This window comes from Acanthochromis polyacanthus, chromosome 1 (assembly GCF_021347895.1).
Source record: "Acanthochromis polyacanthus isolate Apoly-LR-REF ecotype Palm Island chromosome 1, KAUST_Apoly_ChrSc, whole genome shotgun sequence".
Classification (NCBI taxonomy): domain Eukaryota; kingdom Metazoa; phylum Chordata; class Actinopteri; family Pomacentridae; genus Acanthochromis; species Acanthochromis polyacanthus.
In genome coordinates, this window is record NC_067113.1 from 25,391,941 (window position 1) to 25,509,871 (window position 117,931).

At 40.3% G+C, this 117,931-nt stretch overlaps 10 protein-coding genes across 12 annotated transcripts; 4 read left to right on the forward strand and 6 right to left on the reverse strand.

The window, feature by feature from the left end:
• Positions 1-4,116: 4,116 nt before the first annotated feature.
• Positions 4,117-11,295, reverse strand: theg (theg spermatid protein). Its single transcript, XM_022211151.2, has 7 exons — positions 10,128-11,295; positions 9,302-9,377; positions 9,152-9,213; positions 9,007-9,064; positions 8,277-8,403; positions 6,241-6,400; positions 4,117-5,451 (listed from the first exon to the last, which is right to left on the reverse strand). Exons 1-7 carry the CDS (start codon positions 10,261-10,263, stop codon positions 5,210-5,212), a joined length of 861 nt encoding a protein of 286 aa, XP_022066843.2. The 5' UTR covers positions 10,264-11,295; the 3' UTR covers positions 4,117-5,209.
• Positions 11,296-11,444: 149 nt separating this feature from the next.
• Positions 11,445-20,577, reverse strand: shda (Src homology 2 domain containing transforming protein D, a). The gene is made up of 8 exons (XM_022211136.2): positions 20,368-20,577; positions 18,915-19,164; positions 18,725-18,826; positions 18,384-18,546; positions 17,305-17,562; positions 17,037-17,205; positions 15,010-15,129; positions 11,445-12,606 (listed from the first exon to the last, which is right to left on the reverse strand). Exons 2-8 carry the CDS (start codon positions 19,158-19,160, stop codon positions 12,420-12,422), a joined length of 1,245 nt encoding a protein of 414 aa, XP_022066828.1. The 5' UTR covers positions 19,161-19,164; positions 20,368-20,577; the 3' UTR covers positions 11,445-12,419.
• A 2,415-nt stretch (positions 20,578-22,992) lies between these two features.
• yju2 (YJU2 splicing factor homolog) lies at positions 22,993-27,954 on the reverse strand. The gene is made up of 8 exons (XM_022211150.2): positions 27,814-27,954; positions 27,399-27,499; positions 26,203-26,347; positions 25,933-26,067; positions 25,668-25,849; positions 24,743-24,893; positions 23,623-23,794; positions 22,993-23,453 (listed from the first exon to the last, which is right to left on the reverse strand). Exons 1-8 carry the CDS (start codon positions 27,835-27,837, stop codon positions 23,332-23,334), a joined length of 1,032 nt encoding a protein of 343 aa, XP_022066842.1. The 5' UTR covers positions 27,838-27,954; the 3' UTR covers positions 22,993-23,331.
• Positions 27,955-31,222: 3,268 nt separating this feature from the next.
• Positions 31,223-32,976, forward strand: cart1 (cocaine- and amphetamine-regulated transcript 1). The gene is made up of 3 exons (XM_022211130.2): positions 31,223-31,453; positions 31,674-31,754; positions 32,525-32,976. Exons 1-3 carry the CDS (start codon positions 31,319-31,321, stop codon positions 32,630-32,632), a joined length of 324 nt encoding a protein of 107 aa, XP_022066822.1. The 5' UTR covers positions 31,223-31,318; the 3' UTR covers positions 32,633-32,976.
• A 243-nt stretch (positions 32,977-33,219) lies between these two features.
• Positions 33,220-48,619, forward strand: LOC110962976 (microtubule-associated protein 1S-like). Its single transcript, XM_022211127.2, is given in 11 exon segments — positions 33,220-33,513; positions 35,158-35,253; positions 37,412-37,494; positions 38,494-38,631; positions 39,675-40,173; positions 40,275-40,361; positions 40,621-41,500; positions 41,503-43,105; positions 43,821-43,962; positions 44,098-44,315; positions 46,121-48,619. Coding segments are annotated over 11 exon segments (4,065 nt in total). The 5' UTR covers positions 33,220-33,350; the 3' UTR covers positions 46,277-48,619.
• Positions 48,620-48,915: 296 nt separating this feature from the next.
• Positions 48,916-58,750, forward strand: LOC110962994 (interferon-induced protein 44-like). The gene is made up of 8 exons (XM_022211152.2): positions 48,916-49,053; positions 51,520-52,022; positions 52,271-52,322; positions 53,218-53,413; positions 55,458-55,610; positions 55,705-55,876; positions 57,407-57,507; positions 57,596-58,750. Exons 2-8 carry the CDS (start codon positions 51,542-51,544, stop codon positions 57,839-57,841), a joined length of 1,401 nt encoding a protein of 466 aa, XP_022066844.1. The 5' UTR covers positions 48,916-49,053; positions 51,520-51,541; the 3' UTR covers positions 57,842-58,750.
• A 492-nt stretch (positions 58,751-59,242) lies between these two features.
• LOC110962980 (growth arrest and DNA damage-inducible protein GADD45 beta-like) lies at positions 59,243-61,594 on the forward strand. The gene is made up of 4 exons (XM_022211132.2): positions 59,243-59,412; positions 59,954-60,055; positions 60,195-60,411; positions 60,545-61,594. Exons 1-4 carry the CDS (start codon positions 59,375-59,377, stop codon positions 60,647-60,649), a joined length of 462 nt encoding a protein of 153 aa, XP_022066824.1. The 5' UTR covers positions 59,243-59,374; the 3' UTR covers positions 60,650-61,594.
• Positions 61,595-63,222: 1,628 nt separating this feature from the next.
• gng7 (guanine nucleotide binding protein (G protein), gamma 7) lies at positions 63,223-73,604 on the reverse strand. Of its 3 annotated transcripts, none has more exons than XM_022211143.2 (4): positions 73,461-73,604; positions 70,327-70,470; positions 69,170-69,285; positions 63,223-68,123 (listed from the first exon to the last, which is right to left on the reverse strand). In XM_022211143.2, exons 3-4 carry the CDS (start codon positions 69,248-69,250, stop codon positions 67,998-68,000), a joined length of 207 nt encoding a protein of 68 aa, XP_022066835.1. In that variant the 5' UTR covers positions 69,251-69,285; positions 70,327-70,470; positions 73,461-73,604; the 3' UTR covers positions 63,223-67,997. The 3 variants fall into 3 exon arrangements, with proteins under 3 accessions (XP_022066835.1, XP_022066837.1, XP_022066836.1); XM_022211145.2 differs by lacking the exon at positions 73,461-73,604 and adding an exon at positions 73,254-73,454; XM_022211144.2 differs by lacking the exon at positions 73,461-73,604 and adding an exon at positions 73,176-73,454.
• Positions 73,605-79,306: 5,702 nt separating this feature from the next.
• On the reverse strand, positions 79,307-101,281 carry diras1b (DIRAS family, GTP-binding RAS-like 1b). The gene is made up of 4 exons (XM_022211142.2): positions 101,156-101,281; positions 100,003-100,277; positions 87,562-87,902; positions 79,307-85,116 (listed from the first exon to the last, which is right to left on the reverse strand). Exons 3-4 carry the CDS (start codon positions 87,868-87,870, stop codon positions 84,829-84,831), a joined length of 597 nt encoding a protein of 198 aa, XP_022066834.1. The 5' UTR covers positions 87,871-87,902; positions 100,003-100,277; positions 101,156-101,281; the 3' UTR covers positions 79,307-84,828.
• A 1,932-nt stretch (positions 101,282-103,213) lies between these two features.
• zgc:101744 (Receptor expression-enhancing protein 6-like) lies at positions 103,214-112,277 on the reverse strand. Its single transcript, XM_022211141.2, has 6 exons — positions 112,136-112,277; positions 111,920-112,052; positions 107,864-107,957; positions 105,968-106,106; positions 104,063-104,231; positions 103,214-103,868 (listed from the first exon to the last, which is right to left on the reverse strand). The coding sequence occupies exons 2-6, from the start codon at positions 112,032-112,034 to the stop codon at positions 103,831-103,833; spliced, it is 555 nt and encodes a 184-aa protein (XP_022066833.1). The 5' UTR covers positions 112,035-112,052; positions 112,136-112,277; the 3' UTR covers positions 103,214-103,830.
• Between the last annotated feature and the right edge of the window lie 5,654 nt (positions 112,278-117,931).

Consider the following 117,931-nt stretch of genomic DNA (forward strand, 5'->3'; position numbering starts at 1 on the left):
AGTGCTGTGGTGCTGTCGAAAACCTGACTGAAAAACATTGAAGCTGTTATTTTTTATCAAGTAATTGTTTAGCTGTTGAAAAACTGCTTTTTCAATGATCTTACTTAAAAATGGGAGATTAGAGATTGGTCTGTAGCTATTCATTTGTAACTTGTCGAGGCTGCTCTTTTTTAAAAGTGGTGCAATCACAGCAGTTTTTAAAGCCTGAGGAAAAACAGCTGACGTCAGAGACAAGTTCACAATCCATAAAAGATCCACCAGCAGTACTTGGGAGACTTTTTTGAGAAACCTTGTTGGCAGAATATCCACAAAGCAGGAGGAGGAGTTTAGTTGATGTATAATGTCCTCCAGGTTTTTGTGATTAATAGGATTAAATTGCGTCATGGTGTTTAAAATGGTTTTACGCTGACACAGGGCATATCCTGCACCTGCTGTGGGGGCATTAACTGCTTGTCTAATTGTCCTTCGACCTTCAGAAAATTCCTGGATCCAGACAGTGATCCGGATCACCTCCACAATCTAATCGATTCTTACTCTTGCTCTTCCGGACATCCTGTAAAAATTTGGTGAAAATCCGTCCATGACTTTTTGAGTTATGCTGTTAACAGACAAACAGACACACACACACACACACACACACAGATGGACACACAGACAAACGGCATGGCGGAGGTATGCGCTCTCCGAGTGCCTTTCTCGTTAAGTAATTGTTTAGCTGTTGAATAACTGCTTTTTCAATGATCTTACTTAAAAATGGGAGATTAGAGATTGGTCTGTAGCTATTCATTTGTAACTTGTCGAGGCTGCTCTTTTTTAAAAGTGGTGCAATCACAGCAGTTTTTAAAGCCTGAGGAAAAACAGCTGACGTCAGAGACAAGTTCACAATCCATAAAAGATCCACCAGCAGTACTTGGGAGACTTTTTGAGAAACCTTGTTGGCAGAATATCCACAAAGCAGGAGGAGGAGTTTAGTTGATGTATAATGTCCTCCAGGTTTTTGTGATTAATAGGATTAAATTGCGTCATGGTGTTTAAAATGGTTTTACGCTGACACAGGGCATATCCTGCACCTGCTGTGGGGGCATTAACTGCTTGTCTAATTGTCCAATTGAGAGATCTCTCAATTGTCCTTCGACCTTCAAAAAACTCCTGGATCCAGACGGTGATTCGGATCACCTCCCAAACCTAATCGATTCTTACTCTTGCTCTTCCGGACATCCTGTAAAAATTTGGTGAAAATCCGTCCATGACTTTTTGAGTTATGCTGTTAACAGACAAACAGACACACACACACACACACACACACACACACACACACACACACACACAGACGGACACACAGACGGACTGACAAACAAACTCCGGTGATTACATAATCTCCTGGCGGAGGTAATAAGGTACGTGTATTGTGACTGTTTTTGGTGATTATATCTGCGAAATAAGATTGTCTTGCATTTTTAAGTTGTAAATTGTAAGTCCACAGTTTCTCTTTGTAAATGTCATAATGAACCTGGAGTTTTGATTTTCGCCATCTACGTTCAGCTCTCCTACACTCTCTTTTGCCATTTCTGACCAGTGTGGCATTTCTCCATGGAGATTTTTTCTTACCAGAGATAACTTTCACCTTAGTTGGAGCAATGGCATCCATAATGTTTACAATTTTAGCATTAAAACTACCTATCAGCTCATCGACTGAAGCCCCAGACGGAGCTGGTGTAGAAGAAAAGCCTGGTTAAATATTCAGAGGTGTTTTCAGTAATACAACGTTTTTTGGTTACCTCCGTGAAAGTTGCTGACTGCGCCGAGTGCTCTCAAAGAAAACACAGGAATGATCATAAAGACCAACGTCAGACACTGTAACATTGGAAATACTCAGACCCTTGGAGATAAGTAGGTCTAACGTATGCCCTTTGTCATGTGTGGCCTCTGTTACATGCTGAACCAGCCCAAAGTTGTCAAGAGTGTTACATAGATCCAATGGCGATTTTAGGGGGTGGCCTGGGGTGGCCGGGGCCACCCCTGAAATCTCATTGGCCACCCCTGCGGCCACCCCAGATCTGATAGGTAGTTGGTCACATGGGCGTAACGGACGCGGGGTACGCATGGGACATGTCCCCCGCACTTTCCACATCTGTCCCCTCTATCCCCCCGCACTTTTTCCAGCCGTTACAACAGCTAAACCCGTTATTAGCATCCAGTAACGTGTTTTCCCGAGCCGTCTTTGAATGCACCATTAGCGCATGCTAACGCAGGTGTTCCACAGGAGACGTGCTGCTGTGCTGAGCAGTGCTGAACGTGCGTCTGGAGTAATGTTTAGCAAACCAGCCAGAGCCAGCAAGAAGCAAAAAACTTTACACAGTTCTTTCCAAACAAACCGTGTAAGTTGTGTGACCTTGTTGGATGCAAACAATGTTAGACTTGTTAGCTAAATGATGACAAGGTAAACGTGGCAATATATCAATATGTTAAGCTAGTTAATAATTTAAATGTGGTTGCCTCTGTTACATTACTGCTAATTAGTTTATTCTTGGAATAAACCCAGTCCTCTTTCATTTCTGGGCAGAAGATGTGCTCACAATTGCTCTCCATGTATTTAAGTCTTTTGGTCCCAAAAGAGGAGAGTCAGGGAGGAGAAAAAGAATAGGCTATCTATGGTATAAAAGTGGTTAAATTTACAACTATTTTTACTGCTTCTCTTTCAAATTCTATCTCAGAATTTTGATTTTCAGATTTTTTAATGATTATTTCCATAACAAAGAGCAGAGTCAGACAGGAGATGGACCAGAGGCGGCGGCCAGCAGTAATGTTGACCATGCAGGGTCTGCAGAGATGAAAAAATATATTAGTGGCTGAGAAAAAATATGTATCTATGGGTTAAAGTGATTTTGAGGTTAAATTCCACTGCAAGTTTTACTCTTCCTAATGCTATTTCAGAATTTTCTTACCACATTTTTTTGTTTATTGCCATAACAGAAAGAGCAGCGTCAGGGAGGAGATGGATCAGAGGCCAGCAGCAGGGACAAGGATGTAGGGTCTTTACAGGTAAGGAGAGATTATAACTTCCTGAAAATAAGATATCTATTGCAGGGAGAAACCAGGCAGTACTGATCATTTCATGTTCAGTGTTTGGCACCTTTGGCTACTCGTCCAGTAGATGTTCAAGGGACATTGTTGTCAATTCAACTAGAGTTTGGCCACTAAAACTTTAGATTTTATAGTTTAAAGTTTTATACTTTATAGTTTAAAGAACTAGCCTAGTTGGTCCCCTTGTATTGTCTGTTAGGGATTATGTGGTTCTTTAGCCACTAAGGACGGTGCAATTAAATGTAAGAGAATGATAAATCGCTCTGAAAAATTTTTCCCCCTCACTTCTGAGATGGTGGTTACGCCCATGGTTGGTCAAGTTCGTCAACACGAGAAACAAGAGATATTCTGTCAATCAATGATAGAAACGTCACACGTGTAGCTACTATACAAGGTGCTCGGATATTTTTTACAATGCTGGTTTTGCCACTCAACACTTAGATGCCGGACTTCTGTTCAGCCTATGGATGCTCTAATGAGCACTGTAAGGAAACAAGAGCTCGTGGGATTACTTTTCACATGTAAGATGTATGTAAGGAATAATATATTGTTAGCAGGTTGTCATAGCTAGAGTGAAATAAACGCCGAGAAGACGGATAGAACCCCTCAGCTCCGTGTCTGGCTTCTACCCCTGATCTAACCAGCTCTCTACATCATCCTGTGTATTACACAGCTGCTTACCGGTGAAATAACTAATCTGAGACAATTTTTGTTTAAAATTCGATGTTATGAATCTAGCGTTCCTAGCAACTTACTGCAGTAATTGGTACAAGATGGTGCTTCAGTTAATAAAGCAACAATACAGGTGACACAGTTGATGAGCTGATGACTGATAATGTTATTCTACAGGATGAGTTGAGAGCCGTTGAATTTTGCTAATCTAATCTAATTGTGAAGAGATGAGGACTTTAATCCAAGGAAATGGCTCTTAGAAAATTTGTACCCTATCCTGAACATATTTTACTGATTTAGAGTAGTTAAAATAACCAGATATAATTGAGGACTGTAATAATGGGAAATGAAATTTAAAAATAAACCAGAATAGACACCTTTATTCAACACTTATGAGACAGGAAATCATGGTAGAAAGAGGGGATGTCACATGCAGCAAAGTACTGGGATTTGAACTGTGGTCGGCTGCATACATGACATTAAACTCCGCTATGCTATAGCCACCCCACACTAGCTTTGTGTCCCATCAAGGCCACCCCGGCAAAAAAGTCCTGGATACGCCACTGCACAGATCTATAGTCCCTCTGCCCTGAGGATTGTCAATATGGATGTTAAAGTCGCCAGCAATAATTACAGTCAAAATCAATGCAGATCATAGACAGCAGTTCACTAAAATCATTAAAAAAAGTTTGCACAGTATTTAGGAGGCCTGTAAACATTAAGTAGCACAACTCGAGATGAGGACTTCAGTTGAAGGGCTATGTACTCAAACAGGGAGAAATGTTCAAAGGATAACTGCTGATATTGAAAAGATTCTTTGAATAAAATTGCAACACCGCCCCCTCTCTTGTGCACCCTGGCCTCACTGATAAAACTGAAGTTGGGAGGGGTCGACTCGATGAGAACAGCTGTACTGTTATTTTGGTCTAACCAAATTTCAATTAAAACATAAAATCAAGATTGTGCTCAATAATAAAATCATTAATTAAAAATGTCTTCCCAGCTAAAGATCTAATGTTTAATAGAGCCATCTTTAATGTTTGAGGAGTTTTGCCTGCCATGTGAGCGGAAGATGTTTGTGGTTCACAAATAATATGTAATATATTTAAAAGCTTTTCTTTCTGTGTCTTGACATAGCCACCTTTCTTTTTCTGTTGCCTACTAGGACAGAAATACTGGTTACCAGATTTCCATGTCACAGTATTCCAATGGTTTTTTAAAACATACCTTGCTGCCAGATTGTTCCCATTCTTTACAGGTTTTTCTTTTTCTTTTTTTCTTCATTGACGGTCATAAACAGTAGGATGCTGCTGCACTGTTACCCATGAGTGAAGCAAAAAACAGGTGTGTGTCATAAATGCACATAGAAAAACCTTATCAGGACCCTCTCTGTTGGGGAAAATGAGAACAAGCAACACTTCAAGGGGGACAGATGCTTCTGGTGTCATTCGTTCTACTTTGAGCTACATTTGCGAGGCAGCGGCAGGCAGAGCTCCTGTATCCGAGGAGAGGGTCTGGCAGAGCAAGCGGCCCGGCTAACAACGTACGGGTCATACCCCTCAAACAGAGCCTTCCTCTCCTTGGGACTGGACAGATCGAGAAGTCTCTGGCTGGCTACGTAGCTTCTTGCTGCTTTGGAAACCGGCCAGCACACTGATCGCTCTCCTTTAAACTTGGGGTGGTCGTGCTTCGGGGCTGGAAAGACAAAAGCAATCAGGTTGACCCAGCAAGACTGTTGAGATGCTGCTGGATCCCAGATCAGTCGGTGCCTGAACCCTTGTATCTATACATAACTATACAATAAAACAGGTGACCTCATTCAGATACCTTGGAGTTCATCTTGATACAGGTTGCCACTGTTTCTGTCAAACTCCATCAGCACCTTCACTTCCTGTGTAGACTAAATGTATTCAGGGTTTACAAATATCTAATGTTAATCTTTTACAGAGCAACAACTGAATCCATTATTCGGTATGGTATCACCAGCTGGTTTGGGAATCTTACTGTCAAATCTCAGGTACACAAGCTAATAAAAACCAAGGGTAAGATTATGGGTCACATTCCTCTGAGCCCCCAGGAGCTTTTTAACCAGGTCGTCATTTCATTCACAGGTGAAAACCTTTTTAACAGACAGCTCCCATATTCTACATACAGAATACACACTGTTGAACTCAGGGAGGAAGTATCAGGTTCGTCTCTGTAAACATAGTAGGTACAATGTTCATTTGTACCTCTGTCTGTCAAGCTCATCAATGAACAAACACATAAAATTAGTGGCAGTCACTTCTTGGCACTTTATGCTGACTTTATATAAGCTAACATTTCTCTTTAGTATGAATGTGTTTTACTCTGTTTTTACTGTCGGTTTTTATCCTCTCTAAACTTCTGTTCTGTGCTTGTCTTGTTGTTTTATGGTCTTATGCCCTGAATATTTTAACTGCCAAATTTTGACGTAAACATTGCATTATGGGAAGACAGACTCACTTGCAAGTAGTTCAATGTGTGCGGATGCTCTGGAGGGCAGGTGGTTGATGGGCACAGGTTTAGATTTGGAGCTGGATCTCTCAAGAATTTGCTTTTTCTTTGGCTGTGCAAGCTGGCAAATCCTTGAAGTGGCGACTGCCGTCAGCGTCCCTCTGCTCAACTACAAGCACATTTCAGGTCATGAATGAGATCGTGTAGAAACACAAAGAAAACACAATGTGAGTTAGGAACAAATCACACATCTTAGGTTGAAAATTTTCAGATGTCTACTGCTAGTGGCGTTACAATCTTCACATGCTTTAAATTCATTCTCTTGACACCTTCTGAAATTGCCTGACATTCGATACAGCCATGTCTCCTCAGGGTCAACGGTATTTACTTTGATGACTCTTTATCTAAGGTCACATTCAGGTGTCCAGTACTTTGATTTATGACCAAATACCTAAAAAAAATACAATTCCATTTCCTGTTTTCTCTATCACTCATTCACAGTTTTTATGAAATCATCTGATTCAGAAATAAAATTGCTAACCCTCACATAAGATCGATTGGAAAACAAATGACCAAAGTGCTTGTTGGCTAATGATTTCATGATGTTCAAAGATATGATTGTCACAAATATACACAGATTTATATAATAGATTTATAAATCGTACATAAGAACGAACACTTTTATTCTGAAAAGTGTTCAATTGCAAGGTCCTAACTTGTCAAGGATTAAACAAGAAATGTCTTATCAAAGGAATTACTGAAAACAAAAATGTTCTGACTTTATTAATTATCTACTGGGCACTTTTTGGTTTGTTTCTCATACAGAAGAATCATCCGGTCTCCTGTCTCCTGTCACACTGCCAACATTAGTCAGCAAGCATGAATGGATTACTGTGGGGGCATCTCTGCTTCCCCAGGCCAAAAATGACAGTTCCAAAGAAATATGAGGCGCTGACAACTTCACAAGCTGCTACATGTGACTGCTACATGTGACTAGATCAAATGAGTCCAGTTCTAAGACACAGATTTCTGCTGATATGTCAAACAGAGCATGATCTGTCTGAACTCTGGCCAAGGTGAATGTATTCTACTATGCGGGCGGTGTCTTGATTCAGATTAATACCCGTTTTCTCATTAATTTGCACAGAATTCCAAATTTTGACCCAATACTTTTTCTTAAAAACTTTAGCCTATTACCACTTATGACTTACTTTTCCTTTATTAGTGTCACACATTAGGTAAAGTTTGCTACTTTTATTCCAAAGCATTTCTCTTGTGGATCAGTGTGTTTAATAAATGTTGCTATGCTGACAGACTTATTTAAGATGGCGAAAAGGTGAACATTTTACATATCAGCTATTGTCACTGCGAGCATTTTAGAATGCTGGCATTACAGATCTGCTACCATGACTGTAGATTCCCAGTGTTGTTAATCTGGTTTAAGTGACAATATCCCAGAGAATTAAATTGCCATTTATGTATTTTGCATTTGTTAAGAGTTTATCATATTTTACCAATGTGCAAGTCTGTCACCACTTCTAAGATGAACATTTTCGGATGCGTTTTAACAATTTGTGTGCTTTCGAAGTTGAGGTTTTACTGTCATGTACACAGACATGTATCAGAAAGACAAATGTAAAACTTTGTTTCGGCTTCCTCACACAGTCCAACAACATTCCTGGACACTTAAGTAGTGATTCAAAATCAGCCGTAGGTGAGAGTATAAACATTTATGGTCTCCGTCTTGGCTTCAGCTCCCCGCCGTGACATTACAGAATACAGTGGGTGCGCATGGACGGATGAACAAAAACTACACAACATTTTCAGGAAAATACAAAACCAGTGAAACAACAATAGGATCTGTTAGCAGAAACGAGTGATAAAACAGATGTATTAAAACCAACTTGACTTTAAGTTCAGCTTTCCAACGCCCTGACTTTCTATTTTTTTGATGGCGGAGTTTACGAAACCTTTGAACACTAACAGCTTTCACGTGATCTACCACACAATCAGCATTTTGTCAGGAAATGCTGTGTGTTACTCACCGGCAGCGGAAGTGAGTGATCTGGCTGCCAGCCAGCTGCAGGGGCCCGAGATCGAGCCAGACGACACAACCGCTCGGATGGAACGGCCCGGAGAGCCCATTCACTCACCTCCCATATGGGGGACACCCTGAGAGAAGAAAGAAAAACAGGACATTACATTATTTTGGGCTTTTAGATGCGGGAAACAGATTAAAAATTAACCACAGTGCATTAGAAAAGGAGGACAAAGGCAGAGGAAAGAGGAAGGAAGAGGGCAGGGTGGTATGCAAGATGAAAAATATATTTAGAGGTTAGAAAAATGTGACAAGCAGAAGAAGATCCTAAAGGTGGCGAGTGGAGTTTTCTTTTGTCTATACTGAGAGCTCACCGGAAATATTGTTTTTTTTCCCACCTACACATCACTTTAATAATGTAAAAATACAAGTGGGAGTATGAAACGTGTGACTCAAGCCCACCAAACCGGTCCTGCCTCAAACAATGCTTCCCTAAGGTGCTACTTGTAGACAACATCTCAACAGGATACTTTTAATGAGTTGATTTCTCTCTTGTTGTCAGTGTCAAGAGATTTCTTACTTGTGGCTCTAATTTACTTCTAGTAATTTACTTCTAAAATACAACAGATCAGTGACAGGATGAAGGAAGCATATGTTCATCTCATCTAATTTTTCAAAAGCGGACACGGTAAAGTATCAAAGAACACTTTAAAAATGTGTTAATCCATTATATTTACATGTCTTGAGTGTAGAATTTCTCGCTTCTACACAAGTCCGACCAGCGAGGGGTTAACTCTGTTGGAGATAGAAAATAATTCTGTTCAGCATTTTTTAAAGCAGGTTTGTAAATACAAAATTAGAAGAAAAGACTGAAGGATGCACCGATTCTGGTGGTGGATCCACTCTTCTGTGGTGGCAGCTCATCCAGCCAGTAAACAGATCGACTGGGAAAACAGAAAAGAGGCCAATTCAGACAAACACAGGGACATAAAAACAGAGAAAGAAGGGAAATGAGGCGACAGTCTGGCCTACCGGTCTGGATATTTGAGTCGGTTTGGCTTGGGCTGAGCGAGCAGCTGCGTCCGAATTGCCATGGAAACACTGGAAGCTAATGGGAGAACAAATTTTCGTGTTATTGCAGAAAGAATAGGCAGAAGTTATTACAATGACACAGAAATTCACAAACACGACAGCTCACTTTCACATCTGAGGCAGTGTAGTTGAAGATAATGTGGGCTTGAACGTAACATCTGACGGCAGCCAGTTGAAGAGACATTTTAAAGTTTCCATTTAAGCTAAAATCCTTGACAGAATGTGTATGGGCTACTTTAATAATTCATCCTTCCTGTGTTGAATTGGATAGAAGAAACTTGCATGATGTGGAAAATTCAAAGACATAAATTGAGAATAGAGTCAAGTGTGCCTGTTGTTTTTTCTTTTTGTTTTGCAGAAAATCCAAACAAAGGCTAAAATTTGAGAGTATTTCAATGTCTTATGGTGTGTTTTGTTGTTTATCGTGCAAAAGTTAAGACTATTCTCCATACCAATGTCAAAATATGACTTCACCCTTATGTTTCTATTCAATATCACTGTGAACTGAATATGTCTGGAACCTGAACTGTGTTCTTTTCTATCACTTATTGAATGAGGTTTCCCCTATTTGTACTACAACCTAAAATGCACTATACCCTTAAAAAACAGTATGACTAACAGAAACAGCCACACAGTTATACTAGTCTGGAGCCGATTACATGAACAATCCATCAAGGTAGAACAAGTGAACGGCTGGTTATATGATTTTAATTTCAAACTGCTTGTTTTGGTTAGCATAATGCCTCAGTTTTTACTTGTCCTTTACCTGCAGTGGCTTCTTCTCTTTGGTGACACCGACATCTGCTGGTTGCTATGGTATCAGGTGACAAAACGCCAGAGATCGTCTGTGTGCAGAGCGAGACAGGATGACCAAGCTCTTTCCTCCTGCTGATCTTATGCATTTCTTAATAGCATAACAGCTACAAGGCGAGGTTAGAAGCATCTGCTCTGTGTTGAAAAGCCTCCTTTTCTGTGTTGGTATTGTGATCCTGGAACAAAGTAAAAGACATTTTTACACTGTAAAGTTTGCAGAAAAAGAGGCAGAGTGAGATCTCTTCTTCTTGGTGGACATTCAGAGGTTAGTCTTAAAGCAATAACAGGTGAAATTTCAATCCAGTTTTTCTCACCCATTTCTATTTATAGAAATGTACAATGCCTGGGAGAAACAATAAAAGGAAATAATTAACACGACAAGACTACAATTAAGAGATGACAGGTGTTAAAAGGGTGTGACTTTGCAGCAATAATTCTAATTTGACACAACAATATTGGATTAAAGCTGCAAGCAGCGATGGACGGGTCCTCGCATCCTTGCTGGTCGGCGAATCTATGCATGTCCACCAGGTGGCGCTGCGATCGAGAGTGTATGTCGGTCTATGGATGGGATCAGGACTGGACTTTGATCACACATGTAAAGTTTCAGGCAGATCAGAGCATGTACAGGCTAGTTATAGAGCATTTCCTGTCCAACCAGCAGGTGGTGCTGCGACCGAGAATGTATTTTGGTCTATGGATGTGATCAGGACTCTGATCACACATGTAAAGTTTCAGGCAGATCAGAGCATGTACAGGCGAGTTGCAGAGCACTTCCTTCGCTACACCAGGTGACGCTATGACTGAGAGTGTATATGAGCATATGGATGTGAGGAAGGCAGAATTCTGATCATACATGTAAAGTTTGAGGGAGACTAAAGCATGTACAGTGCAGTTACACTGTATTTCCTGTGTCATGGCAAACTGTCAAAATCCAGGGACCACCATTACCACGCCCTCAGATTTTTGCGGAGCATTTTGATAAATTTTCATCACCCATGCCTGGAGTGCATCTTAGCCAAATTTCAGCTCTCTCGGTGTTACCCTGTTTGAGTTTGTAGCTTTTGAAAATGGTCAAAAATGACCCGAAATCGTCAAAAGGACGGACGGACAGACAGACAGATTAAACCTTTATTAATCCCACAGCGGGGAAATTTGCTAATTAACTCCAAAACAAGCACCTTAAACCTTTTAGCTTACCTTTACTTGGCGCATGCTGTTATGAAGGGCTAACACGATTAATTCTAAAACCAAATTACACCATACACAGTTTGAAAACAGACAACAACTTTATTTTCAACAGACATTTAAAATCTTATAAAACAGCACAGTAAATAAACAACCAAAGCTTCTTTAATAGTCATAATCACAAAGCCACAAGCTTTCCGTATAATACTGTAGTTATTACTCTCTAAACTAGTATTGCAGGAGTCTGTTGTTGTGTGACGGTAACGAGTCATGTCCGTGTTGACATGAAACTGTCACTTTGTGTTGTTCACACATTAACATGATGAACTGAGAACACTGCAGGGCACAGCATCATGGAACATTCACAGGCCTCTAGAACACACAGAGAGGAAAACCCCAGAAGCAGGGGTTAAACATGTAGTGTTTGGTTCAGATAGTAACACTTAAAGGATAGTAACAGTGTTGTTTGTTGTTGAAGCGCCATTTAAAATGCATTGTCAATCACCTATGTCTAGTTTAAATCCTCACACCCAACCTCGACTGTTTTGCTTGATCTTTTTCCTAAAACTCACATGAAAATAGCTGCTCAAAACAACACCATTGCTATCCTTCAAGTGACTTGGTAGTACACTCTACCGTATGAAAGTAATAGAGACAAATCTCCATGCATTATAATATAAATTCTACTGTCTCAAAACACCTCAAGACTATAGTTTGTCCTTTTCTCTTTAACCTAAAAGCTACCAATCTTATCATCAATGATGGCTGATTTTAAGAAGTCCATGGCATTAAAATACAGGGATTTCAGTGATGATACCTTTTCACAGGCGCATGTTCATGAGGCACTGAGCTCTCTTGTTAAGCTGCCAGTGTAGTTACTGGGATTACAGGGAGAAAAAGACAAAGGAAAACACGGTACCAAACAGTCCAAATCTCTTTTACGCAGTGCAGGTAGAATGGCAGTGAAAAAGCATGTAGGAAAGAGGCAGAAGTAGGTAAATGTTGAGTATATATGGTATTCAGTAGCACCAGCAGAAACGGCATGTGAGTGTCAGTGTCAGAGGGTCTGCACTATGACAGGATACAGTAGGGACATGTGCTCGGCTCCTCTGATGGGCAGCTTGTGTGTGGTGTAGTAGTGGATGACCTCTGGGACGGTGGAGAAGGGAGGGCTGTTCTCCCCGAGCACGTAGCGCCCGTCTGCGGACTGGGCGAACTTCATGTGCATGAAGCCTTTGCAGCTCCTGAAAAAGACGAGAAGAGACGGGACAGATGAGTCTGTGCTTGTCCAACTGGAGTGTGAACTGTAACTGTGAAAGTGCATCTATGAGAGTCGCCAACACCTTGATGTCTTCACAAGTTCACACACAAATTCATATGCAGTCTTTCCCACTTTTTTGCTCCACATTAAGTTTTGCAAAATTAGAAGAAAAAAAAAATCAATAACATAATAAACAAAACCTAAAAAGAAAGAGCTGTAAAGGGGTCTCTAAAGTAGGGAGTTGTCATTTAAAAAGTAATTAGCATCTGCACTCATCACTTTGAAATAAATTTGTTCAGTTTTACAATATTCTTTGCAAGGGAGTTTCCACTTTTATCCCATCTCATAATGAGTCCCAACAGGTCTTTAACTGAACTAGAATCTCAAAGAGCTGAATTAGAAACTTTGGATATTTAAGACACGGTTTAGTTCTGGAAAAACTTCAAGATTCACTCAATCATACAGTCATAGATGCAGAAAAATACTCTGCTTTGAATAATATTTCTTCCTCATTGCACAGTTTAGTATCATGTTTTCTATTTTAAAGGTTTAAATACTTGAAACATCACAGGCTGTACTTAAGGTCCATTCTGAATGTATGTTTAATGCAGACATCAAATTTGGACCAGAACTGTCTTTAAAGTAGGTGTAACACAAGGCACACAATTTTAAAACTCCTAAAAATCTTAGGGAAGCAGAAAGAAACTTACAATCTTCTGACAAACTCTGAACATGCATCATTCTGCACAGTAAAGCTTGAATGTAAAGTAAAGAGGACTTTTACTTAAAATAAATGCTGAGGCGTTCCCGTGCCTTCGGAGTGAAGACAGCACATGAATCATGACAAGTTTAAAACAGCTGTGATGCATCTTTCTCTTCCTTCTACTGGTCGTCTTTGCTCTTTCTAAAAGATCTCGCTGGGGTCCTACATGACTGCAGTAAGGATGTGAGCATACGCCTTCTGAAATGTGTTTTGAATTGTGCTCCAAGTATTCATAATGTAATATCTGGTTACTTAAACCAGACACTAAATCAGTCTCCCTTTACGTTCAAGCTTTACTGTGCAGAATGACGCATGATCAGAGTTTGTCAGAAGATGGCATGTTTCTTCCCAGAGCTGTGGATCACATCAAATGGCCTTCTTTTGCAGAGAGAACATACTCGTGTGCCATCACTTAACCAAGGTATAGTACTTTAATTACATGATAATGGGTTATTGTAACATCATGTGTCCATAGTTGTACACTTAGATTATCTACTGATATGTGAGCGATTGTCAATTGTTGAAGGAATGCAGCTGAAAGCCCCAAAAACAGCATATTGCTTGGATTTATTTTTAGAATATTACATGCCCAAGGCTAAAAGTGAGTCTCCTCATTTGAATGGCTCTAAAATATAGCGTAACAGTAGCAGCTGTTGTGAGCAGTCACTGCATCTACAGATGTGCTTTTAAAAACATTTAACGCTGGAAATGCAGATTATTAATATGCAAACAATCTATGTCTCAATAATTTGTCTCCTCTGTATCATTTTACCCACCATTTGCAGCTTATTTTTTACATCTAATTTGGATTATTATGGCTTTTGTTCTATGCAGCTGGGTTTGATTAGCGGTTAAACACATGAAAAAATGTGTCCTACACGTCTACCTCTAGTGAAACACTTGAGTAATTCCTAGGACTTTGATAAATGTTGGCTCTTCACTGGAAGCGAGCACACAGAAATTGTATGAAGACGTTGTGCTGATCATCTACAGATGCACACATGGGCTTTCAGCTGGGAGCTATCCAAACAAATCACTGCGTTTTTCCCCTCACTGCTTCAAAAGAGTGCAGATGTGAGGTTAGGGGCAATTCCCACCATGCAGATGATGTCTTTGCAAACAGCTGCTTTCACGCTGGGTATCATAGATGCTCAAAACACACACATTCAGAGAGAAAAATGGAGGAGGGGGTCGGAAACAGCAGCATAAATGAGGTGACTGGGTGGGAACAGAGACAATAGAAAAAAAACGGTGAACAATTAAAAGCTGCCTGAAGGCTCGAGTCTGAGAAGACTCTCTCACCACCCACAGATCACAACGATACACAAATGAGGCAGAAACTGGATCAGATAATTTTGGAAACAGCACAGTGCGGTGCAGTACATGGGGGGAAGAAATCCCCTTTAAGAGCCTGAATATTTCAAATGAAGACAACATGAAGATGATGTGAGTTTTAAAGACATACAGAGACAGGCTATACAAGCACCGAAACACTACAACCAGCATAGAGATGGAAGAAGCCCAGCTGATGTAAGATAATCTGAAGTGACGATTAGTGGACAAACATGGTGTATGACTGATATCTGCAGGGCAGCTGGGGTGAGACTGTGAGCAAGTGTTTACCTGAGGGAGAGCGAGTAGTCGTTCCGGCAGGTCTGGCTGTTCCTCACCAGATAGGAGTTCTCTTTGCACAGAGTCAGCAGACTTTCTGCCTCCGAGCGGCTCAGAGCTCCATGGTACCATCTGCAGGCGATTAGGAGGAAACATGACAGCAAAACGCAAGATTTAATTACAGTCACATACTGTAATGAGGTTTCTTCTGCTGCTTAAGTTTGTAGAAGCATGTTTTGGGTTGAGTCTGTGCATATGCATGCTTTTCTAAAACACAGAAACATAAAATACAGCTATCAACACTTAAGGTTATAGATATATAAATATCCAGCAAAGGACATGTACATGTTTTACTGTCTTCTATTATTTGTACCCACTCTGGCAAACTATATTTCTGTTGCCTGACATTTTTATCTGGTGTTTATTCACTTGCTTTTTCTCTTTGTGTTGGACATGAAGTTAACCCCCTTTCAAATTTTCCCCAGCAAACAGAGGTTGTTCCACTCCCATTCTCTCCCCTTTAGGGTCCATGAGTTCTGTGCGTATTTTTATCGCTCTTTGATCTAAGCTGAAGTTTAGACTTTGTGGAAGTGCTGCAGTAGAACCACCTATGATAGATTGTTTTTTACTGTTGATGTTTGTGGCAGAAACACACGCCAACCTGCAAGTAAAAATGACTGAAGCCACCTTATGAAGTTTTCTTGCAAACAAGGAAACACGTTTACATTCATCAAGGTGCCTCATGCATTTCTTACGCACTACTTTACTTTTGATTTACTCGTAGTGACGTGCTGAGCTGCAGCCTGTCAGAGCTGCTTCTTGTCATCATTTTGAGCAGCATCTGGCAAAACAATTTCCCAGAGGCTGAACAAACGTTCATCTTATCTTATCAATGATTAATTGCTTCAGTATTTTTTAAATTAAAATTGCAAAGAATCCATTGCTTTCAGCAACTCAAATGTAAATAGTCTTCTTACAAATAAACTGAAATCTTCTGTATATATATTGTTCTCTGCATTTTTGCCCTGCGTGTTTCTAATTTATTCTGTTCTGCCTTATACTATTTTTTCTTCCTGGAGTTGCTGTAACGGTGAACTGTCCCCAATGTGGGATCAATAAAGTTTATCTTATCTTATATGTTTGCTTGTTTTCCCAGGCAATCAACAACATATCTTTAGGTCCTAGACTGCTGGTTTGACAAAACAACACATTTCAATACAGAAGAACTGCAATAGTTGTTGCCATTACTTTATGTCTTACTTTTATAACCTACATGATCACTAAACAAATTAATCAGTACACAAATAAACTGCACATGCAAGTGGTTGGTGCTGCTTTTCACCAGAAAGCAAGTCAAACTGTCTGAGGTTTGTAAGCTGAAAGTCACACACAGTCTGTTTTCAGACCTCTGAATCACTGACCACATTTACTCAGTGATTCAAACACATCTGGTGTTGTGCAGATGTTGACCTTTACATGTTGTCCTTCTGTGGCATGAAAGCAGTGATTGATATGTGAAGTGATAATCACGGTAATTTTCTCTACAGCCTGTCTATAAAGGACTGCTGTCAGTACAATGACCTCCCTTAAATTTCAATCATCTTAGGTTAATTTCTGTGGTGAAGGAAACAGCTTGACAACAAACATGCATGTAAACAGCTACTGAGGGTGATGTGAACAAACAGTTAACTGCTTTTCATTTATGTGACTCACATAATTAAACACAACTGGAGGCATGGAATAAAATGAAGACTGGATATGTGCAAATATCTATTTTAACTTATTACTGCACTGTACATCCTTTTAATAACTTTCCGGACTGGTATTATTATTTATAAACGTTTTGTCTCATTTTTTTTATTTTTAATTTATGGTATTTTTATTTTTAACCTGTTTTTACTGAATCAGAACAAGGACATTTTAAAGTGAGTTGACCATGTAAAGCTGGAAGTCATTGATTTGCAAGAAAAACAATGTTTAGTTGAATAGGAAAAAACATTTAAAACACTAGCACTATAGCTGAACAGATGTCTACTTACACTTGCTTTTCCAGAGGCAGACATGGATCTACTCTCTCTCCCAGGAGAGGAGGAGTGTCTCCAACAAGACGGAGTGTAGTTGAGTCTGATGTAGATGTAGTGCCTGTTTTGGTAAGCCTGGTCTCTGTCTGAGCTCGTGAGCGCTCCCTTTCTGCTCCTTCAAACTGAACTACGGCCAGACAGAGAGAGAGAAAAAGAAAACGCGTTTGTTTAAAGAAGTCCCAGACAGTTGCATTACAGAACTGTAATACTAGGAAAACTGATTTACCTGCTAGAGCTTTGGAGATGTTGTCCTTCTTCCACTCCCATGGCTGGTCGTATTCGTCAGCCGGCCTCTCATCATCCTGAGGCAGCCTGCTCTCCCTGCTGTCTATCAGACCCAGGCAACCCTCAACTTTCGGAGTTTGCTGTTGTGCTGGTGGAGCAGCTCGATGGTGAGGACGTGTCCTCTCTTCGTACGGGTTATCGTATAACTGGCCTCCATCTCCACTGCCAGACCTGTCAGTCATCATGCTTTGCTGCAGTTCTAAACAGTCAACATGGAGGGTAAAAAACTTTTCAGCAGAATTTAAGACACAGGCATGACTATTTTAATCCAAACAAACAGCCAGAAAATCTACAGTTGAAACACTAATGCACCTACAAATCAAATAAAGTATTTCAGATGCGTGTCTGCTAAGATTTTTCTTTCATAACCACTTTAAAATCTTTATGTAAGATCTTTTTTTTTCCAGGCTAAAATTATTTCTCAATTGTAAAATCTTTGAACGCATGACATGGTATCTTACAGAAGCACTGGTTGTTGACCAGTTAATGCTGACTCATAGTCTTCCTTTTCCTTCTCTCAGTATCTTTGTTTTTGGGATGTATGTAAATTGCTGCTCTAACCTTCAAACTTCCAATAACCTGCTTTATCATACCACAAACTGAAACAAAGGCTGCAATTTTTGGTTCCCCTCCGGTGCCGACATCAGCTGGTAACGTGGCCCACTTGTAGCTCATGTCCCCTGGCCATGACAGTGTGATCCATGCTTTTATATAATCCAGTACAGATGCAGCGTGAGGCATTTGCAATTGTACATCTGTGGCTCACACTGAGTGGTGACTCACTTTGCTCCAGTAGGTTCAAATGTTTGCATGACAGAGCATTCTGAGTCACCATGAAAAACGCATGCAATGATGTCACCAAATAATGAACAATTACATCATCAAATGTAATTAATGCACTTAGATGGTCGAGTTTAAGCACCTGAAGGTAGCTGTATTTATTGATCCTCTGTATACGGTAAGTAACATTTTTTACAATAAGTCAATGAACTTGGAAGAGATAAAGACATCATAATGAACCTGAAATAATCCGCTGGGCCTCAAACGGCTCCATGTAGCTGCAACAGTCTGTTGGTGCAGATTTTGGCTCCCAGTTTGGTCTGACTCGCGGGTCTGGACGCGCATCAAATGGATCAGAGTAGTCTGTGTCACTGTCTGATGCTGCCGGTGCAGAGGGGATTACCTTGATAGGGACACAGCAACAAAAGACATTATACAAATGAGATGTGATAACATAAAGGATGCATTTGTGTGTAGAAACATAACAAGGTTTTTGAGTATAAGTGAGTAAAAAAAAAGGAATGAGAAACAACATCAAAAACAGAGCAAAAATTGAAGCAGAAGGCAAAAATTAAGCTTACAGGTTCTTCTTGAACAGTCACAGGACTCAGAGGGATTTTACAGCGACCAAATTCCTGAGAGTCCACTTTAATCAGTCTGTGTTTCGGAGACACGACTTTCACCTGCACATGTAAAGGAAACACTTTCAATAGTACATCTATTATCAAATAATTAAACAACTGCACGACCGCATAAACATGCATGTCATACCTCCACACCATTAGACAGCACTGAACCAAATGCAGGAAAAGAAGGAAGGCTCACTGTTGCACTACATGAGCCGAAACCGCCATTCTGATGCTCCTTCTCAGAGTGTTGGTACGGGTCCTCAAAATCCAGCTCCTTCTGAGCTCTGTAGGCCCTCAAAATCTCACTCTCAGTGTAATCTGGCCTCGGGGGCTGTGGAGGATCACGCCTGCTGCCAAAGTTTAGGTAGTCCTTCAGCCACTTTGCCATGGATCTGTGAATGAAGTGGAAAACAGAATAGAGTGTACAGTGCTGAAATGACGGCTTGGTAACAAATTGATCAGGTGTAAACTAATATAATAATCAAGTAATCAGACTGGGTATATTTGTAAGGGGAAAAAGGTCTAAATTTCCTGATTACAGCTTCTTATATGGTATATTTTCTGCTTTCTTTACTCGACTATGACAGTAATGTAAATATCTTTGGGTTGTACACAAAACAAAACATTGTATAAACCAATAAATAGTTAAATGATAGAGAAAATAATCCGCAGATTTGTTGACAATGAAATAATTGTTCGTGGCAGCCATACGATACCACAAATTTAGCCATTAAGTTAATAGTATAGATAGATAGATAGATAGATAGATAGATAGATAGATAGATAGATAGATAGATAGATAGATATTGATTCCCATAGTAAAACCGCAGTGTTGCAGGGACAATGTACAGATCATAACATAAAAGATTTACTTTGACCTGACATGAAGTGGGCATGAAAATAAAAATGTAAAAATATAACCATATATGTGCCAGATTTAGAACCAAATAAGCTAGAATTCTTTCACTAAATTAGTTTATACCTTAGTAGCTAAGTTTGATCCGTTTCTGGTGTGGCTGTAAGACACACTGGCGTTCATCTTGGGACTAATAAAAACTGCATCTTATACTGCAGATCAGTTTCACAGATGTAAACAGCTTTGTACACATTTAATTGGACATACTTGTTTTAAAACTCCCTGAAGAGTTGTTAATATTAGTTAGGTGTACTCAACAGGTCCAGTGGGATTAACCAGCATTTTCAACCTCATACGGTTGTCTTCCATAGTTTTTAGTCCAGGCTGAAGCAGGGCTTATACGGGTTAGTTAACGCCAACCAGCTAACTAAACAAATCTCAGGGACAATTGACAATAGCTACCTAGCATTAGGGGTAAATTAAGGGGGTTTCAGTCAATCACTTCTTTATAACAGTAGATTAAGGGTAGAATTTCTTCTATAAGTACCAGCACCGGAATAGACAGTACACATTCTTTGTGTGTTTTGTTTTGTTACTTAAAACTTAACATTTAAAGTAGTGAGTCGTGTTATTGGTGGTCGCCGCTCTGTAAATATGTCGAAGCTAATTTAGCTAACTTAGCTATATGCCAGCTAACGTCGCAGCGTCCTAACTGCTAACGTTACTTCTCTGTGCTCACCCTCTTTTCTTTGCATTGACGGTTACCCGTTCCAGTTATGTCTTTCTGGTTACCATCCGGCGTCTGATATCGATACTGTCAGGCCCCCCAATAAATCAAACGTAAATAGTCCCGAAATTTGCCTCTGAGCCAAGCAGGTCAGCCAGCTAATGTTAGCCGGACCGGAGCAGACGGTCTCCTCCGACACAACACTCACTGGCACGGTGGGCTGCCTTAAAGGGGAGTGACCGCATATTTTTGTTGTGTCGACATTAAAAGAAAGAAATGGTGAGCTGCCAAATCCACACATGTAATCCTTTTGTCTCACACATGCAGCTCCAGTGTTGTGAACAAAGACATTGTTTGTACACCATTAAAATCATTTTAAATTTAATACAAAGTTATATTCAACAAACAATACACAGTGGGGCATAAAAGTATTTTGTCAGCCACCAATTGTGCAAGTTCTCCCACTTAAAATGATGACAGAGGGCTGTTATTTTCATCAAAGGTACACTTCAACTGTGAGAGACAGAATATGGAAAAAATCCAGGAAGTCACATTGCAGGATTTTTAAAGAATTTATTTGTGAGTTATGGGGGTAAATAAGTATATGGTCAATAAAAGTCCAACTCAATACTTTGTAATATAACCTTTGTTGTCAGTGACAGAGGTCAGGTTTACAGTAGTTCTTCACCAGGTTTGCACACACTGTAGTAATGTTACACACGTAGTGTGTTACTGATGGTAGCCTTTGTTACTTTGGTCCCAGCTCTCTGCAGGTCATTCACCAGGTCCCCCTGTGTAGTTCTGGGATTGTTGCTTATTGTTCTCATGATCATTTTTGACCCCACGGGAAGAGATGTGTGGAGCCCCAGATCAAGGGAGATTATCAGTGGTCTTATATGCCTTCCATTTTCTAATAGTTGCTCCCACAGTTGATTTATTCACATCAAGCTGCTTGCCTATTGTAGATTTGCTCTTCCCAGCCTGGTGCAGGTCTACAATATTGTTTCTGGTGTCCTTCGACAGCTCTTTGGTCTTGTTCATGGTGGAGTTCGGAGTCTGAATGTTAGAGGCTGTGGACAGGTGTCTATTATAAAGAGAACGAGTTCAAACAGGTGCCATCAATACAGGTAACGAGCGGAGGACAGAAGAGCTTCTTAAAGAAGTTACAGGTCTGTGAGAGCCAGAGATCTTGGTTGTTTGTAGGTGACCAAATACTTATTTTCCACCATAATTCACAAATAATTTTTTAAAAAATCCTACATTGTGATTTCCTGGATTTTTTCCCATAGAGATCTTTAATGTTGTAACTGTAAAAATCTACAGTGCCTTATTTTAATACACGTCATTAAAACTGTGACTTAACACAGTATCAGTGCATCAGTGGATTCTAAGAGTTCTTTCAGTCATTTTGTCTGTTTTTTTCAGTTTTTCTATTCCTGTTTAGAAAAGTCTGCAAACTTAAAGACATTATCTGTAAAGCAACGACCCACCAGTTTTTTCAAGCGTATGCCAATAATGCCAACTACATTGATTCCTCATATTTTACAGATGCTTTACTACACTATACAGACTGCTTTTCTGCTCATATTTTTAACCAGAAAATACTGTTTTTCACTTTTATCACTTTATATCTTTATGGCAGAAAAACTGAATTAGAAAAGTGGGGATTCTGTGAACAAACTAATGAATAACCTCAACAGAAACAAAACCACCTGCAACCACACAACTGCTGCCCTGGCCTCCACCTGTGGATTTTGAAAGGTCATCCAAGTACACATAAAGCTTCACTTCACCATTTCTAAAAATCAAATAACATGTCAGCCTCCACCTGCAGATTCTGGCACCAGGTGCAGTGTGCAGCCCCACCTCTTAGCTCCGTGACAATCCTGCATCTGTTGCCTCCACTTACAGATTACAGATTCTGGCATAAAGTAGAAGCTCAAATCTCCACCAGCAGCTCCTGCCAGAATCCTGCAGCCACCACCTGCAGCCAAAGCTTCAAACTCCTCACTCCAACCTGCAGCGTCCTGCTTTACCTGCAGATTGTGGCAGACAGCTATCAAACACCACCTGAACACCTTGATGCATTTATTATTAGCATTTTTAGAGTCCTAGGTTATCATCTGTAACAGCTGGAACTTTTAGCTATTGGATAGATTTCCTCTTTGCTTCATTTCTGGCTAGCTTAAGCCACAACCATTTCCTGTATTTGTGAGATGCAGTTTTAGAAATACTGGAATATTTGCAAGTACAAAATAGCATGAAGTGGAAACACTCGTGTACAGTACTCAGCACAAGTCGTTAAAACTGTACTTAGGTATTTGAGAAAATGCCCTTACTTTAAACTATATATCAATTTTCGCACGTGCATGAACACATGAAAATCAAACATTTACTGATAAAAAAAGACCAGATTTGCATTAATGCGAGAAAAAGTCAACCCTTGTCAATGCTTTCATATGAGCTCTAGCACCCAGATCAGCTTGTATTTAACACTTGCTTACATTCTTGCTTTTACCATTGAAATATATTCTGATCCTCAAAGGAAGGTTAATATGAGCAGTACACAATTCACACTGCTAAAATGTAAAAATACAAAAAAAAAAAAAGAAGTTAAAGATGCAAGCAATCAAAATGTCAGGTGCCAAGTATTGAACAGATTTTAATAAACACTAAAATATACAGCTGATATTGTCACAGGGCAAATTTACCTCACATATTTTTCTCGGTTAAGGTCTCAGGAAGAACAGGTTCCTTCTTCAGTAGAAACGCTAAAATTGCTCTTATTTTACTGAATGTGGGCAGCTGACAATAGGATCTCTGCAAACAACCACCCACCAACACACACAACCACCCACTAGCTGGTTTTATTCACGATTTCATTTTCTGTACAATATAACAAAAAGGGTCATATTATTATGCTCCTTTCTGCACCACTTATACAATTATGTGCCAGTCACTCATGTCATCTTCTTCTCATTCGCTGTCATTGCTGTCACTGTCTGAATACGCCCCCAGCAGGCTGAGAGATGACGAGCCGTTTTGTGTGACGACGGCTTTAGCGGTATTTGTGGAGCCGGCTGTCGATGCTTTTGAGTCTGTAAAACAAGATAAAGAATGACTGTGCCTGAGAATCAAAAGCAAACTTTTCGTTAAGAACGTGAACCTAAAGGACCACTAAATAAAAAATAGAAATGAAATAAAGTACAGAATGCCTCAGACTTCAAAGCAATCAGAAAATTTATAAACTGTACTAGATACTGCTACCTTTCTGAGAGGTGGGAGCAGCAGCCGTCACTGCTGGACTGGGTTTGCTGACGGTCACTGTTGGTTTCTTTCGTACGAGCAGGGAGCCGAATGCTCCTCCACCGCCCAGAGTCCCGACACTTCTCTCCCAGCTCTCCGTCTTGGCCCTCTTCACTCCTGCAGCTGAGGTTCCCTGTACAAACACACAATAAGACAATCTACTATTTCTTGCTCATAGCATGGCTGCTGTTTGTTTGTTTGTTTGTTTTTTAAGTATTTGCCTGATTTGTCAGAGTACAGTGAAGGAAAGGCTACTTTTTAAGACATTTTATACATTTTGAACAAGATGTAAGACCAATTCATAAAAATTAGACCTTGCAATATGATGCTATTAACAGCTAACATGCTGTATCTTATCAGAGTAAGAAATCATGTAAGAAAACCAAATGAAAGCTTTAAGAATAGAACAAGTGACCAACCTGCTGTTTAATTCATGCTGCATGTTTTTTTTGTCCTTTATCGTGTGTAAGAAGTATCAAATTTACAGTGACTAAAAGTTATTACTTTCGAGCTTTTTATGAAATCGGGTCTGTATTTTTCAACAATAACCACTCAGTGTAATTGTTAGTGGTTAACTGTGTCGCTCTCATATGATCTTTAAATTACTCATATTTACAGAACATGATCCATGCAATCCAGCATTATGACTCATAAAACTGCACACTATTACACAGGGACAATCTGATGGCTACAACATCTTCAACATGTCCAAACAGAAGTTAAAACTGAATTCAACTGAGGAAGCATAATTGACTTTTGGCAGTACATTTGCTGCTGAAAATCTGTAACAAGAGACAGAAATTAGTTTCCTCCGAGAAGCATTCGCCAAGGATTTCCAATCTGTCAGTGTATTACAATAGCAAGAAGTAAATATGATTGACCATAATTGCCAAATCCTACAATTTGTATAATAATGTGTTCTTTCTGATCCCATCTAAGGAGTCACCTGACCAAAGTAAGCTCGGCACAAGCACGCTGAGCAGGGCTACACTTGACTGTGATCTGTGTTAGATTCATGAAAACAGAGTCCAGTATATTTATCACAACTCATTCATTCTTGAATGTGAGTGGTTATATGTACCTGTGCCTCAGGTGGTTTGTCAGTAGTGAGGATATCTGTTGGTTTGTCTGAGCTGGACTTCATTGATTGTGTGCTGCTGCTCTCCTCTTCCTTTTCTGAATCAGAGTCAGAGTCTCTGAGTCTTTTCACGAGGGCTCGGTCCAACATCTCTCTGAAAAACAAGCCACACAGTTTCAATGACCATTTCTCAGAATGTACACAGAATACATGACAAAATAAAACTCATTTAAACACATACATCTACCAGCCACAACATTATGACCACTGACAGGTGAAGTGAATAACATCGATCTTCTTGTTATAATGCAACGTTTTGCTGGGAAACCTTGAGTCCTGACATTCATTGTGGATGTTTGACATGTACCACCCACTTAAACATCGCAGGTCAAGCAACCACCCAATCCCCCACAATCCAGCAGTCCTTGATGCCAGTTGCCACTCTCAGCAGGCCAGTGTACCCCGACACAGCACAAAAATTACTCGGGAGTGGCCTGGGGAACATGACAGAGCTAATGTGTTCATCCAGATTCCAGACTCCCCATATTCACTACTGAGCATCCGTGGGATGTGCCAGGATAAGCCTGATCTAGGTAGGTCCCATCCTGCAACCCACAGGATCCACATAACTCACTGCCATCATCCCAGTGCCACAGGGCATCCCCAAAGATCCTGTGGCCATGCCCCACTGGGTCTGAGACATTTTAGCAGCATAAAAGAGACCAACACAATATGAGGCAGGTGATCATAATGTTATACCTGATCAGTGTACGTGGAGATTAAAGTTTAGATTTGTTCATGCATTTTACACTTTTTTTTAACAGTCTGTCAAATAATATTTTTACTTAATTGTGCAGCAGACTTGATAAAAAACTAGAAAAACATTTGCTTCACTGTTAATTTTTCTGTGTGAAACTTCCACACTCACTTTGTTTCACGTTCATCCTCCTCTTTCTCCCTTTCCCTCTCTCTCCTCTCCAACTCTCTGTACTGGCTGATCATTCCCTCATAGTCCACCTGAGCCTGCCTCTGGTTCAGCTCTTTTAGCTCCTGGAGGTTTTCCAGGACCTCCATCTCCATCTTGGAATCCTTTGTACGGTTCTCCAGCACCTGGTGGAGAATTGGGCAGCCATCAATGCTTTATTCCTGTTGAGAATTAAAATAAATAACCAATAAATAACTCAAATGCTGACCTTCATGGGGTTGTTCAGTTCCTCTTCTTCTCTCTCCTGCTGGATTCTCTTCTCCTCCTCCTCAATAAGTTTCTCTGCCTGGAAGTTTCGAGTTGCACCGTGCTCCATCGCATAGTCTGTGTTCTCTGGGTCAGTCTATAAGCTCAACAAGAGACATTAAAATGTGAGATATTGTTTATGCATAACATCAAATATGTCATTTTCCAGAAAAAACAAAAACAGAATCACAAATTCTCACAATTTTGTCACAATCAGAGCATTCATTCTCACCTTAAATGTAATCTCAGCAAGACATCGAGTACATTTGATGTAGAAACGGAAGATTGGCAGTCCCATGTACAACTCATTCTGAACAGTCTCTTTACGTGCGTTGAACTTTTTTCCCTTGTAGATGTACTCGCCACATGTTTTACACCTGAAAATGAGAAGAAATGCAATGCTGATGACACAATTGCAACAGGACTCAGAGGCAGAAAAGCCTGTTCTGTCCTTCAAATGAAACAAACCAACCAAGAGCTGGAGCTAATCTTAACACACAATACCCAGTATTGTCTGAAAAACATCACTAAGAAGAGACAGATTAGTCTTTTAACATTTTGGGACCATTTTGGAAATAATTCTTCTCATTTTAACATGTTATCTCTTGGGCTGATTCCAACTTAACCTGAAATTTGATATGACCTCTATTTTAAAGTCGAGTCAATCTTACCATTAACATTTCTGTATCACGTCAACATGGTATAAGTCTGAACTGCATCACCACATTTGGGGAAGTTTTTTTTCCACATGCCAACACCAATATTCAACTCAAAACATCACAATGAGCAAAAGATACAGCTTGTAAGCTAAAATCACAACACACTTTTCTTGGAGCACAATCCATGAGTGTCTCCAAACAGAGAGAGCCAACGCATTTATGCATGAAGCAGCAACAACAGCTTGATTAATGAGTTTCAATTATAAATTATTCTTTACATGAAAACAGGACCAACCAGAATCTAATGGCCAGTTGTACCGTGTACTTGACTCGCACACGCACGCACGCACGCACGCACGCGCGCGCACACACACACACACACACACACACACACACACACACACACACACAGAGTCACAGTTTATCAGCTAAAGTTGAATATTTTGTTACGTCTTGGCTGTCCTCAAGCTGAGCCGTTCAATTTCAAATTCACAATTTATAGAAATTAACAGGGCTATTAGTTATTTGGACACTTTGATCAGCTGCTATGAGTTTAGTTTCAGTCTGTTATTGCATAATTGTGCATAAAATACCAATTGATGTCTTCTCAAATCACAAATATCGCGTGTGTACTGCTGCTCTGTCCGGTATTTAGGTCGAATGAGTGATCTATGTCTGTACGACAAGAATGCCGTCAATTTAACGGGTGGATGTTCCTCGTCCCATCTCTGAAAAGGGCAACTGACAGAAACTGGTGAGACAAACATACCTCATGTTGAATGGAGCCATCAATCGGACCACATACTGACGATCTTTGGGGAGTTTAAGCTTTGGGATTTTTGATGGATCGAAATCCGGAGGGTAGTATTTCTGTGGGGAGGAAAGCACGTGAAGTTAGCTGCTGAATAGCCTGAACTTTAAGCAAAGCCAGGAGTACCGTAGAGGCATGTGAACAACATAGTTTGTAAGCTCAAAAACTAACATAGTATACATTTGTAAGTCCTGTCAGAGTTAATATCAAACATACCTACCTAGCTATTAGCTTAGTTACAGGAAAACTGCTAAAACACCTCAGTTAGCTCCAATGCTAACGTTAGCTTACTTAGTTTCTTAAACACTTACGATGTGGCTAACTATTTAAATTACAATAAAATTTAACTTGTCGTGGGCGTTCATATACTTACATTCAATACTTTTCTTTCGGACATTGTTGCTTTGGCTGGTAATGAGGTGTTGAGAAAGAAACGTTAGAATAAACTGACTGAGCTAAAGAAAAAAAACACTGCTATTATGTTGCACTGTAAACTTCCGGGTGCAACACTTATTAGGTTCCGTTCATTCAAACCGCGCTGCTGCCCCCAAGCGGAAAACGTCGGTTCCTACAACAACCGTGACCATTTCGATGAAGACACTATGTGAAGACAGATATGTAGGCCATAAAACACAACTAAGACGGGATAAAAGTGATGATTAATGTAATATAAACAATAACAAGTTATTAAGCAAATCCAGTATTATCTCTATGTGTAATTTCTGTTCAGATGTACAGCTTCTCCTCTGATAATGTTGGAAAAATTTAATTAAATGTGTCACTAATTAGGCCATTTGTACCATGTACTTATACTTTATAGACATGTGGCAATGTATAATCACAAAAATCAAATATAGTCATGGTAAATAACCAGAAAGTTTAAAATCGTAATGTATGAAAATAGATGAAAGCAAAGTTTGGTCAAAAGAAATCAAAGAAATCCTCAGTTTTCATGTATATTTTTATAGGGTCAAAACTTTCTTAACACATTATTCAGGTTAATCTCCATAATTAAGAGGGCTGTGGGCTCTTGGCCATTTACATAAGTTATGTTAAGGTTCATAATTTATACACTACTCCTGTATGGTCTTAGTTATAATGTTAAATTTGTTTGGTTATCCTCCAAATTAAATAACACTGTAGGACTTCAGCTTTAATATGTATTACAGCCAAGGGAAGTAGTATTTCATATCATTTTTCTTTTAAGGGTTTCAATTCTAAATATAGAAATTGTTCAGGTAAAATCACACCTTAAATAACACTATAGATCGACTTGTTTCATGGCATGCTTCGGACCATTTAGTCCAATATGACATTTGTTTTATTGTAAAGCACTTTGCAGCATTTTTTTTAAGCTGACATACAAATAAAGTTGATATTGCCATTATTGTTAAAACAATAGTGAAGCTAAACAGAGATTGTATGAAGTCTAGGAAATTATGACACATAAGTAGCATTGTGACACACAATGAGCAGGGTAAAGAATTTAATTCAAGTTATTGCATTCTGTGACCATTTTAGTTGCTTTCGAGACCAGCTCGCTTTGTTTGTGTTTTCTGTGTAGCGCAATAAACTTAAAAGTAGACCGAAGATCACTGCCTCTGCTCGTTTTCCTCTCCTCAAATGCATTAGAATAATTTTGAATAATTCAGTGACTGTGGTGGTCATAAAAATTCTGCATCACTATTGATATTCTGGAGGATGGTAAACACAGAGTGGCCTAATTTTCATAAGCAAGCACCTCTTTGTGAGCTGTTGTGTAGGCCATGTGACTTATGTTCTCAGTATTGATGAAAAAAAGAACCACATTAAAGCTTGTATTTCAGTTTGACAGTGTGACAAAATAGGACTGCAGCAATCCCATTTAACATTATCATATAAATCAGACTAAAATGTCAACATCTACACATGAAAGAGGTAGGTAATGAAGCAAAACAAAGTAAGGAGCAGTATTAGTTTGGAATGTGATTGGAAATACTGCAGTATATACATTGTGTGTTACTGACAAAAGATGCACCAAAGCAGTTCGCACTATGAAAATCCAAACAGCTACATTATGTTTTCGGTCAGGACAGCCTCTCCTTACTGAGTAAGCGTGATCTAACAACCAGCTGTCGAGAGAAGTAAAGAAACTGGATCCCCTCAGCGAAGCGGCAGAGTTGCTATGGAAATCATTCTGGAGAAAAGCAATCTGCATTTAAAAGGAAGTATTGATCATTTTAAAATGATCCTGAACCTCATCGTAAAAAAATCACCCTTGCATATGTTCTTATTGTGGTAAAAATCAATTTTTTCACACTCACTGACAGCATCACATGTTGTATTATATTTTAACACTCAATAAAGCTAAAGCACATCGATTCAAATATCCAGATTCAGTGTATTATTTTACATTTGCTGCATTTTGCATTGAATGTAAAATTCCATCTTCATTGTGGGTAATTTTTATGCACATTATACACAATGAAAGGTGGATTATTCCCCTTTTTCACACTATCTGCTACCTGCAGTACTTTGCAGCAGTAGATGTTTAGAATTCAAACCAGATTCAAGCATACAACCAGACTCTTGCAGAATAATCTTCAGTAAGCAGGTGAACGAGTGGAGCTGCAGCAGATGGTGGGCCTCCACACAGCCCTGGTCTCGGGAGACACTGAGATCACAGACGCACTGTGGCAAATTCTCTAAGATATCTGGAACAAGCTACCTGACAAGTAGCTTGAAAAACTGCACCCAAGAGAAATGATGCTGTTTTAAAGGCAAGTAGTGGATCGATTTGTGTATTCTGTATGTATTCTTTTCTTATGTCCTTGACACACATCCAAGGAGTGATCAGTAATGGCATCACAATGCATCTGTCATGTCAGTATCGTATAACATTTTTTTCTGTTTTTCAATTTCAGTGTATCTATGCTGAAATATCATGCATACACAAAGATACTTAAACACTAAAAACATCATCTTCTTTATCTTTTCATTGCTTTAATCCAATCTGAATGAGTCATAAGCTTCATGCATTGACCACTGCTCTGCTTTTAATCTCTTTTTCAGGAGACAGAAGATGGCATGGAGAATGAATGGCCTCTCAGGGGCGATTGGTCAGTGATGTGGGGTCTCTGACATGTTTAACCAAAAGCCTGTCGGCCATGTGTGTACCTTCGGGGGTTAAGGTTAGTCCCACAAAAGGAAATTGGATCTTGATAACAGATTGGGGTCAGTGTGGGTTAACCTGAGGTCCGACTTTGGCTTTATTGAACAGCAGTGACATAAGAGGGAAGGCAGAGTAGATGAGCACACACACACACAAAAAAAAATCATTAACAAATAAGAATTTTTATTTGATATTTTAGAAAAAAAACCTTCATTTGGGTTTGACAGATCCACATTCACAGCTGAGGCTTTTATGTATTTGTGGTGACCTGATTCTGACACATCAAGCTGAATCATCAGTGACTCATATATGTTTCAATGAAAAGGCTCAATGTGCTCACAACAGGCCACAGATTAGGATTTTAAAAAAGAGACAGTTTTGGTGAGGAATCAGTGGGATCTGTGACACAATTAGCAGACTGGAATGAAAACTGTCAAGGAAAGGAGTTTGATTCTATTCAGCCCATAGATTACTTCAACAAGTATGTTTTTATCAAATATAAACACACCTTTAACCATCAACCTTTAACCTTCCTGTTAAAAACACCAAGGTGCCACCCATGTCAAATTGTCCATGAATATTTCAGAGGCTGGCTGATGTCACCAGCATCTGTAAAGCCCCTATAAAGTGAGCTTCTCTGGACAGGAGACCCTCAAACCCTCCAGGAAGTTTTTTTTTCTTCTACAAGAAGAAGAGAAGGATTCTTCCTGTCTGTCATTTCAGCACCATGGTCAGCGCACGGACTCTCCTGCTCGCGGTCACCTGCTGCTGCGCGTACTTGTGGCTCGTCCGTGCCGAGGACTCCTCACTGGAGATGCGCTCGTTGGATTTCCCATTAAAGAACCAGCAAGAGAAAGACCTGGTGGGTGTAATTTATTTAGAAAAAGTAATATTGTTTTACAAATTTGGTTTGGATTACAAACGGGGAAGATTTTACAGAAATACCGTTGCCAAAACTTGATCTGGAAACTTCACAAAACTGCAAAAATAGTTTGTGCCCCAAACAGATTCATTTTGTCAGTGTTTTTCCATTGGGAATCTAGTTTTATCTGCCTAACTTTATGCATTTCTTTTCTATGTAGATTGACGCGTTGCAAGAAGTTTTGGAGAAGCTGAGGAGCAAAGAGATGCCCTTAGAGAAAAAGCTCGGCTGGTTGCCATCGGTAAGTAAGCAAAATAAGAAAAATTAAAGCACCATAAACATGTTTTTGATAACATTTCAGGACAACGAGAGGGTCAGGAGACTGGAGAAAAAAGGAAACTCTTGCAGCAAGGGTGCCAGAAAAATATGTTAGAAACCATAGAATACTGTAACTTTCAAAATGTGTGAAAACAGTGACAATAACTGCAAGTGTCTGTAAAATAATTATGTTTTAGCTAAATACATTAAATATGCATACATTTGTATAATTACAGATACTTAATGTGAATGATATGTACGATTTTGACTTTTAAATGCAGTCAACTTGTACATTAAACACAATTAAAATGATTTTTTTGGTATTTCAACTAAATATTACTAGATCTGGAAATCAACAATTCAGCAAAAAACTGTTTAAAAATTAGCAAATAGCTGTAAAATATATTTTTTCTGATTTACATAGAGTAAAAATAGCGTAATTTACAGTCAGACGTTAAAAACACATACACAGCTAATTACCATGAATAAAAATGAACAATTCGGACATTATTTACAGCTTTGGACAGTCTTTTAACAATTAGATAAGCGTAAATGATTACTTATCTTGCAATTTTACCGTGTTATCTCTGAATAAACATATCAGGGGAAATGTGTAAAATACATGAAGGCACGTTTTTGAGAGTTTTATGTTGTATAAAACCCTGCATTCCATTGTAGGATTTTATTTTGTAGAAATGTTGTAAATTTTCTCTATATGAGTTTGCAGTTTGATAGTTGATGCTGTCATTTCAGTGTGACGCAGGAGAGCCGTGCGCCGTGCGTAAAGGTGCGCGTATCGGCACACTGTGCAGCTGCCCTCGAGGGACCTCCTGTAACTTCTATGTCCTCAAATGTTTGTAAAAAAAAGGAAGAAAAGGGGAACAGGAGTGCAAGAAGTGACAGAAGAGTTAAAGGGTTTAAAGTGGTAAAAACTTAAGAATGTGAAATATGCCAGGGAGGCCTGCTACTATTGTTATTCTCTGTAGAAAAAATACGGCGTAAAATGTGACATTTTACTTTTTGTCTAAAAATCGACTGTTCTGAATGTTCTCTGATCGTGCAGGAGGAGTAATACGTGTGGCATCTTGTAGTTTCTGAATGTAGTTTTTGTCATAAATGCATTTTTTCCTGTTTGTTGTTTCTGTTTATGGAAAAACGATCTATTTGTAAGATGAAAAGGTCAATAAATCAGACTAACTTTTAAACTCTGTCGTGTGTGTCGTCTGTGCAGTTCTTTTTTTTTTTAAAAAAAAGGTGGTCGATTATAATAATTCATTACACATGCATCACATATGAGCAGCTGCATTTCATTTCCCTTCAACATCACTTGTTGTAATTCGCTTTAGATTAAATTTCTGCACCAGACTTGAGGGAGGACGATTAACAACAATATCTATCGATCCCTTCGCCACGTGTCATCAATAATTCAGCCTCTTCCTACACATCCACCGATGCAGGGCTGCATTCCAGCGCAGCAGCTGTCGTGTCTGTGTAATATCAGAGACGCTGTAAGGATTTCTTTCTCTCTCTCTTTTTTTTTTTTCAATGACATCACATCCAAGCGCAAGTTTTTTCCAACATGGCGTCCAGCCGGGTGCTGGAGAGGGAGGTCCAGGAGGAGCCGAGGCGCGCTGCGACCGCAAACCTCGACTTCTGCCTCCACAAATACTCCCTGCTCATCATTATCGGACGGACGGCTCGCCACAGACAGACGGACCACATCAGCAGGGACATTGAACGAGGTAGGGGGTTGCTTTATTTGATCATCTCCACCCTGCTGTGCCATTTGTCATTCAAGAAAAAAAAAAAAATCAGATGTCTGCAAGTTCTCGATCGCTGAAACCATCACGGGGTGCCACATTGCAGTGTTTATGTAATTTTTTTTTTCATATCCACCCCACTGACCGAGGATGCGTCATCTGGCGAGGCTCCACCACCATCAGCACCACCTCGTCCCTCTGGGTACATTGTAATTAAAAGCAGTCTGGAGCTGCTGGTTTGTCTTTGCGCCTCGGCTCGTCGTTATGCAAGCGTTTAGAGGGGGGGAAATGTTGCAGGAGGTGTTCAGTCAACACATCAGGCACTTGTGCACGATGATCCATTAACCTTTGTGCGTCAGTCACAGTGTGTGCAGAGATACTGGAGGTAGTACAGCGGCTGGATACAATGGTCCATCACACTGTGTGCTTTACTGCCGTGCTGCCCGTAGATGTAAATAAGGAAGGTGCATTGAAGTGCGTATGATTCATGTAAAGCAGGACAGATAGGGAAAGCAGTGTCACATGATAAAAAGAAAAAGGCAGAAAGGTGTTTAGCAGTGCAGCTAACTGGGCCAATTAACATTTCATTACTGTCTGGTGAAAGCCTCTGAAATGTCATGAAGTTTTCATGAGAGAAGAGAAACAGGCATGCTTTCGGCTTTTTAGCAGTGCATCTTTAATATGAGCTCATCTATGCTTTCAACTCAACACTCATTTTCATTATCGGTTATTTTTAAATAGCTTTGTCTAGAAAATGCCAGTAAGAAGTGACAAATGCATCTTTAACTGCCTTCAACAGTCCAAAAACAAAGAGATATTCAGTTTGTTTTAAAGTGTGCCAAGGAAATACATCAGCTGATCTCATGTGGACAGGTAAACCAGCAAATATATATTTGACATGTTTGCTAAAAAATATGACCAAAAATTATATTTATTTAGCTGAAAAAGTGATAAAATTATTGTTTAAACTCAATTAAAAGCACCCGATCATTTGGTTTTAAATGAGTTTTTCATTGTGTCATTTATTTGTTGCAAAAATGTCAGAAGTACATAAACACCAAAAATGCACTGAGGCTATATTTACGCAAAATGATTGTCTATTTGCTGCAGCTTTAACCCTTTTAAAAAAGTGTTTAAAGTATCAATTTAGCCCATGAAAGCACACCTGATCCTATAGTCTTATCTGATATTTCTTTTATTTTTTTAGCTTTATATACAGTGTGTCATATATTTGTTGCAAAAATGCCAAAAGTACATAAAGACCAAACATGTACAGTTACACAAAATAAGATGATAAACTATACTTATGATCACAATAATAGGAGTTCTTCTTGCTGTGCTTGTACGTTTACATTTTAGGCAGCAAATGGTGTATGTAATCACTGAAAGGACAGGCAACAGACTGCTTACAGGTGTTTGTATTAGGATATAGCAAAGGTACGTTATATTACAAGCCATAGTGTGTTTACCAGATGATTTTCATTTTGAAAAAGTAAAAGAATAGGAGTTGAGTGAATGTATTTAGTATTCTAGCAAAATGTGCTTTTTTTCAAAATGAGTAATACCAGTGGTAATTTGTTTGCTCTGTGGTCTGTTTATGGACTAAATGTACCTTTATGCCATCAGGTGTTCGGTCATGGGACGTGGACTTAAAATCCTGTAACCTGAACCTCTATCTCCAAGAGTTTCTCTCTCATCACACAGCATCTTTCAAAGGTGCGGGTAAGAAATTTTGCATTAATTTTCCCTCTTGCTGATCCAAATATGAGCTGGGTAAATACTCTGCTGCTGTATTTTTATTGGTTTTGGCCCAGATTAGGCATCAATTAAAAGCAGCAGCAGCTCCTCACTGTTGCTTTTCTACCTTTTCTTCATGTATAGGTGCTTCTACTTGTTGAACCATTATGTACAGCAGACTGTTTTCACCAAGCTTTCAGTAAAATTGGAGGTGAAAGTTAGGAGGATGAGTGATCCTTCTTGCCCAAACTCTCTGACCCCCACCGTCTCCATAGCAACGTGCCAGATCAGCCAGTCTGGGGTCACTGAGGAAGGAAGGAAGGAAAGTGGAGGAGCAGTTGGGTTATTGTTAAACATGGGTGGAACCTCACTACAGAAAACAATAGAACCCTGCAGCCAAGCTATGCCACATCTCTTTCTGTCTCTCTATATTTGTGCTACAGCCTTTTAGTATGCAGAGGACAACTGAGCGAAATGGTGAAAAATCAAAAAAGGCAGACAAACATCAGTGTCAGACGGTCTTGTTGCAGTCGAGCTGTGAGGTGATGAACACGGTCTGGAGTGAGACGTTTCTCTTTCAAAGGAGGACAAAATGGCCCACAGAAAGGTTGCCTGTTCCCTGTGAAGTAAATACTGCAGTGAAAGCTGTTCTGATAAGAGCTTACGTGTTGTTTTGGCTCTCAAGGTTTTTCAAAATGGAGGGATTTGACATTTCGCATGAGATGGAGAGTGCAGGGGGATGCATTTTGGGGAATGAATTTTTTCACACTCATGCCAAAAGCTAGATGAAAAGATCAATATCACCGTCATGCTCTTACAGTGATTATGTAGCTGAAACTGGCTGCTGGTTAGCTCAGCTTAGCACAAAGATTAAAAACAGGGGAAAACACTTGTCTTGGCTGTGATGAAATAAACCAAACAGCAGCTGTTAAGCTCTTTAATTCTGGTTATATGAACCAAAATGTTAAAACATCACACTGAGTTTTCACACTGGAGACTCCAGGAAGTCACTGCTGTTACAGGCGTCGACTGATTATCAGCCTTGGTAATTATTAGATCCAATATTCTGCATTTTTCCAATTATCAATGTCGTTATTTTTAAAAAGCGGTTTTGATCATGCTAATTAGTTTCAAACCTGCATGTGTGGTAATAGTCTATCAACACTGACAAATATAACTTGTTAACAGTTTTTTAAGTTAAAACTGATGTAAAACCTAAAAAAATAAGTTCTGTGTTGGAGACGTTCCAAATTTGGCACCAAGATTTCAAGTTTTGCTACAAAGGTGTATCAGATCCAAAACGGGTTATTGGTCTTCTAAATTATTAATAATTGGTATCAACTTTGAAAAAAAACATTTGATTGCTCTTCTGTCACATCAGTCTCCATTAAAGTCTCACTTTAACACTTTGCTTTATGTTAAGATTAAACAATGAAGATGCCAATTTGTGAGCTTTTGAGTCCCTATAGACTGATTGTTCTGCCTTATCAGAGAGATCGGTTGTTTTCCTGTGTTCAAGCTTAATGCTAAGCTAATGCTAATTTTAATTCTAGGATTCATGTTTATTGTATAGACGAAGAAAGGAAATAATCGAAGTCCCCAAAATGTTGAAGTATTTCTTTAAATGTAGATTCACAGTATTCACATTTTAGCTGGTGCATACCATCATATCTAACAAAAGATGCAATTCACTGAGGTATCCAGTTGAATAATAGCTGCTTGTTTCCCTTTGCTTACATGAAGACAAAGAAACTTTTCTTCTTATTCGGGTCATTATTTTCTAGTCGGCTGTGTTTGCCTCTGTGTCCTCGGTCGCTCATGCAGTTCCCCTCAGACTGGATTTCCTCTGCAGATTGAGTAAACTTGGCATCTCATCTTCAGACAGTCTAACTGACTCAGCTGTTCCCCTCTTCTTCCTTCCTCTTCTTCGCTCAGTGAGTCAATCAGCCGTCCGGTTATCCGAGTTCACTTTCTCTTTGACTCCTTTAAACTCCCCTCCTAGTCGCTTCGTTCTCCTCGCTCGCTGCGTCGGATCTGTCGGCTTGTTTCACTCAACTCTGACTTTCCACATCTCCTGTTTGCTTCCCCTTGGCTGTCTGTCCTTCTATTCCTGTCTATTGCTTTCTTCTCTCTGCGTCTTCAGGCCAAAAGTGTCTCCGCCACTCTACCAGAGTGTTGGACACTCAGGTGCTGATCAGCCCGTCTCTGGAACAGGTTCATTCAGAGGTAAAGCAGATAAAAGAGGTGCTAAATGGGCTAAAATGAGGCAGTGATGCAACTAATTGGGTTTTGTTTTATTCTTCAGTGTGTTTTTGTGCCAAAAAACAACTAAAACAAAATAATGAGTATATTAAAGCAGTTCAAACAGGAATTTGGCAGATCTTTATGATTTTCACATGAAAGTAGATGGTGGTATCCTGATACATACTAAATACTTAGCTGTTTATATGATTATTATGAGGCCTGCAATCTATATTTCTCACAAATGTCTATGGTGTCTTCAAATAATTTGCTTTATCCAGACAAAAATCCCAAACTCAGAGATATTTAATTCACAGTTACATGAAACAGCCCATCTAGATTTTTTTTTGGTTCTTAAAATGTTGAAAAAGTTCTGCAAAATTCTGGTAATGTTCTGGCAAAAAGTTTTATTTTATGTTCCAGAAGGCAATTTTCTAAAACCGTTTAAGTATGTCGCATTGAGAATATACTTCCTTTGTTATCATGTAACATTGCTGAAATATTTTATTGACGCACTTTCTCAACAGCAACATCCCCAAAACATCCACAGAATATTACAGCCCTTTACAGGAACATTTTATTTAAAAAAAATAACATTTTGTCATTTGATGCCTTTAGAGCATTTGAAAGCATATTTTGAATGTTGGTTCTTCTTTTGTTATCATGTAAAATGTGTCTGACAGCATTCTTCAAACATCCTCTGAAACGTTCTGTCTTAATTCACTTTTAACATCATAAGAACTTTGCTTAAAATAATAAATAACTTTGAAATGTTCTTTGATTATTAGATTAAAATGTTTTTAAAAACATTAATAGAACTTGTATGTAATGTTTGTCAATGTCGTGGAAACATTTATTGCTTTCAGGGAAGTTGCATTTTTTTCTTTTTCATGAGTCCTGTCCTGTCATTTTTATTTATTTAATTTCTCTTCCATTAACAGCATTAACAGCTAATATTTCTTTCCATCTCTGTGCTCCGGTCAGGTGTTCGCTCTGCTATCCAGGGAATCGGCTCACAAGCTGATGATCTTGGCTGGCCTGAGTGAAGAAGAAAGTGGAGATTTGCTTTTCCACAAAGGACTGTTTTCACCACACCAGCTTAAGCAAATAATAACAGAGCAGGTACGTTGTCTCTCTCTAATTTTAAACACCTGGATGCCTGTGCTCACAATGGAATATAAATCACCTATGCCGGCATGCTGAAACTTAAAGATGTGGATCTGAATGCACAGACTCACAAACTGCAGATAAGAGTAAGAAACCCAAGAAAAGAACACCTGCATACCTGAATGACCTGAATACAGAACTACAAGTGCAATAAAACTATGATTTCAGCACACTCTTTGAAACTGCAGTTATCCATCTCAGTTTTCAAGCTTACCGAACCAACTTTACAGATATAAAAGTGAAAAAAAAAGAAAATTCTCAAATATAACCTTAATTTAGATCACACTGATGTTTACTTTCTCTCTTGAGTTCAGTGCAGATTATTTTCTTGATTTTTGGTTTCGTTTAAAGTTTCAAAATTTCCCAATTTTACTTTCAGTTTGCTCATTTTGATTGACTTACTTGACAAAACCCAAAATGTCTGAAATTCATATGATATAAAATGGAAAAACATCAAATTCTATCAATAAATATTTGGTGGTTTGGCTTGAAACTGTACTTTTTGCAGTTGCTTCACTTCCAAAAATTGTTAAATTGCAGCTTCTTTTAATGCTGAACTATTTAATAAGGCCTCAGACATGTGCATCAGCTGTGAAATGAAATCAAAAACTTTTCTCCATTCTTCTTAGGACCGTTTGAACCTTCAAAAGCTATGGCTCGACTGGAAACAATGTTTAACTGCTGTGCATATTTCTTTCATCATAAGCTTTATTTACTTATTTGCTCTGTGTTTTTGAGGCAGATAAAGATTATTTTTTTAAAATAAATGCAACATAATCAACATTTTAAGAAATTATTATTTCTTATTTCAACTATTTAAAAAACTGCCTCAAGTGTCTTAGTTGTAAGTTTTTTTAAAAAAAAAAACAAGTTTTCATCTTAATTGTTAATGAAAAATAAAGCGGCACGTAGTATGAATCTACTACAAAATGTTGTAAACCATTAAAAAAAAACTAACAAAAAACATGTATGTATGATGAAAACTTCTCTGTCTTCAGTTCCTGGATCAAGAAAGCTCTGCCTCCTCCAAGATCAACCTGACCCTCAGTTGCCCAAACATTGGCCAGTGGAGGAAGACTCTCTTGGGGAACCAGCCCCTGCAGGGTCCCTTTACTCTCCACATCAATCCCCCAGAGGTGCTGCCTGCCATGGAGGCTCTGGGGGAATTCACATCCCTCATCTCCGGCACCGTTTGCCCTCCTTCCCCCTTTGACCTCTTGCCACCTCCGACCACTGTGGGTTTCCTGAAGCTGTCCCGTCCCTGCTGTTATGTGTTTCCTGCCGGCCGTGGTGACTGTGCCTTCTTTGCCGTCAACGGGTTCACGGTGCTGGTGGACGGAGGCTCGGACTCTCAGGCCTGCTTCTGGAAGCTGGTCCGCCACCTCGACCGAGTTGATGCGGTTTTACTGACGCATATCGGGACGGAGAACCTCCCTGGTGTCGTCTCTTTCCTGGAGAGGAAGGTGGCCGAGGTGGAGCTGAGCACTGATGTCAAAGGTAAAATAATAACTTTATTTCAGGGTGTGATTAATAAATGTTCTCTTTATTGATTTATTATGATGTCCGATATCTGTTTTTATATTCCTTTGTCTCCACAGATGATTTGTCCAAGAGGCTCATATCTCCAGAGCTTGGAGTTGTGTTCTTCAATGCCCCTAGCAGGTTGCAGATGGAACAACAACTTTGTGAGTGATGCATTCAAATCTGCATTAATACAGCACAAAAAATTACAGTCATGAAGAAAAGTTTACATAAACTTATAAAGAGCATGTTTTTCATGGCAAGGTTGTTTGTTTCCACTGACTCCTCTAAGTTTTTATGATGGATTTTTATGTATTGTAACTGAGCAGAGACTAGCATATCCAAACCAGCTGCACCGTCTGATTTTGTAACTAGAAAATGCTAAATAATTTGAGTTAATGGTGATCATTCTGATCCTGCCAGGTGTGGATAATGTACTGAAGAGCACCCAACAGGCGGCTGTAACTCTACAGTTGCTAAAGAAGTTGGATATCAGGCCACAGCCAATGTTTCGACCGCAAGGAGTGCCCATCGAGTCAATTACCCTGTTCCAAAAGATGGGAGTGGGACAGTTGGATTTATACATCCTCACCCCTGGCAAAAACAGCCAAGAGTACCAGACATTCATGCAAAACTGGCCTGATGGAGTGTCATCAGCATCAAAATCCCAAACTCTCCCTCTCACCGCCTTGGCCTCAGTGTCTGCACTGCTTGTGTGGCATCCAGCATGTCCTCAAGAGAAGGTGGTCAGGGTGCTGTTCCCTGGTATCACCCCACAGGCAAAGCTGCTGCAGGGGCTGGAGAAGCTGAAGGGACTGGCCTTCCTCCAGAAACCCACAGTGACCACTGGGGACTTAGAGAGGCTGGGGGAGGACAGGAAGACCAAGAGGACGGAGAGCCAGGACAGCGTCAAATCAAAGGAGGGGACACCCAAGCATGGGAAAGGAGGAGTTAAGGAGGAGGGTAAAGATGCATCATTGAAGGAAAAAGGAAAATCCTTAAATGGAGTTGCAACACGAGATGCTGACAAAACCAAAATCAAAGAGGCAGGCATGAAGCACAAAGCAGCATTATCAGAGAAGAATACTTCAAAAAGAGCAGGAGGGAAGGATGGGAAAAAGAGAAGCCGGGGAACAAGGAGGAGAACGGTGTTGCAAAGAATGATCAGGCAAAGAAGAACGGTGCCCCATCCAAACCAAAGAATGAAAACAAAGCAAAGCTCAAGAAGGAAGCAAAAAATGACTCGAAAACAGGAGAGAAGAAAACACGAAAGCCATCAGGAAAGGATACCAATGATGGCAAGAAGGTAAATGTAAATACTGAACTGCCAAATAACTCCTCAACAAAACCTGATGCTGGGTCAAATATCCCAGAGCAGGAAGGAATTTTTACAGAGCAGGAGAATCAAACAACTGAGAGAGAGCCCGAGGAGAACCCCCATGAATCCAAAATTTCTACCCCCGAGGACATGACTGCTGATTTTCTCCGGCTCCGGGAGGAAACCGAAGTAGAGGAGGCACAGGTGGAAACAGCAGATAAAGAAGAGCAGAAAAGCAGTGAGTCAGGAAATGAAAAGAGCCTTGGAGACCAGAGCCAGGAGACGTGTAATGATACTGCTACAGGATCAGTGGAAAAAGAAGCAGGTGGCTCTGGGAAAATGGGAGTAGAGAGTGGTGATAATGGACATATGTCTGGGAGTGGTGAGAAAGCTAATGTGGAGCTGCAGACAGGGCTTGTAGATCAGCCGGGAAATGCTAGTAAACCCGTAAGGGTGGTAGGATTTCCATCACCCTTGAACAAGGCGCCAAAGGACGAGCCGTTGGACTTAACGCCGACTGAGTACACTCTCCTGGACGGGGCTCTGAGAAACAGCCCTCCTTCACAGTCCTCCCCAGAGAACCAGGCTCCGAACAGTCCCGATGATGAGACCGTGGAACAGGCCTCCCCCGATTCACGACCCAACAGCGCTGGCCACACTCCTTACTGTCTGTCCCCAGATGATGTGTGGTGCAACAGGGCCACTCTGAGCCGGCTACAGGCTCAAATGAGTGAGTCCGATTCAGCTGATGTCAACCAATCGAATGGATCCTCGAGGCAAAAGGAAGGGCAGCCCAAAAGTACCCCAGAGAGCCACACAAACCCCAGAGAGAAGCATATAAGCTTCCTGTCTTTGGGTTCATTTAAAGACGGATCTTCAGACCACTCTCCGTCCGTGGCCACCACCACCACCACGACACACTCGATGCCAGCAGAGGTGAGCTCGCCTCAGTCCACGGAAGTTGACGAATCGCTGTCCATGTCCTTCGAGCAGGGACCAACCACCATGAGCCAGCGAGAGGGAGACGACAGCGTTTACCACTCCCACTCCAATGGAGGTAATTTTGTAGGATTGTCTTTACCGATGAAGAAGCCTCCCAGATCTTTAGGTTCGGAGATGGGCCGACCTCCGGCTCCGAACACACTTCACTTTGAGGCGTCGGCTCACGACGTGGACCTCTGTCTGGTTTCTCCTTGTGAGTTCAAGCATTTCAAAGCACCCGACTCCAGCTCGGGCACCAGTGAGGCCTCCAGAGGAGCTCCTCATCAGCACGGCAACAACAACAACAACCCCAAGGACATGTCGCCCAGTGAATCCAATGCACCCGTCTGCACAGAGGACTGTCCTTCCACCACAGCGGACGGAGCTCTGGACTCGGACGAGGAAGATTCGTGCAGTGAGCCATCGAACTCCCCACACGAGCTTCACGGCAGTCAGGCTCTGCCCCCGGACCCTCCTCCAGCCCCCCTTAGGGACAGTCCACCCCTGCCTCCACATCCTGATGCCTCCATGCCGGTTCCTCAGTCTGAATCCGACGCTCACGGGAAAAGAGCAAAGACCACGGGCACACGAGGGAAAAAGATGTCAGGGGTGAGTTTTCTGTGTTAAAATGGTGTCTAGGCTCAAGATTTGTGTTTTTAAACTACATTTGTTGGTTGATAAATTGCAAGAGCTTCTAAGGTTTTTTGTGTATTTTTATCCATTTTAAAAAAAATTTTCTGCTAGAGTAAAGGGAGCTGATCAGTTTGAGAAAAATAATTAAATTTACTCTAAATTCTTGCCAGATTTATCCTAGTTAAGATAGACAAGAACTAGACCCTTGAAGTATGAAGTAAAAGCTACTCTAATGATGATCACAGACATGACATTAAAAAATATTTGACATTTTGATATGAAGCATCTTCGCTTTGGCTGACAACATGTGATGTTCTCCATTTACAAGCTACTTTTTTGTTGAAAATGTCAGTTAAAAGTAAAGTAGACATTGCAAAAACATAAAAAATGGAGTTCCAATGTGAGCTAAACTATTCTTTCATATTAGGAAGAAAATATGAGTGTCTTGTCATCACAGTTGTAATGTAATTATTGTATTTCAGCCCTAGGTTTTGTCCTTACTTTAGTAATTTCAAATAATAATATTTGAGCGTTCATAAAAATCATCTACGTGCTCAAAGTTAACCTTTTGATCCCCACTATTTTCAATTTAAAATTATAACCTATGATAAATCTTCAGGCAAACATATTTTATATTGAATATTTTACATTTTTTAATAGTATCATTTTGCTGTTTTTTTTTAATCACCAGGTTATTGAGGGCCCCCAAAAACCCAGCTCAGGGAAAAGCAGGACAGGGAGCCAAAGTGGAGCCACAAAGGGGAACGTCTCTTCTACTCGTACATCCTCCTCCAGCACTCGCTCAGCACCAGCAAAATCCTCACCCAACGCAGGTAGGAGCACTGTAATGTGCAATATATATGTATATTTCTCTTGTATTATCTTCTCTGTGCTCTTTCATAGCAGCTTTGCAGATTTAACAGAGTTCATGTCTGGTTATTGGTGATCTAATGTCCCCTTTCACACAGGCTCTAAGTCTACCTCTGCTGGTGAGGTCAGTGTGTACGTGGATCTGGCTTATATTCCCTCCGGAGCCTCGTTTCCCACGGTCAGCGTCGACTTCTTCAGGTGCGTTCGATCTTCTTGCTACATCATCAGCGGCGACAGTCCGGAGCGGGAGGAGCTGATGAGGCAAACTCTGGATGCTCTTCTGGACGCTAAGATGTCCTGGTCGGACACTATGCAGGTAGAAAAAACACACAATTAGTTTGTTTTGGTGGTTGTTTGAGACAGCAGCTACAGACAGGGGACAAATTAAAAGAAAGACCTGAACCCTTGACCCCTGCAGTGAGGGGATCTGGTGGTTATTTGATGCTCTGGGGAACATTTTGCTGGCATAGTTTGAGTCTAGTTGTCACCTTTGAGGAAAGGATCACTGCAAGTTAATACGAATTTGCTCCAAGCGATCACATGATGAAACATTTCTGACCTAACAGGTGATCAATTCCACCATCTAGAGTGCCCAGTGAGTCAGTGGATAGTTTGATTAGCATGAAAATTACATCAAAATCTCAACCTAGCTAGAAACCTGTCTAAGATTTGGAACCAACATGAACCAACATGAACCAACACCATTATAAAAAAAACAAAAACAAATGAGGGAACATTATGTTTTCATGTCTCCTCCCTCCAGTAGAGTTCCAGACATTTGTAGACACTTTATCCAGGCTTTTCCTTGAATTTGCTACCTGACTGTAGCTTTACAGATTTCACACAAATGTTCAGAACTGTTGACATGATGAAAACACAGATCTCTTGCAAGCTTGATAGAACTTTTTTTTTAAGTCAACAGGTTTTGATTTTTGAGATGTAGCCTAACAATTTGCAGCTTGATTATCAGTGTTTTGCAGCCATGAAAACATTGATAAGATTTACATTTATGTTAAACACAAAAATATTCAGCTGTTTTTACAGTTTCCTGTCCTTTAATATTTGGTAGTTCAAATAATTTAACACATTGAACTCCAAACAGCAGCAGTTTCTGGGTGTTTTTTGTTTATTTGTGCTCTCAGTTTCACTTTACAAACTTGCATTTTTTTTACACAACTCTGCACATTTCCACAAATAATTGCATTCTTTCATAAAGTAGAGAGCAGGAGAGGTTTCCTGATCCTGGACAAACTCCTGTGGTGGACAGTTGCTGTGTGTTGAAACACACAAAAACGCATTGTTGGTTGATGGTAAATCTACTCTCTAGATGGACCTGCTGCCTTTCCTTATGATCCTTGGATTATTGCATAATTCACACCCATGCTGAGACACTAAATCCATTTAACTGTGTGAGACCTCTATAGCTCCCGTTATTTTTTTGATAGCACAGTTAAGAGTCAAGAGCTGCGTCCTTTGAATACTCACAAAATTATTCCTGAGTGATGTTAGTCGAGACAACAAGATGCCCAAATTTGGCATTTCTAAGCAATATTAAATACCTTTTATTTTAAACATAGCAAAAAAAAATCGCCGTTCCATATTTCAGCTTTTCAGATGGAGACACAGAAATCTGGATTTGATTTCGAACCATGATCGAACCACTGACCTGAACTTTGTTTGAAAAGCCCCAACGTATTCTTAAGTGTTTTCTGTCATGCCCCAACTTCAAAAGTTTCAAACTAACAGCTTCAAAAATATATAATATAATCAGCATTAGTCTTTCCACAGCTGACTTCCACATTTTGACTTCTCATCACAGCAGTAGATGGAACTAGTAGCATTATTTATAGCTCTTTCAAAGCAGATACCACAATGCATGCAGCACTTAGTTATGATAGTAGTTATAATTGTGTTTCGCAGGTGAAAATGCCACTGCTCACAAACAGTATAGCTGCAACTATACAGAGAACTAATTAACTGATGTAATCCACAGAATAGATTCTTAGGAAACTGGGCTGCAGCTGCATCTGAAACCACGTTCCCTTCCAGATGCTGAAACATCTATTAATATGTGCAGCCATATCAACAAATCGCTTAAAGCGTCATTTTCTGCTTCTCCAGGTGACGGTGATTCCTACTTTTGAGTCGGTGTCCATGCAGGAGTGGTATCAGCAGACCCTGGACAGACAGAAGGAGCTAGGCATCACCGTCCTGGGATCCAACAGCACTGTTGCCATGCAAGATGAGACCTTTCCTGCCTGCAAAATTGAGTTCTGAGGTGGACCAGTTGACGCAGCATGAGGGGGGAAAGGAGGGTGAACATGAGCTGAAGGATGCAAGTGTGTGTGTGAGAGATAATGAGTGAAGGAAATAGTTAGAAACAGAGATTATGGGGAGATGCAGCCACCTTCTGCACCAACATGGCTGAGTGGATAATGATATGAGGCGCTCACTCACCCCCTACTGGTTTATCACCTCCTTTCTGGGCTTCTTTTGCACCGAAAGGCCCTTATTTCTCCTCTGCAAAGGAGAACACGCATCCCTTTGGTGGAGCACTGCATGATTTTGTTTGACCCATGACCCTGTGCAAAACAGGAGAGGAGATCATAGTGGCTGCAAGAGACGCATGTCAGCCTGCAAACCCGTAGAATAACATGAAAGCTGTTGGTGTAAATTATTAAAAATAGTACACATGGGGTAAAAGGCACTTTGTGTGGGCACTGAAGCGTGTTAGTAGAGCGTGCAGTGTACCTGGGCCCATTTTGCTGCTTTTAATGCAACATTTATCCATCAAACTGAGAGGACTTTATGTATCGAATTCACTTTATTTTCTAAATTATACTTATCTGATCAGTATGGGATGTTTAGTTATTGTAACGGGAGTCCTGCATTGTATCTTTAATGAATCCACTTTACTCACAGTGTGTGTTCAGGTGTGTTGTTGTGAGCAGAAGTGAGATGCGCCGTGCTGTGTGTCGTACCTGCTTTCGTGCCACTGTGGCTTCAACATCTATGCTGAGCAAACAGACTCCAGGAGATACTTCGTCGGTCTGTCTGCTATACTAGTGAAAGATAATCGCTGAATGTGAGATTACTGAAACCGAGCGTGCAAAGACAAATCTGTCAGCAGGGATTAGAGCACCAGATTAAATTTAATAGCATTACAGCAATCGCGTTATTAAGAACAGTCCTGCAATTGTAATCCATTACAAGTGCTTATAATCACGCTAATCAGGAACCAGATTGCAAATGCTTTTTGTACAAATAGATGTTCACTTGGTATCTTACTCAAACAAACAAACAAAAAATCAATTACATGTGCTTTGATTGTGGATATAATCATACGGTGTGTTAGGGAAAGATATTTTGTGCAGCATGAAGTGACGGTTTAGTCACAGCGGGTGGTGATGGGAGATTTGCAAGTAAAAATAAGGTTGTATTTGTATGGAAAATAGTCCAGAATCTAAAAATGTACTACATTACTGCTGTAATAAAATGGACGATGGGATGCATAACACGTTCTTGTACAGGTCCATATTAACCAAATAATTTCTGTAATGTTATAGGGGTTTTTTTTCAGAGCAAACTATATACAATTTAAAAGTATTTTTTTTACTACATTAATTGAACAGTAAGGGAATATTTCAATGGAGCCGATGCTTCGAGGAAATTCTTCTGGAAATATACGGCACCTTAGAAAAACTTTAAAATGAATTGTACTAAATTACTGATATTTATTAGACTTTCTTGGAAATTACAGACCTGTGAAGTTATCCACTATGCTTTAAATGCAATTTCAAGTTAGCAAACGGGAATTTTTAATGTATCAGACTGCATTTTCACCTCTCCAGAACTTCTGATATCCTTCCATCCCAGACTGTTCATGGATTTGAATGTCATACGCTGAGATGGGTAACAATCCTGTCTGATCATAAACTATGATTTTCTCTGTGGCTGTTTTGCCTTTACTTCACACGAATGTGCATGTGATAAACAAAGTTTCCTCAATACCAAAGCATGAAACCATCGCAGTGACACCAAACGGTTCATTTTTGCACCTGAATGCTGCCTCCAAATACATAAAAATGACATTTTCATTCAGGATCTTTTAAAAAAAAGCTCTGATATTTTGTAATGAGGATAAAGTCACAGTTAAAAATACTTCAGAAAAATGCACCTTTGTTTTGCTTTGAGCAAGCATCTTTCTTTTTTTTTTTATCACAAATGTTACACGTTTTATCCAATACTAATTCATTGCATCCCTATTAATTCACTTCTGCCTTTTTACTGCAAAAGGGCGCCAGAGCTTGAATGATTTTTTTGAGGGTTTGAACTGGAGATCTGTAATCGTGGGCAACAACTACTTGAACCCCACAGTAGCCAAGTGAACTGTTACTATGTGTATGTGTCCCGCATGTATAAAAAATGTACTGTATGTTGTTTCATTCATGATATTCATGAAGAAGGAGAGCAAAGCACGGTGGAAGAGCGGGGTGGTTGGATGGACATTTTAAAAAAACCTTTCACTTTGTAATTATCTGCAAGAAAATAGAGTTAAAATGTCAAAATGTGTGAGATGTGGGGCTGAGAGTAATAAAGAATGTGCATCACCATTCAAAAGTGTGTCCAGAGTCATGATGGAAATGCAAATTCTTTGATCTAAAATAACAATTCTCTCATCATAATCTTCCCATTTACTAATGTAAAATTGAATTAAACATTTAATGTGATATTAACATAGTGTTTTTGTGGCTACAATGGATTCTCAAATTTAGTTTAAAGTGTTATTGGAAGTCTTGTTCTCAGTTAACTTTAATATATTGCATTTCAAAATCTGTAAATTACAGGAATCCTTCTTCAGGACAACACCCCACTAACTACAGTCAGTTTTACAGGCTAGGAAGAGGAGTGTCATCAATGAAGAAAACTAGCCAGAGAAACAGGTTTGCATATGAGAAAGCACTCTCACCTTTGTCTCAGCCTCGGCAAAGAAACATAAACCTCTGAACACAAGGATTTGCTGCGTTTTACTGCAACACTTTTCTTTCTTGCTGGTAAGTTTAATAGTTTCTAACTGCATCCTTATTGTACAGATGAAACATTTGTGTTTAGCAAATCAGATTTTAATCACATTATGCTCGAGATTTTACCGCAGGGTGTTGCCCAGCTGAGTTTGGCTTTCTGTATGCGTCTAAGAAAATGTCTTTAAAAATCACAGTTGCATTAGTAGTGTCTGCTGGAAATTTGCATAATTTTGAGAAGCAACAGTGAAAAAGAAAGCATTTCAGTTTTTGATCGACTTTGAAGTGAAAATGAAATGAGAGCCCTTAAAGCCATGCAGCCACATAAACAATTTAATTCCTATATCCCATATTTTATTTTATCTTTATTTTATCTTATCTCGTTACTTAACCTAAGCACTTTTTGTCTTTTGCCTTCACCCGGGCAGGTACCTGCTTGTCAGGTTCAGTGTCTGACTAATGGTAATAGAATGCCAAATGCACTGTAAAGGTTATTTTCGCTTCTGTAGTCTTGAAGCTTAAGTCTTCCAAGTTCTTTGTTGCCATAATCACTTCACAAAGGAGGGACGGGAGTGTTTTAGGTGCTTATTGATATATATCATCACAACAGTAAAATTACCGTATTACTTCAGAACCACAACACTTCTGGCAATATTCTTCTTCGCGGCTGAATTTACAAGCCTACGGAAGCCTCATGGGATAACAATTAAGTCGAACAGTTTAACCTTTTCACCAAATGTCTGCATTTCAGCAATAAATGATTATTTCTTAAATTATAACACTGCAAAATGGCGCTTACATGGAATATTTTTTTTCTGTAAAACAAATCTACCCATGGGTATAAATCCAGTAGCCTTGAACCTTGAATCTTATCCTTTAGTGTTAAATATTTAAAGATTATTGGATTGCTTTAGATTTGCTATTGCAACATCATGTAGATGGACTTTAACTGAGGCTGGTGGTGTGTCTAAAAAGGATTGCCAAAAACTGATTTTAGTCTTAAAAAAGCAATCTCTGCATTATTTTTTTTACCTCCTCTGGAAATGAACCAATTCAGTATTTTTTAACCAGCTTTTATTGAAATGCCTTATAGGACCAGTTCAACTTATTTAATTCCATTTTCCACTTGCCATTAAGTGAGTAAAGTGCTGATAATTCACCAAAATTACTTTATTTCATTCATTATTGCAATTGTTGATTGTTTTCTGGATAAATTCATTAGTCCTTGGGTTTGTTAAATCTCAGAAATCGGTGACATATGTTAATCAGAGTCTCTCAAAGCTCAAGATGATGTCCTCATATGTCTTGTTTTCTCCACAACCCAAAGAGATTCAGTCTACTGTCATAGAGAATGAAAAAAACTATAGAATATTCACATTTAAAAACATAAAATCAGAGAATTCTAACAGTTTTTTTTCAAAAAAAAATTGCTCAAACCAGTTAATTGAAAAGTAGTAATCAAAAAGTTGGTGACAAATTTAATAGTTGACAAACTGATTGATTATTGGTTGCATCTCTAGTATAGTCCTAAAAGCCAGGCTTGAGTATAACTGCAAACATTTCTTTGGTCACAATTATTCAGTTACAAGAAACATTAAAATTTCACAAGGACAAACCTTTGCTGTCACCACAGATACGTGTATTCACATGTTCAAGCTGTTTGATCTGTTTAAACTGAAGGGTGATCAATTTTTGGCAGAGGATCACTTTTTGGCCCAACGCTGGCCACCCCTGTGAAGGTTTACCACTGTTCCATAGTTTTCCATTTGTGGATAATATCTCTCACTGTGGTTCTCTGGAATCCCAGAGCCTTAGTGATGGCTTTGTAACTCCTTTCCAGACTGATAAATGTCAGTGAGTTTGTTTCACATCTGTTCTTGAATCTCTTTAGAATGTGGCATCACATGCTGCTTTCTGAGACACTTCAGGTACTTCACAATGACACAGGTTCTATTTATTGACGTTTAGATTCAACAAGCTGATTACTATTGAAGGGAAATATTGCAAATATAACTGATATTGAGCTGAACAGTGAAGGGGTGGTTAGCAGTGTCACCTCACGGCTAGAAGATCCCCGGTTCGTGCCTGGGTCTAGGATCTTTTTGCGTGTTGTTTGCATGTTCTCCCTGTGCATGAGTGGGTCTTCTCTGGGTGCTCTGGCTTTTTCCCACAGTCTAAAAACATGCTGAGGTTGATTGGTGTTTCAAAATTGTCTGTAGGTTTAAACGTGTGTGCTTTTGGTCCCTATGTGTAGCCCTGTGATAGATTGGTGGCCTGTCCAGGGTGTCCCCTGCCTTCACCCTAAGTCAGCTGGGCTAGACTGCATTCACTCCGCAATCCTAATGAGTATTAAGCGCTGTATAGATGATGGATGGATTGATAACTAATATTATTGTTTCAATCCAAGTGTCCAAAATGCCTTACCTGTCACATTTCGAATTCTTTTAGGAAGTATGTCTTATCATGACATTCTTCTCTACATAATTTCTACATCTTCAGGTCACTCTGAACCCTCTTCATCATGCCAGTGATCACATCCAGCCTCTCTAATGATCAGCAGAACAAGCTGCTCTCCCTCCTTGGCAATGTCAGACTCCACCTGCTCTACAAAGCCAGCATCCATGGCTACACTGCTGCTGCCTTCCACAGCCGCTGCGACACACAAGGCCCTACCGTTATCGTCGCCTACAACAGCGCTGGGTTTGTCTTTGGGGCCTACACCTCCAAGGACTACACCCAGAGTAACGAGGAAGTCATTGACAAGGAGGCTTTCCTCTACAGCATCAGTGCTCGGCGCTACAAACCACTGAAGGTTTCAGGTATCACAGGGAAATGTGCTTTCACAGATGTAGACAGCGGTCCAGATTATGGCGCTCTGGTGTTCCTGTATGAAGACGAACCTGCAGTAGACTCCAATCCGGGCACAAGCTTCAACTTTAAAGACACAGACATGCACGGAGATGATTTGCAACTGACTGAGTTTGAGGTGTATCGTGTTGAAGGTGTGTGACAATAAGCAGTCTTATGAAACAAATAATTTATTTCATTTTTGTTGCACTTTTAAAGTAGAATTTTCACACCTAAATTGGATTTTGTAAGTGTAAAGAGCATGACTAGTCTTTTCTATGGCAAAAACACATGGTGTAAAATATGTAAATGGTGATTTGGAATTGTATATTAACTGAATGAATGTTTGAAGTTGCAATAGCTTAAATCATCATGTTGTAATAAATGTATTTCTCACTTGCAGACTTGGGGGATCTCCTGACCAAACCATGGAGGAACATCCAGTGGACGAATACGTATGTGGAAATCTGAGTTCCAATAATGGGAGTTTTTGTGGAAAATGTACAAATTTATATTCACATTCAGCGTTTCTTACAAAAACTAAACCAAACCATTTATCCTTGAAACATTTAAATAATTTCCTTCCTCAGAAAAAGTTTTTTTAAAAAAAGTCACATGCATTGTAATTGCTCCAAGTTTGTAATTTTTTTGTTCGCTTACATTGAAAACGTTGTATGTGAAAGGGAAATATTGCACATGTAATCAAAATGTTGCGCATTATAGTGAAATATTACGCAGGAAACTGAAATATAAGTTATTACACATTACATATTGCACTGGATAGAAATGCTGCGCATGATACAGAAACTAATTACTATTGAGAAGTAATATTGCAAATGATATTAGTATTACTGTCTAGTTCTGTGTCCAACATGCTTTAGCTGTCAAACTTAGCATATTTTTAGGAAATGCAAAAAATTGCTAGAAATTTCCTTTTTGCAGTCTTCCTTTTGCAGATTTTGTTGACATACTACTGCATTATCACCCCAATCTATTAATGAGTGAAATAGTATTAAATGTTGCCTGTGTGCTTGCCAGTGGGAGATACCATACAAATAAAATGTTGATCCACTTGTAAAAACATTTCTGCATAGTGCTACTAGAGGTCCCAAACTCTGTATGGTGCATTTAATTAACCACCATATCTCTCATTTTACCAACCTTCAATTTGACAAATAATATTTGCACACATTTTGTATCATAAATGTCAGATTGGCATCTTTTTCAATTTTGAACTTAACAGGCAGCTGAAACTTTAGTTTTTCCTGAGCTCCAGTGGTGCACTGTAGATATACTGTGACATTATTGAATATGGTTACAGATGAACTGACTGATTTCTCTTCCCTCTAGGAAAAAGCAGCAGTTGATGGAGGCCATCCTCAACTACGAGCCTTCTGTCAAAATGGTGCATCAAGCCCGGGTGTTGCTGGTGGGCCCCGTTGGAGCCGGCAAATCCAGCTTCTTCAACTCCATCAACTCAGCATTTCGAGGCAACATGACGTCTCAGGCCATCGCTGGCACAGCAGAGTCGAGTGTCACCACTGAGGTGCTGACAGAAATTTTATTCTTCGTTATAATCTGTAAGAACACTGAAGGTGAAACATGTATTTTGCTTGAAATATAGCGCTTGAAGTGTAAGATTAGCAGTAAAAAACAGGGGGAAAGGACTGTTAGTTGGTTTGTGCAGCCTTAATGATGATTTTTATTCCCCAACAACTTCTCATTTGACTCTAAAACTGACACCACATGCTTTACAGTCCAGTTAAAATATGCCTTGTGTAGGAATCAACCGATATGGATTTTTCTGCTTCTGATACATTGGTGGTCGAGAAAGGTTGATATTTGGAATTGATATATTATAATAAAATGTATTGTTGTAACAGCATGTTTTGGCAAACTACCTGTCATTGATAAGTAGACTTACTCATTAATAAGGGAGACTATAACTGAATATGTAAAATATAAATAGGAGTGATTAAATTTGGACGCTCTCCTCTGTTTATGTGTGATCGACTGAGACTGATCAGTTCATCCCTTGCAATTCTTATCTGTTTTCTTAATTATCCCCCGCCTCCACGAAGTGGAAAAGGGGGATATAGGTTTGGCCTCCGTCCGTCCGTCCGAGATGAAGGGGACAGCTTTTCTCGGAAACTATTACAGCTACAATTACGAAATTTAGTGTGTAGCTTCACACCATGGACACCTTGATCAAGTTCGAAAATGAGACCTGTGCGATAATATTTAACAGAGTTATGGCCCTTTATCACTATTTTGGATATAGACTCATGGACATCACATGTGGCGGGGCTATTGATGACCATGTCATGCACTGTTTTCCAAACGCTACTGCTTCGCCATACTTTCACCTACAGATTTCATTTTAGTCTTAAAAAAAGCCCCAACTCTCTTCTTTTCAGCCATGTACATATTGTGACGGTGGGATTTATGGTTTTCCATACAGGAGCCTCCAAAAACCCCAAGGTTGAGCAAAAAATCCCATGTTAGAGCATGTGTGTGGAGAGGGACAAAATCTGTCCGGTTTTTGTTTACTTAAATCGCCATCCTGGCCAAACGGTACATACTACAAGGATAATCCTTTCACAGACTATAGTAAAGACTCTCTACATTCATATGACTCCGACATTGTTCACCTGGCACATTGTTACGTCACGCGCCAGCCCTTAATTGACGTGGGAACCTGAATCGCCCTCCGTAGGGCTCAATGCAAATTTAGGCCTTGTGCTGCTTCACACACAGCGATTTTAAAACTGCCGTTTCTCGGTCATTTTTCACTCTACAGCAACATTAAACATACCGACCTCTTCCGTGACTCATCCTGCCACTCACCATCCGGTTACTTTTGAGCTAGCATTCACGGTTAGCCCGTAATTAGCGACAGAACGCGACTGCAGCTGACAAGCTGTAAACTGCTGCAGGGGCGGCACTAGGTTTTCAGGAGGGGGGGGGGGCTTAGCCCCCAGGAGATGCACACAATGTGAGTGAACGTTTAATTTTACAGCTAACAGTTTAGTGTGTAGCTTCACACCATGGACACCTTGATCAAGTTCGAAAATGAGACCTGTGCGATAATATTTAACAGAGTTATGGCCCTTTATTACTATTTTGGATATAGACTCATAGACATCACATGTGGCGGGGGATATTGATGACCATGTTGTTTTGTTTTTTACTATTCTGTTATGTTTATTGTCCACTAAGGTCCATATCTTAAAGCTTCATTAATTGTTGTTTTCCAGACTCTGTTTCAAGGTAACCTGTGGCTGTCGTCCAACTTAGCCACTACCCATTAGCATAGCCTTAGCCACTGTGACTTATTTCCTGGTTTGTGGCAACGGCTTGTGTTTCATGTTCAGTTTTTGCAGTCTCTGCTTGAGAGACATTTCTGAGACCATAGAGTGACTCCAGACAGTAAGAGGCGGTTGCATCACACCTGAAGTAGCAGATTGAATTTATCAATAATTGGCCAGTAAAAATAATGTTTTTGATCATCTGAAATATGCCAAATATTGGCCACAATCATTTGCCAGATTGATAATCTGTCCATCTCTAATTTTGTGTCTCCTCTGTAGTTTCGTACTTACACCATCAAGGCAAAGAAAGGTGGTGGAGCTGTTCCTCTGATCCTGTGTGACACAATGGGCCTGGAGGATAACCTTGATGCTGGTCTGGACATTAAAGACTTAGTCAGCATCTACAATGGTCACATCAAGGATCGCTATCAGGTCTGATATTTAGCCTATTTGCATGCATCTTTATGTAGATGCTTTAGCACAAAGAATGCAGGCGGCTGATTGACAAATATTTTTGATCCTTCAGTTTAGTTTGTCTGGGCCTCTCCTGTCAGATGCTCCCGGCTACAAGAAGAACGTGACTTTGAGCGACAAGATTCACTGTGTGGTTTATGTGGTCGAAACCTGCAAGGCCTCAATTCTCAGCCAGAAAATGCGGGACAAGTTTGTTGCCATTCGGAAGAAAGCCAACCAGCTGGGTTCGTGCTATGCATGCATTTGATGTTATTTTCTATTGATTTGTTATATGATTTCCATAATAATTTAAAGAGAAAAAAAATCCACCCACTTTCAGTAAGTTTATGTTTTTTGCACATTTGAGGCTATATTTGAACAACAATATCCCAGGAACTAATTAAGGTAAAACCCTGAATTTTTACAGTTATTTTGTCATCATGCCACTGATTTTAGTTATATTTTGAGAAGCCGTTTGAAACTCCAGAACACTATTTTACTTGTATTTTTGTTTTTGTGGTTCAACATATCAAATCCCGGGGTGGGCCTGGGATCTTTCTGCATGGAGTTTGCATGTTCTCCCTGTGCATGCGTGGGTTTTCTCCGGGTACTCCGGCTTCCTCCCACAGTCCAAAAATATCCATCCTCTATACACCGCTTTATCCTCATTAGGGTCACGGGGGGTGCTGGAGCCTATCCCAGCTGACTCGGGCGAAGGCAGGGGACACCCTGGACAGGTCGCCAGTCTGTCACAGGGCTACATACACAGACGAACACTCACACTCGCATTCACACCTACGGACAATTTAGAGTACTCAATTAACCTCAGCATATTTTTGGACTGTGGGAGGAAGCCGGAGTACCCGGAGAAAACCCACGCATGCACAGGGAGAACATGCAAACTCCATGCAGAAAGATCCCAGGCCCACCCCGGGAGTCGAACCAGGGATCTTCTTGCTGCAAGGCGAAAGTGCTAACCACTACGCCACTGAGCAGCCCCTGTCCAAAAATATGCTGAGGTTAATTGATGACTCTAAATTGTCCATAGGTGTGAATGTGAGTGTGATTGTTTGTCCGTATATGTAGCCCTGCCACAGACTGGCGACCTGTCCAGGGTGTTCCCTGCGTTCGCCCGAGTCAGCTGGGATAGGCTCCAGCACCCCCCGTGACCCTAGTGAGGATAAAGTGGTGTATAGAGAATGGATGGATGGATGGTTCACCATATGGTACAGTCTCAACCAGTTATGTAAGCTAAACAAGAATAACTTTATTTTTCATGTTTGTGACTAAGCATTTTGTATAGGAAAGTATTCTATATGTTTTGTTTTGTATGATTGTGACACGCCACTTCTTATGGTTCAGAAAATATCACAAGTTGACTTCTGCATTTTAATTTTTTTGATGATGTGTGCTGAACGACATGACTTCTTGACACCTTTAGTTTTTTCATTTTTTAAAATTTTCAGCTCACCCATTATCATTTATAACTTAATGCACTTGTCCAATATTACAGATTCTAAATCAATACCATGATGAGAAATAACAGTGAATATCTCAAACATTTGTCTATAATAATTCCTGAGATATTGTTGCTCAGATTTCAATGCCTGAAAAAGTGTATTTACAGGTGCTATGTTTTGATGACAAGGCATAGATTTTATGGCTGCTTTAAAGACATCTGCTCTAATGTGTCAGTAAATATTTATCTTCTCCACTGCCATGTCTTCATCAAGTCATTTATTTCAGATTTCTTTTCACTTTTGTCCCTTTGTTAGGAATTCCTCAGATTCTGCTGATGACTAAAGTCGATGACGCCTGTCCACTGGTGGGAGAAGACTTGAAGAATGTTTATCGCAGCGTCTACATCCAAAAGATGGTAATGTTTTTCTTGTGATTTACCATGCAAATTTCCTCTAATGGTATTAGTAACTTAATCTGTGTGCTTTTGTCTGGTTTCCTTTCAGGCCCATGAGCTCAGAGAGTCTCTGGGTATCCCTCTGAACTGTGTGCTGCCGGTGAAGAACTACAGCCAGGAGCTGGAGGTGGAACAGAACACTGACATATTGCTGTTGACTGCTGTGGAGCAGATGCTCAATTACGCCGACAACTTTTTGGAAAACCAGGTTGTCGAAGATCAAGGCGGAGTCTGTGGAGATCCAGAGATCAACTCCTCCATGATCTCCGCCTTGATGAACTCCGACTCAGAATAATGAGTCAGTTAATTTGATGTGCAAAAAAGTTAGGTGTTGTGCATGTTTTGAATCTTATTCATCAGCAAGGCTTGTGATGCATTTAAATTCATTGTGCCGCACAACAACAACTCCAAAGATACAGCTAGAATCTTAAGGAACTAATTATCTTCTAAATTACCTTCATCAAATAGGAAGAACAACTAGTCGTGAAATAGATGCTTTGGCCTCCATGATGCCCTGATCTCAACTTAATTGTATTAATATGGGATGAAGATGCAATCAGACACTGTGGCAAGTTCCCCAAGATCATGGAAAAGGCCTACAAAATTCATAGAGACAAATTAAAACAAATGTTTTTCTCATTTTCTATGCTTTGTATAAAGTTTATTTGTAAAATGATTGAAAGGTATCCATGGCCTTATTTTTGATTGCATCATAGCAACAAAAAAAAAGCACAGTAGTATATTTTTCTTTCATGGGTCAAAAGGTTAAATTGAATTGACTGTTTACTCTTATTTGTCTTAAGGCAACTATTTAAGGCAACTATTGAGCTCAGTTACAGCTAAGTCTATCAGTGACGTTACTGAAAGCCCCAGATCTGAGTTTGATTTGAGATTATTTCTTTAACTGCTGCATTCAAAGTCAAGAGTGAACTTTGAAACCTTTGCAACAATGTGGGTGAAAAGTCTTCCCAATGTTACAAAGCTCACCGGACCATGATGTGATCCAGTATTATTGTGTCCACCTTAAGTTCCAGATGTCTGTAAACCTTTGCATTTATGTTTTCTGCTGAACTGATAATAATAATAAAAAAAATTAACTCACTTGGTCAAATGTAACCAGAGTTTCTGAAAAATGCAACTATATCCAGTTTTACACACTTGGTATCACCCAAGTGCACATTATTAAAATAAATCAATATTCAAACATGCCTTTGTTTTTTCATGATGGTCTTTCTCGCACAAGTGCAGCTGTTCTGAATGCTTCAGCCTCATGTGACTCAGTTTTACAATAGAGGGATGGTTATGTATCTCGACTTTCATTTTCCAACCACTAGATGTCACCCAGAATTTCATAATCACAGCTGTTATGGAAACTTGATGTTATGAAAAAGATAAGAAGCTTGAGTTGCATAATTTATCGGACGGTCCAACAATATAATTTTATGTAAATTTTATATAAATTTGTATTTACGAGTGGATTTCCTTGTAATCACATAATTTCCTGAAGAACAACTTTGATCACCGTGTCAGAGTGACAAAGCAAATGTACTTTCGTGTCGTAATCTCTGAACATAACCAAACAAATAAACCCACGAGCCCACATGACAAAGAGAAACGTTGCTTCAGAGTTTGAGCCAATTGCAGAGCTCGGCTGGTTTCGGTGCCGCCCTCCTCTCTTCTCCGGTATAAAGACTGTGGCGCAACGTTGCCAACAACAAAACGTAGCAAACTCGTCGGTAGTGGAAAGACGCGCTCTGGGAATATCCAAACCTTACGGGACTGTACTGTCACGCTTTTACGCACGGGGATTAATTTTTGACTTGCAAACATGATTCCCGAGGAAAGCTTTGGCCCCATTGAGAACAGGTGAGAGTTGTTGCTCGGTTTTTACGCACGCACAGTGTTTGGTCCGTCTGAGCCGTGTGCATGGAGCTCATGTGCTGGACCGGAATGCTTCTCGTTCTTTGACCCTTGAATTACCTGAACTGCTGATGCTGATGTAATTAAACCTCTGTGTGCTTGCGAGCTTGGATTTATTTGGCTTTCGTGCAGAGACTTTCTGCATCTTAGTGATCGAAACGCTGCAATCTTTTTAAGCCATGAAAGGCGAAATTGAAAGTTGATGCATGAATTATTTTGAGCTCAGGACATAGGTATTCAAACTTTAAAGTTCAGACAGTACTATGCATGCATGCATGTTGCACAAACATCAGTAATGCTCATTTAGACTGCATGTACTTTTCTGTAAAGCAAAAACAAAGCCCCTAAAACACAACTTTTGAAATATAAAAAATATTACATTGACAAAATAATATGTCCATTTTTGGCAAACAAACTGCAATGAGGAAAGAATTGATTGAGTTTTACTGCAAATACAAAAGACTAATTGTTCTTTCTGCCCCCTCAGGATGCAATCTGTAGGCCTGGCTCTGGAGGAGTTGCTGGTAACAGCTCAGAAACAGGACTGCCTCACTGTTGGCATCTATGAATCAGCCAAACTTCTCAATGCGTGAGTTGAAACTAATTTGTATTATAATACCTCTAATGTTTCTATATGTGTATGTGCTTCTCTAGTATTCTGAAAATAACACCTCCCAGCTTAACTTTCCCCAAACATGTGACTGCAAGTTTTAACTTTTCCTGCTCAGAGATCCGGACAGTGTGGTCCTGTGCGTCCTGGCAGCCGACGATGAGGACGACGTGGCGCTGCAGATCCACTTCACGCTACTACAGTCCTTCTGCTGTGACAGCGGCATCACCATCCTGCGAGTCTCTGGCATGCAGCGGGTTCAGCAGCTGCTCGGAGCTGTGGATGCCAACAGGAACCAGGAAGAGTGTGGAGACCTTCACTGCATTCTGGTTACGGTGTGTTGACTCAGCACAACAGCTCATCTCTTATGTAACTGAGAGGCCAAAGTGGGAGAGTATTTTTGCTGCTGAGCTGTTTCTGCTACCTACTGGAAGTTTGAATGTAATTGTGTTTATTTCTTCCATGCAGAACCCTCAGGCAGACCACTGCAGGCTACAAGAAGTGGGGATGTACTGCCAGGAGAGTCGACGCCTGGATCAGTGGGTGCCTGAACTGGTCCTGCAGGAGCGCTGAAGGGTCTGCTTACTCTGGAAAAAAACAAAAAATAAACAAAACACAACAGCTATCTGGGTCCAGATACTGATAAACTGAGGGATCTTGATGCTCAAGCAGGGATGACCTGGAGTGAACTCGCACCAGTACACAATCCTGACTGATGAAAAGCAGGAACTGAGGACTTGCTCTCAGTAAAACAGTTGGACCGGAGTTTCTAGAATCTGTGTTTTTGTGCAGAAGATGCAGACGGAGAAGCAGAATCGCATTCAGGCCACATTGTTTTATTCACAATGTCAGTAAAACTCAGTCTAAGCTTCTGTTTTGTGCTGCTGTTTGAGTACTTGCAATGTTTACAGGGTGTGACGCGGATCATTAAGAGGAGCATTAGCCTTTACAAGTAATGTGTCCACACCCCAGCTGCTACCTGGAAGACTTGGAATGTTGTAGTGGTGAAACTATCCCCGACATTCCTGCGTGTTCTGATGTGGGAGTGTTCCAGGAGAGTAGAGGTGTATGTGTGTGTCAATGAATGTGTGGTATGCATATACAATACTTGTATGTTTCTGTAGAAAAGGCTGGGCGTGCAGCGTTCTTGAAATGAGCAGCTGTACCTGCGGAGGAATAGTCACCATGGAAACTGTAATGGAAATGATGTTTGAGTTAAGACACACAGGACTCACTGGTGTTGCAGATCCGAAAAACTGCAGAGGGAACTTTAAAGCACAATGTGTTCTTGTTAAAGTTCAAGATTCAGGAGGACACGGAGTGAACCGTCTGCTTTAATTGATTGTGCTGAAGAAGAAAAAAGTGCAGTCAAGACTCTTTGTGCCTTCAGGAGTGTTTGCTTTTTGATAAAAAGTGGCCACACTGTTAATTTATTAATTGTATTAGCTGTATATTTGTAGCTATTTCTGGTGCATATTGTGCTCTATAAAATAAGCCAATAAATTATTGTGTTCTTAAGTGATTGCCTGCTTTCTTTTTTCAAGGGGTTGCTGCTCAGATTTCAAAACACACGGCATGTGTGCGTCATGGAACCAGCTGAGTCGTTTGAAGCAATGGAAAATACACGCACGCTATGAACAACGTCTTCGTCACTGACAGCCTGTTTTGTTTTTCTATTGTAGTAAACACAAATCAGCCAGGGTGAAACTGGAATGAAGACTTTTGCATTGCACTGCAATGCAGACTTACTGTCCCTGCTTGTTAGGAAGCAAGAAAGACGCATGTTAACCACCAAAATGTTTCTCTGCATTCCAGTTGTGTGCATGTGTGTTACATCATGCAATGCAGCTAAACCCCTTTGAAAACATGTTGCATGCGAGCGTGGGTAACTCCTCCCATGCCACTGTCTCCACTTGATCCCGGTGTCTCCTGTGTTTTGCTCTTTATTACTCCACCCTCTGCTCTCACATGTCTACTCACAGCTCCAGCCAGAGCGGAACATTCAGGCACATTGACCTCCCATTTGTTTACAATCTGCTGGACAGAGGAGTGCCTGCTGAGGTGGACGGGCTTCTAATTGGTTGTTGGCTCGTCCACCTTACCCCTGATTGGCTGTATCTTGTAAGAAAAATGGTTTGGGCAGAGGGGAGGTGGGGAATGTGGTTTGAAACTTGGAGGAAGCTCGTGACTGTTGAGCTGCAAAGGGAACAGTGGAGGCCAGAGACAGAAGAGCTGTAACAATGACATTCCTGTCAAACGACCCAGCTGGGAGGATTTACCTTTAGCTTTGTTCACTCTATTGGTGCATTGTGTTTCCATCTCTGCCCTGCACACCGTGTACCCATTAGGCCAGTGAGTATGTGTGTGCATGAGCACCAAATAGTTTTACAGTTAGAGCTACAAAACGCCGCCTACATACTCAGGCAGCACAAAAAGAAAGAGAAACCAACAGACTGCAGCTAATAATTAACAACAGTCTGCAGCAATAAAGGCAGATCTGTGAGGCTGTTCTTAACTTAATGCTGCAAACATGCTGCTATAAGCTTTGCAAAGTTTACCATTGTAATATAGTGTATTATCATGCTGGCATATGCTAATTATGTTTTATGATACAGAATATATTATTACAATATATAAATAAAGGAACTAAATTTGAAAAACTAATGGACAACAACAGCTATTACAATTAATTCTGAGTATTAATCCTGAGTATATGTTCTAATATATATTATTTATATATATAGTAATAATATATATACATATATGGTCCGTGTATAGTTTTTTCTGACACGGGTATTGAATAACAAATAAACGAGTGGTTATTTGATTTTTGTTTTAAAATACAAAAATTAAAATTGAAATACAATGTGTTTTTCCTTTTCATAATCAAAAGGGATATATGAAATTTTAAAAATGCTTTGATTTTCATTTAATATTAATAACAAAAAATTCAAATCAGTAAGACCGGAAGTGGTCATCAGCAAGTGTGAATTTTTTGTGTACAATTTCTTAATATTGCATCAAATAGTTGTTGCAGTTTTCCATTCTATTCGGAACCAAAGTGGTAACTAAGTGACAGACTCTGGCATCCATTGAACAGTTCTGTTAACATGGTCAAAAATAAAAATAAAAACAACACAAGAGTGTGTGTTATTATATCATCTTTTTATTAATGTTATCTACTTCTCAATATCATCTTTTTTTTAACAGCAATATCCACAAAATATTAACAGTGTGCAAGAAAACATGAGATATGGCACATCAGAGAACAGTTACAAAAAATAGATATATTTTCTTCATAATCAATCAAGGCAAAAAGATACATATACTGTATGCATACACAGGAGATCAGAACACAAAAGATGAGTCTCAGGAAGGGCTCAGAGCAATTTCAGTGATGTTTGATATGAAAGTCCACCAGCGAGGAGCCTCAACTCTCCTCACCGGACCGGACAGGAATACCACCGGGCTCACTTTGCGTCACAACACACCAGTGGATTTCCATCTTGAGCCGCGTGTTCCACGTTAAGACCATTCATTCTGTTGATCTGATAACCCCAAGACCAGCATTAACACAATATACGCCACTATAAGGCAAACTAACACCCAATCAGTCAGACAAGCCGTCGGCCAAACCAGCAATTCAGGCCGGCTGTCTCTGATTGTGGCCCAACCAGGGATGGAATGATTTGAAAAAAACAAAAACAATGATAAAAAAATAGCATATGTCAGACATTATCAGGACAACATCAGTGTGTGCATGTATGTGCGTGTGTGCTGTTATGATATGCTTGTGTTATTCTGTGTGAAACCTCTGCAACTGCAAAGAAAAGAACTGCATTTCTTTTTCAAAAAACTACCAAAGAATCAAATGTTTCCTCGATTTGCAACAGTTCAGCAATAAGTAAACTTGTCTCAGATCAGTAAATCTGAGTTGCTGCAACCCTGTCGCTGCAGATTTGCTTATTATCCCTCCACGTAAAATAAACATGAAGTTATAGTCTGACACTTCTTTGCTTTCTTGACAAAATCAATACCTCTTTCATGTCTGCTTTCCATGTTGGCTAAATCCAAAGCTACATCCAGCAGCAGGGTAGAAACAGAGGAAAACAGCTATTCAGCATCAACAAAAATCTGCCCAAAAAGTGCATCTGAAGCTCACTAGTTCATGGTAATGATGAGACAACGAGGAGGTATACAGTAGCATGTTAATTAGTGAGCAAAAGATAGCTGGGATATGGATTTTGTTACCATTGGACGGAGCCAGGTGAGCAGTTTCCACCTGTTTCCAGCCTTTAAGCTAAGTTAACCAGCCTTTAAGCTAAGTTAACCAGCTGCTAGATTTCCCTTCATATTAAACACACAGACAAAAAAGTAGCATTAAATTTCTCATCTTGCACTCAGTCAGAGAGCAAATATTCATAATTCTCCAAAAGCCAAGCTGTGACTTTAGGTCTCTAAGGTTTAAATGAGTGCTGAAAATAACCAGTAGCTAAGACCAGGACTAAAAAATAAGTGAATTCATCAGCTTTGTGACTAATGTCTGGGTTACTATTGGTCATCGCATCAGAAATAACTTCCCACACGTCAATTGAGCAATTTTGTGTCCTGTTTTTTGATTTTTCTCACATGAGGCTCCGACTGATCAACAAGCAAGTACAGACCTTACAAGCTGGTCTGACTTGTAGTATGACCTCTCCTCTGGTCACACTAACCCTGACCTAAAATCGCAGAGCTGCAGCACTGCAACATTACTGTGCGACACTGGAGGCGCTGTGTGTGCATCTCCCACACACACACACACACACACACACACACTGACCACGCACACTCACACACAAACGTGTGCACCTCTATTTTCTCCTCTCTCCGCCTACTGCTCTGCCAAATCATCCTTTTTCAGCTCCCAAACAGCAGCACCCACACGTGCACACAAACTCGCACACCCTCAGCCCTCACTATGGCCTTTCTCCAGCTCCCGAAATGGTCCGATCTCTCTCTCTATCTCGCTTCTTCTGCTGGGAACAAAAAGCAAATGAGAGCTGAAGCGAGGCTTTGTGTCAGGAGCAATCGCCTACGGTGATAATACAGCACAGCTAATTAGCCGGTGAATCATTAAGTTGTGTTTTTCTTTTTTAAAGAAACGGTAGGGCGTTTTGGGCGAAATGTGCAAATATTTCACTTTGAGAGCTGGAAAACAAGCAGCCAGGTAACAAAAATAAGCCTATGAACACTTATAAAACTTATAAAACTGTGATTTTTACACAGGCAGATTCAACAAGCAAAATATGTGTTATTTAGCCCGCTTTAGAGGTGTTGGTAAATAGAAAAATAACACTAAATCGTGTGCTATCGAGGGTATATTTGCAGGGTGTCCCCAGTGGACGGTCTGCTTTGAACTGCAAACTCTATAGTGAGTGTGGACCCAAACAAGCTCTCACCACCTCCAAAAATGTCCAAAGATTCAGTGTAGCCGGTGGATCATGTTGATCCAGTGATATGACAACAGGAAAGCAGTGGGATCGACCCCCAAGACGCACCATCAGCAGTCGTAAGTCATGTCCAAGTGACCTGCTCAGTCACCTCAGTTAATTGTGATATATGATGGCACAAAGCTCAGTTTACTCAGTAACTAACCATCAAAACCAGCTACTTTAACCATCAAGCCTGAAAAGCACCTGCAAGAGACAGTGTAGGTGTATAGAGATGTGTGTGTGTGTTGTCCTAGTTGCCCAAAACTTAACACTTGAGAGAAAAAACATGTAAAAAATGTGGGTGTTAAAGGACAGATCAGGAGGTTGGTTTTTTTTGCCACTGGAATGAGGTCCGATGTTGATTCATCCTCTTAATAAGATCCTACACCTAACAGGGGCCTTTCTTTTTTTAAAATTTCTGGTACAGTGTCTCATCCTCATCAATTGTTTATCTGTCCGTGGTAGAAAACCAACCTCCGCCATCACAAACCTCTAAAACCTGAATGACAAAAGAGAAAAGAAAGAAAGAAGACAGACATGATCTGGACTGACAGAACAGAATAAGTAGTTACTTAAAAAAGAAAAGAAAAAAATCCAACATCCACAGAGGGGAAGTCTGTGTTTAGATTTTGTATCTTACAAACACTGTACAGGGTAATACTCAACTGACCAGGTTCCATGGACTCCATAGAAAGAAGAAAAAATAAAACCCGAAAACAGCTACTCTTCAACTTATCACTTCTGCACGTCGGAAAGAAAGTTTATACACTTAGTTTGTTTCTCTTAACTTCATTTTTTTCTTCTTCTTCATCTTCAGTTTTTACAATCAAGTTTGGTTTGTCAGAGGAGGAGGAGGAGGAAGAGGAGGAGGAAGAAGGAGGACAGAAAGAGGGGCCGCTGCCTCCGACCGATCCAGTCTGAACTCACACTACAGTGAGCTGTTAAACTGGGGAAACTGGAGAGTTTAAAGCCAGGTGATCTGAGTTATAGGCCAAAATTGTTATGCATTAAAACAAGATTTTTCCAAACAAAACAAACACCTCCATCTATGCAAACTCTCCAATGCATTTTCCTTCCCTTCGCCTGACAGAAAGCAACAAATATAAGGTGAGAAGGTTGGAAACTGTTGCCTCCATTGCTATGTTTTTTTAAGTTTGTATTATCTCCTCCAGCCTTGCAGTCTTCTCTAGACTGATTCCCCCGGTGTGGTCGGTCTGCGACCTCGCCCTCTCTCAGGGTAAAGCACAGGGAGGCTTGGTGTACAGTAGAAACCTTTGTTTAAGATCCGATTAGGTATTGCCCCTGGCTCACAACCAGATCTCCTGTTATAACACAAGCAGGAAAAGAAACCTGATCAACCAGGGACAACACCTATGTCAAAAGCAAAACGATCCAAAAAAAAGAAAGAAAAAGAAGTACAGTATCATCTTATCTGTTAAGTAACTCTTCAAAAAAATTATCTAAACATACATTGAGTTCACAAACAAGTTAAGAAAAATGCAGTAAACGTCCGTGGTTAATAGCTTGAGTTCTATGTAGAGCCGTTCACTGTGTTTTCCCTCATAGGTGCAGATCTAAGGTCAGAATTAGATTTCCAAAAGCGACGGCAGATCGGCATCGAGAGACGATTTTTTTTCTTTTTTTTTACAGATTGGCACAGCTGGAGGCTCGGCCAAAGGCTGCAGACAGCCATAGTGAGGCCACAGGCAGAGAAGGTCTGTCGGTACAGGTTTTGGGCGGGAACATGCTATAAGTCCGATAAAAGGCAAAAGGCTTTAGCCACTTGCTCCAAAATCACCCGCCATGATTTACCGCTAGCAGGTTCGAGAACAAAGCTTTTTTTTTTGTTTAACTTCCATAGAAAAAAGAAGCATTTGTTGAGCTTTTATTAGGACACCGGGTCGTGTTTGGCACGGGGCGGCCTAGCGCCTACCACCCTTTTCTGTTGCCCACATACGTCCTCCCACTCGCTGCCTATGGCACAGCTGATCATGCTTTACCCAACACCTCACTTCATGACAAAAGAACTGAAAAAAACCCACCGGTTTCCTACTGATTATTAATGTCCAAATCCCTTTTCAAGTTAAGCTGTAGTTAATTCGCCAGCATTTATGAATATTACCAAAGCACCTCAGATCATACTCAGTGATATACTGATCTCAGCCACCGTGAGCACAAGATACCTGCCCCCTAGCTGTGGCTCTGGGGTATGGCACTTTTCCAGTGTGGCTATTTTAGGAGTGTGTGTCTATGTGTGGATATGCAGCCCTGAAAGATCAGATAGGGTTGCTCAAAGTTGTATGTGTGTGTGTGTGTGTGTGTGTGTGTGTGTGTGCGCACCCGGGGACGTCTGGAGATCTGTTAAGATAGCGAATGTGTGTCTATGTGTGCATGAGTGTGTGCATGTGTGTGTATGTGTGTGTGAGGGCAGGAAAAGCGGGGTGCAGCTATAGGATGATGCAGGGCTTCTTGTCCTTGAACGGGTTTTCAGAAGTGGGCACCCCAACCAGCAGAGGGTCGCTACGAGCGTGCTGCTCACAGTAACTCATCAGGTCTGCGGCTGCTTTAGACACCTGACAGGACGGAGAGGAAAAGGGACAAAAAGGAAAAAATTAAAGGGGAAGAAACGTGGAAAGAAAATGGACAAATGGCAAGAAGTAAAAATTAAGTTGTGTTGTTACATTACTGCATGAAAAAATCCTACTTCAGTAAAACTGCTAAAGTATTAGCAGCAAAATTTAGTTAAAGTATTGATGTTAAGTAGTGGTTTGACCTGTCTGACTGTTATGTTATAAAATAGATCATTAGATTACGAATACTGAGGCATCATTGTATCACCAGCATTTTACTGTTGCAGCTCCTGCAGGTTTGAACTGCTTTATGTATAGTTTTACACGCAGAAATGGCAGATAAATTCGAGGGGTGATCAGATGATCAGTGGGAGAAACAACAAAGTTCAGATACACGAATATGCTGGTTGTGGACTTTTTAAAAAATCTAATCTTTGATATGTGGTGACGCCCTGGATCATTTCAGTATTTATAGAAAGAACACCATGTTTTGCCTAATTTGACTTTCATTGTCGTTTTTGACAAGGTTTTATCTTTTTCAATAATCTTTGAGTAATTTTACACACATCTCAAGACATTTTGGACAAGTTTGATATCATTTTGGACAGCTTTTGAGTAATTTTGAACAAGTGTAAAGTAATTTTGTTAAGAAATAAGATCAAACATTAGTTTGAAAAGAATGAAATACGTTGTTCTGATGTCAGTTTAACTTAATTTGACTTTAATTGTCATTATACCAGAATTTTAATTAGTGGAAATGTGAACCTGACAACACATTTTTTAATATTACATCAGGACTGAAAAAGGTCAGAAACTGTTGGTTTATTCCTGAACAGTGTGTCATCTCATATTTAAAAAGCTTATTATATTAACTGTTGTATTAAATCTTTATGTTTAAAGTGTCTGTGGTGTCGTGCAAACCTCATCCAAACCTTAAAGTTGGACTTTAATTGAGCGCTTAAGGAAATGTGCTTCCCAACAATGGAAATATGAATTAATCATTATGACCATATATATGCACAAACACGTCAGAAAGCGGTTGTTTTTACCTTAATACGTTCAATCCCTGCCTCAATCCTCAGCTGTTCCACCAGTTTCCTGGCCTGGGCGATGTTATTAGTGGTAGACATACTGATCCATCAGAATACACCAACACAGGAGAAAACTGAAGGAGAGACAAAGGGAGATCAAATAAATACCTCAAAATGGGCTTTTTTTGGTATCTTATGTGTCATCTGTTCCCAGGACTGAGTAAATTATTCTGGTAAGATGAAAATTGTGTACAATATCAATCAGTGTTTCCCAAAGCCTAAAATGGCATTATCAGATGTTTTATTTTGCCCCTAGTGTCAAGATATTACTGACATAAAAGAGTGAAAAATAATCTGAAAATGTTCAATTTTTAGAAGCTAAAACGAAAAAAAAATAATACTCAAACTATCCATTAGATTTTCAAAACAGTTGCTACTAGTTTATCTAATAGCTGATAAATAATTGATTCACTGATTAATTATTGCAGCATTACTGAGAGATTCGCTAATAATAAATACAAGTAAGTGGACCTTTGGTTAATATTTCCTTTTGTATAGTGAAACTGCTGTTTTCAAGGTGAACTTCTTCATTCATTGATGCTGGTTATAGTCGCAGGAACAAAGTTAAGTTAATACAATTAATCGCTAAATGAGATTGTTACAGATTTACAGTGCCTATAAGAATCTTATTTCACTATTAATAGGGTTTATTGGGTGACACTGTAGCAGCGATTTAAAGTCTAAATCGATTCATTCATGTGACTGTGTGACCTCAGCCGTGGAGCTACAGCACCACTATGAGGTGACCACATGATGCTGCAACACAATAACAACTGAAATATGGCAGCTTTCTAATACAGTTTATGAAGGCGAGAGAATATGTAGATAAAGTGAAGTCAAGAATAGGAATATTGAAAAGCAATTTAAAAAGTTAAGTGCCATTATATTCTCTGGATGGAACACATATCCTGTACAAATAAAGAGATTAATTAACAGTGTCAGAGCTCATGTGTGAACAGAATTACTCCTAGATCTCACTGAGATGCATTTTAGAGATTAGGATGCTTAAATAAACCCTCACTCCACATTTTCTCTGCTTCAAGGACCAAAAAAAAGTTAGATTTAAGATACTTTGCAGCCTGAGTGGCACAGCAAAACAGAAAATGGAGTATTACCTGACTGATGGCGTGCAGACAGGACCCTCTCTGAACACTAATACGAAAGGATGAGGCGATCCGTGTGATGTGGGGACGGCGGGAAAACAGTTGCCGAGTCAAATGACAGAGCAGGACGGCGGCTGAGCTTACATTGGCTTGTCTCTGCGAAAGAAGAACAGGTGAGACAAACAGACAAACAAATGAGTTAGTTGTTTAGGTTAGAAACAGTTAAAATGTCTGGAAATGTTATTTTGTGCTTGTTGCATGACAATCTGAAAAAACATGATGGATTTAAGATTTAGTTCCACACTTGGATATGGAGAAGTTTTGCTGTTTTAGTGAAGCCTACATCAAAACAATCATTACACGATAGCTCAAGCTGGAATAAGTGCTGATTTCAAAGACAAAAATCTCCTTTTTTTCTATAGTTTGCTTTGAAAATGGTCAAATGATGTGCTTCAATGACAAAAATATGAACATTGGTGGAATTCACGTCATTATTCATCCTTAATTTAACAATTTCTCTCATCAAAACTTCATTTCCCTCCAGCAAACACCTGTAAAACCACTTCACTGATCAGATTCTTCTTCGTTCTTGGAGGATTTTGAGGTGTTTTTCACAGTGTTGTGTCCCAAAGCTCATTGAAAACCTCTACAAATCCCTAGTTTCTTGTGTTTACACTCTGTTTTAGCACAGCAGGGAAGTTTCCCCGTCGGTGCATACGATCAAAACACACCTCTCGCCTCACATACATCACTGTGAGTCTGTTACCACTGTGTCTCTCACTCTGTTTCTCTGTCTGTCGCCCTCTCTCTCAGGAGGAGAGTCCTGCTTTAATTACTCCTACTGTGGAGTAGCTCAGAGATTCATGTCTGTAATTAGGGCTTTTGTGTGTGTGTGTGTGTGTGTCTGTGTGTGTGTGTGTGTGTGTGTGTGTGTGTGTGAGAGAGAGAGAGAGAGAGAGTTAGAAATAGGGAGTGAATGAAGACAGTCTATAACATCTTGACAAACTTCTCTCTCTTTCTGCGTTCCCACATTTGTCCCTACTGAGACATTTACTAATTGTCACCTAACTTAACTCCCAATTAAAATCATAATCTTAAACTTTCAACCCAAATTCTAACACTAACTTGACCTTTAGAGGGCAAATGTCCATGTTTGTGAAGGATTTTCATACAGATTTTCACATACAAACTACTTTTTTTGACATTAAACTCACTTATACTGCTAAAACTGATCCATTATTGTCACATTAGAAGACTCATATCTTCCTCCTACGTTTAAAGAATTCACAGACTTTTCTCTAGCTTAAAAACTGTCTCCAACAAGTGAATACTAGAGAAATGAAATGCCCATTGTTTTGTCAAATTATAACACGTGACTCCTCATACATTAGCTTCTTTTAATAATAAGAAGCATATACATCATCGATTCTGAAACTGGTGCTGCTTGTCATCAAATTGGAGTCAATTCTGAGGCTGTTTTTCGGCCGTCCCAAAGGAAATTGCAACTTTTGACCTCACAATGTAAAGGTTTATCTTCCATAGAAGCTGCTCTTGTCTCCAGGCCAGTATATCCTCTCCTCAAACTAACATTAACCCTTCCTCTATACAGCCATTCAAACATCTACATGCTTATGTAGTACAACCATTAAGATAATTAAACTTTCCAGAACATCATTTCTACAGATTCTTATCCATCAGGAGCAATACAGAACATTATTTCTTCCCCACATGCTGCAGCTCCTGTCATATTTGTGTGGCAGTTTGGATGTAAAGGTGTGACTTGATAAAAGTCCCCAAAATGAGTTTACTAGTACAAACACACACCTGTTCCATGAATGTCCCTAAGTCACCCCACATGCAGCCACAAAAACAGAAACTGACAAGCTTATTGAGTGCTAAATGTTGCAATGTGCTGTATATTCTTAAAGCACAACTATGGGAATATGCTGTTTGTTTACAAGCTGCAGACCAAAAATTAATTTTAATATCTCCTCATATAAACAATTGTGGCAGATATTTAAGAAACATGCAGCTGAATAACTCAATCTCCACTTTGGATACTATAAACCTTTCCTCAGCCTGTTGATTTCTCAAACTTTTTTTTACTGCTATGGCGCAGAGGAGCTTCAAAAAATACACCACAAACAGGAATCTCTGCCTCTCCACAGTCACATCTCTCCTCTCCTGCCTCTCCAAATTGAAAACATCTCCTAAAAAGCCAAAGCACAGAAGAAGAAAAAACATACAGTGAGCTGCTCATTTGTCTTAACTTGGGCTGAAAAAAAAACAAACACCACCAGAGCTGGACAGGCCCAACCAGCCAGCCAAGCAGCCAAGCAGCGAGCCCACAGAGGCTCTCAAGACGCGCAAAAATGCATCAATCCTTATTGATCCTCGCAGCTCCTGAGCGCAGATCGGGCCTACAGTACGGAGCCATGTCCTCTGCTATAGGCCCTGCTCGTTGCTCTACCGTGTGAAAACACAATGCGGGCATTTTGATGGATAGAACAGCATGTCCTCTCTCTCCCATGGCTATCCACGCAGCGCACACACATCGCCAGCATACACACGCATATACGCACGGGCGCGCAGGCACAGGCAGACCTTGTGCACATTATTATCAAAGATATCCCCCCCCCCCCCCCCCCCCCCCCCCTTCTCCAAGTGGAGACCAGACTAGACCAGCTCCGGCTCTGCAAACAGGGCCCTGACTGCTAGCCGTGGGAGCAGGGTGGTGACATGTTTGGAGTGGAGGCAGGCTCTCCAAGCAGCCAGCACAAACCCCATCCGGCGACAACGGGCACAAGACCGGAGCGCATGCCGTTATGTTCCGCTATTATGCAAATTGATGAGGGGCCTACTTCGGCACGTAAGATCCAGCAAGCTGTGGGCTCCTCAAGAGTCCGGCCAGGCGAGCATGTAGGAAATCTTCCACTGACCCTGTCCCCGGTCCTCCCCACCCTCTCTGCCGGCAAAGGGCTGGGGAAATCCGGATTCGTGACACTGATGAAGCTCCTCTCTCCGCTGCAGCCGCCCTCGGTGGCGAGAAATCCCGGGTTTGTTGGAGGCGCACAGAGGCGTTACAATTATCACACACAAGGAGGAGGGAAGGGGGGAGAAAATAGCCAAATATCTCCAAAACTCACCTCCGAATGCGCTTGTATTGGTGATTTAAAGGGCCAGATCCGCTGGTTTCCTCACCCTCTCCAGCTCGTTCACTCCCCGTCTTCACCGAGCCAAACGCCTCCCCCTCCGTTACCAGTGTCTGTCCACTCCTCTACCCCTCTCCCCTCCCTCCCTACCTCCCTTCCTCCCTCCCTCTCTCCTCCTTCTCCCTCCCTTCCTCCATCCGATCCGGTGACAGCAGCTTTAACCCAGGGGCGCCCAAACCTACATCTTTCGTTTTCATTTTGCGCACGTTTTCCAGATTTACTCCCCTAAAAACAACGCAATAAATATTAAGCTGTCATCTGTTTTGATGGGAATTCCTGGTGTCCCGGGGGCACCTCTGGCCCTGAGAGTTTGGAAACATTGGTGGATGCTGTGATTGGTGTGAATGAGAGTCAGATTTAATTAAGAAAATGTCTTCATTCATTAAAGATAATCTCATCTTTTGTGTCTTGCAGATTCTACCAGTTGTCTCAGATTTCAGGCATTTTCATTGCACGTAAAATACTAAATCAATAAAAAAGTGGCTTTTGTCTGGGAATATTGGAGCACATTTACTTGCCTTGGTGCTCTCAATGCAAATTCAATCAACATGTGTAGGAAAATAACCCACATTCCATTCATTTCTCTCATCTGTGCATTTCATAAAGTCTAAATGCGCACATTTTTACATATTTCCTATATCCCTGCACATTTTTGACCACTGCTGGTCCTCAAAAAGAATCACTTCCTTGTCCTTGCCTTCTCATGAGATAACCTACAGACACTGTCAGCCACATCTGGTTTTGTGTAACATACAGTAAAAAAAAAAAAAAAAAAAAAAAAACCTATAAAAAACCGACTGGTATCCACAGGAGACCTGCACATCCACGCGGTGGCGCCATTGACCCACCTGCAGCTTCCCACGTCCCCCGGGAGGTGTGGGCCTGTCCTTCTATTCCTGGCAGGCCTCGCACAATCACGCTGCCTCCGTCTCCACCGAGCTGTGGTCCACTCCTCCTCCTCCACACACCGAGCTAAAAGCGCTGCATCTGCTGCAGGATCACTGGAGGGGACTGGGATGTGTAGGATCTGCATTTTTCTGCAGCCAAATCTTTGGTTCTCCAGGCCTCTTGATGCTGGTGGAGATGGGATTTGGGGTGCATCCACAGGAATGTCTTCTTCCTGGCTGCATGGGAACCTTTATCCTCTTTTTTGGCCGCTTATTATAACCACAGGAGAGCTATTTATAACCCTCACGGTACTGCATTGGCCTCATTTCCACTGATGTGTGAAATTATGCTGATGCCTATACGTTTCTCTTTCATTTCCTCACCTTTTCTTGCACCTTCCTCTCCCTCCTTCGTTTGTCTGCTTCCATTTCAGAGCCTGTACTTCCCTCCCTCCTCCTCCTGTGAGTGTTACTGAGCAGGCAGCAGGTCCAGATTACAGAAAGCAGCAGTGGAAGCCCCCATGAGTCACCACTTAAAGATGCTCCTCCGCCGACAGAGGTGTCACCCACCCACCCACCTGCACCATTTTTACTGCCATATGTGTGCTCACAGGCTTCATCTTTGACCCAGTGCAGACTAAAATCATGTCTCAGGGCATGTGGACATGAGAGATGATTATCTCGTGTAGATTCAGCAGGGAGAGATGGGGGGTTTGCCACACTGGCCTCAGGGAGTTTTGTGTTGTTTTTTTTTTTGTCTCCCTGTGCTGTTGTAGCAGCAGGCAGGGAGACCTCTGCCTGTCGTAACACATCTCTGTCCCCACCAGGGTCACACCACACTGATGCGACAACCGTTGTCAACGTCACACGGTCTCCATAGCAACTGTGCCGGGCACAGCATCCCCAAGCAGATGTTAGAGGGTTAAGAGAGAGAAGTGAGAGTGAAAGGAGGAGAGGCGAAGCCAGCAGCTCGCTGTGGTTTTTATTGCCGTGTGTGGATTTAATTATCAAAAAAAAAAAAAGAGTCCACAGTCATAACAGAGGTGATAAATGTGATTACTGGGATGCTTATTTTCTTATGCTAACATGCTGATGCTGAGTAGGTAAAGTGTTGATCTGTTCAGGCATGCAGTGGTGAAATGGAGCTGATTACATCTACTTACATCTGCTTTAAACTCCAAATCAGCTTGAAGTACTGTAATCTGTTTCTACATCGAAAAAAAAATCCCCAAAAAAGGGGCATCAGTATGGATTAAACTACCCAATACTATATATCCATAAATATCTAGAATGAGCTCTACCTTGACAACAGCATACGGAACCCCCCAATAATTTTCTATTTATTGTAGTATAATGCTCACAGAGACCTTTTTTTTGCATAATGAGAAATTTTGGTACTTGCTAATAATACCTGAGTTTTTAAAGTCCCCCTGTGACTGTTGATTAAACTCATAAAAACTAGGGATATCTGATTTTGGCTTTTTTGCCAATAACCGTTATGCCGATATTGTGCAACCCTCAATTTCCGATTCCGATATCAACCGATACCAGTACCAATATATATATGTGGGCTTGGAAATAATTCCAAACCACAGACATATTGTTAGTCAGGCACAGCAAGTTTGTTACTGCAGCCACACTTGTTCACACGCTTCACGACGCAGTTTGATGATGTGATCATTTGTGCGCCGGTAAATGCCGGCAAAATACAGGCATTATTTTATTAAATTTCATGATAGGGGAAAAAAACGGATAATGACATTGACTGATATCACATTTTTATGACAATATTGGGTCGATAATTTCGGTGGAATGATATCATCTGACATCCCTGATAAAAACCCATCTTTGTATCAAAATGGCACAGAAGTTAGATTTCCCCGTGAAAGCAATGACTTTTTTTCCTTAAAATGGCTTCGATGTAACGCTGTAGTGTTACTTCATCTAGAATGGCTTTATCTGCTGCTGTCTGGACTCCCGCTTGCTGCAGCTCGAGCTCACCAGCTCATCTTCAACTCTGCTAAAATACAGGGTGACCCAAAAGTTTGGAAACAAAGTTTAACTGGAGAGTCTACTTGAGTTGGGGGTGCATGAATTCACTCTTATTTTACCCATTTTTGTTATAGCATAATAAAATAACTTAAAAGCATAGTATTTGCCGAGTGCAATAACTCGGAAGAAAATGAATAGAATCATAAGGTCCAGGTATGCTGGAGCATAACTTCAAAATGCAGGCCATCAGTGTCAGATTTCAAAACTCTTGACGGTAAAGTATCTGACAGTTTTAATTTTTTAAACATCCAAAAGTACCATGAGGCAACATTTACTGGCCAGTTTGAGGAACCTTCATAAGCATGAATGAAGATACATTCCAGAAGATACCAGTGTAACCACTTGGTGGAAACGTTCACAGCTTTGTATAAGAAACAAACATGAACATGTCGAAATGTTTGTTTTACACTAATCTGTTACTCTTCTGAATATATCTGTGGTACTGATTTATTGAAATAACATTATATTATTTGGATTATAGACTTTTCATTTGTTTCCAAACTTTTGGGTCACCCTGTATATGCCATACATGTTCAAAGAATGATATGAAGATCTCCACCTTGAAAATACACACGTGGACAAAATTGTTGGTACCCCTCAGTTAAAGAAGGAAAAACCCACAATTCTCACTGAAATCACTTGAAACTCACAAAAGTAACAATAAATAAAAATGTATTGAAAATTAAATAATCAAAATCAGCCATCACTTTTGAATTGTTGATTAACATAATTATTTAAAAAAACAAACTAATGAAATAGGGCTGGACAAAAATGATGGTACCCATAACTTAATATTTTGTTGCACAACCTTTTGAGGCAATCACTGCAATTAAACGATTTCTGTATTTGTCAATGAGCGTTCTGCAGCTGTCAACAGGTATTTTGGCCCACTCCTCATGAGCAAACAGCTCCAGTTGTCTCAGGTTTGATGGGTGTCTTCTCCAAATGGCATGTTTCAGCTCCTTCCACATATGTTCAATGGGATTCAGATCTGGGCTCATAGAAGGCCACTTTAGAATAGTCCAACGCTTTTCTCTCAGCCATTCTTGGGTGTTTTTGGCTGTGTGTTTTGGATCGTTGTCCTGTTGGAAGACCCATGACCTGCGACTGAGACCAAGCTTTCTGACACTAGGCAGCACATTTCTCTCCAGAATGCCTTGATAGTCTTCAGATTTCATCGTACCTTGCACACTTTCAAGACACCCTGTGCCAGATGCAGCAAAGCAGCCCCAAAACATTACTGAGCCTCCTCCATGTTTCACCGTAGGGACAGTGTTCTTTTCTTCGTATGCTTGGTTTTTGAGTCTATGAACATAGAGTTGATGTGCCTTACCAAAAAGCTCCACTTTGGTCTCATCTGTCCAAAGGACATTCTCCCACAAGCTTTGTGGCTTGTCAACATGCATTTTTGCAAATTCCAGTCTGGCTTTTTTATGAGTTTTTTTCAGCAGTGGTGTCCTCCTTGGTCGTCTCCCATGAAGTCCACTTTGGCTCAAACAACGACGAATGGTGCGATCTGACACTGATGTACCTTGGCCTTGGAGTTCACCTTTAATTTCTTTGGAGGTTGCTCTGGGCTCTTTGGATACAATTCGAACGATCCGTCTCTTCAATTTGTCATCAATTTTCCTCTTGCGGCCACGTCCAGGGAGGTTGGCTACTGTCCCGTGGGTCTTGAACTTCTGAATAATATGATCCACTGTTGTCACAGGAACTTCAAGCTGTTTAGAGATGGTCTTATAGCCTTTACCTTTAAGATGTTTGTCTATCATTTTTTTCGGATGTCCTGGGACAATTCTCTCCTTCGCTTTCTGTTGTCCATGTTCAGTGTGGTACACACCTTTTCACCAAACAGCAGGGTGACTACTTGTCTCCCTTTAAATAGGCAGACTGACTGATTATGAGTTTGGAAACACCTGTGATGTCAATTAAATGACACACCTGAGTTAATCATGTCACTCTGGTCAAATAGTTTTCAATCTTTTATAGAGGTACCATCATTTTTGTCCAGGCCTGTTTCATTAGTTTGTTTTTTTAAATAATTATGTTAATCAACAACTCAAAAGTAATGGCTGTTTTTGATTATTTAATTTTCAATAAATTTTTATTTATTGTTACTTTTGTGAGTTTCAAGTGATTTCAGTGAGAATTGTGGGTTTTTCCTTCTTTAACTGAGGGGTACCAACAATTTTGTCCACGTGTGTAGATAAGACTAGTTTCTTAGGTTTGTTACATATGAAACTCCAACTGTCTGAATCTTTATTTCTGAGACAGTCATTGGTACACTGCAGTTTCAAGTTGCCTGCTTATTTTGCTTTTCTAGCATATAACATTGAACATATGGACTTGTTAAGAGGGCAAAAAATACCTTGATTTTCACCAATGGGGGGGCTTTTAGGAGGCAGTTTTAGTGCTGTGCTTTCAATTGTGTTGTTACATTGCGGTACTTTCAATTAAATGGGAAACTTAGCAGAAAAACTGCTCTACAGTTCTTAGGATGCTAGGATTTGCTAATCTGCACAAGACGCAAAGCAGGCCTACAGTATAGCTGAAGTTGCTCCATTAGGGTTGCGGTTCAGGTTAGGGACTGTAGTCTAATTAATGGAAAGCAGAGGAGTCACCACCTGAATACAACTCATCCTAAAAGTCTGTATTAATTTAAAACAGCAGTGAAGTTTAAACATTTTTCCCAAATCAACACATTGTCAATTTCATGATAATGCTAATAGCAAATGTCCAAGGAACTCAATTGTTTTCATTCAATAGGAAACACGAATATCCATAGCACAGATGACTAAGCCATGATACACAAGCTGCAAAACAGAAAGACAAGAAACAGTCCTCAGTTAACATTTTTATTAGGAAAATCATTTTGCAGATTTGATTATTATTATCATCTCTCTCTATATATATTTATATATGTTAGTTTCAGTTATTCAGAGGATGCATCAGCACAGTATATCTTAATAGGAAGACTATTGCTAGAATAAATATCTATACATCATAATTAGTTAAATAAAAAAGAAAGTCCCAACGGAGAAAAAATAAATAAACAGAGAGAATCATTTACAAAAACAATAAGTGCCAAAAAAAAAGAAGAAAAGAAAAAAGAAACAAACCGTTTGCAAAAACCGAAGCCATAAACGCTGCTGAGGAATTTATTTAAAAAATACAAAGATGATTCACAGTTTGTGTCCTTGTTCTCATGCTGGCTGGAACACCAATAGGGACCATGCAGGAATGAAGGGCCAGAGCGACAGGATAGTACCAAACTACGTTACCCACAAAGTCCAGGCTGTACGCACCCCCCCTCTGTCTGCAAAATCAACTTGCGAGGATCTGAGGCGATCAGACAAGATGTAAAGGGGTGAGCCAGAGAGGTCAGCAGGGTCAGTGGGAGTGTTTTTTTCGATTTCCATCCTCCTGCACTGATTTCCTTCCAGATCGTCTGACATGAAGCTCGACTGGACAGGACTGCAACCTGCCCCTCGCTGCTAGAAACGAGCCTGACGTACCAGAGAGCCGCGGCTTTCTCTTGTGTATTTTAACCTTCTACTGACTGCCCTTTTGTTTCAGCTTCACATCCATCCTGCTATGGAAGAACACATGTGAACCAAACTCCCTCCGCTAGACGAGAATCTTCAGCAACATTACCAGTAAGTATCCTGTTACTTCACTGGTGGCAAACAACTGAGATGAACTTCCCCTGATCCTGTACAAATATCTGTGTATGTCGATCTGGAGGCCCAAACAGTGTCAAACAACGGTATTAAACAGATAAAACTGTCACTAAGAAATACATAATCACACAAATTATATTCAGATTGAATATATAAATGAACCATGAAACAATATATTGTTTAATAAATGTTTCTTGATGCTTTGAAAAGTAGCAACACCTGCATTAAAATCTGTAATTATAAAGAAGCAGGTTATGTTCTGAGTATTTAATTTAACAATTTCATGGTCATTTTATCTGTATTTATTCATGTGATTATTCATTTCATAGTGTCTTATTTATACCTCTAATCCTGGGCATTTTTGGTCTCCATAGATTCCCCTCTTAAAGGAAAAAGCCCAAACACAAAGTTCAAGTTGCGTTCGCGTGAAGAAAGCTTTAACTTTTACCGCCTCGCTTCTGATTGGACTGCAAGAAGAAAAATGCAGTGGACCAACCGCAGCATCCTTTACTCTGCACGCTCTCCTCTCGCATCTCTGAAATATTAAATCCTTTGAACACTATTTACAACTATCTACAGTCCCGATGTGAGCAGGGGTCGGTTTTCAGTCTGTTCAAGTGCAAACCGACTCGCAAACACACACACACACACACATACAAAAACTAAAACAAACAGTGGGATGAGTGTAAAGGAAGATCTCAGGGGGCTGATTTATGGCCAAGCAACGCTGACAGAGGTACGACGGAAACAACAGCCGATGAGGTTTCACTGACGAGGCCTGTGTGGATGTAACCTGTGTGTGTAAATGTATGTGTGTGTGTGTGTGTGTGTGTGTGTGTGTGTGTGTGTGCAATCAGAGGGCGTGCAGTCAGTCTATTTTGCCTCCATGCCTGGTCTATAATGTGTCCATGCGTGTGTTGTGCTGGATGACTCATGCAGAATGTGTAGGCATTCACCACAGGGAAGCTTCAAACTTCTGACAGACACTTCGTAAAGATGGCACAACAGCAGCGACATCACACGCGCGTGCACACATACACACTCATGCAGGCCGGAAAAGGAAGTTTGGGGGGAATGGATTCACTCACAGTCACACACACACGCACGCACACAGACACACACAGACGGTGAATTTGCTTCATCTGTAAATGAGATGAGACGAGCCACAGGGTGCAAAAGGTGTCTGTCCTGATTCTTTGTCGAGCTCACACCATCCGGAAAAACTCAGCGGATGCTCACACACACTCCCCACATGCACGCACACACACACACACACACACACACACACACACACACACACACACACACCGATACAGGGCACGGCTAGTGCAGTTGAACTTCATATTTTCACACTATTATAGCTGTTGCTCCCTCCCTCACTCGCTCCAGCTTGTTGTCCATACTGCTCATTGTTTTTTTTCTCCTTCCCCTCCCTGCTGTATCGTATTCCACGCAGGGACATGAACAATGACAGTCTCCTGTTAACGTCAGCAGAACAACAGATTGCACAAACGCGCACGCAATCTGGCATTTGCGTGAAGCAACCAGACGTGTCAGGGCTGATATTTATGCAGCGTGTGCACCACTGCCGGTTAGCTATGCATCACATCAGATCAGGACTGGGTCTGGAAAATCATTATCAGAGTCTTTTTCCTTTTTTTTTGTTTAAAGATTTAGCGCTTGACATGGCCACATCATCGTCTACTAGTATCTGGCATCATGTTAGGTGGGAAAAACAAACACAACTGAAACTGTTTCACACTTCCTGTCTTTGAATGGATGAGAAAATGAAAAGAGTGAGCATCCCTGGCATCTAACAGGTAAAGGGTACAATGTAAATTTTTTAAAACCGGACCTCACATTAGTGCAAAATACAACACAGCAACAACAACGGAGTCATTCAGCTTTTCAAAATAAAATGAAATTTAAAAAAAAAGAGTAACAGCCATGGAGTGGAACCTTTTGTTACATATTCACATTTTGCTAGTATCGTCTAATTGATAGATCTGAAGAGTGGATGTGTCAAATACGATATATCATGAGCATCATTATTAAGATGTTATATTACAGTACATAGCAACACGGAACTTTCTACTGTAACAACATTTCCTGGTTACAAAGGACTTATTCCCAGAAATACAGTATTTCTTTACATGGGTAACATCTTACTTGAAGCTGTTAAAAACATTTCATTGAACTACCGTATGCTTATTTACAATAACTACACGTCTGAAAGAGATTTTATGGAGGTTTGTCACGGGCGTGAACAATGCAGGCGGGACATTTTACATGGTGCTTAAAAATGAGGCGTCGCTGATTAATAAGCAAGTCTTCAAGTAAAATGTCACCCTTAAAGTGCCCAGTTGTTGATCCTGCTGCACACATGAACACAGAGAAGGAGACAGACGAGAACAGTTGCTGTGCTTTTTCTTTTTTCGTTTGTTTTTTTTTTTTTGTTGTTGTTGTTTTTTCCAGAGAGAGAGAGATGGACACACAGTTAAAAGGGGTTATCATCTGTGTCTTTGGGTTTAACAGTACAGGAACAGATTATCCTCCACACATTTTTTTTTTTTTGTCGTCGTTAAAACCGCCTGAGAGATGGAGAAAAGTGGACAAATAATCTGACCCTCCTCGGCATTTCTACGCGATTTCCTGCAGAGTCACGTCACATTTTGCGCCTTTCACGATACCCTGTTGTTCAGCAGAATCACAACCTCATTGTGCCGGACGAATAAAAGCACTGGAGACTGAAAGCTACCTATGATCTCGATGCACTTCCGTGTGTTTAGGACTAGTGGATAAAATGTTAACGATGAAAACTGCACACACACGCACGCACACACACAAAAAAGAAAAAAATTAGAAAACACAAAAAATGTAGAAATAGATATGTTGGTAAAAAGTATTGTGCTTTTGGCTGTCCTGTGTACAATATTCAGAGCTCCTGCGTAGAGGGGAAAAAAAGGGTGTGTACATGCACTTTGGACAAACAATAGAGCTTTTCAGTGGCTCCTCTCTAATGCATAATGCAGGCAAAAGCATGGCAAATGAAAAGATCTGTGTGTGTTTATGATTTAAAGTGCAATGTGAGGGCATTTAGGCCGGGCGAGCCCTGCTTGTCTTCATGTAGTCAGTCGACAGTGTCGCTACTATCAGAGCTGCGTGTGTGATTTTTTTCCTTCTTTTTTTGGCATGGATGCATTTGTGTGCATGCTATCTGTGTGTGTGTGTGTGTGTGTGTGTGTGTGTGTGTGTGTGTGTGTGTGTGTGTGTGTGTGTGTGTGTGTGTGTGTGTGAGAGAGAGAGAGACCCCTTCTGTTCACTGATTCCCGGATGCAAAAGGCGATGCAACCAAAGAGGAAACAGAATTATGCACTGAAGAATCTGCATGGAGCTATTTTACATCCATCCCCTCCCTTTTTTCCCCTCTTCCCCCTGTGTGCTTTTTGTCTAAGGAGGGATTTTTTTCTTCTTTTTTTTTGGACTTTACATGAATTCAAAGAGCATCATAAAGCAAACAAGAAAAAGAAAAAGGCAAAAAGAGAAACCTTCCATGTGAAAAGTGCCAAAGCAAACTGACATTCTCGAGCCGACCCCCCCTTTTTTTTCGGTCTTACCGGCTTGGCAACGATTATCCAAGTGCATCATCCTCGTAGGCAAGGCAAGGCTTTCTGTATTTCTGTTTTGTATTTTGATCAGAGCCCAGTTTCCTTTTTATCCAGAGTCACTCTACACTTGATGAGAGTCTTAAAAGGATTGTTGCGTGTGTGCAAACCCTGCCGCTGGATGCTTCTCCACGTCAGATGAGGCCATTTAGGAGGATTTGCAGGTGAGTTTTTAACCTAACAGTGTACTAAATGTAAAAGCAGGGTCTTTTTTTCATCTTTGAAGTGGAATGATGAGGTGGAGAAGATGAGCGATTTTGTCCTCTTAGTACAAGTTTAAGCTGTAAAGCTTCAAACTTGAATCACTCTGTTTCTGTGATTGAACTGGGGAGGGGGTGTCTAGATGGAATACATTGAAATATCCCACGTTTATGTACATCAGGGTCTGGGATGTGGCTGGGTCATACGTTTGGCTGCTGTAATGCGTCTCGTTCATGCTAGCAAACTTTCCAGTCCTGTGTTTACTACAATGACAGACGCCTCAGTCTTTTAAAATAGTGTTTCTACCAGGTGAGTGAGCTTAGGTAACGTTGTTGACTCTGTTACATATACATTATCTATAACTTGTATATTAGGGGGTATGTGAAGGATGAGTGGGGGTTTAGGGAGCAGGGAGGGACGGTGTAGAAGCGAGGGAGGATATTAGATGTGTTGCTCTGATCAGAAACCTTCAGTGTTTTTTGAGGATCGCTGCAGCCACGGTGAGCTTCTCGGCCTGGTTTTGTGGCACTTGGACGAGTCCGTTTGTCTTCTCCGTCTCCTTTTAGCAGAATGCACATGAATGTATGGTCCAAACTGAAATGTTTTCCTGTATGTAAGTCGAGTTTGTGAATGCACCGGTCGAAAACTGAAGGAGGATGAAGAGATTTCCTTCCAAACATTCCTGATACACTTAGTGAGTCTCTCTCTCGTCTTCCTCTCTGGATTTCCTCACCCCCCTCTCTCTCTCTCTCTCGCCTCCACTTCCACCATCTATCTCCTCCTCTCCTGGGTGTATTTTTCTTTCTTTCTTTTTTTTTTACATCACGCTGCATTTGCCCTTCAGTCTCTCTGCGCGGGACTGCTTCCCGGAGCGCTTGCCGTCAATGTTGAGGCTCATGTTCCTCTTCTTGTCCAGGTTGAGGAGCTCCTGGAAGAGCTCGGTGACGTTGTGGTTGGTTTTGGCCGACGTCTCCATGAAGGCGCACTTCCACTGGTTGGCCTGGGCCTCCCCGTCCTTGGTCTCCACCTCTCGCTGGGTTTCGTCACTTTTGTTTCCCACAAGCATGATGGGGATCGCCTCAACGTTGCCTTTAATGGCCAGAACCTGCAGAGGAGGAGAAAGAAAAGAAGTAGTGAGGTTGTTTAGCTCTGGCTAGTCAGTGCTCATTACAAATTAGCTAGCTAGCTATTGCTTGCAAAGCGAAAACATGCCAAAATATGAAATACAGGACTATACGTGTATAGACATTAAAACAGTGCTTTGAGTTCACAAATGACCTGAAAAAATCCATATTTCAATCTTTAAAACTCAGGCAAGTCAGAGCTGGTGGAGCAGAAATTGATATAAAATGATTATTTCAGGTCAGATGATCCAGAAGAAGAAGCAAGAACAGAACAACAGATGAGCAAATGGGCAGAAGTTTCTAATTCAAATCTTAGACGCTAAAATCTGAGTTTGTTAGGATGACAAGCCTGCACTTTGAATGTTGTAAAATTTAAGCATAACTATTATCTCCTTGTATTGAAAATGAATGAATGAATGAATGGTTTATTTTTCGGTTACAAAAATTACAGCAAACTAATTTTTTTTTCCTTTCCCACCTTTTCTTCTCTTACTCTTTGAGTCTGAGTTGTAGAAACTAGTGGAATCTGGTATATCTTAGACAGCAGTGTCATTTTGGCCATTTATACTCAATATATTTACAGGAGGGATAAATCAGCAGCATGCATATATCACATTAATCACAGGTACAAAATAACTCACCATCATTACACCAATACTGTTGCGATAAAAGTTGACATCTACTAGTGTGCATATCATAGCAGTCATGAGTTTTCAGTGACTCTTAGAACTCCTAACTGCCTATGATGGAATCATTGAAACACATGTTGTGTTGTGTCGTAGTCAATCAGGATCACGCACAAGAGGTTAAGAGGTCATGCCACTGAGAACATTTAATTCACACAGCTTTCTACGTCATCAAAACTGATCATTTAAGTGGCTGTATGTATATTTTTGACCCAGCAGATCTTAAATCAGTTCACTTTTCTTATGAAAATTGACGTTTCAATGATTCCTTCATAAAAAATGAAACATTATGAGTCATTTGAAACTCAAGACTACCATGATATATATCTTAATTTATTTCAGACATGCCACAGTATCATAAAGACAAAGAAGATAAAACAAAACACACAAAATGAAACATAAACCACAACCCAAAATCATGTCTGAAAACGAGTAAGATGAAGTTGAGCTTATTAACTCCTACCCACGACATGTCCACACATCTCATATCTTGCCGTTTCCTGTTTGCATCATACCTTATACTTATATACCCCTGAAGAAACCCCAAGAACACCTTTACTTTTTCACATTATTTTTCAATTAGTCTTTTTGTGTATTTTCTTGGATTTTGTTTCATAGTCGTGCTCATTTTAGGATCATCATCCAGACTGTTCCTTAAATTTACCCCACAAACTGATAGATAAACATCTATTCTTCACAGTGGTACGAGAAATTGACTTTTAAAACTTTAGATTTCCTCTCAATTTGTAGATTCAAATGTTTCATCTGAACAGTTGTAGTATGTTATCAGGGAGTAACGTATTGTTAGCTTTGAACATACCGTTCAGGTGTAACATTATGACCATCTGTCTGATATTCTGTTGGTTCCTTTGAGTGCTGGTAAAACTCCTCTGATCCAGTGGGGCATGAAACCAGGACCTCTGGGGATGTCCTGTGACACTGGGGTGGTGGCAGTGAATTGTGTGGCTCCTATCGGTTGCAGTGGGACCTACCTAGATCATGCTGATCCTGACACACCCCACAGATGTTCAATAGAATTTGGATATGGGGAGTGTGGACCTGGGCTGCACAGTGTCCTAGTGGTTAGCACTTTTGCCTTGCAGCAAGAAGATCCCCGGTTTAAATCCCGGCCTGAGCCTGGGATCTTTCTGCATGGAGTTTGCATGTTCTCCCTGCGCATATGTGGGTTTTCTCCAGGTTCTCCGACTTCCTCCCACAGTAGAAAAATATGCTGAGGTTAATTGGGTAGTCTAAATTGCCCGTCGGTGTGAATATGAGTGTGATTGTTCGTCTGTATATGTAGCCCTGTGACAGATTGGCGACCTGTCCAGGGTGTCCCCTGCCTTCGCCCGAGTCAGCTGGGATAGGCTCCAGCACCCCCCGTGACCCTAGTGAGGATAAAGTGGTGTATAGAGAATGGATGGATGGATGGATGGAGTGTGGACCTGCTTGACATGCAATGTTTAGGTGGGTTTTACATGTCAAACATCCACATGAATGTCAGGACTCAAGGTTTCCCAGCAGATATTTGCATTATAACAAGATGATCAATGTTATTCTCATCACCTGTCAGTGTTCATAATGTTGTGGCTGGTCGGTGTACTGTATAAATACAAGGTGTTTACATGTAAACTTTTATTCATGACTGTATATATATAAATGCATATTGAACTGCATCCTCACTCTTTTTTGTACACACTTGCCTACAATCACTTCAGCACACACACAAACTCTCCCCACCTGTTGGTAAATGGGTTTGAGCTCCTCCAGGGACTGTTTGCTCGTGATTGAGTAGACCAGGATGAAGGCGTGGCCTTTGGAGATGGACAGACGCTGCATGGCTGGGAACTGGTGGCTTCCCGTTGTGTCTGTGATCTGGAGGGTGCACACGCTCTTGTCGCAGCTGATCACCTGGCGGTAGGTGTCCTCCACCGTGGGGATGTAGGTGTCCCTGAAGGTGCCCTTCACAAAGCGCAGCACCAGGGAGCTCTTCCCGACTCCTCCAGCCCCAAACACCACCACACGATAGTCGTTGCTCTGCTCCGGCATTCTGCCCCCTCAGGCTTAAGACAGTGTTACACCTGAAATATTAAAGATGGGAAGATGCGAGGAAAAGCAGGATTAGAAGATCACTTTAGCAAATGATTTGTCTAATACACAGCACAGGAGCAGCAGAAATAGGAATGGCGGTTGTGGTGATCTGAGGCTAGCGAGTTTCACAGCACTCTATCCATCCTCGTGGTCTGACTAGGAGCCAGAGTACAAATTAGAGAGGATGAATTTGGTGAGGCTCCAAGTGTTTCACCTGACGCAGACATTTCCTTAATCAATACCCTTCGCAGAGTCACAGTTTCTCAGTTTCAACTCCCAAAAAACATTCCAGCTTTTCCTCATTTATCAACCATAGTGACTGCAGCAAACCCTGGAGGAGACAAACAGAGGACTTTACAGTTTAGGAGAATAATCTGGAAGGCCTGCAGAGGGTGGACACAATAACACGTATAACACAATGTAACCCAATACATCAAACAGAAAACAGAAACATAGAAAATTGAATAGAACTCTCTCGAGCGCAAAGGAACAGAACAAAATGTACATTACATGCCGTCGGACAGTTGCACATGTGCATGATGTTCTGTTCAAACACTGCAGGACACTGTTGACTAAACACAAACTAAGACTGATTCTGGGTGGATGCAAGTAAAAACTTTAAAAAAAAAACGGTTGTGGAAATAAGGTTTTCCTGTCATTTTCATTTATGTGAATGATAAGAATAACAAATGTGCTAATTTTGCAAAGCAGGGCAAACACTGGAGTGAAATTCACTCCAAAATGTGACAAATTAATGTTAATGTTGCTTCTTATCTGCTGGATGTGTAAATAGGCGACTAAAAGCTGAAGATACATTTACAGCTTGTTGACCCAAGTGGCCAAAAATTCAATAATGGAAGGTTTAAAGTATCTAATTAGGAAGAAATACCGCCTGATTTAAGATATGTCTTCAGGAAATACAGGGATTTAAAACACAGCGTGTATTTTGCAGTGTATCTAACCCACAGTTAAACAAATGCAAACTACTCAATCCAGGTTATTAAGATGTTAATAAATACATTATTAAATGAAAAGAATGAGCACAAAAGATTCCACAGCCAGTTAGCAGTCAGCAGCTCCTCAGTGAAGGCCTCAACAAATCTTCACAGTCAGTATCAGCTACTGCAGCTCATGCATATTCATCCAAACAGCATCCTCACACATAATCTATCGCCATCTTTCTAAGTGCTCGAGCTCGTCTGCCGAGGGTCTGCTCATGATTACACATTGTACCTGCTGCATTATTTATCCGATGTGCTTCTAAACTCACTTTAAGGTCCCATAATAAGATACGGCTTCAGATGCGATCGCGCTGCTCTCTGAGCTCCGGCCGTAATGAAACAGTAAATTGACATCAATACTATATGGAATGAGTGGATTTCTGTCATGCTTGCTCTGCAGGAACCCACTATTGATGGCGAGCCACCTGTAATTGCATTGCCGGGTTCGAGATAATATCAGTCAAGGGGTGCAAAATAAATGAGGAGAGCCCCTTGAGTTTTTATAGTCGGTCTCCAGCGGTAAGTACGGATCACATAAGACTTTTATATTTGTGCCGAACACGCAATGCACAGTTAATTTAGAGGTGCATCTTCTGCTCGTATGCCTGCAGACTGTTAACTGTCTCACTGGTCCAGAAAAATCTTGTTTAATGGCTCTTTGATGCCTTCAGGTGATGATAAACTCTGCATTTTTTGGAGTTTTGAAGATGCTTAACCTCTCAGAACTTCAAACCTATCAAAGTATTCTTCTTTTAGATCCTGACGGGCTGTTTTCATTTAAGTCTGCAGCAGTAGAAAGCTGTGCAGTCAGGTACATGATGGTTGCAGCATCGTGGCAAGGCCAAACTTTTTAAAATGTCAAAACTGCCAAAAAAAACAATGTCGTCTGCACCGCCTCAAACTCTTGGCTTTAATGAGGCCTTCAGTCACACTGAAGAATTGTGGTCGGAGCTGCCAGAGCTGCACAGTGATTTCTGCTTAGGCCTGCTGTATGTCAGAGAGCAACAAACACACACCCACGCACACAAATCAGGCAGAAATATAGTTGAGGAAGCCAAATTACAACATTTTCTGACCTTCTTGGAGATGATTAAGCTTCTAAAAGGAGATTTATTGTTCCAGCTTGGACATCATCTGCAACGGTCGTGACAATGTTGCACCCTTTAAAACTGCTATAATCAATAGTTTTCATATTGACTGTGGCTCAAATGACTAAGTGTACGTGGAAGGTGTTGTTTGTAGCGACAAACTCGCAGAGAATGATTATGCAGCTCTGCAGTCCACTCAGCTCCACAGAGCCTTTCCTTCAACTCATTGTTCTGGCTTCACAATGCACAGAACTGCTGTTGTGGTTTAATCTCGCTGCTCTAAATCGTGTCTTCTTTGAAAGCAGCAGACAAACAATATCAGTACCTATAGCTGGTCAACGCAGTGGAGCATTTAGCAGTTAAACAGCCTAATATTTCCCTTAGGAGCTGACGCAGACCAAAACAAAAAGGACAGAGTATTTTTGTTTTGGTTCCCCTAAACACGACTCCGAATGAATGCTAACGCTGCTTTGTATCTGCTGAATTGGTAATTAGGCGACTGTTTGCTGACACACTTGCTATAAATACCTACTTTTCATGTTGTTGGTATGTCGGTGTTTTGTTCCCGGCTTTGTGCGCTTCCTCTGAGGGGCTAATAATAGATCAGACTGTAAACAAGCCGACAGTTTATCCAGGTGATCTCCAACACGTGCAAGTGAATCAGAAGCATCAAGTAAGGACATCAATCATTGAAAAGATGCTTTAAAGTTCAACCGGGAAGTAGTCTTTAAAGTTTGATATGAAGATTGCAACAGACAGTTTGGCTTGTGATTATACAATTTGTCTTCCAAATAATTTTTTTGGCGAAACTGTGGATATCTTATCCTGTCTTGCTTATTTTTAGCGGTGTAGCTGTGTTTTCCCAGATCTCAGCAACTTCACAAGCACAGTGTTGATATTAGAGGCAGACATGATGGCCAGGAAAATGAAAATAAAATCAGATTTTTATACTGGTTGAAATTCAGAACTATTACTGGGGAAAAGGTACAATGGTTCTTATGATATTTTGACAGTAATATTATTAGCAGAAACAGAAAGTGCAAATATTGCCAGTATAACCAGGACTATCTTTGGAAAAAATACATTGGTTCTGATGACAAGCTGACAGTTGGATGTAAGGAAACCGCACAAAAAAAAATCAGACATATCTAGAATATGGTTCTAGAGGCTGGTGTGATTATTTCATTTTAAAGCTGATATCTCAGCACATCTGACACTTTGTACCGACACACTCTCATGTATTTCTTTTATTTCTCTCTTTAAATTCTTTGGCTGGCTCCCTGAGCTTTTCCTTGCTGTTTCTCCAAGTTTGTACAGTTTGTCTTCATTTTGTTTTCCAAGTAAATATGGATAAACTGCTGATTTCTTGTCCTGTCTTGCTTATTTTTAGCAGTGCAGCAGTGTTTTCTCAGATTTGAGCAGCTTTATGAGCACCGTGTTATTATGAGAGATTGAAAGAATAAGCCAGCACAACACCCAGATTACATTCTAGTTAAAAAAAACAGCATTATATTAGGAAAAATACAATGGTTCAGAGCATAATCTAACAGATGCAGTCAAATAGTCCTTTAATTTATCTCACATTTATTTTAACTGCTAGCTTTGCTTCTTGCTATTTCACAAAAGATTTATGCAGATCATCTTTATTTTGTCTTCCATATAAACTGGACTAAACTGTGGATTTCTTGTCCTGTCTTATTTTTAGCAGTGTAACTGTGCATTCCCAGATCTCAGCAACTTCACGAGTACAGTGTCATTATAAGAGATAGGAAGCATAGCCACTTTATATTATATAACTCTTCCAGTTAGAACTTTGTTGGAGTGGTTTCAACTATCACACCTGCTTAGTTCTGTTGTATGTTCAAATATTGGCAATAAATGCATAAAATTCACCTCTGACTGGCACCATAGTGCTTGACAGTTTTAAAACCCCTATTGGTGCCAATCACAGGGAAAAACATCAGCATCTTAGGGTGAAAAATAAAGGTTTTATGGTTGGTGGAATATCAGAAAAGAAAAAAAACATTATATTTAACTGAAATTGCACCATTTTCCCCCCAATTTGTATAACTCTATCAAAGTAGGGTTGTGCAGTTGACGACCATATTTACACATCAATACACCTGCAGAATTTGAGGAGTTTAGCTGCTTCATGTCTCACGTTATTGCACTTCAATGATCCATGGAATGGCAAAAAGGTGCAGAAATCAACATGACCACTGCTTTTATAAGAATTTTTAACTCAAAAACTACCACCTATAGCACGAGATTTCACACATTTTACTTACTAACATATGCATGCACAGAAAAAAAATAATCTAGCAAATATGAGATAGTCAGTTGGGATTTATTTTTTCTTCCAATTTGCCAAATTGAAGTGGAATGAGTCTATCGTTCTGATGATAAATTGACAGTCGAAATAAAATGTTACAAGAAAAAAATCACTAAAGTAAGTCCACGATCAGACAGATATCTAGAATAAAGCTTTGCAGACCGGTGCGGTTACTTTAAAGCTGATATGTCAGTGCATCTGTGATGGAGCCACACACTTTGTACATCCTCTTGATACTGACACACTCTCAAATAATCTTTTTAGTTATCTTTAATTTATTAGACCTGCTCCCTGAGCTTTCTCTTTCTCCAACAATTTATCCAATTTGTCTGTATTTTGTTGACATAGTTCTCCTTAAATTGGGCTAAACTGTGGATTTCTTGTCCTGTCTTGCTTATTTTTAGCAGTGTAACTGTAACATGAGTGCGTTATTATAAGAGCTGGAAAATACAGCCAGTTTACCACCTAAATTACATTCTAATCAAATCAAATCAAATCAACTTTATTTATATGGCACTTTTCATACAGTCGAGTAACACAAAGTGCCTCACAGAGGATAAAAACAAAAACAACACAATACAAAACACTGTGAAAAACCCGAAACCTTACACCCCCCAACAAATATACACACAGATACGTAATCACATATACATTCACACACATACGTGTGTTAAAAAACACAACTCTTTGGGAAAAATAGAATGGTTTGGATGGTAATTAAACAGGTAGTTGTCTGGAAACTGCAACAAACTTACTAAATTAAGTCCAAAATCAGGCATATTTAGAATAAAGCTCTACAGACTGGTGCTATTACTTTATATCAGTGTATCTGTGATGAAGCCTCACACTTGTATATCCTCTTTACAGTGACACACTCTCAAATATTCCTTTAACTTGTCTCTCATGTGTCTTTCCTTGATCTGCTCCCTGAGCTTCCTCTCGCTGTTTTCTCTTCTGTCTCCTGCTCTCTCTGCTCCCCGGGTCTCCATGCTGTGTGATCAATAAACTAAGGCTGCTGCGGTTTGAATCGATGGGGCTTGTCTCTCCAGGCCCTGTCAGTCTGTCATCCATCCTGCCTCACTTGGTGCCTGTTTGGGGTTTTATTTTTTTTGCTTTTTCTTCGGATGTGGATTTCAGCTCCATGACAACAATCCTGCTAATCAAAACCACCCCCCACCTCTCTTCTTTTTCTTTTTTTATTTCTTTACCTGTGCTAAAATTAGCAGTGTGTGGGTGTGTGCAGCCATAACTGCACACACAGGTGCAACCTCACAGTGACACACATACTGTACTTCTGCTCTTACACCATTTGTCCTTGACACCAGGCCTTTGAGACTAATGATACCCCCCCCCCCAACCCGACACGCAAGCTGTCCCTCTCCTTCACCCTCCTCTTCTCTTGTTTTATTCGAAACGAGAGAGACTGCAGTTCCTTAATGAATTAATGGCACACTATAAATGCATCTGTGGCAGCGCAGCCAAACTCCATTAGCAGATAGCACTGGCACAGGCCAAAACAGGCCCTCTTCTCTCCTCAGTCAGAAAATAGACGCAACACGGCCTCGTTTGCTTCACAGAGCGAGCGAGGAAATGTCACCTTTAGCGAAAATATGCACATAATTTCCCTCAAGAGAGCCACTTACGCAGCGGCACAAAGGAAGCGCATTAACCAACATCAAACACAATGCCATTCAACAGATCAAGAGCGTGATTAAATAGACACCCACAAAGCGGTCCCATGGTGTCTTGTAGAGAAAGGGGGTTTTAATCAGGCTGCGCACACTGGAATGCTGTGGATACACGGCTATTTGGCGATGAGTGTTTGTTTGATGAGTGGCGATGTGGGGTTTTTCTGAAATACTCTCTGACTTTGCACACTCGTCATGACAGTGTCTGGAACCCGCACAAAGTTTCTATCAGTCTGTTATGCGTGTCTGCAGCTGTGCAGCCAAGCAGAAAGATTCCACTGTTCTGAGCGCACACATCAGCGCAGGTCTTTTCAAGTGTCTGTGTTTCACCGCTGGGATTAATCTGCGGGGGGGGGGGGGGGGGGGGGGGGGGGGGGGGGGGGTTCGTGAGGCAATTTTTAGGCCTGGGTGTTTTCATTAGGCTGGAGCACACTGTAGAGGTTCAATTTATAGATTTAGATTCAGTCTCACACATTCAGTCACGCTGCTGCTTCACTGCTCTCCCACCTGCTAAAGCGCACACACACACACACACAGACACAATGAGAAACCCACAAAGTGTGTTAGTTGGATTTGATTCAAGGCTCGTGAATGTGAGAATGTTTCTCTATATTCTCCTTTTAAAAAGACAGACAAAGCTACAGATTCTTCTGTCTGTGTCAGCGTGTGTGTTTGAGGATGATGATGCAAAGAAAGGAAACATGAAAACTATTAAACATATTCATGATCTATCAGTATAATTGGCCCTCTCCACAGAATATACAATCTCTTTGTTAGGTTCTTGTTTTTTTAAATATTTTTTTTAATCTGGCTGTCTACTGAAGTTGATTCTTGCCCTCTAATAAATCTAAAACTCTGCTTCTTTCAGATGAAAAACCTCCCAAAAAAAAATAAAAAAAGGCTGCTCTTTAGAAACTCGGAGAAGCAGTGCCACTTTTAGTTAGATGACGGTGCATTTTTGAAGTTAAAGGGGTAGTTTGACATTTTGGGAAATTCTCTTTGTAGCTGTCGAGTGTTAGATGAAAAGATCAGGACCTTTCTCCAATGAGTAGGCTGGGGCTGAGCAATGGATCAAAACTTACAAAAATATCACTACACACAGCGAGCCAAGAAATATGAGCACAAATTATGGTTTATATATATAGTTTTGATACAGTTTAAACAAAACTTGATGGATTTTGTAAACAGTTTTTGTGCTAAGCTAACTAGCTCTGCCCTCATGTGCAACAGGACTGATTTTTACTTTGCAAGAAAATTGATGAACATATTTGTAAATAAATAAAACAATTTCTTCGACAAAACTGGATTTTGATCAAATTTTGCAGCCCAAAAGAACAATTGTTTCCTTATAGTTATTTAAAAGGATTTGAATTTTCAAACTATTTGCGGCACTTTTTTTTATTTACAAACTGTAAGAATGAGAGCAAATTAATGCAGCTATACCTGTGCAGAATCAGGGCAAGTATAGAAACATAATTCACAACCTCCAACAGTTTAAATATAGATTTCTCACGTGCATCGCACCCCTGCACTGCATAACACAAAAAATAATTAAGTGAGGCCAGATGTGATTCCTGTTTTTACATATGCAGCTATACTTGTGGGTGAGCTGGAGGTGTTTGAATGCTGTGTGTGTGACTCAAGAGTGTGTGTTTGCTCCTCATCAGCGTCAATCTATACTCTGATTGAGCATACACCACTGTACGTGCATGGAGCATGTGTACAACACTGTCCAGGAGATTGCAGCACTGTGGTCTTGGCTTAGTAGCTAATCATTGAGCTTAACCTCCTCTGTGCTCGTGGCCTGCTCTGCATTGACCCAATTCCCAGGACTTAAGTTGCTGGCAGTCTTCGTATCACACTGGAGGCACCCTGAAGCCCTCTGATACCCCTCACACGTCTCTTTGACTCAGCATGGACTGACCCCAACGCGGTGGCATGGGAATATCAGCTGAGACATAGGCAGTGAAGGTTGCATATTAATAGTAGCGCAAAAGTAGTTTTGCAAAAGTAGAACAGGAACCCAGATTTCCTCCCAAATTCACCAGTTGTTGCTGTGTAAAGTTTGTCCGCAGTCATTCTATTTGACGAGGAATGAAACCAGCACAAAAGCTTTGTTGCTTCTGCCACTGTGGGCTCTTTGTGGGTTTTGAATGAACAACTACTTTTGCTATGCAAGGACACTGGGACGTTACATTAGAATGAGGGATTGCACCTTTTGCCCAATAATTTCAAATACAAAGTTCTTTAAACCCAGTAAAAAAAAAAAAAAAGGCAGTGTTGGTATTCAATTTTTCATTACAAAAAACTGCAGTTCTCAGATTGTTGAGAAAAGCATGTTTTGCACATGGCATAGAATCCTACAAACACAAGTTTGTGGTACCATTAATAAAAAAGATGCCAACATTTCTATTTTATCAAATAGCTTGCTGCAATAGCACACATAATTGTGACACTAGACCAAGTAAAAACTGACACAGAGGAATAACAATTTAGCCCTTAATATCTAGCTAACAAATAAATAATTTAAAAAACAGAATATGAGGCACATTTATTTTCCTACAGATGATAGATTAAAGAGCAGGAGGTAAAATTCTGGTTCACATATTTGCATTTTGCCTCATATTTCAGAGCTGTATGATTCTCACAGTTAATGCTTTTATATTGATTTTTAAAACTAAATTCTATTTGAATGTAGACACATACTATATTAATGTAAGCTTTGATGCAATTTGATGTATGTTACCTCAAATAATATTCATCATATGTAATGTGTTATGTAATTTATGTCAGGTTTGGATGCTAGGACATTAGCTGATTGCTATGACATTGAACTAATGCAAATCCTTTAAATAAACAAATGGTAAAAACCTCACACAGCTTTGCTTTTGCCTGGATAATTAGCCTTTTTTTGTTTCAGATTTCGATTAGAGCTGATTTGGTAACATTTGGGGCTACTATGAACATCCCTCTATCTGTAATTACTCCCTAATATCTGCAAATGAAAATATACACAAAGTTAATTCAGTTTAAGAGGAAAACATTTCCCTCCTGGGCAGATTGACTCCTGAGCTGTAACCAAACACTGTAACCGTAATCGTGCTGGTTTTGTGCAGCAGTTTTACACAGGACAGAGCGTAGCAGCCCCATGTAATTAGTCTTTGAGTGTGTATTAGTAGTGAGTATTAGTGTGACCTGGGGAGCACTGACTTGCTCCGTCTGGCCTCTCCATAAGACCCTGCTAATGCCTCAGCCTGGCAATCTGGGAGACACAAAGGCACATGGCTCATAAGAACAGGAGTGGGCAAAAGAAGAGTAAAGACATTTAGATTCTAGCACTAGCAACCATGTGTGTTTTTTCAAAGTCTGCATAATATATTCAGGTTTAATGCTTCTTTATCTTAGGCGCATTGAAGGCCCTGACATGACTGAGGCACTAATTACAGGTCGGTGGAGTGCGTTGCAGAAGCCTGCCTGCAGTGACAGATGGTGACAGGGTTGGTAGTTTTGGATTGACTCCACTGGTTTTCTACAGGCAAGATCAACTCAGCGCAGTTTTTTTTTTTCTTCCTCTCATAATACCACTTGATCCAGGTCTGATAACAAAACAGATGGTTAAAAGCAGAACCAACCAGGGAATCCTGCTGCACACTGTTTGAGATGCAGCCGCTGGGATTAAACTGACCTCAAACTTTTTCCTCATTTAAAACCACAAAACACATTTTTCCCCCCTGTTCAGCTCTGATAATTTAAAGAAAGGGAGATTCAAGGATGGATGGCATTTTATCTTAAACAAACGGCTGGTATTTGCACAAAATGTCAAATAAAACGCGAGGTCATGCTGTACATAACGGACTAGAGCAGGAATCCTGGCCTGCGATTAGTTATGCACAAGACGGAAAATCCTCCCTAATGCCACGAATAATGAAGACTATATGAACCTTTCCAATGAGCTGATGCCGTCATAACAACTGAAACACTTTAGCATTGATATACTATGGAAGCAGACTTTATGCAGTATATAGCGCAGAGGGACTCAACAGTGGTGCTGCACTTGTGCTGTCAAAGCAACAGCCGGAGTTAAACATTAAGAGGAGACAACATTTAGCTATTTTCATCAATAAAAATGAGCGGGCGGAGATGAGGCCTTTCTGCCGGAGCTACTTTAGAATTTTAGAATCCATTCTGGTGTCTGTGCTGACTTCTAAATCAGGCCTGTGGCTATTATCAATTAAAAATAGCATCACAGAGCAGCTTCTGCGACTTGACGTTAAAGATGTTGTTGTTCATTTTGAAAAATACTCTAGATTTGATTCACCAGGTTATTAAGGAAGCACCTTCTCTCCAAGAAACAAACTTTCATTGATAAACGGCAGCTGTCCAGCACAAGCACACAAAGGCTCCAGTCACTGCATGAAAAGTTGCTCAAAAATAGCAGAGATGGGTTTTTTTTTAATGAACTCTACTTATTCAGAAATTTATCAGCCAACAACAATCCTTTCTGGTTTCTACATCTTTCATGCTAATGCATGTGTGCCATCTGTACATGTTCATATGCGCAATTACATGTTTTATTATTCTCTTTTCCTCATTCTGTCCTTGTTATTTCATTACAATTTGGCAGGCAACACATTTGCATCTTTCTCATCATCTCTGCTGGGTTTTTCAGTTTTTTACTGCAGGATGCTTTTTTTCTTCTTCTTATCAACCAGATCTCACCATCAGAAGCATCACCAGCATCACCGCCTCTCTCTCTCTCTCTCTCTCTCTTTGGTGTTGCTTGTTACCATGTATTGAGTCATTTCTTTGTCCTGCCTCAGCAATGAGAAGTGTTCTTATGCAACTGTGCTATGGCCATTCAAGACAGACACACAGACAGGCCGACAGACCGACTCCCCCTTCCACACACGTCTATTTATCCTGCAACACATGCACGTTTTTTTTAATACAGCCTCTGTGCACACTCTTTAAAGCTTTGCGTGCAGGATTTACTGCCATACATCTCATCTCCTGTTTTCTCTCAAACCCTGCAACCCACACACACACACACGCCCATGACTGGCAGTGTTCAATGCATACAGGAAGTTGAGTCACACACATATGCACAGAGAGGATCTAAATGATTCACAACTCCCCCCTTTCGCATGTCATATGATGGCTTCTCCTCTCCCTATATGGTCCACAAGTACAGAAAAAAACAGCACAGTGAACATGGAGGAGGAGACGTGGAGAAGTAAGCATCCAGATGGTGGATTAACCGAAGCATTTGCACACAGAAATCGGGTTTTATGCGTCACGCGGGCGTCATTATCAGTGTATAGCTGGATGTTGACGCGCGTCTCCGCCTCGACTGTATAGTCAGGGAGAGAGAGAGAGAGAGTGGGGAGGGAGGGGAGGAAGGAGGTTGGGGAGGTGGAGGGGGGAGGCTTGGAGATTGGTGCGCAACGCCATTACAGACCACCCTACTCCTGCTGCTCGGTTCATTCATAAATACCAGAGGATCGCCATCTCGCAGCGGTGCCATCATTTCGCAGTCTCCCCTCCTCCTCCTCCTCCTCCTCTTCCTCCACCACCTCCCTCCACCCATCCTTTCTCCTCCTCCACCTCCCTTTACTCCTCAAAGCATATGATAATCCCGACACCCTCACATCTCTGCTCTCCCCCATCCATCCATCCCTCCCCTCCCATCCATCCTCCTCCTCCTCCCCCCGCTGGCTGCCAATATGGCTGAGCTGGGCATAGGCTACAGTATGCAATCCGCACACGACCGAGGTTATCCAACGCGAAATGTGATGGGATGCAATTTGAAACAACGACGCGGATGAGGGAAAAAGGCGAGATTTTGTTTTTCTGCGCGTGGACTGCAGGAGATCGAGTGCGCACGGCAGCCAGGCAGCCAGGCAGAAGGAAGCCGCGGTTACGCCACTGAATACCAACATCTAATCTCCACGTAAAGATGCGGGGATGTAGCATCTCCATACCTGGTCGCGAAGTACAGCTCCTCTTCGGGCTCGTCCTTGGTTCGGGAGGATGAGAGACAAACGCCGAAAGCGTCTTAAAGCATTTTACGCGGTTCATGTAGAGCTCATGTCGTCCGATTTCCAACACCACCACGGCAGGCAGGCAGGCAGGCAGACACTCTCTCTCTTTCTCTCTCTCTGTCTCTCTCCCTCTTTCTCGCAGATAGGACGTGGGAGGTGCTATGCCCTCTCCCTTTTCTGTCCACACTTGGTTTTTCTCTCAGTTCATACACTTCCTAGTGGTTGGATGACAGCAAAATAAGCGATTATTAAACAGGCTTGTTCTAAAAATAAAAATCCTTTATGGCAGGCTGCACGTGTGGGAATTTGGGAATATTAGATTACACCACAGACGGATATTGAAAAAAAAAATTAAGAAATGGCATCACAAATAAGAACTAAATATCCTTATGTATGGCTATAATCGACTTATATAGATGGTAAGAGTATTGTGGGTCCCTGAACAAATAAAAAAATTATAGTCAAAAATTGCAACCTAAGCAGAGCCTCGTCATTTCCAAATGATTTAGTCAATATTTAAGCTACAGCCAATTGCTGCTGCCATCAGATAGATATCCTCAGAGCCATGGCAGACTGATGCCAGATTCATTTGGCCTGGAGCTACAGATAATAATAAAGCGACCAAAAGTGATGAGTGGAATTTTTTGTAAGAGTAAAAGGTCAGAAATGTTAGATTTCTGGAGATCAAGCTAGGAATTTAAGGATTGTTTCACATTTTATTATATAGTCAAGCTACTTTTAAACATCAAATGCTAATATAGTAGGACAATTTTGATTATTAAAATGAGTCAGATTTCAATTATGTCCAATTTATTATGATTGTGGAAGTTAAGGGTTAAATGTTTTGGTATTCTATCTTATTATTAGTAGCATTAACATTAGTAGTAATCTGGCATCATTTGATTGACTGATTCCAGATCAGCACCACGGACAGCGACCCTCTTTGTGTTTCAGAACCATGGACAGCGCTCAGTTAACCGTAAATGCTGCAAACACAGTAGGACGTACATTACAAAGGCTACAGAATACAAAAAACTACAGAACAGCTTCTAAGTTAAGGGGGATATTAATGAAAATAGGACCTCAAATATACCAGAGGTGCACCAGCCATGTGTGAATCCTCAGCCCACGCTAGCATCCATTTGCAAACGTCACCAGCTTGGGTTAATATCACAATCAAACGTGAAGAAGCCTCTCCCTGGTGCTAATTCAGGCCCGTGGCCAAGTCAGACCAAGCCTTGTTTTGAGCCGTGCTGTCTGTACGTGATGGTCTCACTGTATGACTCACCAACTCCACCGACCGCACAGCCTTGAGTTTGTCCCCCTCTGTCGGCCAGCAGGAGAACTGCAGGAGGCGGAAGAAAACCTGGAAAGAGATGCACACACTAAAATGGTTATTAAAGTTATGAAAAGCAGCAGTGGTGGCTTTGAGGTAGAGAATGATGGCGCAGGCTTAAGAAAGAGAAGAGACTGTGCAAGAAAGATTCAGCTTGGACAAGAGGAGTCAGATTTAAATCATTATTTAAGACTTAAAAGCAATAAGGCCATTTACAAGCCTACAAGTGCCTAATAAGTATGTGGTATTACTGATGTAAATAGCACAATTTTCAGTACTTTCCGGTTGTGTTTATCAGTAAGAAAAACAGCAAAAATATCTAACACAACAAGCAATAATCACACAAAACTTTCATTACTGTTAATACTTAATACTTCTGAAAGCAAATCCTTTTTTTGGACAATTTCTAAGGTGTTTTCTAAAAGCAGTGGATGTTTTTAGATTGGCAGTGATCCTAGTCAAAGATTTGCAGAAAATAGAAAATACAGCAGGGGCGGAAATGTCCTTAATTTTTAAGATATTTAATCAGAAGATTGGGGGAAATGTTTTAATTCATCCCAAATCTAATTTTCCTGCAATCTGCTCCAATACCTCAAATATTTCAAGCCAAACTAGCGAGCTCAAAAATTATTGGACCACAAAGTTTAGGGTTAGGGAATGTACCGACTCAGAATCGTGAATGGCTGCAGAAAATGTCCCAATCAGCCGAGCAGACGTTGACATATTTCACAGGATAAGTGAAAAGTCTGACCTGCTGGCGGTGCTACGTGAGAAGAAGAAAAACCGCCAGTCATTAGGATTCATCACTGCGGCTTGTGAAAAGAAGGCGACTGGGAAATGCTTGTGTATGTATAAGACATGCTTTCTCCCCATTCTCTTCAGCGCGTTTTGTAAAGCCATTACAGACCCTGCACTCAATACACACTCCTTGGATCAGACCAAGCAGCACAATGCTGTAATTGGTTTCTAGGTCACATTTCTGTTAAATCGATAACCCGGCGGCTGTCAGCAGCTGAGGGCACGCACAACAAACGCCCAGCAGACGCGACTTCACAGCAGCCATTTCCAGATGGGTGACTTCCTCTCCCTGCGGTGGTGTGTGGCCATCACACTGGCTCCACATCCACCATTTCCCATGCATTACATCCAGCGCACAAACACAAAGGGCCTCCAATTCAGAGGCCCTCAAGCGTGAATACAGAGTCACATACAAATTAGCGTGTGGGTGGTTAGGCAGTCTGAATGCTGGCAAATGTACTTAAGAGGGACGGGTCAAAAGATCAAGTGGATATGTGGGATGGGAGAAACATTAAGCATGACAATGGTGTTTGCCCTGCGACAAATCACAACAAAAGCAAACATCTGAATAATAGTACATTATGTCTGATGAGAGATTACAAGTTAGTGCTTTAATTCTATGCAAAAAGTATTTGGTTACATTTAAAACTTAAAGTGAATCTTAAATTGATATACACCAATTTCAAAAATGGTTACCGACACTAAATTTTCTCAAAACATAGAAAAAGATAGTCAGGCGTCTTTTACAATTACTGCAGATAAAGTTTATTAATAAAAAAATATATCGATGCAGCAAAATGAACTCGAACCAAATCTGCAGAGGTTATGAATCGAGAAATACAATTTCCCCGACTCGCCACTGCTATAAAAAAAAACAATTACAGAAATCACTGGAGCGTGAACGTTGTAATTTGGACCAAATGAAACCCCATTTCGCACTTTGTGAGGTGCCTGGAAAAAGGGCCCTGGAAGGAACAGAAATAAAGTCATGCCAGTTTAAAGCCAAACGCAGAGATCTCCATTTCGTCAAGGTTCCAGTTTTATTGAGTTGATAAATTAAGACATATCAAAAGACAGAAGTTGTCCAGTTAATGTTAAAGACTGAGAACCTTCCCAATAGCTCAAACAGACTTTAAATTCTGCTCAGCACTTTGAGAATAAGGCTAGTAGGAGAAACAAGGTACCAATGGCATTTAAACATTCCAGTTTTGATTATCAATTATAAAAAAGGCTGTTTAGGAACACATTTTAGGGCAACCTGCTTTAACAACCAGCCTCACTAGCTTTAGCTTTCTGTCGCAAATGGCTCAACTGGACATATGTATTTAAACTTGTAGGTATGCAATCATACGTTTTTGCTAATAATGTATTTTGTCACACTACAACAAAGATCACATTGAAAAGGTCACAGTTTTAAGTGATTGTCTTAGCAGTACTGATGACAGTAAACTGTTGTGGATCTTTAATGTGTTTTCATGATAGGAGTGTGAAGCTTCAGTTCACCAAATGAAGTAGGGGTCAGTCAACATCCTTTGCCATGGAAGAGGTGAACAACAGGACACATACATACACTCATTCACTCACTCAGACAGCCAGTCAGTCAGTCACATACACAGCAGGCCTCTTCGTGTTTCTCACTGGTTCTTGTCGTGGATGAGGGCCCGGCTAACAGCTGATGGAATGAACAGAGAAGAAAAAATATACTGTAAATATCATATAGGTAGCAATAAAGACAAAATAATACTGTATTTGAGGATATTTCTTACAGCGTGAATGTGTGAGGTGAGTTTGTGCGGAGTATCAAAACGTTGCTGCATGCATGAATTAAATGTGGATCGACTTGCATGTACACAGTTGGTATCTCACCCTCCTTTGTGACGTTCTCAGTTATGTTCTTAGCCTTGGTACTCAGATCGCTGACCATGGTGTCCATGGCAGCCTGGTGTTTCAAGAAGAATGGCCGGATCAAGCGCTTGTACAAGAGGTCAGAACCGTTCCATGTCACTGGAGCCATACACCAAATCAGGAACAAACACTGAAGAGGGAGCAGAGAGTAGATTGTTACAGATCTGGTGACAGATACTACCTATTGCTCAATGTGTGTATTATATCTAAAGTAACTGGTGCTGGGTTCTTTATCTATTCTGACAATAAAGTAAAGAACTTTGGGTTTTAGTATACTGGTTGGAACAAACAAGCAATTTGATGTCTTCATGGATGCCAAGAAATCACCATTTTGTATATATTTTCAAGTTAACAGATTAACCAGTAAACACACAAAAATAGAATGCATAATCAGCAATGAAAATAACTAAGCTGCAGCCCTGTGATTCACAAACCTTGTGCAGTTAACCACAGCAGTGTTGGAATGTTGCTAGAATTATGTGCTGTATCATATTGTTGCTTTGTTAATAATTCTATGTTAATTTACCCATTGCACCGGATGAGACATTGTTTATTAATCCTATTTTTTCCAGGATTAAATTTATTCATTGAAAGCAAACCGTCTTAACGAAGGCGAGCAAGGACGGTCGTGGTAATTAGGCCGAAACAATTGGATAAGGAGGTCACTTTGGATGGTCAAAGCAGAGCTCTCTGATGTGTGGGTTCACTTTGTCTCATGACACAGATTATAACTTTGCCGAACTATGGAAGAGAAACTCGTGTCCCTGATCAGAAGGGACACACACACACTTAGATGCTAATAAAACTGTAACATTGGATTTCTACTCTGCCAAACAGAACAAAAAGTTTTGCCAAAGCTTTAATAATTAGGTTCTTGGAGCTGTCTCAAACATTCACAAATCATTCTTGTGTTTTGCTCAGTGTGTCATCAGCTGACAGTGTCCACCAATCTGCATGCCGACTTTTTTGGACTACCATTTCCAACTTTTCAAGGATGAGCACACTACATTATCAAAACTTCCTTAGAATGCAGATTTTGTATGAGCCCCAGCTCTCTTCTGCATACAGTATATTCCGTTTTCTGCCATTATGCAATGTGTCCACAAGAGTGCAGCGTTAGCCAGCATCAAAGTAAAGGCCCACAGACATCAAACCTCATGTGATTCACCACAGCGACAAGTTTGTGGTTTAATCCAACAAGTGACAGGCTGGTTTAACCATGTGAGCAGTATTAAGTCTGTTGTCAGCTCCACACAGTAGATCTAAAGAGTTTAAACTAGGGTGACCATACGTCCTCTTTTGGCCGGACATGTCCTCTTTTGAGAAGCCGGCGTTTATAAAGTCCTTCAAATGTCCGGGTTTTTGATCTTGCCTAGCTTGAGCGCGTCACAGACCAGTGTATTTATCATTCACATTGAATGGTTCCTTAGGAAACACGCTCTGAGAGGCGGAGTTTGAGCCGAACCCCGGAACGCTCCACAGTCACTCACTCCTCGCAGGCTGACAGGCAGGTAGGCACACTGCGAGAGAACACTCGAACCGAAAGAAAATGCCGAAAAGCAAATGTCATTTCACTGATGAAATGCGAAAAATGTACCCGTTTTCGTCCGGGTCGTGTCAAATGGGAGGCAGAATGTACAGTCTGCAAAGCTGGGACTTATGTCTCTGTGGCTAATAAGAAAAGGAAAAAGAAGGAAAAAAAGGACCGTTGACTTGAGGCATTATTTCTATATTTTTTTCGAAAATTTTTCGCGTGCGAGCTGGAAGTATGTCCTCTTTTCAGAGAAACAGAATATGGTCACCCTATTTAAACAGCAAAGTAAAAAGTAGCATAAAAACCCTCCGCAAACCTAAAGGTCAGCCTACCTTGCCAGCATAGTAAAATGGGAACCAGGACAGAAAGATGTCAGAGAAGGCTTCAACGATGCTGAAGAGTCCGTAAACAACCCAGTACGTCAGCCACTGTGTGTCATCCTCCTTAATGTTGCTCTCAATGGCCTTGATGCTGGAAGGACAGAAGAACAGCAGGACAGCTTTCTAAGTCCAAACTTCAAGTGCGTTGTCCTGGGGCAACAAGCAGCATTGCAGAGCATTTTTTTCCCCCATAACGGGACAGCTACCTGTATTTTTTGTATCTCATGCATGTTGTTTTCCAAAAATGATTCAAATTCTGCATAAAACAGGGAATATAGTAAAAATGGTTCAGGCCTGATGGATAAACACAATTTGATTTGGTGAGCTAAATGTTTAAAAAGAAGTTGGTCTATAGTAACAACACCGCAGGGGATCTTTAATTTATTAGTCTCCCATATCTCCATACGTACACTACCGTTCAAAGTTTTGGGTCACCCAGGCAATTTCATGTTTTCCATGAAAACTAACGCTTTTATTCATGCGATAACATAATTGCAGAAGGGTTTTCTAATCATCAATCAGCCTTTCAAAACACTTAGCTAACACTATATAGAATTAGAAAACAGTAAGGTAAATATTAATTTACCACATTAACAATGTCTAGACTGTTTTTATGGTTAATTTACTTTTATCTTCATTGAAAAAAAAAATGCTTTTAGTGTACTTTGGAGGAGTTGTTGACCGCAGTAATCATCCCTGCTCAGTGTGGGTGATGAGTTACAAAATTCACAGTTATTGTTTCTGTGCAAAAATTATTTTTTTAAGTGAAGATAGCCTAGTATTTTTCAATGTTGTCCTTTAAAGTAAAAAATCATCTTTTGTTAGTGTTGCTGACAGCGCTCTCTTTGCTGAGCTGCAGCGGGGGGGAATGGTTATACAAAAAACTATTTTTTATTAAAGGAGAACAGTTCAAGGACATCACTTTTACAGGCAGCAGAGAGAGGAAAATAACTGCAGTGGCCAGGACAGTTTTCAGTGTGCACACATTCATGCAAGTTATATGACTTTAAAAATCTAAACCTATCTTTTAAGCATTTGTCTTAACATACAGCGCCCTCCATAATTATTGGCACCCCTGGTTAAGATGTGTTGAAAGCCTTAAAATAAATTCAATTAACATTGCAGAAGCAAACTCTCACACTGAAAATTGTAGAAAAATGTATTATAGGAGAAGATCAGGTGCTGTTTTGTTGGCAAAAGGAGGTTGTACAAAGTATTAACATCAGGGTTGCTAATAATGGTGGCACACATGTTTGATGTAAAAGAATTATTTCTTAATGTGTGATTTTCCCCACTAAATAAATGCACTTTAAATAAAGGTTGGATTTTGCTATTTTTTTCAATGTGGTCCTATATTATTTAGAAAAAAATGAATTTATTAGAAGCTAAAGAACACATCTTAACCAGGGGTGCCAATAATTAAGGAGGGCGCTGTGTACTTGAATGTGACCAACAAGAGCTAAAGCAGAGATAACACACACTTGTAAAACAATCAGCCACTGTTAGTAATCAATAAAATCTCAATGGTAATACTAAAAACAAAACTGGCCTTTTCCACAGAACACTTACTGACAGTTGGCAGGAAAACCACACACCTACCCAGTTACATTTAATAATTAACAGCTTTTGCATTCCAGTTGGATGTGTCAGTAATAAAGCTTTGATAATATCTGGTATTATCGTACTTGTTGACTGAAAGAGCCATAATTATTAATTGTTTGATTAAAAACTGTGCTCTGCCATACAATTCTAGTTGTCTGATGATTACCATTGAACTCTGTGTCTGTAAAGGAAAGAAACATGAAAAAAAAGTCAACGTTATGAGAATAAGGGTGAATTCATACATACGAGAAATATGCTGGATAGACAAAGCCAATCAAGTTGCAGAGTAGTGAGGCTCCATAACCAAACAGAAGATACAGCCCGATGAAACCCAGAAAACCTGCAGAGGGAGAAAGACGAGAGGAGGCAAGTGAGGTGGGGGTAGACGGGACGACAGGAAGGGGAGGGTGAGGCTATCCGGTTACTTTACAAACACCTCTCATGTCAAGCCACATTAATTTGTTGTCAGAGTGTGTCTGTTAGCAGGATCTCCAGGCCGCACAGGACCAGGATTAGGAGGAGCACTAAACACAAGTCAAACACTGGTATTTAAACCCCGTCAGTGGAAGAAGCCGACTTTCAATACACCTCAAAACTCAGTGATGTCGAACTATGCACTTCAAGTCCATAGACCCCAAGTAAGTGAGAGATTCCACAAATACCACCGCTCCTGCATAACTTAAAAACAGAATTTGTATTACAGTGTAAGTGTAATGTACAAAGAAATCTGAACAGATGCCTTTAAAAGCAACACATGTTCCCAAAATTATACGCATATACTTTTTCTGCTTTTAAAGTAATTAGGTTCATTGAGCTGACATGGACATAATCAGTAATGAACATATAATTGCATTTACACATTCAATAACAACAACAACACTGCTGCAAGTACAGAAAATAAACCCAAATGAAACCTCGAAAATACTGCAGAAAATTAAACAAAGCAGCAGGTTACAACTTGAAAAATGAAAGTTTAAGCTAGCAGTTTTTTTAAAGGAAGTAAGCATAAGAAAGTAATTTCATTTATTGAGTAATACATGAACTGAGCTCTTTGCTGCTTACTTTTGAAAACAACACTTTGCTTACTGAAAATCCCTCAAAGGCTAAAACAGCTGGCTGACTGGCTGCCTGAAAGGCGAGATCCTGACTTTACAAGAAAAAAAAAACAAAAAACATACAGTGCACTGCAGTGTGGCCAGCTCTGCTCACCTACTCACTTCTCCCATCAGTGACTTGTCCAAATGTCTTCAAATTAGTCAGTACTTCTCTCAGACATTTTCAGAAAGGACACGCTGTTGTTTATTTTCTCCCTCTCAAAATGTGCAGAGACAGTTTTATATATATATTTTTCAAACACTTGAAGTTTCAGAATTCAGATGGTGTTTCTATGGGAACCAGGTTTCAGGTAAAACAGGACAAGAAGACCACTCCTCAAGCAGCTGTCGATGTCAGTAACAGCATATGTCATCCAGTTTTATGCAAAACTCAACTGCTGATATAAAATTAACATATGACGAATGCCAAGAACATAATGGAGTCACACAGCATCCAAAGCACTAAAAGCTTTTTATACTGCTGTAACTATTGCCTGTTATTTGCATCTCATTTGCTTGTCGCAGCTCATACACAAATACCCACACCCAGCCATCTCTAATGCAGGTAAAGTGGAAGAACTGGTTGAAAGTGAAGACCTTAGCTGACAAAGACAACAGCAAACAGATGTTCCAGTCTGCAGAGCAGCAATGTTGCATGTGGAAATGATAAAATGGTTGGTGTGATTGGTCAGTGATGACTAACGGAAATCCAACTGCTAGATATTTTCTTTTATGTAACAAACTGTTGAAGTGCTTCAAGACAATGGGCAATGAATGTGTCCATGTGATATAATGTCTTTATTGTGGAAAGCCTAAAAATAGGGTCAAAAGTCATTACACAGTTGCATAATCTTGTAAAATATGACTCATACTAATTACAGGCCAGCGCTAGTCCAGCTGAAAATCCAGTTCCGCTTAACATGAAACTATCACAAAAACCCATTGTTACGAGAACAGTGGGTGAGGGGTGGAAGTTGGCTTGAGAAACATGCAGTTAATAGCCACTAATACTACGCCGAACTGGCAGCATGCACAGTACAGAAGAGGCCTCTCTACTGAAGTCAGCACATTAGTCTTCACACATTAAAGTGTCACAAGAGTCAGCGTGAACTCAAGATGTTTCTCAGCAGCTTTGTGACCTTGTTCCTCTGACTAACTCAGATCAAGACAAAGTACAATCTAACATTACAGTGAGCCAAAAGGAAAGAATCTGCTATTTGACGCTCATTATCAGTAATTGTAACACACCTGAAATATGGCCAAAGCATCAAACGAACAGATCTTTTCCCAAGTTCATAAGACACTAATGAGACATCACGGCAAACAGGGCAAGAAATGGTATAATTTGGCTGCTCTGTCTGGTTCTACATCCCGCTACATGCAGGGTCGAGACGGGGTGGTATTTGCATGCAATCTGAAGTATTTAATTTGCTTGACATTTTGGTGGTGGATACAGAGCAAAAACACAGAAGTATTTGAAAGCAGATCTAGATCAGCAGCTGAATCTGCAACACTGACATTTACTGACCATGTGATGGCTTTATTAATCCGTATCAGCTTATCATTTTACAGCAGTATCATAGGAAAGGTAAATAAGTGCAGAGCAGAAATGCAAAACATGTTTTTTTACTGTACTTTAGAACAGGGCTGCAGCTAACAATTGCTTTCATCATTTGCCAATTGCTTTCTGATTAAGCATGTAATTGTAAAAAAAAAAAAAAAAAAAAGAGTGTGTGGTGCACATTTTTTAAAGTCTTAATCTGTCTCATCAGCAGTCCAAAATTCAAAGATTTGATTTAATGAACAGAAAACAGAGAAAGGCATTACAGCTTCACATTTCAGAAGCTGGTAATAGAGAATAATTCATCAGTTTAGTTCATTTCAATTACTCAGTGGTTCATATGAGCTCTATTTTAGAGTGGGTTATCCATTACTCAGCTTGTGTTCCAAAGAGCTCTACATTTATTTTTAAGCTGTTTAGTGTCATGCTGAAGTCACAGTTGTTTAATAATCAAATCTGAAGGATCCCTAGCAACATATTTTGTTTTATTAAGTTAAAAACCACTGTATCTGATGACACACTGGTTTTAAAAATGTATATTTTCTAAATATCAGCCACTAAAATCTGATCCATTGACTCAAAATGAATGTGATCGTCTGGCATGATTACCAACTGTTATGGATACTCTTTTTGTTACCAAAAGTGGAGGGGACCCCCAGGTGAAAAAACTCAATATAATCTGTAAAATTTCCTCTTAAAATTCATTTTTGTAGCTTGGCTTTTTCCTGACAAGCAGCAATAACTGTATTTATTTCAATAACTATAAATGTTTATAAGTTAAGATTTGAATTTTCTGACTTTTATTTTACATTTTTATTGTAAAGTATTTTGATGTTTTGTTTTAGACAGGAAAAAATATTCACATTTTTTGCAAACATGCGTGTCATCTGTGAAAACTTTTCATCTGCCGGATCAATACTGGCATACTGTATGACCTTGAAATTGATTATATGAATGTGAACACAACAGTTTTGATCAGTTAGGAACAAAGACAGTGGGTTTGAATGTAGGTCACCCTGGCTGACTTGTTTCCTGCAGCTGAGTGGCATTGCAGACCAAAAAAAAAAAACTTGCCTGAGGTCTCTGGTTTTTATTGACTTATGCTGTGCAAACTGACTCCAAAGCAGTGTCAAAACACAACTCCCAAAAGCTAATTGGGGGACCAGCCTACAGCTGAATAGCCAGTCATCCTAGAATCTGCTTCCATCTTTGCCTTGCACGGGATATTTCAGGATGTGATAAAAATACCCCCTGAGGACCAGCTGGTGGTGGATCTGAGATATTAGACACAGCTCATTCATCGGCAATATGTTGAAATAGGTGTTCTATCTAGCAGGACTGCAATCTTGCATTTCAACATAAAGGTCTGAGCTGGTTGAACTTTGGTATATAGCCATGGCAATAAAAAATGAGGTAGCTAACTGTGTCAAAGGATATGAAACCACAGTGACAATACACGTACTCATGCAGCACTGTGACCACAACAGTGTGCCAGTTAGTTTCAACGGTAACTTATCAGCTAAACGTTGGCGTGTTTGCTTAACAACAAGGGTGTAGCGAGTGTTTTTGGACGATAAGCTAAATAATAGTTGTAGTATGGTACAAAGCATATACGTGAAGCTATGTTTTCGTGTGCTGGTAACATACCCAAGGCGATATATTCTCTCTTCACTCCAGTTTTTTCTTCCAACGTCGCCAACTGATCTGTCACAAAGTTCTTCTCATGGAGCAGAGTCACGAAGCGGTCTTTATACTGACTCATTTTCGGGCCTTCTTGAGTCTGTGACCAAGACAAACAACACAAATGTTACATATACCGACACTCGAAAAGTCTGTGATAAAACAGAGGATTGTTTTACTAACCTTTGTTTGATAACTTGCCCAAAAACTTGCCGTTGACTGCCTGGCTGGCTGCTGACTGAACCGAGTTGCAGTGATACAGGGGGGAGGAGTCTGGCAGTGAGCCGTTGACCAATCAGAGAGCTCGACTGAGTAACGTTCACTGCAGCCGCTAACCAGCAGTTTGTGCTGCACACAGACTGCGCAGGCGCAGACTGTGTGCAGGGGCTACTCAAGAGGAGGTCAGATGGGGCCAATGAAAATCTTGGGCTGGCACACATTAGAATCAAAACGAGACAAAAAAAACTATACAAAAACAAAACAAGTCCAAACAAAACAAAAATAAGAAAAAAAAAACATAAACTATGGAAAAAGATACTTGTGCTGTCAAGGATTTTCATTGAAAACTTAGGCTAAAAATTTGTCTTTTGAACTTTTAAAGACAAAAAAACTGAAATTTTCAATTATTTCTTATCATGCTATTAATTTAGAAACTTAAAGAGTGAACACGTAGATCAAAGAATCTTTGATATTGGGTGTCTAAAAACAATAATAAAAGTAATAACAATAAAACACTGAATTATCATGACAAGTCCTATCTTGGAGCATATATACACAAAACTGACAATGCAGAAGTCAGCAACTAATTAAAAAAATATGTAGCTGCATTTCACAAAAATGCAAAACAAAACATGTTTTGTATTAGCATTTTGTTTTGTAATATTCTGGATATTGACCATCCTCTTTGCTAGTTTCCCAGTATTCTGTCCTTATGAGTACAAGCACACTAATATCCTGGTTCTAAGTCTTCTTTATACAGTTGTTCAAACAAAACATCCATCCATCCATTAATTATCTATTCGCTGCTTTATCCTCCGTAGGGTCGTAAGTGGAGCTGGTGGGGGTTGACTTAGGGCGAAGACAGGGGACACCCTGGACTGGACGCCAGTCTATCACAGGACCACACATAGAGACAAACAAGCACACTCACAATTCACACCTGCAGACAGTTTAGAATCACCAGTTAACATCTGCATGCTATTGGACTGTGGGAGGAAGCGGGAGTACCCAGAGAAAACCCATGAATACATTGGGAGAACATGCAAACTCCATGCAGAAAGATCCGAGCCCAGGCTAGGATGCAAAAACAAAACAGATTTTTCATATTAAAAAATATTTTCATCAAGTATTTTATATTAAGAAGTATATATAAAATACTTGATCACATGTATTGTTTTGTAGTGGATTGATGAGCAAAAACAAAAAAGGGAGTTTGATTTCAAATCATCTTGGATATTTCAGTCAAATTTTGACAGATATCTTTATAAATATTCTGAAATTTATACAAACATTTTCAGGCAAATCAGAGATGGCTGAACAGAAATTGTTCAAAAAAATTATTTGATGACTTGAGACAGAGTGAACTATGATTGAAATCATAGAGATATATTATGATTATTGTTAAAATTGAACACTTTCTGCACATTTTGTACTCTGGAACAATTTGTGGGCCATTCAAGTGCCTCAATTTGCCATGTCACAGTTATAATAATCCCCACCCCCATTTTTCCATTATTCTTTGTAAGAAAACTTATCTACAGAAGGATAAATATTAGAAAAGAAAGTATAGTATAATTCTACAATTCTACAATTTCATTTAGCAAACGCTTTTGTCCAAAGAGACGTACAACACAAGCAAGAATTCAGACATAAGGAAAAACCTGTAGTAAGTGCAAAAAGTGCTTCAAGTGGTGTTGCCATCAAGTTGCAGAAGAATTGCTACACCCCCCCCCCCCCCCTTTTTTTTCAACTTTGTCAGCGCTAAATAAGTGCTGGGTTTTGGACCACTTGACTTATTCTACCCCTAAGATGGAGTCAGATTAAGTGCCGAGGTGTTCTCTGAACAACTGAGTCTTCAATTGTCTCTTCAAAGTAGAAAGGGACTCAGCAGAACGCACAGAGTTTGGTAGTTTGTTCCACCATTTGGGAACAACAGAGGAGAAGAGTCTGGGTAGAGATTTTGAGCCGTGCTGGGCTGGAAGCACCAGGCGTCTCTCACATGCAGATCGAAGTGGGCATGAAGGGGAGTAGACCTGGATCAGAGTAGAGTACCTGGATTGTTCCGCAGATGTTCAGAGACTTGGTTAAATACTGAGCGCTCCAGTATTTTCGACAGGAATGGTAGAAGTGAGACTGGCCTGTAGTTTTCAACCTGGCCTGGGTTGAGATGAGGCTTTTTGAGCAGTGGGGTGATGCGGGCTTGTTTAAAAGTAGCAGGAAAAATGCCAGTTTCCAGGGAGGAGTTGACAATGTGCGTGACTGCAGGTTTGATTGTGGGTAAGATGGTCTGGATCGAGAGGACAAGTTGTAGGTTTTGAGCTTAGAAGAAGTCTGGAAACCTCATCCTCGCTCAGAGGAGCAAAGCAGCAGAGTGAAGGAGCAGTAGTGGGTTTGAGCTGACAGTCAGGCTCAGAGAACTGGTTGCTGACTGCAGCCACCTTTTCAGTGAAAAAGGAGGCAAACATGTCTGGAGTCAGCTCAGTGGATAGCTGAGCAGCTGGAGGAGAAAGCAAGGAGTTGAACGCCATAAACAGTTTTCTGGAATCAGAAGCTGCACAGATCTTGTTGTGATAAAAAGCTTTCTTTGCAGACTGCAAGCAGGAGGTAAAGGAAGCAAGTTTCTGTTTGTATGAGGACAAATCAGCAGGTTTTTGGGATTTACGCCACTTTCTTTCTGCTGCCCTGAGTCCAGTTCTTTGTTCTCTCAGAACTTCAGAGAGCCATGGACTTGGTTGTATAAAGAAATACAGAAGGCCTTACTGCATCATATTTTATTGTATTTTGAATTGTCACCTGCTGTTTAATTTTAGTGTTTTCCTTTGCTTAAATAAAGATATTTCCAACACAAATTTAGACAGAAAAGGCAAAAACCGGTGAATTAAGGTCAACAGAATATACAGTCAGAAATAAACTGATAAAGTGGACACCCAAAGGCCTCCATCTAACGTGTCCCACCCAGTGTTCAAACAAAACTACGCCCATGTATTTAGAAGAGGGTGTTCTCTGATAATTTATATCACTGTGTGCATGACTGTATCAGCTGTGAGTACAGCTGTGTCTTGATTTATTCAGTATATCGCTTTAAAAAAAGTTCCACAAACTCTGGTAAAGTGTTTGCACGCCTCCGTTTCTGTCAGTGCATTCCAAGTAGCATATCCAGTTTTATTAATTCCACATTTCTGAAAATGTGAGCCATGCAAAATATAAACAAGACACTCCAAAAACCTGATCATAACCAGGATACAACTGAAAGATGTTTCAATAAAGCAGTTTGAATGTGGGCTTTAGAAAATACCAACAGACTAGTCCTCCTGTGAAACCTATGAAGAGAAGTCTTGCCTGCAGTCCTTTGAACAGCTCAAAAAAACATGATCAGTATTATTTTATGTTGTTATGTTGTTTAGAGTACAGAGATTCCTTGTTATATAGTTATATACAAGGATCTTTCTGTGTTATATATCAGCTCTTGTGACAGTACTTCTGACATCTTACACAGCACTACATCTGTGAGTGAACTCTTTCTATTTCTATTTCTTTTCTTCTGTAGTTTGAGAAGAATTTGTTCATGAGAATATTATATATAGGTTAACTGACACCAATTTAATGCACTGTGTTTTTGGTAAACATCAAGTCATCTGTCTGTGGGAAATTATGAAATTACTTAGCATAATTACTCCATCAATTTCATCACTGTTTACACTATGAACAATATCGTGCATAATATTTCAGACTTATTTTTGCATCTTCTTGCTTCCCACATGTTGTTTTTGACAGTTAAATAAAGTTGCTGAACCTGAAGAGAGAAATGTGCGATAACTAAAAAAAGATGATTCATCTTAAAAACAGTAGCATCTGAAGGGCAAGAGAAATCTACCTATTAATACAATTTTTATTCTAGATGCGTTTGTGCATTGATAGCATTTTAATGCTGTAACAACTACCTGCAAAAGAATAGATTTTGATAATATCATACACAGGTGTGCAGTTCAATCTATGCATTTGCACTGTCCATAGTTTGCTGAAGAAGTAGCATGTCTTTGAAAATATAAAAACAGAGAAACTAAAGTGCTCATGTTGCTTTGAACATTTTCAGAATTCATGTAACAGCTTCTTGTTCTTCAACAGCAGATGGAGTTTGCTCAGTTTTAACTAGACGACATATGGGGTTTTTTTGGCATTTTTTTCCTGAGCATTTTCAGGGAATTCAGTGATAATTTCTGCAACTGTAAATGGTCAATTTATACCAGAGAAGGTTAGGTGGATAGATGCTAAAGGCGACTGCTGCTTTCTATTTCATGTACGACATTTAACACTAATATTAATGGAATCTAGAAGTGTAAGGGGACATCATTTGTTGAAAATACCAGTCTGAGAAGAATCAACCTAAATTACAAGCATAGTCACTGATGAAGTGAAGATTGTTGTTGTTTCTAACTTCAGAAAAGAAGCATCTTGATCACACAGCTGGAATATGTGACCATGTACTGTGTTGTTGTTGTGAACCTCGCCTGTCAGCAGAGGGCAGCTTACACCTACATATGAGAGCAAAGGCTTTCAGGCAGCTTTACAAAGATGGACTCCGCATTGAGAGGGGAACAGAAAGTAAGAAGTTTCTAAATGTGCTCCATCAGTCCACAGGGAGATGTATCTTTCATCCTCTCGGCTCTCAGTTTCACATAGACAGGTGTGCATAAATGTGTTTTGCATGATTTTTATGCTTCGTTGCTCCTCACAGTTTAAGTTCTTCTGTCACTGAGACTCTGGACTGTTTTCATGCTCTCACACTGAACAGCTGCATCAGGATGATGTTTCCAGTAACTCTGATTGTCATGTTGGGTTTTCTGAGTCATGGTGAGACATTCTGTAAATATATCTGCCATATCTTCTATCCGTTCCTTACATAGTTGCACAAAGTTAACTTTCTGTTTTGTCTTCTTGCTCTGATAATCTAAACTGATGCTCCATGTTGTCAGCAAATAATAATTTCTCCTCAAGGTCTGAGTTTTGTTTCTTATTTCAGAGACGTCTGCCAACAATTTTATGACTCAGACTGACAAATCCAAGTCTGTCAGTGTCGGTGGGACTGTGACCATCAGCGCCACAGGGAGTTCAGACATCGGTGCTGACCTCAGTTGGTACCTTCAGAAACCTGGACAACCTCCTAAACTTCTGATATACCAAGCATCAAGCCTCTTCTCAGGAACTCCATCTAGATTCAGTGGCAGTAGATCTGGTTCTCAATACTCTTTAACCATCAGTGGTGTTCAGGCTGAAGATGCTGGAGATTATTACTGTCTCGGCTACCATAGTGATGGGACGTTCACACAGTGATTTGTGGTCGTACAAAAACCTCCTTCAGTCTGACTGCAGGTGCAGAGGGTTGGTGAAGAGACTGTGATGAGGACAACTGGTCCAGTGAACATAACACAAGAGTCACCAAGCAGAAACACAGTGAAGCTAAATAAAACTCATGCAGTTTGAACTTAAATATATATATATATATTTAAGTTCTATATTTACAAGGACAAAGCTGTCATCAATGAGAACACAATATTTCCATTTGTTTACATTTACCAGGACTGTATTAAGCTACAAGCGGTCACATTTCAGAGGAAAACGTTATACTCTCTCATTCATACTATGTTGATACATACTGTCAAATTAATGAAAGAGGCATCATTGCATGTTGATAAAAAGCTGGACATTTAATATACCAAGTCTGATTGCATGTGCATAAAGACATACTGCAATACAAACACA

What these genes read in the sequence shown, in the direction of transcription:
- theg (XM_022211151.2), bottom strand. Translation starts at nt 10,263, where the DNA reads ATGCATAAGATCAGCAGGAGGAAAGAGCTTGGTCATCCTGTCTCGCTC. An exon ending in TGGATCCACCACCAGAATCG is followed by an intron (nt 9,065 to 9,151) that starts GTGCATCCTTCA and finishes TATCTCCAACAG; the next exon opens with AGTTAACCCCTCGCTGGTCG. An exon ending in ACACATTGAACTACTTGCAA is followed by an intron (nt 5,452 to 6,240) that starts GTGAGTCTGTCT and finishes TTGTCTTTCCAG; the next exon opens with CCCCGAAGCACGACCACCCC.
- shda (XM_022211136.2), bottom strand. Translation starts at nt 19,160, where the DNA reads ATGGCAAAGTGGCTGAAGGACTACCTAAACTTTGGCAGCAGGCGTGAT. An exon ending in TGCTGTCTAATGGTGTGGAG is followed by an intron (nt 18,827 to 18,914) that starts GTATGACATGCA and finishes TTACATGTGCAG; the next exon opens with GTGAAAGTCGTGTCTCCGAA. An exon ending in GGCCCAGCGGATTATTTCAG is followed by an intron (nt 17,563 to 18,383) that starts GTTCATTATGAT and finishes TTGACTGTTTAG; the next exon opens with AACTGCAGCAAAGCATGATG.
- yju2 (XM_022211150.2), bottom strand. Translation starts at nt 27,837, where the DNA reads ATGTCCGAAAGAAAAGTATTGAAT. An exon ending in ATGGCTCCATTCAACATGAG is followed by an intron (nt 26,348 to 27,398) that starts GTATGTTTGTCT and finishes TCTCATTTTCAG; the next exon opens with GTGTAAAACATGTGGCGAGT. An exon ending in AACTGAACAACCCCATGAAG is followed by an intron (nt 25,850 to 25,932) that starts GTCAGCATTTGA and finishes ATTCTCCACCAG; the next exon opens with GTGCTGGAGAACCGTACAAA.
- cart1 (XM_022211130.2), top strand. Translation starts at nt 31,319, where the DNA reads ATGGTCAGCGCACGGACTCTCCTGCTCGCGGTCACCTGCTGCTGCGCG. An exon ending in ACCAGCAAGAGAAAGACCTG is followed by an intron (nt 31,454 to 31,673) that starts GTGGGTGTAATT and finishes TTTTCTATGTAG; the next exon opens with ATTGACGCGTTGCAAGAAGT. An exon ending in AGCTCGGCTGGTTGCCATCG is followed by an intron (nt 31,755 to 32,524) that starts GTAAGTAAGCAA and finishes CTGTCATTTCAG; the next exon opens with TGTGACGCAGGAGAGCCGTG.
- LOC110962994 (XM_022211152.2), top strand. Translation starts at nt 51,542, where the DNA reads ATGCCAGTGATCACATCCAGCCTCTCTAATGATCAGCAGAACAAGCTG. An exon ending in TGAGGTGTATCGTGTTGAAG is followed by an intron (nt 52,023 to 52,270) that starts GTGTGTGACAAT and finishes TCTCACTTGCAG; the next exon opens with ACTTGGGGGATCTCCTGACC. An exon ending in AACATCCAGTGGACGAATAC is followed by an intron (nt 52,323 to 53,217) that starts GTATGTGGAAAT and finishes TCTTCCCTCTAG; the next exon opens with GAAAAAGCAGCAGTTGATGG.
- LOC110962980 (XM_022211132.2), top strand. Translation starts at nt 59,375, where the DNA reads ATGATTCCCGAGGAAAGCTTTGGCCCCATTGAGAACAG. An exon ending in TTTGGCCCCATTGAGAACAG is followed by an intron (nt 59,413 to 59,953) that starts GTGAGAGTTGTT and finishes CTGCCCCCTCAG; the next exon opens with GATGCAATCTGTAGGCCTGG. An exon ending in TCAGCCAAACTTCTCAATGC is followed by an intron (nt 60,056 to 60,194) that starts GTGAGTTGAAAC and finishes TTTCCTGCTCAG; the next exon opens with AGATCCGGACAGTGTGGTCC.
- gng7 (XM_022211143.2), bottom strand. Translation starts at nt 69,250, where the DNA reads ATGTCTACCACTAATAACATCGCCCAGGCCAGGAAACTGGTGGAACAG. An exon ending in CAGGGATTGAACGTATTAAG is followed by an intron (nt 68,124 to 69,169) that starts GTAAAAACAACC and finishes CCGTCCTGTCAG; the next exon opens with GTGTCTAAAGCAGCCGCAGA.
- diras1b (XM_022211142.2), bottom strand. Translation starts at nt 87,870, where the DNA reads ATGCCGGAGCAGAGCAACGACTATCGTGTGGTGGTGTTTGGGGCTGGA. An exon ending in TCAAACCCATTTACCAACAG is followed by an intron (nt 85,117 to 87,561) that starts GTGGGGAGAGTT and finishes CCTCCTCTGCAG; the next exon opens with GTTCTGGCCATTAAAGGCAA.
- zgc:101744 (XM_022211141.2), bottom strand. Translation starts at nt 112,034, where the DNA reads ATGAGTCAGTATAAAGACCGCTTCGTGACTCTGCTCCATGAGAAGAAC. An exon ending in CATTTTACTATGCTGGCAAG is followed by an intron (nt 104,232 to 105,967) that starts GTAGGCTGACCT and finishes CTCCCTCTTCAG; the next exon opens with TGTTTGTTCCTGATTTGGTG. An exon ending in TGAGAACGTCACAAAGGAGG is followed by an intron (nt 103,869 to 104,062) that starts GTGAGATACCAA and finishes TCATTCCATCAG; the next exon opens with CTGTTAGCCGGGCCCTCATC.